Raw genomic sequence first — 133925 nt, 5'->3', positions numbered from 1 at the left:
TCCCAAGCAAATGCACACAGGACAGTACCCATAATTTTACCTACTCAGATCCTAAGGGACCAGTACCCTGATCCTAAATATATTTACTTGCAAAGCAGAGTCTCTCCTCTTCAAAGCCTTATGGTGCAATCCCCTCTCCGTACAAATTCTAAACTGCAGCCAAACTCACTTAAAAGTGACAGTTCAAGGCAGGAGCTTAATCACCCCTTTCTTTTTTGTCTGAAATTCTGCTGTTAAATGGAGTGCCCCTATCTTATGAGCATCAAGAATTTCCTTGTATCCTGATTTCCACATATGCCTAATCAGTTGTTAAGTGGGTCAAAGTGATTTTGTTTCAGATTGCGGGCTGTATATGTGGCATGTGGCATCTATCCTTGTAGATTTGTTTTGGTTTCGAAGCTTTAAGCAGAAAAGGAATTTGCATAATGAAACAGACCAGAACAGACTCCAGCAAATACTCAGCATTGGGGAAAGAAAACATAATGACGGAAGCAAGAACATAATAAAAAGATCAAGCACTTGGGAGTGTGTTTTCTTTGTGTGGGCCCCCTCCACCATTTAGAACCCCAGCAGGAGTCTGCAGGAAAAAATATTTAGATTTGGGGAAGGGGCTCTATCGGTGGCAACTTAGAAGATATGTGGACTAAAGATCATTTGAGGGGGTTGAAAAGGATTTGACAGCTGCTTCCAGCTACCATACTATATACCGCACAGTTAGCGTTCCCTTCCTTCAGTTCATGAGATGACTGTCAAGTCTCTCATCTTCAGCTGTCCTGAGGCCTCTAAAATTCCAGTCTCTCATCCAAGGGAACATAAATGCCTTAGAACTCCAGAGTGGGGGGATATTTTAGATTCCATACGCCCATACTTCTCTGTTAAAAGAGCCACATGTAAACATTAAAATTTCAGTTACTCAGTGGCAAGAGTTGCTAACTAGTAAAGGAAAGAATGATACTGTGAAATTGTGCATTTATATGTTTCTCATTATTTGATATCAACCAATGGCTTACATAGGAAATGGTAAGGGGCTAGCAATGTGCTTGTTGCAGTGGAAAGCTTCTAAGCTACATTTATTTTCTATTATCGAGCCATTTGAAGTACATCATCCAATCTATTTTTTTTAAAAAAAACCATGCAATTTTAAAGGATTATAGTACTATTTAGCATTTATATGATGTTTACAGTCTTCAGAGCACATCATATATGTTATTGCAGTAATCTTGTTTGATGCAGGAGAGTTTATAAAAGAGCCAGCTTTCTATATGGACAGACAGAAGAACAAGAATAATCACTTGGGGAAGGGCCATCATAGCTTAATGGCAGATCACATACCTTGCCCACAAGGGGGATTTTGTTTTACTCCCCAGCATCTTCAGGTCGGGCTGCGGAAGACTCCTGCCTGACACCTGAGCCACTGCCAGTCAGTGCAGGAAGGCAGAGGTGGGGAACCTTTGGACCAGAGGATGCTGCCTCACTTCCATCAGCTCCAGCCAGCATGGCCAATGGTCAGGGATGGTGGGAGTTGTAGTTCAGCAGTATCTGGAGGGACAAAGGTTCCCCATGCCTGAGATAAGGGCTGGGAGATCTGTGGCCCTCCACTTGTTTTACCTACAACTTTTATCATCCCTGACCACTGGCCATGCTGGCTGGGACTAGGGGGCTTTGAAACCAAACCAGGGACAAATAAGTGTGTTGTAAAGTGCAATATACAAATGTGACACTAGATGGCAACAGTAAAAGGTAAAGGTAAAGGGACCCCTGACCATCAGGTCCAGTCGTGTCCGACTCTGGGGTTGCGGCGCTCATCTCGCTCTATAGGCCGAGGGAGCCGGCGTTTGTCCGCAGACAGCTTCCGGGTCATGTGGCCAGCATGACTAAGCCGCTTCTGGCGAACCAGGGCAGCGCACGGAAACGCCGTTTACCTTCCCGCAGGAGCGGTCCCTATTTATCTACTTGCACTTTGACGTGCTTTCGAACTGCTAGGTGGGCAGAAGCTGGGACCAAGCAACGGGAGCTCACCCCGTGGCAGGGATTCGAACCGCCGACCTTCTGATCAGCAAGCCCTAGGCTCTGTGGTTTAACCCACAGCGCCAGTAAGCTATGTCAATTTCAATGTATTTTTCAAAACTTTTTAAAAAAGCATTTTCACAGCATTTTTAATATGTGTGTAGATTCCACCCAGATCTGGAGACCCATAGTTCCTCACCCTTGGTGTAGACAATGGTGAGCTAAATGAACAAGTGGTCTCGCTCGATATAGGGCAGTTTCCTGCAGTCCTAAGAACGAGGATTGGGTAAAGGCTATGAATAACCACTGTTTCCATGTTGCTAAACAGAGTGTTGGCTTCTTTACACCTCCTTCCCTATCTGAGCAGAATGCTGGTTATTTAAGAATGTGTGTTCTGAAAATAAAAAAGAAGGGACATATTCTAGGAAAGGGTGTATGTAGTATTACCTTTATTTATTTATTTTTATATGCTACCCTTCATCATAAGATCTCAGGACAGTTCACAGAATAAAATACAGGATAAAAACAAGTAAATAATTAAAAACAAAACAGCAAAACAATAACCCCCCTTAATATTAATATTAATCAGCCAAAGGCCTGGTTGAAGAGGACTGTTTTCGCCTGGCACTTATATATATATATATATATATATATATATATATATATATATATATATATATATATACACACATATATATATATATATATAATGAAGGCACCAGGAGAGAGCATTCCACAAATGGGGAGCTACTATTGAGATGGCCCATTCTTGTGTTGCCACCCTCTGAACCTCACATGGAGGTGACACACAAATAGGGGCCTCAGATGATGAACGGGATGGTTTATACGGGGAAAGGCCTGCACACCATTCAACCTACCAAGTAGAATTCAGCCCTCCATGAGGTCAACCTCCTGTTGCTACTGATTGGGGCTGCAAAAATGGAGGTGTGCCGAAGGGCCAGGTAGGTCCCAAATTATGGCTGGAGGATTGTGCTTGCCTTGGTGGGTCACGTGCAACTCACACTTAATGAGGGAAGATGCCAGGCTCACAGACCTCGGAGGAAGCTCCTGCTGTCCCACAAGAATCCTGCAGCCTGCCCGCAAGCTGGTGCCCTCCATATGCTGTGGGAGTACAACTCCCATCATCCATTGACCATGTTGGACGGGGCTGATGGATGATCTTCCAATACGGGAGCGTCGGAAGACTCAAAAGTCCCGATGCAAATGTGCTCTGATCAGTGCTGCACCAGAAAGGAGCCTCTGTGTCCCCATTTCCCTGCATCTGAGCCACAGATGTACCAACCGTTCTGTTTGCAGGTAAGATGCTAGAAGACATTTTCTTTTTCTTTGCATTCATCTAGCACTTTGAGCTGTACCCAAGTGGGACTGCCAAAGCCATTCTTCGTCCGTTTCCGAAATTACACCCGCTTCTTCAGCAGTTCTCGGGTACTAATCGCTAAAGCTGTAAAGTATCTCTGGTTCATTCCAGGGGCATCGTTCTGCTCTCTGTGGCTGGAAGAAGAATTATGTCCTGTGAGGAGACTGAAGGAAGGGGCGCAGCTGTTCTGCTGTACGCCGTGGGAGTTGGTCAGAACATGTGAGGCCGTGCATCTGCTTAGGTCAGGCAGATTTTGCATTCTTCAGTGTATTTTTAAAGTAAAATACAGCAGCAAGGTGGGAAGAGTGGGGGAACTCACACAAACCCCAAGACTAACCCATGCAAGTGCTTTGCAGGCTACCATCAAAGGAGGTGGTTTATCATGATGTGCAGGAAGTTCAGATAAAGGCCAACCTGGAGGATTTATAGACCCATGATAAAAGACATGATAGGGAGATGAGGATTCTTTAAGGGTGCTCCTCTATTCCTCCTCCTGTTTTCTGCCTTATTGCAGAAGGAAGAGGGTTTGAAGAGGCCCTGGACAGATACTACCTCCTCCATCCCGGTGCTTTAACCAAGTGAGAGTGGGTGACATCAGCAGCACATGGTTGCTGACTCTTAACTACCATTTAAATTTTCCGCTATACAGTGGTACCTTGGTTCTTGAACTTAATCCGTTCTAGGAGTCCGTTTGACTCCCCAAACCATTTGAAAACCAAGACGCGGCTTCCAATCAGCTGCAGGAGTTTCCGGCACTCAAGCAGAAGCTGCGTTGGACATTCGGCTTCCGAAAAACATTCAAAAACCGGAACACTTACTTCCGTGTTCTCGGCATTCAGGAGCCGATTTGTTCAACAACTAAGCTGTTCGAGAACCAAGGTACCACTGTACCTGGTTTTTGCCTTCAAGGTGTTGGAGGGTTGGATATGGTAGGCTTTGCCAAAACTCAGGGCACGTTTCTCAACCTGAAAAGCAATTTAGTTCAAAACAGATAAATTCACTATTACAGCAGGGATCGTGTTAGAAAACTATAGGGGTGAAAAACCTCTGTGCTTCTTACAGACAGTGGCATCGCAACGGATGTGCGGGGGGGGGGGGTTTCCGCCCCATGTGCCATGTCTGGGGGGGGGGGTGACAAGAAGGCACCCTGCGGCGGCATGAGCAGCCATCGTGCTGCCGCAGCCACATGTGGAGGATAATCCGTTTGCAGCTGCAGCTGCAAGCAGAGGATCCAGGCGCCGGCGGCAACCCGCTATGTACAGCGCATATGTGGCGTCGCACGCATGCACTGTACGTAATGATGCTGCACATGCGCTGAACATAGCGGTTTGCCACTGGCGCTGCTCGAGCGCCGTATGGACAGCGGTGGGATCCCTCCGTCGCTGCTACAGCCACATGTAGAGAATCCTTTGTTTGCATCTGCAGCCGCCGCAGCCACATGTGGAGGATAATCCGTTTGCAGCTGCAGCTGCGAGCAGAGGATCACGGCGCCGGCGGCAAACCGCTATGTACAGTGCATGTGCGGTGTCGCTACGTACGGCGCATGCATTGTACGTAGTGACACCACACATGCGCCTTACATAGCGACGCCCTGCCCCGGGTGTCACAATGCCTTCGTTCACCCCTGCTTACAAAATCTAATAATACTTTAGGCACCAGGCAAAAAAATTCCTCTTCAACCAGTCCTTTGGCTGATTAACATCCTATACCCTTTAAAATGTGTTGTATGAGGGAGTGGGTTATTGGTTTGGCTTTTTCTTGTTGTTTTTGTTATGTGTTTTGTTTTCATCTTGTGAGCTACCCTGGGATCTACGGATCTACAGATGAAGGGTGGTATGCACATTTAATTTAATACTACTACTACTAATAATAATAATAAATAATAAGTGTGGACTCATTATTTCCCCAATGGAGGCTTATCACCAGGCTGTGCTTTTTCTGGGGGTACTCAAGGGTATGCAGACCCTGCACCCCCCCCCATGTTAAAAGTATGGCACTTATTATAGCAACTTCATGTCAGTCAATCAAACTTCAATCAATCAAGCAAGCAAGCACTCAGTACGCATGACTAGAACCAGGGGTGGTTGGGGCCTAGGCTATTTTCTCTTTCTCTATTTCGTTCTTTCTCTCTCTCTCTCCCAGGGGCGTTCTTAGCCCCTTGGCTGCCGGGGGCGGGAAGCCAAGAGGCACCCCTGGGGGGTGGGGCATTGCGGTGCGTGCGTGCGTCATGACATCATGACGCACGCAACGCCCCGTCCCGGGGGTGCCGGGCGGCAGATTCCGGAGACTCCCGAAGCCTCCACCCGGCGTGGCACCACTTCGGGCAGCGGCTGCTCAGGCTGCAAAGACTCCCGAATCCGCCGCTCGGACTCCCTTGGTGGAGCACATGTCAGGGCAGGGAGAGGGTGTCCCTCCTCGCTGGCCTGCCCCTCTCCATGCCCCGGCTCCGCAAGCCAGCCAGCAGCGGAGCTCGGCAAAGAGGCAAGGGGCGGGCCAGCAAGGAGGGGGTGGCACCCCACCTCGCTGGCCCGCCCCTTGCCTCCATGTCGAGCTCCGCCGCTGGAAGGGGGGGCTATTTTCGGCGCTGCTGGGGCGGAGCCGCATGGGCAGCCAGCGAGGGGGGGAGGTGACACCCCTCCTCGCTGGCCGCCCCTGAGGCCCCACCTCGGCAGTGCCGAAAATAGTCTAAAAAGAATTTTTTAAAAAAAAAAATAGTAAAAAAAAAGGCCAGGAGGCGGGGCCGCCCCCCGATGTTTCACCCCCAGCAGGGGCGCTGCCCGGGGCCCCCTGCCCCCTCCGCCCCTCCCTTGCTACGCCCCTGCTCTCTCCACATACACTTATGAGGAGTGGAGTGTTCATTTTTATGGACATGACTCTTCACTCCATCATCAAATGCCTAAATTTATTTCTATGCCACCTTTCCTTAGTTAAATCCATGCTGAAGGCAGCTTACAACATGAAGGGAACAAAATCACATAATTACAAACATAGTAAAAGTACCAGTTACAGGTAGGTAGCCGTGTTGGTCTGCCATAGTCAAAACAAAATAAAATAAAAAATTCCTTCCAGTAGCACCTTAGAGACCAACTAAGTTTGTTCTTGGTATGAGCTTTCGTGTGCATGCAGACGAAAGTATACCAAGAACAAACTTAGTTGGTCTCTAAGGTGCTACTGGAAGGAATAGTAAAAGTAGTCATAAACAATAAATAAAACGTCAAAAGTACACAACCAAATTGAACCATTACCACATAAATCATAATAAGATCTAAAATAAAAATACAAAAATGGCAATAATGGCAACAACAACCCCCTCCCTTAAACATTGCCCCTAGCCCAAGAGTCTGTTCAGCAGCCTCAGCTTTTGTAGCTGGAGTCAGTCCAGAGGCTGCCCTCTCAGGTCAGGTGGGAAAGGCCAGCAAGGCAGAGAGCAGGTCTTCCAGGTCACAGCCAAGATCTCAACCACACTCCCTCCCAGCTCACCCAACAGAGGTGGGGAAATTGGAGGTAGGACACCCCCGTTGGCCACACTAAAGGCCTCTGAAGACCGCATGATTACCATCTGCAAACTGGGAATTTTTAATTATGTAAAATGATTGGAGATGTGTGGACTTATATCTCAAACGTGGAAGAGAGAAGGCTCTCCCTAAGGTACAGGCTCTTTGGTTCATTAATTTTAATTGGGCTTGTTCTGGCTTGCAGGCTCAATTTGGCAGTGACGCTGAGTTCTGAGTGTAACGCCGGTTGCTTTTTGTATATCTTGTTCTTGTTGTCCTTCTCTCATTCTCCTGTCGCTTTTGCAAAAGGTCAGTGCCTCCCACTTTGTAACGTTGGTTTTTACAAGGCCAGCCTTAATTTACGGGCCCTAGATGTCCGCTTCAGGAACTCCTTCCCGAAAAAGAAGAGTAAAATCAGTTCTAGCATTGAGCTGCATCAAGAAGTCTGTAAAAGATTAAAAGGTCGCAGAACATTAACCAAATACAGCGGGCACCTTATCCCCTGAAAGAACGTGCCGTGCCTCTTGTTAGCGTGGGCTGATTGTAGAGGGAAATAAAATACCGGTAAAAAGAAAGGGCATCTAATGTCTACGAGGAATCAATGACAGGACAACTTTGTGTGCAGAAGGTAAGGAACGTAGCAAGCTGCCTTAAAAGCAGGTGAGACAATCTAGCCCAGTATACCCTGCTCTGACTCACACAGCAATGCTGCTGACTCCAAACCCTTCATATTGCGTGGTCAGTCAATCCTTCCTTTGCCCAATGTCTGCACATTTAGCTTGGACAGGTATGCATCACAGATGAGACAGACTCCACGTGACGGAGATGCCTGCAGAATTAGGAGCGCAGGATGCTGTTTTAGGCTGAGTCAAACCATTGTTCCATCTAGTTGAGTATCCTCTACATTGGGGCAGCCAATGGGGTGCCTGCCCTCCTGGTCAAGAGTGATGGAGGTTGAGTGTCCAACAAGATCTTGATGCCCTTTTGTTGGCTACCCCTAGTCTACACTGACTGCCGAAGGCTCTGCAGGGTTTCAGGCAAGGTTTTCCCCCAGTCCAACTTGAAGATGTTAAGAATTGAACCCAGGATCTTTTGCATGCAAGGCAGACATCTTACACCTAGGCATAATCAGCTGCTCACTTGGAAGGTTCCTCTTCCGATGTCTACCTGTTAGTGGCAGGACTGAGCCAGCCATCTGACAGGGGCAGGGGCAGGCTTTGGTCATCTTTCGTAATACGGTGCCCTGTGTGAGCCCAAAATTTGGTGCCCCCAAAGGAATATTTTCAAGTATGGATCTTCTCAATTTTGTGCCCCCTCGGCTCGGTGCCCTGTGCGGGGGCACAGCTTGCACCTCCCTAAATCCAGGGCTGCATATGGGGGTAGAGCAGTGATTCCTAAACTTGGGTCTCCAGCTGCTTTTGGACTACAATTCCCATCATTCCTAACCACTGGTCTTGCTAGCTAGGGATGATGGGAGTTTTAGTCCAAAAACAGCTGGAGATTGAAATTTGGGAAACGCAAGTAGAGCCAGTGGCACAATTTTCCTCCTCGCTCTAAGCATGAATCCCACTGTACAGTCTGTATTGTTATAAATTTGTGGGGAGGATCCCCCCCCAAAAACCCCAATAAATGAATGAATGTCAGGATCTAGCTAATATTTGGAATATTGAAGAGAAGGTTCCAGGCCATTGCAGAATACAGGCCAAGCTTCTTTTTCAAAATAGGGCCTCACCTGGGATAGAGACATTCGCATGACAAAAGGTGTTGATGACCGACATCACAGAGAAATCCTTGGACCCTGGCAGACTGTGCTGCAGGAAAAATGTGGCTCTAAAAAACTAGGCTTGGGATAGCAGGGGAGGAGTTGCTTGCCAGAGGGGTTTGCTGAGAACAAGAAAGAACAACAAAGGTCAGAACCATCTTGGCAGGTAGAGAGAGAGGGCAGGGGTGCCTCTGTTTGCCAGCAACGTCAGCACTCCCCCCCCCACCTACACTCAGTTTGCATATATGTGAATAAACCACATATCTTAAAAGTCACTAACCTTTCTGCCGCACCTTCATTTCCCCAAAGGAACACAGACCGTGGAAGAGGGCCAAAACCCCTGGAATCTTGGGCAATGCTTGGCAAAAGTTGGCGTGGCTTGTAACACTGTAAAGGGAGGGAGTTTCTCTTGCACAGCTCCCAAGATGTTTGTTCATTTGGGTATTTCAGTTTGGTTTAAGTCACAGATGTCACAAGACAGCATAACGAAACAGTAACCTTACTACTTGATTGTGGGGATAGAGTAGACTTTTGCTCCACACAGACAGGATATGTTTTCAAGATTAGAATGTGAGGGAGAAGGCAGGTGAAATTCCTTCCAGTAGCACCTTAGAGACCAACTAAGTTTGTTCTTGGTAAGACCAACTAAGTTTGTTCTTGTTTTCCTACGTAAGGGATTGGTAAGATCAACTAAGTTTGTTCTTGTTTTTCTACGTAAGGGATTGTTGCTGAAGTAGTACAGCACACACAGACTGCTTTCACCTAGACCTAGCAGGAAATAAGCAATTTTATCACACCGTTAATTAGAAGGACGTGGTGAGGAGGACATGATAATAGGCTAGCTTGTAAAGGAACCTAATGGCTGGTATAATAGTTGGATTTTTTAAAAATAAACTGTTCTGCGTTGGTGATCTGAATCTTAACAATAGGATGAAGCTTTTTCACCAAGTCTTTCCAGCAGCATCATTACAAGAATGCCGCATGAAAATTGCCCTTTCTAGAGTGCACCAGTTGAGAAAGCAGATGGTGGACCAATTATTAAGATGCTGCCTCCCATTAAAAGTCCCCTGCCAACATCAAAAGCTAGACTGCCAGGGAGACTCTCACAGGTATGCTAGTTTTTAAAATGTAGATTTATTTTACACACGGAAGCATTAAAAACATACCACCTCCATAAACATGTCATTTAGCCTTGACCATGAAAACAAATTCTGAGCACCTTTGGCTATTTGCTGGGCTGCTGTGATGCCATGGAAGGTTAATGAACACTAGCTGGTTCTATGGAATAGAATGCTGAAAACGGTGAGGCTGTTTTGTGGGAAATGGGAGGCTAGATTGGGGTGGGATGGAGGGGAAGAAAAAAGTCTATTGTTGTTGAGAGAGGATGCACGGACATGGGGAGGGTGTCTGAAACAGACATATTAAATTTGGTGTCGCTGGACAGATTTTTGGCGGCAAGTCTGTAATGTATCAAATGTTGGGATGGAAATTAATAGACCAGCTGCTATGAGCCAGATTTGGCCTGCGGGGGTCTTCCAGTCCTGTCAATCAGACCGGAACTGAAGCATGCCAATGCAGAGCTTGTGGGGTACGGAGATCATAAGGGATGACAAAAGCTGGGAATTCCTCTTAAGAAGCAACTTTCCCCCTGTGAGAAGGAGAAATTGCAGGAACCCTTTCCTTAACGATTGACCCAATAAGTGTCACTTCCATACAACGAAAAGTTGAATCAAAAGACCAAGTTGTCATTGTTTATAAACGCCTTTCAATATTTTTTTAAAATGATGAATTGATGGCTAAATTGGAGCAAGGTACCAGCCCTCTTCAGGAACATTCATGGAAACATAGGAAGTGGGGACACATATACAGTGGGGCTGTGCCTTTGGCCCAGTTTCACGTCACTCTTCTTTCACGGTTCCCTTGGTGTATTTGCAGCAAACTTCTTCCCAGCACAAAGTGAGAACGCTGAGTTTCCAGGTTCTCACTCATTCAGGCGGCCTCCATGCAGGGGAAGCTGGCCCAGCAAGGCAAACAGGGCACTGCCCTGCCATGTTCAGTCTGTCCTCAGGCAGCCCCAACCTGACTACCTCCTTACTGAAAACCTGTCCACTGGCTGTCAGCTTCTGACACCTTCTTAGGGTTGCCTTTGCAGAATTCACCAGGGATGGATGGGGACCAAAGCAGAATTTGGTGGCTCCACCTATCACTGGCTATGGCTCTGCCTCCTTTTGGCCTTCCTGCCTTCCTCCCCACAGACACACGAGGCACCCGTGCCACAGATGTTCACCATAAACATGCATAAGTGCCGGACGAATCGCGCAACTCCACAGCCTTGCTCCACCCATGTCCCACTGATCATCCCTGGAGAGGCTGGCGAGAGCTTCTTAAGGATGCTGTGGCTTAAGTAATTAAAATATGCAATTCTTCCCAATATTTTTATTTGTATAGTGCCAGTACCAGCATGCATGGCACTTTACAAAGTGTAAGAGGACAAGCCCTCTGCCCCAAGGAACTTACAATCTACAATTCAACCCATGGGAGACAACAGAAGACAGGTGAGGGGAAAGGTGTAGGCAAGGTGTGTGTGTGTGTCTGTGTTTATTTTTGTTAAACATCTTATTCTTAGATACAGAAGGGCAGTGGTTCCCAAACATCTCCATGCCCCAAGTCCATTTGAAAATTGTGGAGGGTCTTGGTGGACCACTCAACGATTTCTCTGCCTGTTTAGGAATTGTGATATGCTGTGTATGCTTTTTGAATTTCCCTCTGCTCTTTTTCAAGTGTCTTGTCAGCCTCTTTCCCCAACTTGGGATCTGTTAAGAGCGCTAGACTTGTAATCTGGGGAACCGGGTTCGCGTCTCCACTCCTCCACATGCAGCTGCTGGGTGACCTTGGGCTAGTCACACTTCTTTGAAGTCTCTCAGCCCCACTCACCTCACAGAGTGTTTGTTGTGGGGGAGGAAGGGAAAGGAGAATGTTAGCCGCTTTGAGACTCCTTCGAGTAGTGATAAAGCGGGATATCAAATCCAAACTCCTCTTCTTCTTCTTCTTCTTCTTCTTCTTCTTCTTCTTCTTCTCCGCAAGCCAAAGTTTATTATCTATGGAAGAAAAAAGCCTCCTCCGTCTTTCACTTCCACAGACCAGCTGAATGAAACTCCCGGACCACACACTTTGGGAAGCCCTGTGGTTGTATACATGGACTAAGAGAGGGTTAGGGGTCCTGATATTTGTAGGACTCCAGTTCCCAGCAGACCGAATCGTCCTGAAAAATGGTCAGGAAATATGGGAGTTGTAGTCCAGCAAATATCTGAAGGAAAATTGGCTCCCCAACCATGGATTAAGATGTTGCTTGGAAGCCCTAGTACATGTCTGCCTCTTCTAAAATCTTTTCTGTGAATTGCCCTGAGACCTCCGGGTATAGGGCAGTATATAACTAATAATAATTTGTTGTTGTTGTTCAGTCGTTCAGTCGTGTCCGACTCTTCGTGACCCCATGGACCAGCGCACGCCAGGCACGCCTATCCTTCAACTAATAATAATAATAATAATAATAATAATAATAATAATAATAATAATAACAACAACAAAAACTGTATGAAAAGCTGTTCTGGCTTCCTAAATATGCAGAGGTTAACATGGATTTCGTTGGGAAAGTAGGCAAACAAACCAATTTAGTACAGAAAATCCATCTATTTATTTGAAAATCAGAGGCATTAGAAAATAAAGTTTCAAGCTGTTCACTATTGCACTCTCATTTTTTATATAACTACAGATCAATGGTTGGGGCGGGGGCAACCCACGTCCCCTTTGCTGTTTGTTCCAACTATACATAAAACGTTTTATTTATTTATTCTTAAAAAATACTTTTGGAGACTAAGTGCAAACATTCAGTGTATAGTAGTGACCAGGAAAACATACCAGGAGTACATAATGTGCTTGCTTATTTCTGTGCTTTTAAAAACAAATCCTTCTGTCTTAGTAACATCATGTTCAGATTGTCCCCGCTCAAAAGAAATGCCAACGCACCACAGAACAAAACCTGAATAAGCCAAAGGTTGCCAGTAGTTTGTAAATAGTTCAAATCACAGCACAATCCTTTGCATATTTACTCAGAAGATCTGTCAAGGATTTCTCCCACACACAAAAAAAATGTGTATAGAACCGCAGCCTAAATAAATGAACTGCACTATGCACCCAAGGAAATTTTTTTGGTGTGCAGTAGTGTAAGTTCATAAAGGAAGTTTTGTTGCTTTGTGTGTTTATTACATTTTTATCCCCCCTTTCCTCCAAGGAGCTCAAGGCAACATGCACAATTGCTGCCCCACTTTATCCTCGCAACAACCCTGCGAGGTAGGTTTGGCCGACCTAAGGTCATCCTGTGAGCTTCACGTCTGAGTGGGGATTTGAACCTGCAACTCCCCGGCCCTAAGTAAGAGTGCTGAGCCACTACATCACGTTGGTTTGCTCCAATTCATTTACAAACTCTGGTGAAGTGCCTTCAAGATCTTCTTTTCCTTTTTTTTTTATATAAAAAAATAAGGTTCTCTATTTTTCTCTACAACCCTGAGGACTAGAATATTGGAATACAGTATATATTTAAATGAAAGTTCTGGGTTTCAGGATTTCACCTCTGGAAATGCAAGCTTCTTCCTTTGGTGCTTTAAGTGAAGAATTTTACAGTTATTTAAATACTTGGCTGAATTCGGTCCATTTCTTAAACAGTTCAGCAGTGGAACGGACTGCCAAGGGAGAGTGTGGCACCTCTTTTTTTTGGAAGCCTGCACAGAAAGGTTGGTAGGCATCTGTTGAGGATCCCTCGGGTGCAGGAGATACTGCCTTTGGAAGGGTCTTGTGTGTCTTCACGTTAACGCAGGTGTGAGGAGCTGAATCTGGGCTTCCGGCGGCTGGCGCCATTGCGGATGGTCCTGGGTTGCTTCGGTGGCGAGGCACCCAGTTCATCCCGGGGGTTAGGAGCCCTGCAGCCGCATGCAGGGCTCTGGTTGGGGAGCGGGAAGAGCGTCCCGCGCCCTGGGCTCCCCGGCTATGCCCGTTGTGCTCCGAACCCTTCCCCCGCGCCCCCTGTAAGGGGGGAGTGGGGGTGAAGGGACCACGGAGTCGGGCTTCAGGGGACATGCCCCAACCGGGATGTTTACATGCGGCGGCAAAGTCCGTGAGGAGCGTCTCTGTTCTACCTGTCATTAAGAAGTTGCTAAGAAACCAGAAGCTGTGAGTAATTGACTGACTCTTTGTACTTCGGGAAAGGCTCTGGGATCAAAAGAAAAGGCAGCCCGCCTCTCTCCCTTCGGGGGTTGGAAGGAATTAACTCTTTAAGTGACTGCTGCTACACTAATCACTTGAAAGTGCTTGGAATTTGAAAACTGACTCTGTAGAGATTCCCTCTCAGGGGTTAATTGAGGAAAAATATCTCCATTTGAAGTTTTGGTCTTTATACTCTGGCTTCGGAAGAAATGGCGGCGATTTGGAATTGCGCAGGAGAAAATTGAGACAAAGGAGGAAAAAGACAGGAAATGTAATTTGATACCCACCTCCCTTCCCCGAAGATGTTGGACTTTGCGCTCATGCTGGCACAGAAGGACTGGGAGGTAGAGGAAAAGCTCACTGTCTTTCAATTGGAGCTGGCTAATCGAAAATTAAGAGTCTTGTGTGGGATTATAAATGGAAATAATCTGTATTCCACAGAGGAGGCTTTCCAAAAAATCTACTCAATGGAAACAGACTTTTGCAAAGAGCTGGAAGATGTGCTGGAAGGATGGTCTGAGATGGCAGAGCAAATCCGATTGGAACAGGGACTGTTTTCAGGGGGTGGCAGAAACCCTGAAACGGAAAGTTTTTTAATATCTAGATTCCGAGGTGGCAGCTCGGGGTCGAGGGACAGAGAATTAAGATTTCTACAAGAAGAAGAATTTTGGTACAAAGCTACGGAGAAGCTCAGAATGCAGAGGATGAACATCTTGGAGCTCGATGCAGGGTTTGTTGTGGTTGTAACCTGGATCTGTGGACATTCAGAAGCATACAATAGGGGATTCGGTTCTGGTGAAAGACAGGAGAAGACAATGGACAAAAGGGGAGTGGGTTGAATTAATCATTGTATAACATAGATGGTCTGCCATGGTATCCGAAATCGGAGTGTGAAGTTTGTTAAATAAGTTTATTTTAAATAAGTAAGGAGATATTGAATTTAAGTTAAAAGCAGCATGCTAAATGATAGAAGAAATAAGTTTAGCTCTAAGAATATTTGGTTAAGTTTTAGGTTATAATGCAAAAGATAAGACAAAGGTGTTTTTTCTTTCTATATCAAGATAAGTTAAACTTCTATGGAGAAAAGATGTTAAGGAGAAAGTGTATTGTATTAAAACCGAAGGTGTATAGGCGGGGGAAGTCAAGTGTCAAGATTCGGAACTAGAATTTTTTTTTTTTTTTTTTTTCTATAGTAAGATATACAGATAAGAAGAAGAATCCTGACATTATGTGTATGTGTATTTGTATTTGTGTTTGTTTTGATATTTGTAGGTGTGGGGGTTGGGTTTATGTTGTTTTGTGAAAATGCCAATAAATTCTGTTAAAAAAAAAAAAAAAAAAGAGGAGCTGAATCTGGGCTGGGCTGGCAAGCTACATCCTTACCTCCCCTGCCCCCTGCAGGATAACTCCACAAGTAAGTGCGGCCACCCAAGTGTCCATCACTCAACACCAGAGTGACATCAAGTGACCCCTTTTCCTTTGCGGTCTGAAATCAAGCTGCACCAGAAAAGGCACAGAGCTTTGCAGATGCTAAGGACCATCTGATTGTCAGTGCTTGCAAACTCCTGTCCCTTTGCTGAAATTATTAGCTGTGCCTCTGCAAGCCGCAACAATCAGCTGTTCAGTGGCACTTGCAAAGGCACAGAGCCATGAGCTCTCTTATGCCGCTTAGGGGACAGAATTTGACTAGACAGCACCAGATGGTTTTAGCTGCCTTTGTTGCACGATTGGGCCTGCAGTCCTAATCACAGTTACTTGGGAGCAAGCCCCACCGAGTGAAGATGCTTAGGATTGCGCTGGTAATGGGCAGGAGGGCAGCAGCAGTTAGGTGCTGCAAAAGCTAAGAAATGTGATTTCTTAGCCTCAAACAACAGCACCCTCCAAATTACACCAAGAGCTACGGGGAAACTGTGTAGGCAGACAACACACCACTGTTTGCTTCCCTTGCAGCATTCTCCCCTTCCCGTAAATTCATCTAGATTTCTCGGCACTGTTCAAGAGACAAATTCTGTTTTGCTAACCCGCATGATCTATCAACTGCATGATTTTTCGGGCAGCAGCTGCTGGCTGTGCCTGGTTTAATCTGAGCGCTCTGCCGCTTGAATGGGTAGTTGGTAAGCACTGGGGTGGAAAGGGAGAAATAATAATAATAATAATAATAATAATAATAATAATAATAATAATAATAATAATGTCATCCTTGCAGCGCTTTGTTTTCCTGGCAGAGGAATCATTTTGGAAGAATATCAGTAGCATCAAGCAGCAAGAGAAACACTTTTCTGAGGCATCATGCTGCTCATCATAGATGACTTGACTTTTTTTAGAAAACAAAAATGCAGCTATGACACACTTGCCCAGCTTCAGGGGAAATTCAGCAGGATTGCCTCCAAATGATTTCTCCCAGTGATCGGGATGCCTGCCAAAACAGACGTGCACAATTCAAAACAGCCAAAATCATGTCACACAGAGAAGGTCCTATTCCTGCCACGTTAATCTGACATGGAAATGAAACCCCAGAGGTTTGGCCGCTGTTACATGCAGATGGCAGCAGAGGCAATAGTAATGGAGTTAAATGCGGCTGAGAAAAGCCCATGTGTTTGGGTCAATTCAGGGACATCACAGAGCCTTTAATAATTTGAAATTGGGACTAGGTGAGCTTGGGATGTCTACAGGCTGAGTGGCCTTTGAAAACTTTCCCCAGGGCAAGCTGAATTGATGGTATTATTTCTTACTGCAGACAGGAGACATCATTTCTACGTGCTCCTTGTCTCTAGCAAGACAGACACCACAAAGAAAGGCTGTTGATTATTTGGAACTTTTATATATATCTATCAATTTACCTATACAGGGGAGCTTTTAAAAAAATGGTATTTCCCCCACCTGCAGCCTGAGGTGGTACAGGCCCTCATTCTGCTGCATGAATCCAGGGAGTGTGTTAACACTGCATGAACTGAGACCTACATTCAATTGCCTTCCCAAAGAGATGCAATAGATTCTATCCAACGTATTCAGAACATGTTAAGCCTGCTGGATCAGGCCAATGGCCCACCCAGCCCAGCATCCTGATCTCACAGTGGTCAACCGGATGCCTCAATGGGAAGCCTGCAAACTGGACATGAGCACACTGCCCAGCTGTGATTCCCAGTAGCAGGGATTCAGGGGAGGTAGAGCATCATCAACATCATAGAAAGTAGTCATTGATAGGCTAGTCCTCCATGAATTTACCAAATTCTCTTTTAAAGCCATCCATGCTGGTGGAACATCACTGCCTCCTATGGGAGCAGGTTCCTTCACGCTCCATTTCTGAGCTCTCCAAAAAGATCTGCTCAACTGCTTTTGGAAACCAAATGGTGGACGAAATGGATATAGGTCTGATCCAACTTCTTATGTCCTTATTCCCACCCATTGGGACATTTTGAGTTTTATCCGGGAAACCTAACCATTACTGAAACCCCATTGTTCACGCTTGTTGACACCCCAACTTTGGTTCACACTCGTTGACATCTCAACACACGGAGCAAATTCCGATTGTGCGAAGGTAGAGGAAGAAGCTTATACAAGACACACACTGGAATCCACTGTATAATAATGCCAGCCATTGACACTGCAGCTCTGGTGCTACGGGATTATGCTAAGAGAACTATGGACTGAGCATTTTACAGATTCTAATATGGCAATCAGAGGCTAACAACTTTCCTGCCTTGGTCAATAAAACAGTCTCTCGCCTCATCTCAGTATATGGCTCATCTTCTCTCCTACCCATTCTCATGACACTGATATGGTTCCAAATAACATTTCTTCCGTACATTTTCACTGAAAATTATAAACAGGGTCCCTCCTTCATTTTTATCTAGAGCAAGGCTGAGGAGAGCCTGTGGCCCTCCAGGAGTTGCTGGACTACAACTCCCATCTTGCCTTGCCACTGCATGATGGGAACTGGAGTTTTTTGCGATGTAAGCAGGCATCCATTTCTATTCCACCCCATGTCCATATCACGCCACGACGGTTCCGTACCGCTGCAGTTCAACTTCCATCAAAAGCCACATTGTTCATCTTGCTGTCCATGGTGCACCTGAAGCAGCAAAACCAGAAGCCTTCATATGCCCCGCCTGCAATAAAACATGTCTCTCCCGTATCCGTCTCTACAGCCACAGCAGGTGCTGTAACTCTCCAATGGCTTGACTTCACCTCCAAAGGCGCACTCCTCCATTGTCTCCCAAAACAGACAGACGCCAACGACTGTGATACTATTCCACATCATTCATTTAAATGAAAAGGGCATTGGATAAAAAGGAAACACAATGCAAAGGTTGTGAGTGTCATCAATTAAATATTGTTTGAGGACTGAAAACAACAACAGTGAAGACCTGAAGAGCCACAGGTTCCCCGTTCCTGACCTAAATCACTGTCAGCCATTCCTTCACAATCTCATATACATTACCCTCAAAATTGGTTAAATTCTGGTTTTGAGCCATATCACATACTTCTGAGTAGACATGTATCGGATTGCACTATATAGTCTATGCTAGAAGAATCTGGAATAGCTCCAGAGAACTTTATTCAGAAGTAAGTCCAATGAATTCAGTAGTGGGTACCGGACTGCAGCCTTAGATTGGTTCTAGCGGCATGTGTTAGATAATAAAATAATTATATCGTGTTTCAGTTTATGGAGGAAGGACAACTTTCCTCAATCAAAAATTTCTACTGAAAAAGCAACACAAAAAAATACACACATATATATTTTTGGCAGATTTCATGGCTGTAGATAAAATCCGAAGTATAAGAATGATTCTTTTTGAAGACTAGAACTCTCTAAATCTAGGATCTTTCCCTAAGAGATTATTCATTTTATTTAACATCCTATAAAGCAAGGCACAGACATACAAAAATTGCAAGTATTAAGTAATGAACCCAATGTATTCATTCTCTCTCTCTCTCTATATATATAATCTCTACCTACCTACCTACCTACCTATATAAATATATAATATGTACACAAAGTCAGGTGAGCTGAATCTTCATAATGTAACAAGCCACCTGAGTAAAAGAACAAGCTCTGAATTCAGGGGAGGGGTGTGTGGAGTCCTGTACTTTGGCTAACATTTCTACCTCTTGAAGAAACGCATTTAGGGGCACATCAAACAAAGAACATCAAGCCGCTATCTTTTATTATTCTGGCTCACTCACAGGGATCAAAGTGGGCTGCTAACCAGCTGTGGAAGGAGCAATAAGCAGTAGACCAGCACCCAGAGGAAAACAATGAAGTAAAACAGCTCAGGCTGGTCTGTCCGCGGAGAGGGGCTAGGCGCGCTGGCCTTGTCAGAAGAGTCTTTCTTTTCAAGGTCTTTTCTCTTCCTGCAAAGGAATAAGAAGAAAGATAGTCACTGGAGGCCTATCTCAGAGTACCTTGTCTGAAGGCGGGCAGCTACTGCAGAGAGGGAGCCTTGTGGGATTCCAAAGATGATCCACCAGGCCAGAAGAAGCTCACTGGGATGCGGACATTATGCTAGCTTCCTAGCAGGTGGGTTGCTGTTGCCTACCAGGAGAGAGAGAGAGGCAAGGCAGCAGGGAGACTGGCGCGGTGCAAACACATCACCAGAGTCAATCCAGTGCTCCTGCCAATGCAATTGCACTGTGCTGACCTCCTTGCCACTTTCCGCTCTCCCTCTCACTAAGCAGCAGCAACTCACATGCCAGGCCCCGCCCCAACCACTAAGCCACTTCTACTCCAGGCACCTTCATTACTACCCTTCCAGGTCCAAGGAAAGCAAAATCCTGGCTATTGGAGCTTTCAGTAGCTAACTTCATTGGTTTAATGCATCACAGCATTTGGTTTGCTTCACTTCATTTGGCTTGTGGATAGTTTAGAGACTGCTGAATTAGTTAGTTAGTTAGTTAGTTAGTTAGTTGTTGTTATCTATTTTTTAGCCCACAATGGCAGATTTTTTATTTTTTATTAATTTGGCTAGCTATTCTCTATTAGGATAATCATTTCAAAAAATAATGGAAATTTTGTTAAGTCACGTTGAAATGCCATTTGGCAGAAAAAGGTGGCACACAGATCTTTCAAGAGTCAGTGAGTCAGTTTTTTTACTGCTCGGGCCATAGGCAATTTACATAGAAGATAAATAAATGCAATATAAAACCCAACAGTATAAAATACTGTACTGCGTAAAATCACGTTGCTGTCTGGAATCATACATAAAACCTACATCTTTGAAATACTGCGCAAGTCACATCTAACATATTAAGAACTCACATATTTAATACTGACAAAAACATTAGTCATTATGCCCAAAGCAATTGAATGCAATCTCCTTAATAACCCTTGCCCAGATTTTCAACGCTGCTAGGGCAAAAAGAGAGACCTTGTGGGTTATCCTACAATCGGTGTTTGACAGGAAGTAGAAAATCTTTTCTGGAACGGGTCTTACAAGTGTAAATAAATAAATATGCAGGTGGAGGAATGGGTAGTAAAAAAATGCAAAGTCAGAATTACCAATCATTACATTGCGCTGGAATATGTGGCACTTTATGGAGGAAGAAGCAAAAAAGACAAGATTGCTGCTCTGATTGGCATTAATCTAAATTAAGTCTTGGTGTCTGTGTGCATGTGTAGGGGGGCAACATGGAGATGGGAAAAGAAAGCTTAACGAGGAATAAATAACAACCAGGGCATAATCCTCCTTGTCCTCAGACTCCACTGCAGGCATGGGGAACCTCCAGCCAGCCCATGGGTCAAATCAGGCCAAGCAGGGTCCTAATTTGGCTTATGAGGCTGTTTTCCCCAAGCCACACCCACCCGCCCCATACCTAATGCCAAATAACGTAAGGTGTACGGCAGGTAAAGACAAACAATTCCACTTGTTTGCAGCTCTTGACTGGAGCTTATCCTTTGCGAAACCGAGGCTTGCAGTCAAAGCTGGTGTCTGTCTTCAACCTGAGGCTCAACTTATGAAAGAAGGGTACCGGTAAGTGCCCACCTGGAAGAGGAGCTAGCAATTTCACTTGTAGCCGTGCTCTTTGAAACATCAGCGCTGCCAAGTTCCTGGAAAATAATCAAATTCAAATAGTCACCACAATATAATTAAATAGCCTGGACTGTAAAAGATATAACAGGTGTATTTAGAGTATTTCTATCCCACACTGAATTAAAAGTCTTCTGGACAACTTACAATCAAGGGGAAATGGTTATGTTTAAAAAGAATGAAAACCATGAAATCTAAACACAGCAATAAGCCAGCATCAGAGAACAAAACAAGACATGAAACACACCGCAGTACCCAAACTTTCACAGATCTTAAGACCCCAAACTGGTTAAGAATTTTGGATTCTTGTAAATTGCTATTGAGCTCAGATCTTTTGCCATTAAATCAATAACTGATCATTTGAATGTGGTGATTTATAGAAGTTTTCAGAACTGTTGTTGTTGTTGTTCAGTCATTCAGTCATGTCCGACTCTTCGTGACCCCATGGACCAGAGCACGCCAGGCACGCCTATATTTCACTGCCTCCCACAGTTTGGCCAAACTCATGTTGGTAGCCTCGAGAACACTGTCCAACCATCTCATCCTCTGTCGTCCCCTTCTCCTTGTGCCCTCCATCTTTCCCAACATCAGGGTCTTTTCTAGGGAGTCTTCTCTTCTCATGAGGTGGCCAAAGTACTGGAGCCTCAACTTCAAGATCTGTCTTTCCAGTGAGCACTCAGGGCTGATTTCTTTAAGGATGGATAAGTTTGATCTTTTTGCAAGAGTCTCCTCCAGCACCATAATTCAAAAGCATCAATTCTTCGGCGATCAGTCTTCTTTATGGTCCAGCTCTCACTTCCATACATTACTATGGGAAAACCATAGCTTTAACTATACGGACCTTTGTCGGCAAGGTGATGTCTCTGCTTTTTAAGATGCTGTCTAGGTTTGTCATTGCTTTCCTCCCAAGAAGCACGTGTCTTTTAATTTCGTGACTGCTGTCACCATCTACAGTGATCATGGAGCCCAAGAAAGTAAAATGTGTAAAAAGGCTTAATTTTTTTTCTCCAGATAAGATTTGGCAAAATGAAATGGAATGATATTGTACTCCTGGATAAAAGGATTAAAGCGGAAGAACCCTCCATATTAACATTTTCAAAAATGCAAGACACTTTGGAAAAGAGACCACAGTAGTCGTCACCACACCTCATTTGATAGGAGAACTTGGGGAATGTCCTTCAATGATTATAGTTACAGGTAGGTAGCCGTGTTGGTCTGCCATAGTCAAAACAAAATAAAATAAAAAATTCCTTCCAGTAGCACCTTAGAGACCAACTAAGTTTGTTCTTGGTATGAGCTTTCGTGAAGTGTGCATGGGGAAGGCATATTGAAAAGCAACAGTGTAATCCCACAAATCCCATGGCAGAACATGCTGAAAGAACCTAAAACATGGGGAAGGGTCATAGCTCTGTGGTAGAACATCTGCTTTGCATGAAAAGGTCCCTGGTTCAGTTTCCAGCATCTCTCGGTAGGGCTGGGAGGTGGGCAATTGGCCTGATCCAGCAGATCTCCTCCTGCGATCTTATCTTAACAACAACAGGTCTGCTAAATGCATGGTGAGAGCAGACCCGTATCACTGCTGGAGCACGGTAAGCAGTTCAGTTCAAGAGAGATCTCAACTCAGGGTGACAGAAAATAGAAAGATAAAAGCCACTGGCTGTCTAACTGCTTGCTAACCAGAATTATTTAAAGCCATATTGTACTAGCTTGGTTTTGAATGAATGTGCGAAAGAGAGAGACGTGCATATATTTACCTTACTGGTCGACTCTGCTAAATATCTTTGGGAAACGACATTGGGATCGCTGTGGCTGACCCTGAAAAGGTTAATTGAATCAATATGTAAGAGAAGCTTGATTGGAAAGACAGCCCAGCTCTAACACTTTTGCAAGGCATGCTCTAAAGAGACAAAACACTGGCTAGACATTCTTTTCCACCCCAGTTTCAAGTTATGCACAACACCATATTGTCCAAAGACATTTATCTCCTGCGTGGTCCAAGTTCTCAAACTCCTCCGCAACCAGCATTCCCATTTACTACAATCTAATTAACGGTCCCAGCCCAAATTCATATGCAACACTGTAGGGAGACCATAGCTCTGGGAGAGAAAGTGACCAAACTCCCAAGTTTGCATCTAGGGATGAAGCATGAACTTGCTGTTGTCCCAGTTACAGGTGGGTAGCCGTGTTGGTCTGCCATAGTCGAAACAAAATAGAAAATTCTTTCCAGTAGCACCTTAGAGACCTAACTGAGTTTGTTCTTGGTATGAGCTTTCGTGTGCATGCACACTTCTTCAGATACACTGAAACAGAAGTCACCAGATCCTTAAATATAGTGAGGGAGTGGGGAGGGGTATTACTCAGAAGGGTGGTGGGAATGGGTGATCAGCTGATAGGTGTGGAAAACCTGTTGACGACTCTTAACAGGCTGCTGTTGTCTGTACCCTTTCTCTCCAGATAGAGTAGAGCTTATGGAGAAGAGGACAAGGCAGTGAGGATTAAGGGATGAAATGAGGAACGCCCAAAATAGTTTCCCGGGGGTTATAGAGCAGGAAAAGGAAATGGTGTTGAGGTGGCCCAGTGAAATTGCTAGGTGGGACAAAAATTCTTGGAAGCGAATAAATGGGGAGAATAGGTGGGGAGAATACCATATTGGCTTGAATATAACCCACATTCCCCACCCCCACCCCGAATTCCGAGCATGAAAACTGCGGCTTATATTCGCAACATTATGGTATGCAGCCAGGAGTGTGGGGCAAACAGCGCCAGGAGCATGGCGAAGTGGTGCCCGCCCTGCGCATACTTCCCCATCTGCATCCAAGGCCAGGAAGGGAGAGAGCGAGGAAGGGAGCGGCTTATATTTGTGTATTTTTTCTTTCCCCCCTCCAATTTTAAAGGTGCGGCTTATATTCGGGTGAATACTGTAGAATAATAATAATAATAATAATAATAATAATAATAATAATAATAAATTTATTACTTATACCTTGCCCATCTGGCTAGGTTTCCCCAGCCACTGTGGGCAGCTTCCAACAGGAGATTAAAAATACATATAAAACAATGTCACTTGACTGCATAAAGCTAGCTTGAGACTCCCCATTGTGCTAACAAGGTTTAACCAGTTTGGTCCATTGTACTGAATGATGATTCTGGTAGAACAGGATCAGAATCCTATATTCAGCTGTGAGTCCATCACAAAGTCTCTTCTCTTCCCTCCCCCCTCCCCTACCTCCCTCTCTACATGCACAACTCATCAAGACAACATTCAATAGCCTCCCACTGAGTGCTGCTGCAGAGATGGGTCAAGGCCCATAGCTCTGTATCTGCTTTGCACACAGAAAAGTCCCAGGGTAAAACCTCACATGTCCAGATAGGGCTGGGGATGGCCCTTGTCTGAAACCCTGGAGAGCTGCTGCCAGTCAGTGCTCATCCAACTGTTCCAACTGCGCAAGTATTTCAGTTTGCCAAATGAAACGAGACCCCCTTTCCTCCACCTGTGCGCTGATCTGGGGGTTCCCCTGACCCTCCAGAGCCAATTTCAGGGGCAGGCAGGTGGGTGGGGGAAGCGACATGCTCATTCTGCCTGGAGATTAGAACCGAAGCATGTTTGTGTTAAATTTTTCCATTGAAGTGAACGGGGCTTAAAAACGCACTTCGGCACTTATGGAAGCTGATCACCCAGCAGATCCCGGAAGTGCTTAGATTAGAACAGTGTTTTTCAACCACTGTTCCGCGGCACACTAGTGTGCCGCGAGATGTTGCCTGGTGTGCCGTGGGAAAATTACTTTATATATAGTCAATATAGGCACAGAGTTAAATTTTTTAACATTTTCTAATGGTGGTGTGCCTCGTGATTTTTTTCATGAAACAAGTGTGCCTTTGCCCAAAAAAGGTTGAAAAACACTGGATTAGAAGTGCACCTCGCCCTTCCCAAATACACCCAGCTGCCTGGACTTCTCCTCCCCTGCCTGTGCTATGGCTGTCCAGGGCTGCAGCCAAGAAGGCCAGTAAAATATGAGACGTGGCAGGCAAATAAGCTTTGCCTGGAAACCAGACAAGAAAAAGTGGCAAGACGGGTTTTGTGTTAGGAACCAAAGAAGCAAACGGAAAGCACCTTGAAAACCCCTGGTGGTCTATGGATTCTTCCTCTAGCTTATCTAGTAGCCGGGTAGAGCCAGCTTTCGGACTTGGGATGTTTTCTCCTTGAAAAATTGACTTGTTCTTCCTTTTCTCTTTCTTTTTGCTCCTTTCTTCTGGCAGTTTTCTTTCTTCAGCTGCAGTATCAAACTGGTTTACCACTATCTGTTAGAAATAAAAATGATGATAATTCAGGTTTTTAAAAGCAAGAATTTGTACAAGTTAATCAAGATCTGCCTATTTAATCTTTGAAGCTCCTTTTTTGGCAAACTACATTGACTTGCTTGTTTAGCTAGCAAGCTAACTAGCTAGCTAGATGCATACCTAGACGCATACACGCTTAGACAGAGGGCTTTCTATTTTGCCCACCACCCAGCAAAACAGAGGTGCCCAAAGTGGCAGGAAGCTGGCCAGCAACATCAAAATAAAATAGATACAGAGATGGGTATCTGGGTTGAGGGAGGGATTTCTGCCCTGTCTCCCCACCGCTACAAAACAAAGGTGGCTAACAAGCAACAATGAAACTAAAAGTCACTGAAAATACAAAAGGCAGCAATCTTAACACTGAGATAGCCATGTAGAAGCCTAGACCTCACTAGAAGAACTCTGTGCAACAAACAACTTCAAAACTCATTGGGGAAAAGAAATCCTCATGTGGCAATGGAGAAATTGTGAAGTAAGAAGCCATCTATTCTTCTGGGGCACATAATTTCACATACTGGGTTCCCCAACTCATTTGGTACCAGATGTTGAAGAAGAAGAAGAAGAAGAAGAGTTTGGATTTGATATCCTGCTTTATCACTACCCGAAGGGGTCTCAAAGCGGCTCACATTCTCCTTTCCCTTCCTCCCCCACAACAAACACTCTGTGAGGTGAGTGGGGCTGAGAGACTTCAGAGAAGTGTGACTAGCCCAAGGTCACCCAGCAGCTGCATGTGGAGGAGCGGGGAATCGAACCCGGTTCACCAGATTACGAGTCTACCACTCTTAACCACTACACCACACTGCTGTACTCCAACTCCCAATATTGCTACACATTGGCTAGGCTGGCTGAGGCTGCTGGGGATTGGAGTCCGACAGCATCTGAGGGCTGCCATGTTGACGTCCTAAGTCTCAGAGGGTGTTTTAGTGTGCCGGCATGCAAGCAGGGCTCTACTGATACCAGAACAACAAGCTGAACAAAGTGGAGTTATGTGTGGACAGAACATGTTGTCCATCCTTAAGCTGAACTTCTCATTTTGACAACTAAACAAGTAAATGTATACAGCGTCACTGCCAAATGATGCCTGGGGCACTTTCAAGAAAAGCGAAGGAGAAATGTAACCCAAGTATCCAGGTTCGGGGCTGCTTCACACATCATGGTTTGGATCGCGGCTAATTTAGTTGAACTTTGGCTTCCTTGAAATCAACGGGACAAATTAATTCTGACTTAAAAGTTCCACTGATGTCAAAGGGAATGAAGTGCAACTAAGTTAGTCTGGATCCAACCTTATGCTTGGTGTTTAGGTGTACACCTCAATATGTAAAGTGCAATTGAAACCAAGGGCGCCGTAGAGGCAAACTCTCAAGAAAAGGCAGGGTTGGCTACAGCTCCCTGTTTAGTGTGCACTTACATGGTAAATCTGGGATTGTGTTATTTGTGAAATGACCCTTGGGATTTTCTAACACCCAACAAAAGGCAAACACATCTATGAACACAGCTGCAGGATCACTACGTACAGTGGGAGACTTGCCACTTGAAGATCTCACTTCCCCAAACAGAGCTAACCTCTTAGGACAATACATCAAGCCAAACAGAAGCAATTCCAAATTAAACTATCATTTTAGGCTGATATTACACCCTATTCTGATGGCTACCAAATCAGGTCACAGGGTTGTATCCAACTACGTCCTACCCAGAGTAGAGTCATTGAAATCAATGGACCTAAGTAAGTCACAACCACTGGTTTTAATGGTTCCAGTTACAGGTAGGTAGCTGTGTTGGTCTGCCATAGTCAAAACAAAATAAAAAATAAAAAATTCCTTCCAGTAGCACCTTAGAAGTGTGCATGCACATGAAAGCTCATACCAAGAACAAACTTAGTTGGTTTCTAAGATGTTACTGGAAGGAATTTTTACTGCACTGCTCCAGAGGCTCACAATCTAAACTGCAGTACCATCCTGCAGTACCATCTACTACTCCTGCCAAGAAGAAGTCACATTGGTGGAATACAAGTTCCCTGACTCTCATGGGAATAACTTATGGGAGCAGCAACCACCCAATTTTGGTTAGTGTGTGTTTGACCAGTCAATGGGCCTGATCCCATATATTTAAACATAAGCATGTACGTCAGGGGTGGGGAGCCTGGGCCTCTCCAGATGTTGCCAGACTACAACTCCCATCAGCCCCAACCAATGGCAATAATTGGGGCTGATGGGAGTTGGAGTCCCAACAGCACCTGGAAGGTCACGGGTTCCCCATCTCTGCATTTAGAGACTGCTTCCAGGTGCAACACCAGGGGGGATGGGCACAAGCAGTTGCTAGTCACCAGAGCCCTCAGAAAAAGAACTATGGTGTAAGCTTCTTTATAATGGCATCAAGTGCAAGGGAAGAATTTGGCACCCGCAAATAAGTAAATGCAAAAACCAACCGTACCACAGGGACATCTGAGTGAGCAGAATCCACACTGTTTGTATTGAGTATCACATTCTTCCCTTCTGCAGCAGCCTTGTTGAGGGAAGCCTTGGTGTGACCACGAGCATCTTTTTTCTGCTTCTCTGGGCTTTTATCATCCAAGTGCGTTGGTGCTGCCTTACTCGTGTGTAGGCCTGCCTTTGAAATATCCTTCTCAGCGTTTTGGTCAAGCAACTCTTTCTCCGCCAAACAGTTTACTAAAAGCTCGGCGCAGATCTTGTTGTTTTCCGAGAGGGTAGGGTCTGCGCCGGGGGTAGCAAAAGCATCCAAGACGTCCGATATGGGAACATCATAATGGGGGTAATAGAAGAGGTCATGAGGGATTATGGAGATTTTGGAAGAGTTTGGCATCATTTCACCCACCGAGCTGTCTTCATTAGTAATATCTAGGCTCTTGGGAGTGTTTCTAACCGGAGAAAAACGTTCCATTGGGTAAGACTCTTCTGAATAATCGTTGAAAGCAGGTCCACTAGTTTCCTGGTGAGTAGCATGTTCTTCCTTTACGGATGAAGACTGCATTGCACAGTCATATTTTTCTGGGAGCTTAGATATTTCCTTGTTCAACAATTCTAATATATATTTCTTTGTGGCATCTTGCTCAACAGCAGCTGGAATTGGATGTTCAAGTTCCATTGTCAGATGTTCCGGTACGTTTTCAGGTAGTGGGGAAGAGCAAGCCTTTCCATCAGATGATTCTTTTGTTTCAGTGGCTGGCTTGTTCTTGCTGAATTCTTCGGAGTCGACTCCCGAAGAGTCAGCAGGTTCAACAGAATGTTTGCGATACGGAGGTGAACTTGGCGGAAGAAGGTCATCGCTCTGTGTTGGTGAATCGGACATACTCAGCTGATCCCCTTCAGACCCGTTTACATTATTGGCAAGAATGTCGGCAACAGAATTGGACTGATAATCAACAGGCTCTGTTATTGGCAGTGAGCTCGGCCTCTGAGGTTCTTCTGTAGAAGTCTCTGAGTGATCTGATAGTGGCTGCTGCAAATTGTCATTAATCTCCTCATTTGCCATATGAAAAGGGTTCTCTGGATTAAGGGGTGAACCAGGAATATGGATTTTTGGAGGTGAAGACTGGCTTCTGTCCAGGTGACCGGTATAGGTGTGCTTCCCATTCTCATTCAAAATCAAATCCTTCCCTTGATTTTCTTTCCCTGGTGTCTCTTTGACATGGAATGGAGATTCAGCTGCAAAGTCCTTGTCCGGATCTGAAAAATCTTCCTACGTGACATTAAATAAATCACCATCACCACCACCACCATCATAATCATTTGATAAACAATATTTCTTTTCGCAAAGCAGTTGTCAGAACAATGAAGCCACGCTTCCACCACCCCACCAAAGACTTGCTATGATCATATGAAACAGACATCTCTGCCTGAGTTGCTGCATGCTTCCCAACTGTAAGGAGGCAAACCAAGAGCAGTGATTCACATGCAGAGATGCAATGGCTGGTCTCCTCTGGGGGCAGAGGGTGTTTCTGCTGTGTCTCTGCAATAGTAAGAAGTGACCAAGCCACCTTATGCAGAGATGCACTGGGTGGCCTACCTTGAGTTATGGGAGTGTTTAGTTGGTGAACATGTAATGATATGCCTGCAGCCCTCTCAACTTCCTGGTTTCCCAGGTGCAGTTCAGGAACTGCTCATGCAGAGTCAAGATCCCAACAGTGTCTCTTTGATTCTTGCCATTTCCAATCTAGGGGGTGGGGAGAGAAGAGGAAAGCCACCCACATTTGCTGCCCACTGTCCATATTGTTGGGAATTGGGTTGACCTAGCGAGGTAAATACTGTACAACTGAACTGAAGTAAAGGAGGCCAGGTGGGGGAAACAACCACCTAACTTCCTCCTAACTGTGGAGGAGCTGCTTATCACTGCGAGTGACTTAAGTACATTTACAGGAAAGAAACACTCAAAAAGTGAAGTGAAGGAACACACGTACCCCTTCCAGCTCTGGGAAATGTTCCAAAAACTGTGCCACATAGGTCATAATGGACTGATCGTCGGGCGACTCAACCATGATGTCTGGGGAGACAGATGTATCGTCTCGTGATGAATCTAAATTTATTTCCTTTTACTTATTGATTTCATAAAAAAAATATATGACACTGGATTGTAGGAAAAAATTCAGAGTGGTTTACAAACAAAGATAAAACAATGTAATGATCACAAGGCCCCACTGACCAGCCTGTGAATCCCAAAAGCCTGCAGAAGACATTTAGGTACGAACAGGTTACCTTCTGGCTCCAGAAGTCTTGGAATACCTAGGTGATTGTGTGCTGTAGTGAATGCATCCTCTAAATTCTCCCGGGGCGATTTCTCCAAAGCTTGCTTCATGTCCACCAAGTTCGAATCTATGGCTTTGATCACTGCCAAGAAAGCCAGCCCACTTCGCCAACTGCTGGTAAAGTCCTGAACGGCAACCCCATACCTGGAGGCGAGAGTACCAAGGAGAGAGGTGGTAGGAAAATCCATACACGGAAATGGGCATGTCCAATACTCTTGTAACACAGAAAATTATTCCAGTGCAAAGGCTTCCTAGATTTAGGGAAATGCATCATACTCTTAAGCCAGGGGTCCCCAAACTAAGGCTTGGGGGCTAGATGTGGCCCAATCGCCTTCTAAATCCAGCCCGCGGACGGTCTGGGAATCAGCGTGTTTTTACATGAGTAGAATGTGTCCTTTTATTTAAAATGCATCTCTGGGTTATTTGTGGGGCATAGGAATTTGTTCCTATTTTTTTTGCAAAATATAGTCCGGCCTCCCACAAGGTCTGAGGGACAGTGGACCGGCCCCCTGCTGAAAAAGTTTGCTGACCCCTGCTCTAAGCATTCACAAGAGTTTTTGTACAAAAGGTGCCTTTCCCCCCCATCATGGGGTGAGAGAGATCCAGCTGCTTAGCCCTGCTGCCTGCCCTCAGAGGACCTCAGTGGGAGCTTTTGCCTGGCAAATGGTAACTGTGAGCAAAGGAATGTAGGAAACTGACCAAAGCAGACCATTGGTCCATCTAGTTCAATATAGTTTACACCAGGAGTAGGGAACCTCCAGCCAAATTTGGCCTGGCGTGCGTCCCAGTTTGGCCGTGAGGTTGTCCCTGCCACCCACCCCAAACCACACTCGCGTGCCTCACATGTGATGTCACCTATACATGTGGAGCAGATAAAAGATGCATCTGGAGCAGGTGAGCTGTACCACAGAATCAACCCCTGTATAAAATAGGGCTGAAGTCACCTTGTATCAGCAGGTGGGCAGTCAGTTCAACCCTGCTGGATCGGCTTTCACAAGCAAGTTCCCTGCGGGGAGCTTGATCATGTGGCCAAGCCCTCTACTTAGTACTGGCGAAGCCCAAGCACATCACTTCCCAAGCATCCAACAACCTGTTGAATATTGGGCACTTGGGAAACGCTGCATGAGAAACTTTGACAGGTGGACAGGACAGTGCACCTGTCGGTCACCTGATGCCATTGATGATATCACAGGTGGGTTGTCCTGCAGTGGGGGGGGGAACAGGGAGGGATCTGACACATCAGGCAAAAAAGGTTCCCTACCCCTGGTCTACATTAGCTGGGAGCCGGCCTTGTGCCTCATGTCACCTAATGAAAGGGCCAGTCATGAGCACATCTTTATACTTGGGATCCCCCACCCCCAAGGCAACGTATGCTGCAACGAAGAGTCGGAATAGGGTGTTATTACTGACCCAAAAAAGAGAACTGTGAATCAGGAAGGACAGGAAAAACCCAGCTGCATAGCCCAAGCTTTTCCTTGGCTGATACAGGCAAAATTATGGAGCCTGTTCTATTGCTTGCCCTCGAATCCGCTTTGAATGCATCCAATGCATTTCATCACACAGATAATGAATGAATGGAAATCCTCTTCCATCTGATTGGCAGTGGGATTTGCAGCGACTTTTAAGGGGGGGGGGGAAGAAAAGTTGGCTTACTTTCTTGTTTTCCTTTGGACCCAGGTCAAAAGGGTCTTGATTGCTTTTCGCTGATCCTTCACCGAGACAGACATGCTTCTCTCGACATTAGGCGTGTTGGGATGAGAGGTGTCTGAATCAGGGCCACTGGGTCCCGACGACAGGCTGGAAGACGAGGAGTTCCTATTGAGGTTGCCTGTGAGTTCTTTAATCTGTTGCAGGGGGCAGGGGGAAGGCAGCAGCCAGGGTCAGAAAAACAGAGCAGAGAATCCATCATCCTGTCATGCTGCCTCGAGGACAAGCAACCCTATTCATTTCTTCAGGCAAGCAGCCGCTTCCAGGCTTCACAAACAGCCCTGTCGTGCCAGCTAGCCCTGCGCGAATGGCAGCGTTGACTCGGGGCCCGGTTTCATGCTATCTGAAAGAGCACTTGCCCCTCGGCGAGACACACAGCAAGACTCAAGCCAGCAGCCTCGGCCGCTGCATTCCAAACACAGGAAGGTAAAAATGCATAGCAACTTCTAAATCAGGGATGTTGGTGGACTTTAGCACCCATCAGCTTTGCCCATTGGCCATGCCGGCTGGGGGCTGGGGGGAGTTGGGAGTCCCACGGTATCCGGAGTGCCACAGGTCCCCCCCTCCATTCCTGTTCTAAAGGCAAGGATCCCATAATGGAATGAATACAGCCCACATGTCTTAAGGTCAGTTTCGTGTCACTGTCCCTTGCTTGCAAGATTCCCCATAGCTCCTCTGAGTTGGTTACTGCAGCTAACAGGAGTGCTAATATGAGCCTCTGATCTGATCCTGCAGGGCTCTTCTTATGTTCTGGTATAGCAACAAGAACCACAAGAAGAAAGGTCACATCCGTTCCATTCATTTTAAGTGCTCTTATGCTAGCCTATTTCAACAGTCAGGGGTTCCTTCAAAGAGTCCTGGGAACTGCAGTTTGCTAAAGCTGCAGAGTTGCTAGGAGACCGCTCACACAGCGAACGTTCACTAAAGTGACTGCTTTGAAAGGTGCTTGGAAGTCCTGACTTTGGGACTTCAAAGTACCTTGCTCACGCCATCACTGTGATGTCATGGGTGCAGCCTTGCCCACCAGTCAAATGTGGCCCGTGAAGCTGACCCTGATAAGGATCTCGCACCTGCAGCCAAAAATGTTCCTTACTCCTTGTATAGACAAAATGGATTTTCTCATAAACTATGGAAGACACAGAATGCTAGAATGCAGAGGAGCAATTCTCTTAGTGGAGAGAGATCAAATGGCCAGAAGAAAACTACAACAGAGTTTTCAGGAACATATAGGCAGCTGGGGGGTGAGGGCACAGACTGGGGTAAATGAACCATATAGTGCTGGAGAGAAGAGCAAATTCTTGCTTCTCAGTCATTTGATCTTGTGGTGCCAGAAGATCCCCATCAGCAAAACTAGTGTTAGGAATTCCTTCGTATGAGTTAACAGAAAAATCCAGAGTCATTTTGTGTGAGTGCAGACGTCACATCCTGATCTCTTAAGGACAGTTAAAGAGTTCAGTCATAGACATGTCCCAGCCTTATACAATCCCCAAGTTGCCCCTGCTGTCTTAATAGCTCACTTGGTAAATCTCAGGGTTGTGGGTTCAAGCCCCACATCAGGCAAAAGATTCCTGCCTTGCAGGGGGTTGGACCAGATGATCCTAGTGGTCCCTTCCAACTCTCCAATTCTATTATTTAGGTTATATATGAGCACATAGGGCAGGAGTGGAGACCCTGTGGCCCTCCAGAGGTGGTTGGACTCCTCAGCCAGCATGGCCAGTGGTCAAGGATGATGGGAGATATGAGTCCAGCAACATCTAGAGCTTCTCTGATTTAAGGGGCAGAGTTGGGAGTAGGAGAGCTGTCCTGCTGGGTTTGCTGACCTGGGAGGATCTGCTTTCCTGTTTTTTGAAAACTTGGCTCACCTTTAAAGAAACAGAGGCTGGGTCAATCTAGAGGTGGCTACAATGACACAGCTGGCAGTAAGCATGATTGTCCTTTGTTTAGTAAATAGCAGCTGCCAGGGAGTCAACTGGGACCCTGGTGGCAGCAAAGGGTAAATTCCATTCTCTCCACCTATCACCAGCTGCAGTCCTAATCTGGACTAGCCCATGAACGTGGTTGCTATTTAACTGAACAAAGAACAATCACACAAGCTACCAGCTGTGCGATTATCATCATGTCTACTTTGGCCCTTTGTTAAGCAATGTCAGAAATTTTTGGATGGGAATTGTGTGGCTAAGAGGGTGAGATAAGAGATGCTCGTGATGCCAATTGGATTTGGCCTTCTTGTTGGGGAAGGGGGAATAAAACACTTTAAGCGTTCAAGCTGGATTTTGTTTAGTTGACTGACTACATCCGCCCGGATGTTTGGGGATGATGAATTCCAGGTGCCCAAGCAAATATATCAATATCACCACCACCACCATGTTTTCATCAGTTTCATTTGGGAGGATACTGGAATCTAGAATGTAAGAAGTGCCCTGCTGGATCAGACCAGAGGCCTATCTAGTTCAGCATCCTGTCTTCTCAGTGGCCGACCAGATGCCTGTGGGAAGCCCGCAAACACCACACGAGCGCAACAGCACTCTCTCCACTTGCGAGAGGCTTTACAGGGAGCAGAGGGCATTGCTAGGCCCTCAAAAGACTTGAGGCACAGGGCAAATTTGAATAACAATGACATATGTTAATTTATAAGTATAGGTGCAAAGTCAGACAGACTTTCAGAGGGAAGGGGACTGTTGGCCATCAATGGTAATCCTGAGCAGTGGAATGCCAACAAGATTTTCTAGGCCAAGTACTGTATTTGGATTGTGCCCTCCACCTTGCCTGATATTAAAACTGAAACAGGTGTCTCTGGGCAAATGAGGTTAGCAGATGAATAGGGCTTCACTAGTACTGTGCTTTTATATTGTACCTGTTTGCACCAACAATGCCCATGTATGGAGACGTCATAGTTTTTGAAGGAAGCTCAGGACCCTGTTAATGCTTTTCATAGAATCATAGACTCTTATGAGTTGGAAGGGACCCCAGGGGTCATCTAGTTCAACCCCCTGCAATGCAGGAATCTCAGCTAAAGCATCCATGACAGATGGATATCCAATGTCTGTTTAAAAACCTCCAATGTGTCTATTTTAAACGGTTTGGGCATTCGTCATTTGATCTCTGGCCTTTTAAACAGAAAAAACTATTCCAGGAGTTTTCAGAAATCAATGTGACACCTTAAACGCTTTAAAAATACTAGGAGGAACTTGGCACACTTTGATGGGCTCTCCCATAGGCCATCAAGGTCTAGTTTAGGAATTAACCAGTCTCCTGAAATGGCCCATAGATGTCAGTGTCCTTCCTTAAATTCTGAAGGCTCTCAAAAGGTGATATCCAGATCCCAAGGCACAAGAAACAAGGTGCTTGCTTGTGGCCATTCTATAGAGCATGATAATCCAACAGTCCACAGCTTCCCTGAGTAACAGGGAAGTGATCCAACTTAATGGTGTAATGTTGGAAAATGTCGACCACTTTTCCTACCCGAGCAGTTATCTTTCCACAAGGGCCAACATCGATGCCAAAATCCAGCATCGCCTGAGCTCTGCAAGCTCAACTTTCTCCTGATTGAAGCAAAGAGTGTTTAAGGACCAGGACGTTCACAGAGAAACCAAAGTGTTTTCAAACCACGGACCACTTATAAACACTATCTCCAGCTCCTCGAAAGACTCCATCAACAATGTCTCCGGGGGAAAATTACACATCTCTTGGGAAGACAGGCGAACAAATGTCAGTGTACTGGAAGAAGCAAAGACCACCAGTGTCGAAGCAATGATTCTTCAACATCAACTTCGTTGGACCGGTCATGTTGTTTGGATACCTGATTATCATCTTCTAAAACAACCACTCTATTCCCAACTCAAGAATCGAAAGCTAAATACTGGTGGACAACAAAAGAGGTTTAAAGATGTTCTCAGGGCAGATCTCTTAAAATGTAGCATAAGCACTGATAACTGGGAAACACTGGCCTGGGAGTGCTCTAATTGGAGAACAGCCTTTATCATAGCAGCCATGGACTTTGAAGAAGCATGAACTCAGGGTGGAAAGGAGAAACAAGCAAAGAGGAAGGGACACTTGGCAAACCCTCACCGTGATCAACTCCCACCCGGAAACCTATGTCCCACTGTGGAAAGACATGTGGATCCAGAACTGGCCTCCACAGTCACTTACGGACCCACTGTTAAGACTGTTTTCATGGAAGACAATCTTACTCGGCTACGAGTGTTCACCAAAGAAGCAGCAGCAATACAGTAAAAGAACAACAAGTGGAATGATTTTGTGAAAGGGTATAGGATTGTATCCAATGATGGTTTTGAATTCGCTGCACAAATTAGACTGCCCAGTTTTTTCAGATTATCCTTGCGTACTACCCTCAGGAGCAGCGTTAGAGGAGGACAGTGGGAATCAAGTGGCATGGTAAAAATGGGGTGCCATGCCTTGCACAACTGGGGTGTTTTCTACTAAAGAGCCACCTACAACCCAATCTACAAACATCTCCTGAAGATAGTAACAAGAAGGAATTCAGCATGGTGCTAAAAGCCAGAGATCAGAGTTACCTCCTCATAAATTTTTGTAATATTATTATACAACTAGCTGGCCCGGCCACGCGTTGCGGTGGCTTTTTTTTGTGAAATGGAAAAGGAAGATATACACACACACACACACACACACACACACACACATATATATATATATATATATATATATATATATATATATATATGTAAACTGTCCATGCCCACAGCTCCCGTTGAATTTCCGCCTGCCACCTCTCCGTCTTTCCCCCGTTTCTTCCTCCCTTCACACAGCTTCTCCCGTTGAATTTCCGCCTGCCTCCTCTCCGTCTTTCCCATTTCTGCCTGCTACCTTCCCCTCCCCCGCACTTTCCCTGGTCACCCCGAAACTCTGTTGCTTACTGCTATGTAATTGCAAATGGAGCTGGGAAGGCGCGCACGCACACGCAGACGGCTTCTTCGGGGGTTGGGGGCCTCCATTTTTGCCCCGCGTTACCATAGCAACCTGGCTTCGCATCGCTGCCTGGCCTCAAAGCCCGGCTTCTCTCCCGTCTCTTGAGGTTTGGTCATGTAGTAGCAGCTCTATCGCCCCTCCCCGCCCCCTTGCGAACAGCTGCCTGCTTGTTATGCGTTGTCGGGCCCCTTGAGGCGGCGGCTGAAAGTTAGGCCGCAAATGGCGGGCAGCCGTTTGAGGCGGCGGCTGTAAGTTGTCGCCTCGGGAGTTGGGTGGCGCCTTTCTATTGGTTGCTGGTTGTGATGTCAGTGCTGTTGCTGGTGACATCTAATAGGCGCGCCAATTTTTTTGGTTTTATTCTTTATTTTAGGTAGGTCAGGTGTGTTTTTTTTGAAATTTTATTATCCAATGTTATTCCCTGATGGTCATGGAATGCTGTGTCCTAATTTGATGCTGTTTGGTCAAGCGGTTACGGAGCAAGTTGGTAACACCCGCGCACGCAATGGGAACATTTTTATATATATCTAGATGACAAATATCATTTTGGCCTAATAATCAATCTCCTTTGGGGATTAAAATGATTTAATCCTGAAATCAGGGTTGTTATCGTTATTAGCGCGACATATTCACACAGGATTTCATTTTTCGCAACTTCCCCACAAAGCAGTCAAAAAGACAGCTGCCTGCTATGAATCACTCCATGCATTTTCCTTTTCCTTTTTTATTATTTGCTTCTGGAATTGAATCACATCATTAGTCAGGTGCTTCTTGAATTTGACAGCTAGCAAGTAAGTGACTTTGAAAAATCCCAGCATTGTTTATAATCTACAGGGGTTTTGGCTTTAACCAATTTTACTGTCTGCCCCCCGCTCAATCCCTACACTAATCAGTAGTAAGAGAAAATATCAACATGTTTGGATATGAGCCTAGAGCACAATCCTAACCTCCCAAGTAGTAGTGCTGGTGAGGGTGGCTAGAATTCAGTGGAAGTAGCCCTCTGCCTGGCTCTGCCAACAGGGGGCAGCACCACAGCAGAGTAGGGCTGGGCAATATATCAAATTAAAATCACAATGTGGGGGAAACCGTGAAGCCAGCCAGCGCTTCTATTGATCCCGGCAGCACCTGTTAACTCTGCCGACAAAGCTCTCCCCTGCCTCGGGCAGGGGGCAGCGAATCACAAGACCAGGTGCTGGCAGAAATCATGGTGAGGGGAAAACCGTGCCCCTAGACAGCTCCATCCTTATTTCAGACATCATGATATACCAGTATATCGCAATGTTTAGCTGGTGATATATCACAACGTTGGAAACCAGGTATCGCCCAGCCCTACCGCAAAGGATCCTGCAGAGGGCGGGCAAGATATGGTAGCCGACAGGGGACCCTGAGATGGGCCATGTCAGGCTTAGGGTGGGCGCAGAACTGTGCTGGCTATGGATCTATTGGATCCTAGCTAAGCGTTCCCTGGAGAGGAGTTAAGTGCTTCCTGGGTGTAAAGCTGGTGTAGAGGGGGGGGGAGTGTGTGTGTGTGTGTGTAATGGCTGCAGACTCAATGAAGGATCCTCCATATTGCACCTCCCTCCAGAGCCGTCTTAAGGGGATCTGCCGCCATGGCGCGGCTATCCCTCCGGCGCCCCCGCCATGCCGCCTCTCCGCCGCCTCCCTCCCGCGCTTGCCGCCCCTTGGGAGGGGGGTGGGCGAGCGGGGGGTGAGGGGCGTGGCGCTGGAGCGGCGCGGGGCTCTGCGCGCCCTTCCAGCGCTTCCGGGATGGGAGGCGAGGGCGGCCGGCTCGCGCTCCCGCGCAGCTCGCGCTCCGCGCGCAGCTGGACGGCGCGGCGCTGCTGGGCAGCTCGCGCTGCATCGGGCGGGCGGCCGGCTGCGCGCGGGAGCGCGAGCCGGCCGCCCTCGCCTCCCAGAGCCCCAGCTGGAGTGCTGGAAGGTCGCGCAAAGCCCCGCGCCGCTCCAGCGCTCCAGCTGGGGCTCTGGGAGGCGAGGGCGGGCGGCTTACAGCCCGCCCGCCGGCGCGCGAGTGCCCGCCTGCCCGTGGGGGCGGGGGCGGGTTGGGGAGGAGGAGCCCGGTATGCCGGCGGGCTCGCGGGGGCGCCCCTGGGGCGCCCAGCGCCCTGGCGCACCGCGCCACCGGCTTCTATGGATGAGACGGCTCTGCCTCCCTCAAAAGGGAAGGAGAGGTGGGTGTGGGTGGGTGGGGTGGGGAGTAGAGGGGTAATACACTAGCTCACTGTCTGCTCTTATCCATGATTACAAAGAGACTGAACTAGGTTACATCTGCACCAGACTTTAGAGAATGGTCAACTTCACTGGCTGCATTCAGCTCTTGGCATTTCAAGGCTCCCAGATCGTTGAAATGCGTATCAGAATCTCCATCTTAGTACATGAAAGTAGTGCAAGTAATGCATATTAAAGGGCTTCAAAGCCTCGTTTCAGGACTCAGGTCTTAAGACCCATGTTGCTAAAAATGCACAAAGCAGCATTCAAGCGTTTTCAGCACAAAAATGGAAAAACAAGATCTTCTGATCTGGGTTCTGGCCAGGAGCCACATGCACACAAGGCAGGCTGGACTCAAGTACTTTGAGGCAGAAATCAATTTGCAAGGGCAATGAAGTGGACTGAGGGGTTTGCAAGGTGGGGGGGAGTGCAATGACACCCAGGTTTCTGATCTATTTCGGTTTATCCAGGTTTGTTCATACATTTAGGGAGTCTTTAATGGAAGAAAAATGAAGACCCGACCCAAAACTAGGTACATGGGAGAAACGAATCTGTTTCATTCCTAGCCTTTAGACCTAACAAATCTGTATTCTGCTGAAAGGTTTAGCGGAAAAGCCAACGTGTAACAATATTACCATTTGCTCCTTACCTGAAAAAACAGGATTATGTTCCATATCAGGCCCAGGACCATGGAAGAGTTTCCATCTGCTATTTCAGCTGCATCAATGCTAACCAGCTTCACCTACAGAAAAGGGGGTTGCAGGTTTTAAAAGATGTTTAAAAACAGGTAGACAAATGCACTCAAGTACGGTTTTAACTACAGAATGCACATGTGTCGCATCTAAAGGCCAGGGAACAGGGAGTTGCATTTTGCACTTATACTGGGCAAGGGTTTGGCTTGCAATGCATAAAGCTGGATTGCTTGCTTCTACATATATCTAGTTCACACGATGTGGTTGCAAGATAGCAGCTCACTGAAAGAGGACCGTTTTCTTTATGGGGGGGAGGGAGGGAGGGAGGAAGAAAGTTACATGGCTGCTATGCACTCATATAACTAGTTTGACCCTCAGTTGCGTTATTCTTAATGCCCTTGTGATGAAGCATTTACTTGATTATATTATGCATATTTGCAGCTACATAATCTGCTGTCATTGTTCTACGGAAGTCAGATTTATCAGGTCCATCTTGGCAGACAGCCTGCTGGCGTGCAGCATGTGTGGTTCGGGGAGGGGCATTATTCCTCTAAGGTGTCATCTGAGCTTTTGGGGTGGCGGGAAAGGGGGACAGAATGCCCCTCTAATACTAACTGGGCAGAGAAAAACCTCTCCACTATCTTGGGAGACTCAAGATGCATTCTCCATTTTTAAATGCTTGTTGAGCACTATCTGGGGAAGGGCCGTAGCTCTGTGGCAGAACATCTGCTTTGCATGCAGAAGGTCGCAGGTTCAATCCCCGGCATCTTCCGGTAGGGCTGGGAGAGAACCCTGCCTGAAACCCTTGAAGCACTGCTGTCGGTCAGTGTAGACAGTATTGAGCTAGATGGACCAATGGTCTCTGTATAAAGGCAGCTTCTCACATTCCTATCAAGTTACCAAGGATTCTGGGTTTGAAGCCATGGCAGGACCCAGAGTTCCCACAGAGAGGTTTAATCCATATGACAAGGACCAGCTTATGTTTCTCCTTCAAACTACACACACTCTTCTCTTGCTTATTCATTGCAAGCGAAGGAGGAAAGAGAGAATTCCCAGGCTGCCCGTGACAGCGTTAAACCCTTGCTTTGCAATACAGGGCCTCAGACCTTTCTGAAACGCTGACAGTAAGAATATCGAGCCTCTCCCGACCTGTCACAATTCCTCTCGAGTTCTGCATTAACTACACACCATGGCTGTCCCTTCCCACCTCTTTCATGGTGGTTTAATATTTAAACTGCTGGCTCTCCATTGCCAAGGGAATGGAAACAACATTTCCCTGCCCTGACCTGCCTTTCTAAAATTTGGTTAAACCAGCTTGAGATCAAGAGGGAAACCTTTTAACCCGTGGCTCAACTGCAACAATGGTTCAGTCCCGGTAAGATGTCACCAACGTCATATCATTCCTCAGAGGGAAGGTCACAAAGGCAGCGCATGGGCTGGAGCAGGATTAGGAAACATGGCGCCTTCAGATGTTCTGGCCTACAAATCTCGCCAGTTGCAGTCAACTTGGCCAATGGTGAGAGATGACGAGAGTCAGCAACATGGGGAGGGCACCATGTTTGATGCTCATGGGTAAATTTTAGGCTGGTTTTTTGGGTGTTTTTTTGTTTTGTTTTGTTTTGTTTGCGTGCCCAGGCACAGTCCCACCCCCCTTGGGGAGCCAGACCTCAGACCAAGGAAAACACATGACAACATATTTTGGGATTAAAATGGCCAGAATTTTATTGAATTTCAGATGTAGGGAACCTTGGCTTAGGCATTGGGTGTATATCCCTCTCAGCCCCCAGCTGGGGGTCTGAGGCAAGACAGGGTCAATCGGGAATATAGGGACACTGCAAAACGTGCGTTTACACAGCTGGCCCCCTCCCTGCACTGCTGAGGGAAGCTCTATGGCCCACTGCTGAGCACTTGTGGTCAGAGACTCCCCTCAGGACCCCTCCAACAGGGAACCCTGATATTGCTGCCACAGAAGGGGGTGAGTCACCGCAACCTCCCTTCCTCAATTGTTGAACCAAAGGGTTCTGCCCAAGGCCTAAAACTGCCACCCAAGACTGGGAAATTGCCGCCTTGCCTCCAAGACTACCAACAGCTGAAAACCACACCCCATGTCCTCACCAACCATTCTTCAAGGCCCTGCTTCACATCCCACAACCAGTGTTCATTTCCCAATGGGATCAGGTGCACGCCGTCAGCTCTAAACAATTCCAGCTTGTACATTTTAATGTCTGGATGATTAATCCCACAGCCCCCAATACAGAGTCACATTGCAAATAGCCCTGTTCATTTTAATTTGTGCGCTGGGCCGCAAACCTCGCCCACCGCCAGACCCAGTGAGCGGTTATTTAAGCACATCTCTATCCCACTGTAGCACTTACAGTTTGCAAAGTATATAACCATATCTTTGTTTGGTTCTTGCTGCAACTTCCACAAGAGGTGGATCACTCTTATTCCCATGCTGAAGATGGGCAATTATTGTGGGGAATTTGGGGGCCATCTCTTCCAGTCCCAAGCCTGACTTCTCTTTTTCCCCCCTGAAGTTTTTCCCTGAAGTTTTCCAAAATTTCATACATACATTACAATACATAATAAAAACTCCCCCCAAACAAACTTCCCAGCCCCATTTCCATGCTGTTTGTTTCTTTCCCTCTGCTGCACTGTCTTTTATCTCTTAAACCTTACCAAGAATACCATAACCTCTAATCCTGGGTTTTTGTTTTTAATTTTGTTGGGGGGGGGGGTTCTTTCTCTTTTTTTCCTTTTTCCTTTTCCTTTCTTTTTTGGTTTTTTGTTTTTGTTCTTGTTTCTTTAGAGATGACTTTTAGTTAAGGTATAGAGTCATTAGAAGAAAGTACAACCTAAATAACTTATATAATTATAAAAGCATATTTATTTCAAGGTGTAAGTGTTTTGGGGAATGGTTGGATAAGATGATTATATGTATTTGATATTGCTTAATGTATTCCTTTTGTTTGTTTGTTTGTGTAAATCAATATAAATTCAATAAAAATTTAAAAAAAGAATACCATAACCTCTAATCCCTTCTGTTGCTCATAGTTCAAATCGTGCTCATGTGTTCATCATATAATAATATCTCTTTAAATAATCCAAAAGGATTTCCATTCTTCCACAAGACCTTCATCATTAGACCAAGCCTGAATTTTCTTATCTACTGCCCAAGGTGGGTCTTGTGTTGGAATTTAAAATTGCCTATAAATGGGAAGCTGGTGAGATTTTGCCAGCACTGGACTTCTCTTGAGTCACACAGCTGTTGCAAGTCCTTGGATTCGGGACCTGGTGACCCTGGTTTCACCACCATACCTGAATAGCTCTTCTACACCCTTTCCAACTAAGCATGACTTACAAGAATGAGATTGTGAAGACCCTTGGAAGGGGCTGGACACAGAGACCAAATCAGTCCATCTGGCCTCCGAAAAGTTCAGTGAGCCTAAAGGAGTGTTTCACCTTACATAAGCTTTTAAAGCAAGGCAAGGCACCTTACTATGACATACCAAGGCCCCTGGCAACAGTGCTAGCATGAGTGTGATGTCAGCAGCATATGCAGAATCCAGTGATAACGGAGCAACGCAACAACGGCCTAACAGAGACGCTGCTGTGAGGCTGGGTGGTGATTTATAGGGCCACAGCTAAGTGACAGACCATCTGCTTTGCAGGCCCAATCCCCGACACCTTCTGCTTGTCAGTGTAGACCAGGGACAGCCAACGTGTCTTCCAGAGCTTGTTGGATCACAACTCCCATCATCTCTGGCCATTTGACTGGGGATGATGGGAGCTGTAGTCCAAAAACATATGGAAAGCACTATGTTGGCTATCACAACGCTGAGCTAGCTGGGCCAACTGCCAGGCTTTGCATACGCAGTGGTGGTGTTTAACCGCTTGAGGTGAAACAGCAAGAGCCGCCCTGTCACTCCTGCCACTACCAGTGCCATCAGCACTGATTTCAGGCAGGATCATGCTGATTTCAGGTGAGATCTCACCCAAATTGGCACCGATGGCAGAGGTGCTTCTCTGCTGAAGCGGTTCTCATGGCTGCTGATTCCTGACTTGCTTTACATTGCTGCCCATTGCCCAGCCTTGACAGGGAACTGTATCCATCTCCTCACCTTCACATAAGACTCCAAAATGGGTGTGAGTCATGTTCCCGACCTTTCCCCCCCAATAATTTTTATTATATTTTCACTAAATAACAAATTAAACAAATTATAAACATTATAAACTTATAACAATAAATCTCGCTCTGCCGAGCTTTGACTTCCCCCCCTTCACGTCAGCAGGTTTTCTAGTCCAATATAAGCGCACAGTTTCTCAGTTTAAACCTTCAACAATGTCGTAGAGTCATTCCAATCCTGCTAGTGTCTTCTAACTTCCACAGTTAGATCTTATATAATCTATAAATTTACTCCAGTCTTTTCGAAATTTTGAATCATCCTGGTTTCGGATCCTGCCAGTCAGTTTTGCAAGTTCCGCATATTCCATCACTTTCGTCTGCCACTCCTCAATCATAGGCATTTCCTGTAATTTCCACCTTTGGGCTGGAAGTATTCTTGCCGCGGTTGTTGCATACAAAAACAATCTTTGATCTTTTTTAGCAATTTCTTCACCCATCAAGCCCAGCAAAAAAGCTTCTGGCTTTTTGGGGAAGGTATACTTAAACATCTTTTTCAACTCATTATAAATTAATTCCCAAAATCTTTTTGTTTTCTCGCATGTCCACCACATATGATAAAAATCACCTTCATTCTTCCTACATTTCCAACATAATTTATCCTTCATTCTATACATTTTAGCCAATTTAACTGGTATTAAGTACCACCTACACATCATTTTTTGTAAATTCTCTTTCAAGGTGACACATGCTGTAAATTTCATGTTTTCATTCCACAGCCTCAACCACGCATCATACTCAATATTATACCCAAAGTCATGTGAGTCATGTTTAGGGGAAAGGCCATAGCTTAGTGGTAGGGGGCATGCTTTCATGCAGGGGAGCCTGGGTTCAATCCTTGGCTTCTCCAGTTGGAGCTGGGAGATAACCCAATCTGAAATCCCGGGAAGCCTCTGACAATGCTGAGTGAGATGGACCAATCTTCTGATTCAGTATAAGGCAGCTTTCTACATCCCTCCTTCTGCACTTGATGCAAAGGCAACCTGCATACCAATACTAGTGTGGGGTGGCATCCCCCCCCCCACAGTTACACCATGTTCAACCCCAGACATTGCAGAAGTCTAGAACAGCAGTTTCCATCTTTCTTTGAACAAAGCTCAAATAATCTCTTGCTATAAATTGGGCAGAGAAATATAGAACTCGTGATGCTGAATGCATGGGGGGGGGAGTCAAATGACTCAAATCGCTAACCTTCAGAGCAACTTGAGCCCAGCTGCTTAAAGGTTGCCGAACATAGGCATTTCTTTTATTTTCTTTTAATATTAGCCTCTTGATCCTTTAATCCAGTTGAACATTACGACATTAAAATAATAATTTGTGTTGTGAGGAAACCCCTCCTTCTGCATATTCTATGCAGCCTTTCAGACACAATTTTAAACAAAACATAATTCCTTCAGCTTACACATTATTATTATTATTCCTCATTTAGGAGAGAGAGATATTGTACCGGGACAAGTGAAAAACAATTCAGCAGCTTTCGAATTACTTACATTGCTGTCCTCCAAAAACTTGAGGGCTTTTGCAATATTGTTCAGTCGAAAAATACGATGGGTTGAGGGCTTGTATTCATGCAGCTAAAAAAAAAGAGGGAAGTAAGCCAGTTAGTGCTTTTTAAAATGCATTATTTAAGGCAGTGTTTTTCAACCACTGTTCCGTGGCACACTAGTGTGCCGCGAGATGTTGCCTGGTGTGCCGTGGGAAAAATTGAAAAATTCAAGAGAATTACTTTATATATAGTCAATATAGGCACAGAGTTAAATTTTTTAACATTTTCTAATGGTGGTGTGCCTCGTGATTTGTTTCATGAAACAAGTGTGCCTTTGCCCAAAAAGGTTGAAAAACACTGATTTAAGGGGGGAAAGGCTGTGGCATCTGCTTTGCATGCAGAAGGTCCCAGGTTCAAACCCACTGCCTGAAACCCACTGGAAAGCCATTGCCAGACAGTACAGACTCTACTGAGCTAATTCTGAGCACATATACTAGGAAGTAAACTACACCAGTAAGACAAGGTGGAACGTTTGCAGAGGAGAGTGACCAAGGTGATCAAGGGTCTGGAAACCAAGCCTTGTGAGGAACGGTTGCAGAAGTTGGGTATGTTTAGTCTGGAAAACTGGGAGGATATATGATAGCCATCTTGTCACACGGAAGATGGAGCGAGCTTGTTTTCTCCTGCTCCGGAGGGTAGGACTCGAACCAATGGCTTCAAGTTACAAGAAAGGAGATTCTGACTCAACATCAGGAAGAACCTTCTGACAGCAAGAGGTGTTCAACAGTGGAACAGACTCCCTTGGAAGATGACGGCGACTTTCCTTCCTTGGAGGTTTTTAAGCAGTGGTTGTCTGGCCACCTGTCATGGATGCTTCAGATGAGATTCCTGCATTGCTGGGGGTTGGAGCAGATGACCCTCGGGGTCCCTTCCATCTCTGCAATTCTATGATTCTATGGCTACAGTTATAATATAATTGTCGACACTTGCTGCGTCCATGCACTTTCTATGAACCACATGCAACTAGGATATACAGACTGGCGGCAGCTGCCCACCTTCAAGATATAATTCTGATGCGGTCCTTGGGTGTTGAAAAGACTCTACTGTATTTTATCAGAAATGCTGTGCATGCAGCTCTGCCTGGACCTCAGACTGGAGGTATCTTCAGAGGATGAGCAGGGGAACTTGACTCACCCACCACCTGCAAATCTTCACACTGTCATTGGCCATGAAGAGCCATTGGATCCAGACATCATCCCGTCCACAGGACTGGCGTCCCCCTGCACCAACTGCCTGGGCTCCTGGATAGGTCAGTGACCCACCATTTCTGCCCTAGCCCCATAGGAGCAGGAGAGCCGAGCTGGAGCCACCACCCAAGAGGCCAGCTAGCTGAACACAAGGCCACACAGAAGGAAGGAGAAGCCACAGGGGGCACTTTTCCAGATCAGGGCCTGGCTGAGAGACAGAATGGGGTGGAGCCACCAGTTCCTATGTAAAGTGTCCGATCTGAGCCACTTCATGGCTGAAGAAACAGCTCTCTTACAAAATCCAGCCCTCCTGACCTGGTAAAAACAGGCAATATCATGTCAGACAGAGGCTGTTAACGAAGGTTTATACCTACCAGATTTTGCCCAGAGAGAACTTCCAGCAGAGCCATCAAAATTTTGCCATCTTTAACATCAACCAACAAATCTTTCACTTCCAGAGGGGGGCTGCACTGTGAAGAAAGAAAGGGGTAGATGATTGAGGAAGGTGGCCTTTGGCTCTGTCACAGGGCGAGCCAAACAGTAAATCACACAGTTCGAAATTGGAGTTAACTCGTTACAGTGGTACCTCGGGTTACAGACGCTTCAGGTTACAGACGCTTCAGGTTACAGACTCCGCTAACCCAGAAATAGTACCTCGGGTTAAGAACTTTGCTTCAGGATGAGAACAGAAATTGCGCGGTGGCGGCGCAGTGGCGGCGGGAGGCCCCATTAGCTAAAGTGGTACCTCAGGTTAAGAACAGTTTCAGGTTAAGAACAGACCTCCAGAATGAATTAAGTTCTTAACCCGAGGTACCACTGTATTTGAAAACACTGACTTCATAGACTTAGCGGAGTGTCAGACCTAAAGAGCACAGAAGCTCATTCCCTGTAGGTCTTACTCCACGAAATCTGTTGCCGAGACTGAAGGTCCCCAGCTCCCCACGGCTATCTATGTCTCCACCTCTCCAGGACTTTCCCCAAGCAATCAGAGACTATGCTTGCATTCCTGTTTTTGCTGCTCCTGTTTCATGCCTCTTCTGGTTCTGGGAGTCATGGGGGAAGTGGAGACACCCATGACTCTTCACCAGCATGACTCATCTCTGCCTCTTCACCTCTCTCCTTTCACTAGCCTGCTGAAGCTTCTGATTCTGAACTTCTCTCTGCCACAGACTCTCCCTGTTCACTAAGACCTGTCACCTCTTCAGCTTCCAACACCTCCTCCTCCCAGTCTTCTCCCTCTGACCACTCATCATCGTTCCACCACCAATCCCCAGGTTCTGAGTCTTCTTCCTTTGGGGGTTTCCCAGCTGGTTCCTCCCACCATTTCTCTATGTCCAACCAGTCCATGATAGGCTCTCAGTTGGAAAAGACCTCAATGGTCATCCAGACCACCTGCAAATGTATCATCAGATAATAAATATTTAAGGAATAATATAAACCCCCATCCTTTCTCATCCACTTTTCAATAACTGCAATTTTTAAAAATGATTGGTTTGTTATTGCTGTTGTTATTTATCCACACTTCATCCTAAGGTCCCAGGGCAGGTTACAACAATTAAAACACTATATTCAAAACAGTTTAAAACAACTTAGAATCGCAGAGATAAGGTCGGTCCCAAAAATATACATCCAAAATGCCAAAAGCCAAGACAGAAAGGTGTGTCTGTAATATTTGAATGGGCTAATTTGTTTAGCAGGCTTACCTTTTCCAAATGTAGATTTATCCAACGGGTAAAAGTCCTTTTCTGCACATTTTCCCTCTCCACTAGAAAGGAAAGATATAAAGAAACTCATGTTTATTAAAAAGGGAAACGCCTATTTAACAAAGTGAGTCTGCTTAGGAGAAGCAAGGTTTGGCTTCCAGTGCAACTGTGGACTTATATTCCATGCAATCTATGAAAATAACATTAAGGACAGTTGCAGAAAGAACAGCAGAGGATGCTCCCAGCATCATTGGGCCACATTTGATTCGCATGTCTCTTCGCTGCTTCCCTCATTTCTATCACAGAACCCCCACTACGAACCATTTCAATCTGCATGGCTCACAGAGGCTCCATAAATGTAATACCGTTTCCAAAAACCTAATTAAACATGTTATTTTTGCACCTATTCTTGTGAAAAGCAGCAGTCAAAAAGGAAGAAAGAAAAATCTGCCCAAGTCTTAAGATGTCTGCTCACATACATATGGTTTACTGAACCTTTGTTGGCTTTTTCTGGGCATCCAGAGAGCAGTAACAGGATTATAAATCTCATAATTACTACATACAACATACAGCTAGGCCTGTTCACCAATCCACGGCACCATGCCAGAAAGAAGTCATGTTTGCTAGAATTCAGTAATATAAACAGAGAGAGAGAGAGAACAGTCTGGTTTCAGTTTTAACCTTCCAAGAGTTCCAGGCTCAATAAAGACAACAGGAACTCAAGAGGAGAAATGATCACTAGGCAGCTGACTTCAAAACCAGGCTTAATTCTTACTCTCCACTCAGTTTGAAGCAGCACACCAAGACCAGTCGTTGCTCATTCTCCCTGGGCACTAGGGACTCCAGAACCCCTTCAGCATTTGTGTGTAAAGACGTGACAATGGCTCATTGGCATTCTAGAGCCCCGGCGCACCCAGGTGATGTTCCCATGGTATGCCTCTGCAAGGTGATGCAAACTGAGTCAGCAGCAAAAGTTAACCCAGTCTGAGATTCATGGAGTTGGAAGGGACCCTGAGGAGCATCTAGTCCATCCCCTTGCAATGAAGGAATATGCAGCTGTCCCATATGGAGATCGAACCTGCAACCACAGAGTTATCAGCACCAGGCTCTAACCCACTGAGCTTTGCATGCAGGTGCTACAACTCAGATTACCGAGTTAACAAAAATCAGAGCAGGGTAGCGAGGAAATGAACAGTATGGGACGGAAGAGGTTATGTTGGGGCTACCCTTGAGGTTGGTCTGCAGACTGAACACAGTAGCTAGATTGCTTGTGGGAGCAAACTACTGCCAGCATATAATATAATACCTGTTATATGTTATTTAAAAAATCCTTCCCCCCCCCCACACTAGATCACTGGATCAGTTTTGAATAAAGTACGATTGCATCTTGCGTGCAAATAATTTGTGCTCTGTTCCTGTTTTTGAAAATGCAAATAAAAATAAAACTACTACTACTACTACTACTACTACTACTACATGTGCAATTTCAACCTTATGCACTTGAAAACCGGCCAGTTGAATTTATGGACATGCATGAACAACATAGAACAAGGGAACCGGGGGGGGGGGGGGGGGGGGGGGAAGGGAAGCCAGGGGGTTCTAGTAGTCCCACGTTTTAAATTCAATGTGGATTGTCTATATAGTTGTTTTAAGGTTTTGATGTATGGTTTTTCTTTTTCATGTGATGTTTAGTTGTTGTAAAATTAATAGAAATATTATTTCTTTTAAAAAGAAAGAAAGCCGGCCAGTTGAAATCCCGCAAATTAATTGCATGCAAAGCAGAAAGCTTAAAAGCTCATTTTGCACCAAGTTTTTCTGGTGAAGTAAGAGATTTTAAGCTCTCTGCCTTGCTTACCAGGCTCTGGGACACTCTCACAAAATCTTCAGGAATCGTGAGCTCTTGCAAGAGCATTCCGGAGCCCAGTAAGCAAGGCTTAAAAGCTGCCCATCTTGCTTAGAAGGCAAGGATGGTTTGCGTGGAAAGAGGAGAAGCAAGGTGGCAAATGAATTTTACAAACCATGTGGACAAGATGACTAAAGCATGCCATAAACAGGCTCTGGCACATTGAGTGGACAAGACCAATAGTGGGTCCAACGGTCAAGAAAGTGGTTTCTGCACATGCTGTAGAGGGAAATGAAGGGCAGATGGGGCTCATCAACCTGGGAAGGTAGCCCATCTAGGAGAAGGAAAACTCTGATCCTAAACCTCTGCTGCTTTGCAGGATATCTTTGGGAGAAGAAAAGAATAAGGAGTAAATGCTACAAAAATTTGGAGTCCCTAAGATGGTACCTTGTATGCCTCTTTCCGGCAACTCCTGCAGCCAAGCTGGTGCAAAACATATTGCTCTGCCTTCTTTTGGACCACATCAGTGAGACTGGGGGAGGTGTGTGTGTGTGTGTGTCTTGTTGTGTGGGTAGCCTAGGACCCCCATACACACTGCCCAGGCTTGTGCCCCAGGGAGGTCACTTCGGTGCTGCTAACGCAGCCGTTACGACTTCACCCCTGGAGGCACACTCCATTGTCTCTCGACAATGTGCATCCAACTATCAAACTGCAATAGTAGGAGGAAGGCTAGGCAGGGGGAGGGCTGGAGAGACTGGGAGTCCCTTTTATATTACAGTTGTTTCCGCTCTTCAACACCTTTTTAAATATATACAGTCATACCTCAAGTTGCGAACGCTGCAGGTTATGGTTTTTTTGGGTTGCGCTCATGCTGAACCCGGAAGTACCGGAATGGGTTACTTCTGGGTTTCGGCACTCGCACATGCGCAGAAGCGCTAAATCGCGCATGCGCAGAAGCGCCGAATCACAACCGCGCATGCGCAGAAGTAGCGCTGCGGGTTGCGAACGTGCCTCCCGCACAGATCACGTTCGCAACCCGAGCGTCCACTGTACTTGTCACAACCAACAGGAAGTTAACAATGGCTCAGTTCATTTGAGGCCCTTCTCAAGGTTCTCAAGGTGACTAAAACGTACTAAATTCAGCCAGTGCAATCCAAATCCTTGGAGATAGTGGAAAGACCGTGAAAGCAAACAGAATTAGAGAGGACAGAGCATTAATAGTTCTGAAAAAGGCTGTGCGGTGGTTACTGGCTTTATGGGAACATTACTGAGGCTAAGCAGAATCATCTCTGGCTCAAGTCAGAAGTTCTGGAACTCCCCAGATGAATCCGCACCTTCTTCCAGAGTGGACTTACATATGGCCAAGCCATTAAGGGTGTGCAACACCACACATTTAAAGGAGATTTGTTTAACCAGATCATGCAGCTAGGCAATTGCCTTCTTCCAGTTTTTAAGTGAGGCCTCTAAAACTCATCCATCTGTTCTTTAGGAGTGCAGTAGAGTTCTAGATTTTATCTTTCTTTCTTTTTAGTCAAGGGAAATGCAACAACTTTTCCTGCTGTTTGCAAGACCAGCATCCACCATTTTGTACTACCCAAGGGATCTGAGAGGGGGCGTGGGCGGGGAATTTGCTTCTTCAATTGAGTAGTACTTTAAACAAAAAACGACAAAAAGGCCTCCTGAGTTTGCATTGGATTTGGCTACCACTTAATAAAATGATGTTAGTTACTAAAAATAGCCCCTCTTGTTTTAGTGGATTAGAACAGTAAAGCCTAATTTAATTGAAAAATAACTTCACCCTGTGTTCTTTTATTCCTGGAGGTTGCCAAGCTTTAAATTGCTCAAGTTATGAGTTTACCTACTCCGATTTTCAAATAATTCACAGAGGCAAAATCGCACAGATATTCTCTTTCTTCTCTCCCCCTCCCTTTATTTCAGGATTCTGTGGAGATTTCATTTAGTGGGTAGAAAAGTAAAAACAAAAAACAAAAAAAACCCACTCCACTGGGAGGACTAGACGGTGCTGGATTTTGATGGGATCCAGCAGGCTCCTTCTTATATTATGGGATGGGATGTGGGAAAGAGATTGAGTTAAAGAAGAAAGGGTTAAAATCCCTTCACGTCTGCCCCGATCCCAGCAAACAATTACACAAACACCTCACTGAAGTTTGCATTTTAAAAACCTGCATCCTAGCATTTCTTCCAGCTCTTTGTCAGAGGTATTTTCCAGAATTGCTGAACTGTCAGTGTTTTTATTTTTTTTAAGTATTTCACACACCTGTTATTCTCCACTCTCCTATCATATCTCAACAGAATCTCTTCTCATTCAGACAAATTGGTGTCAGAAAAGTTGGTTGCACACTTTACGAACTACCGTCAGCAATCCCATCCACTCCCACTTCCTTAAAAATCCAGATGTCGTTCCATTTCAGTTTTATTTTCGGCCACTGTGAGCACGCCGCATATTTTAAAATCTATTCCTATCTTCGAAAAACAGAGTTTATGCTATAATTTTCTCTGGCATGGGTTATACAGCCATTCTTGATGGGATTATCTTCTATCTTGTTAATTATGGTGAAAAGCGCCCTGGAATTCTGAAATATGAAGTTACAGCGCAATGGGTAATTATACCAAATTACATAATGAAACATACACTTACTGCTATTTCTTCCATGGCCAATACTACTCTGTAAGATTGACAAAGGACCAGCCCTACCATTAGGGAGGATGAAGCAGACCACCTCAACCCCACCTTCCTCTTTCAACAAACCTTTTGGTCCTTCCCAGTCTGCATCTGAATCAGAATTGTTTTTATTTTTTATTTTATCACTTGCTGTTTGCCAACTTGTGCTCCTTTGGGAAGAAGGGCAGGATACAAGTTAAAGAAATGAATGGCAGGCTTGGGGATGCTATTAAAAGGGCATTTTGTCATTTAGTTAATTTCACCGTTTTACCACCAGGGTTCCAGCAACTGGTATTCAGAAGCAGGGGCATAGCATGGGGGGCGAGGGGGGCGGGTCGGCCCATGTTCCATAATGGAGGGGGTGACAAATTATCAAGGAACAATTTTTTGGGGAAATTTTTTTTTGAATTATTTTTATATGCCTGCTCCGAAGGTCTTATCTTACTATACTAGGGATTATATAGCTATATATGAAATTTCATGCATATCGGTTAATATCTTGACCCTCCTCCACCAAAATAGCTGTTCACTTGGCTGTTTTCCTATGTCATGAAGGCTGACATTTCAGTTCAGAGAACACTTACTGTTCCCAACCCTAACCCTGTGGAAAGCCATCTAATTAGACTTTAATTTGATTTTGAGATGTTTTTAGGAGGTAATTTAATTATTGTTTGATTTTATACCAATGTTATGTATCTGATGTTAGCCACTCTGAGCCCGACTTTGGCCGGGGAGGGCGGGATATAAGTAAAAGTTTTTTATTATTACTTGTTATTATTCCTTTGTAAGAAAATATGAAATGACGTAAAACAATTTTTGCGGGGGGGGGGGATCAATGGGGGGGTTGACACGAAATTTTCCGCACCGGGTACCACCTGACCTTCCCATGCCTGGGGAGGGGGGGGGTGACAAAAATTTTTTTGCCCCTGGGTACCAATTTACCTTGCTATGCCCCTGTTCAGAAGCATTGCTGCCTCGCAACTGTGGACACAGAACATAGTCATCATGGCTAGCTAGCAACCACAATAGAATCATAGAATTGTAAGAGTTGGAAGGGACCTCAAGAGTCATCTAGTCTAACCCCCTGAAATGCAGGAATCTCAGCTAAAGCATCCATAATACCGGTAGATGGCCATCCAACTTCTGCTTTAAAAACTCTAAGGAAGGAGAGTCCACAGCCTTCCAAGGGAGACCATTTCACTGTTGAACAACCCTCTCCTCCATGGAAAGGGATCCTTACTTCAGATTCTTGCCCTCAAGCTCATGGTTTGCTGTACACAGAATAAATACATTTCATGGGACAGGGTGGAGATCAGCAGCCTTTCACCTCACAGAACTGCTTACAGGCTGTGAACACCCATACAAGGCTCTGTTCAGATCTCAAACTACCATCTGCTTGGAGAGCACTGTGTTTATACAAAAACACAAGGCAAACAGTTTGAAAGTTCTACTAACTTAGTTTGTGAGAACATGGGCAAGGCTGCACGAGGCTGAACCGGTTTTGCACCTTAGGAGGAAGAGATGAAAGACTTGAGTGTGTGTGTGTGTGTGTGTGTGTGTGTGTGTGGTTGTTTGTTTCAATTCACCATGTCTTCATTTGCTTCAACCTTGATAGGAAAGTCAGAACTGGAGCAAAACATTCTGTCCATTAAGGAAAGGAGAGTTTAACATTTGTCCCAGGAGTCATGTGAAATTCCATGTCCCCTGCCAGGGAAAGGAATCATTGTTCATAAAATGTATTTCTAAACTGGGTTGCTATTACTATTTGATTTAGAATACAAATTGTCCTGTAACTGTAAACTGTACAGGCTAGGGCAAAATCCCATATCATCTTGGCTTTAAGTTACAAGAAAGGAGACTCCGACTAAACATACAAAAAAACTTTCTGACAGTAAGAGCTGTTTGACCATGGAACGGTCTCCCTTGGGAGGGTGTGGACTCTCCTTCCTTGGAGGTTTTTAAGCAGAGGTTGGATGCCCATCTGTCATGGAAGCTTTAGCTGAGATTCCTGCATTGCAAGGGGTTGGACTAGATGACCTACGGGGTCCCTTCCAACTTTACAAATCTATGATTCCATGCTAATCAATGTCTTATTGAGAGCCAGCATGGTGTAGTGGTTAACAGCGGTGGACTCGTAATCTGGTGAACCGGGTTCGCTTCCCCGCTCCTCTACATGCAGCTGCTGGGTGACCTTGGGCTAGTCACACTTCTCTGAAGTCTCTCACTTACCTCACAGAGTGTTTGTTGTGGGGGAGGAAGGGAAAGGAGATTGTTAGCCGCTTTGAGACTCCTTAAGGGGAACGAAAGGCGGGATATCAAGTCCAAACTCCTCCTCCTCCTCCTCCTCTTCTCCTTCTTCTTCTTCTTCTTCTGCAGACTGTTTTGACTCACCAATTCCACCATCATATTCATTGCAGAATTTAGCTTTACAGAAATCAGTTCTCTGTCTGACGGGCTGAAAGAGGACAATCCCCTATTTGAGGGAGCCCTGTATCTGAAAGACCATCTAGTCCTAGTTCAGTTTAAAGATAAAGAACCCTAAGAGAAGCAAGCAAGAAGAGCTTGGAAGTTACCACCAGTCTGGGCAGGCAGCACTACATCAGTTTCAGTCTTCCTCACTATAGAAAGTTGTACTGTACTTCTAATTCACATTATAGTATATCTTTCTAAATTTGCACCTGTGCAGATGCAAATTAGCACATGCAAACTTTATGCAAACCATTTCCCTATTTTGTCCTCTTTTGGATTGATCGGTTTCCCCTCTTTCATTTATTCATAATTATTTTTTAGGATGATCCTTCCTTCCCCTTAGATGCATGCTGTACTTTGGTGGGCAGCCACACTGATCAATTTATCTGTGTCCCCAAGACTAGAAACACGAGTGGCCGAAGAAGGAGGTAGCCACTGGGGTACCATCCAGATGTTGCCATACCCATCACCCCTGACTATGGGTCATACTGGCTGGGGCTGGTGGGAATTGTGGGACAATTCTATGATCCTACGAACATGTGGGAAGCAACACATTGGCTACCCTTGTTCTAATACTAAAAACTGGTGTTTATCGGCAGGGGGAAAAACAAAAAAACAAGGCAGGTTTTAGTTTCTTTGACCGATAATATGGGGATACACTCAACTGTCAGTTATCTTCTGTGCAAGCCCCACTGAAAAGGGCATCTGTGGTCACTGGAGTTTGCTTAATGAAGGAAGTTGGAGCAATGATGATTGCCAAAGGCCAGAGAACTGATTTGGACTTAACTATGGTCATTTGGTGCACTCGTATCTGGACATTAGCCCTCTTGGGGAAAATGACTTATGCAGTTTGTAAAGCCTGTAGGCACTCTAGGAAGGCTTCATTTTAAACAACACGGATTGTCTTTTTCTCAGTTATCAACAAATTGACAGAGGGGAGGAAGTCCTCGTGAACTAACAGGTTTCTGGAGACGTTTCTCCATCGACTAGACCAGTGGTTCCCAATCGGCTAGGTACTGAGGACCGCCTTGTTTTTCAAAAGTCAAACAAACGAACTCACTATTTTTGAAAAATGTTACGTATATCTCTTTGGCAGTTTTTGTTAGGTGAATGGCGCCACAGCCCCCCTGGGTGGGTTATGCAGATCCCCGGGGTTGGCGGACTACCAACTGGGAACCACCCGACTAGACAATTACTGTCAGATCCAGGATATTTCTCCTCCATTTTCCTCCTCCTTAAACTTTTTTTCCTGCTCCTACTCAGACAAGAGTACCTGTACTATTCGTTCACTTTATTGAGAAATCAATAATATACGTTGTTGTTTTTAAAAGAAGCTAGCACACGACTGCAGTTTCCCATAGGAGAAATCTGCCTCTCAGATAGATAGATAGATAGATAGATAAGATAGATAGATAGGTGACAGATATTTTTCTAGAAAAAGAGGTGCCAGATCTCACCATGAACACCTACCTTGTTCTCTTACAATGGCGCCCACCTGAGAGGTGCTGGAACTGAGTTCCAGTGAGTTCTGGCTGAAAAAAAGTCCTGGATATACAGTTGTATGGCACTCAACCTAAATGGGATATGGTCAAAGTAGACTACAAGGACAGCACAGTTTTTTGGGCCTTAGCTGAATAAAAATTCAATGCAAGGAAGGCAGGGGAACGCAACTGTGCACATGATAGCAGGAGGGAGAGGGAAGAAGAAGTGTTTGGATTTGATATCCCGCTTTATCACTACCCGAAGGAGTCTCAAAGCAGCTAACATTCTCCTTTCCCTTCCTCCCCCACAACAAACACTCTGTGAGGTGAGTGGGGCTGAGAGACTTCAGAGAAGTGTGACTAGCCCAAGGTCACCCAGCAGCTGCATGTGGAGGAGCGGAGATGCGAACCCGGTTCACCAGATTACGAGTCTACCGCCCTTAACCACTACACCACACCGGGAGATGTCATGGCCCACTAAGAACCTACACCACCCTTAAACAGGTCAGATTGTCAAGTCTGCACTGGGTCTAAGAGTTTGTGGGTTTCAATATTTGAGTTCATTTGGCCATCAGCCCACACTGAAGGTCACAGGTCCACTGAACTTGTGAAAATGCCTTGAATTTCCTAACAATAATTTAGCTTCCCTGCTAGCTGCAAAATAAGGTAAACCTTTGACAACATTCTGACTACGCCAGGTGTGCTGGCCCCAAGGGTTTGTCCATGAAGCGAGGTCCACGTCCAGTCCTGGGTCTAGGGGTCCAAAGGAGGTCAATCCGGCGGGGAGCAAGGCAGGGAGCAGGTCAAGGTCCAAGGCAGGTTCAGGCACAAGGTTGCAGGTTGAGCACACGCTTGCAACTAAGTTGCTCACGCAACTTGGGCTGGGTCTGGCTGGCTTTTATCTGGCCCTATGCTTAGGGCGGTCCCGATCCTCCGGAGACTCGCCTCTCCTCCGGGCCTGGAGGCGAGCACTCCTCCTGCAGACACTTAACTCCCTTCGCCTCTCTGCCCTGAGCCTCTGTAGCTCAGGAGAGGCTGGTGGGTTACTGGACCCAGGGGATGCCTCAGCTTCCTCTGAAGAGGCTGGGAGTGGAGCACCTGCAGGCAATGGGTCCTCCCTCCCATCAGGAGCCAGAGCAGACTCTGCTGATGCCTGCACCTGGGGATCCAGCACAGGTGGGGATCCTTCAGGCTCAAGCCCTGGCCCCGGCTCAGCTGGTTCTGGAGGCGGGGAATCCTGTGCAGGCTGGGATCCCTCAGGTTCAGCATCAGAGTCTGACTCCCAGGCCATCACACCATCCCCCCTCCCAGGCCTCCCCCTCAACCGAGGGGCCGGACCAGGCTTGCTGGGGTAAGTTGCATGGAAATCACGGAGGCAGGCAGGTGCGTGGACGTTTCCCGCTGGTTCCCATGAACGATCCTCAGGCCCATACCCCTTCCAGTCGATGAGGTATTGGAGCTTCCCCCTGCGGTATCGTGAGTCGAGAATGCGCTCCACCTCGTACTCAGGCTCCCCCTCAACCAAAACTGGCTGCGGTCGTGGATTGTCCGGGTGGAACTCGTCGGGCGGGGCGACTGGACTAAGTAGGGACCGGTGGAATACTGGGTGAACCTTGAGCGATGGAGGTAACTGGAGGCGAAACGCCACCGGCGACACCTGCGCAGTGATGGTGAATGGGCCGGCAAACCGTGCATCCAGCTTTCGTGAGGGCCGAGAAGGATGCAGGTGACGGGTAGAGAGCCACACCCGATCGCCAACATGGAGTTCTGGCCCCTCCTGACGATGTCGGTCAGCCTGGGCCTTGTATGCGTCCTTGGCCTGGCGCAGTTGCTTCATCAATAATTGTTGCTGGGACTGAAGCTCCTGAAGCCAGTCTGTCACTGCGGGGACCGCGGAAGCTGGCAGCACGTCCGGGAACAAACGTGGATGGTAGCCGTAGGAGGCCTGGAACGGGGTCTGCTGGGTGGAGGCGTTCACTGCATTGTTGTAGGCGAACTCCGCCAATGGCAAGTGATCGACCCAGTCATCCTGCTGAAAGCTGCAGTAACACCGGAGGTACTGCTCCAGCACCGCATTTGCCCTTTCCGTCTGGCCATCGGTCTGCGGGTGGTGGGCCGAAGATAGACAGACCTCCGTCCCAAGGGTCTGGTGCAGGGCTCGCCAGAAGTGGGATGTGAACTGGACGCCGCGGTCAGAAACCACACGCTCGGGCAGGCCATGCAGGCGGAAGATGTGCTGCAAGTACAGCTGAGCCGTTTCCTTAGCTGTGGGTATGGACGGGCAGGGGGCACAGTGCACCATCTTAGTGAAATGGTCCGTGAAAACCAGGAGGCAGGTACAGTGACGAGATGGGGGCAAGTCCACCACAAAGTCCAGCGAGACCGTGTGCCAGGGACGCGGTGGGACTGGTAATGGCTGGAGCAGACCGGGGGGTCGCCCGGTAGGACCCTTGGCCCGCCGGCAGACGTCGCAACCAGCAACATAGCGTGCCACATCAGCCTTCAGGCGGGGCCACCAGAACTCCCGGCTTACCAGATGGGTGGTCCGGTACCGCCCAAAGTGCCCTGCTGCTGGGGCATCGTGGGACATCTGGAGAACCTCAGCCCGCAATGGTCCTGGTGGGATGTATAGACGACCCTGGTGCAGCAGTAGGCCCTGGTGCAGGGCCAGCCCCGGATATCGAGGGCATGACCCGTCAGACAGTTCCCGGAGCCGTTCCTGTGCCCAAGCATCGACCCGTTGCTGTTCTCGCACCCGAGCCTGCAGCGGCTTGGCCTCCTGAGTGGCCAGGAATGCGGCTGGTGGTAAGATAGTCGTCGGTACTGCCTGCTGTACAGTGTCTGCGACGTCCTCAGGTTTCCGGGACAGGGCATCCGCTTTCCGGTTTTGGGAGCTAGGGATGTAGCGGATCCGGAACTGGAACCGGGAGAAAAACAGCGCCCACCGGATCTGCCTTTGGTTCAACTTGCGGGTGGTCTGGAGGTACTCCAGATTCCGGTGGTCCGTTCTCACTTCCACCGGGTGTCGTGCCCCCTCCAGATGATGGCGCCAGACCTCAAAGGCCACCTTGATGGCCAGTAGTTCCCGCTCCCACACGGTATAGTTACGCTCCGCCGGAAGGAGCTGCCGGGAGTAGTAAGCGCAGGGTAACAGTGGCGCATCGGGTCCGTGTTGCTGAGACAGGATGGCACCGAGAGCCGTACTGGAGGCATCAGTCTCCACCACGAAGGGACGAGAGGGATCAGGGTGCTGTAAAATCGGCGCCCTCTGGAAACAGGCTTTCAACCCCTGAAATGCCACTTCAGCCTCCTCATCCCAGGAGAAGGGCGTCTTGGGGCGCAGCAGTCGGGTTAATGGGGTGGTGCGATGAGCATAATCTGCAATGAAGGTCCGGTAATAGTTGGCGAACCCTAGGAACCGCTGTAAGTCCTTGCGGTTCCGGGGCGCTGCCCACTCTCGAACCGCAGCCACCTTCCCAGGGTCCATCTGCACCCCGTCAGGGGAGAGTCGGTGTCCAAGGAAGTCCACTGACCGCTGGTGGAACTCGCACTTGCTGAGCTTGGCGTACAGGCGGTGCTCCCGCAAGCGCTGCAACACGGACCGAACATGACTCTCGTGACGGGCTGGGTCACGGGAATAAATCAGAATATCATCTAGGTACACCACCACGTATTTGTCTAGCAAGTCCTGGAACACGTGGTTGATGTACCGTTGAAACACGGCGGGCGCGTTGCATAATCCGAACGGCATAACCAGGTATTCAAACTGCCCATACCGGGTCCCGAATGCAGTCTTCCACTCGTCCCCAGCACGGATCCGAATCAAGTTGTAGGCCCCTCGGAGGTCCAGTTTGGTGAACATCTGCGCCCCCTGCACCCGCTCCAGCAATTCTGCAATAAGGGGCAAGGGGTACCGGTCTGGGATGGTGATCTTATTCAGGGCCCGGTAGTCATGGCAGAGGCGAAGCTCCCCACACTTCTTCTTAACGAAGAGTACAGGAGCGGCAGTGGGTGAGGTAGAGGGTCTAATGAACCCACGTTCCAGGTTCTTGCGAAGGAAGTCCTGCAAGGCTTCACGCTCTGGCTCCGAAAGAGAATATAGGCGGCTCACAGGCAGGGGCGCCCCAGGCTGTAGGTCTATGCCGCAGTCGAAGGACCGATGAGGCGGCAGCTTGTCTGCTCCCTGTTCCTCGAACACGTCTAAATAGTCCTGGTACACGGCAGGGAGCGTTGACACAGCCTGCCCCATGGGGGCAGCTGCTACTAACTCGGACTGAGCACGGGAACCCGGGTCTGGGAAGCGTACAGTCCGATTGACCCAGTCGATCTGAACATTGTGTGACTCCAGCCAGTCCATCCCAAGCACCAGGGGAAACCGGGGCATGGTGCCAATGTCCAGGGTTCGCACCTCCCGGTGCTGCTGGTAGCACAGGACCAAGGGCTGGGTCTCCCGAGTAACAGCGCCCGAGCGTAGGAGCCGTCCGTCAATTGCCTCCACCTGTACTGGTTCCGGCTTGTTCTGAAGCGGCACCTGATGCTGAGTGGCGAAGGCAGAGTCCATATAGGAGCGGGTTGCCCCCGAATCCACCAGAGCGTGGGTGAGAATCCAGGGCCCACCGGGGGGGTATAGACGCACCGGTATCATGAGGTGTTGCAATTCCACTGGTGAGGGCCCATCATGCGATGCTTGGGTCCCCAGGTAGCCTGGGCCATCGGCTACTGGGGTTGGCAGTTTTCCCTGCGGCTGGCGTTTCTCAGGGCAGGTTCGGGCGTAGTGTCCACTCCCACCGCAGTAGAGACACAGGTTCCCCTCCCGACGCCGAGTCTTTTCCGAGGGGGAGAGGCGAGGCCGCGCTGCCCCGAGCTGCATCGGCTCCTCCAATGACTCAGCTCTGGCCACGGAACTGCAGGGAAGCACCGGCGCCGGGAGCCCGGAGTGCCGGCGGCCCCGGGCCTGGCGACGGTCCTCCAACCGATCGTCTATCTGCAGACTCCGTTGGATGAGGGCATCCAGTGTGGCAGGGCGATCCAACGTGGCCAGCTGATCCAGTATCTCGTCTGAAAGTCCCTCGAGATACTGGTCCCGCAGGGCAGAGTCGTTCCAGGTCAAGTCCTGCGCCAGCAGCCGAAATTCCGTGGCGTAGGTGGCCACTGTGGACTTGCCCTGTTTCAACCGCCGAATTGCCCGATTGGCTTGACTCCCCTTCTGAGGGTTGGCGAATGTGGTTTCCAGATGATTGCAAAACCCCGTATAGTCTGTCAGCAAGGGGGAGTCTTGCCGGAGCAGCGGCAACGCCCACTTGGCCGCCTGGTCCTTCAGCAAGCTGATCAGGAAGTGCACCTTGGTGCGGTCGTCAGGGAAATCCCGAGCTCGCCCCTGAATATACAGCTTGGCCTGGGCGAGAAACATGGGAAAGCTGGCTGGGGACCCATCAAATTTCTCTGGCAGGGCCACTGGGTACTTGCCAGGAGCTGGGGCGGCGGCCCCAGGAGCCGGTAGGGCATCCAAACGCTGCTGAAGCGCCGTAACCGCATTGCTTAGCTGCTGCACGGTGTGGGTCAAGGCCTGGTTCTCCTGGGCCAATGCCACTAGCGCAGCCGCCTGGTCAGCCATGGCTACTAGTTCCTCCCGAACGCACCCCAGCGAAGGGGGAGTGCGGGTGTGGCGTGAGCAAACTGTGCTGGCCCCAAGGGTTTGTCCATGAAGCGAGGTCCACGTCCAGTCCTGGGTCTAGGGGTCCAAAGGAGGTCAATCCGGCGGGGAGCAAGGCAGGGAGCAGGTCAAGGTCCAAGGCAGGTTCAGGCACAAGGTTGCAGGTTGAGCACACGCTTGCAACTAAGTTGCTCACGCAACTTGGGCTGGGTCTGGCTGGCTTTTATCTGGCCCTATGCTTAGGGCGGTCCCGATCCTCCGGAGACTCGCCTCTCCTCCGGGCCTGGAGGCGAGCACTCCTCCTGCAGACACTTAACTCCCTTCGCCTCTCTGCCCTGAGCCTCTGTAGCTCAGGAGAGGCTGGTGGGTTACTGGACCCAGGGGATGCCTCAGCTTCCTCTGAAGAGGCTGGGAGTGGAGCACCTGCAGGCAATGGGTCCTCCCTCCCATCAGGAGCCAGAGCAGACTCTGCTGATGCCTGCACCTGGGGATCCAGCACAGGTGGGGATCCTTCAGGCTCAAGCCCTGGCCCCGGCTCAGCTGGTTCTGGAGGCGGGGAATCCTGTGCAGGCTGGGATCCCTCAGGTTCAGCATCAGAGTCTGACTCCCAGGCCATCACACCAGGCTTCAGCAATGTCTAAGGAGTATTTGAACAGCCATTTCCTGAAAACAGATCCCTACTTGTATCACAAACAAATCATTTACAGCACTTGTCTCCTTGAGCTTTTTACATTCTGGAACTTGAGCCCATGTGAAACATGCAAAGAATTTTCCACAGTGAGTCCTTGTCATATTTTTTTACAATATAGTGAACAGGACAATATGTATTTGGCCCCCAATTTTTTTTATCAAGGATGGGAGGTGTAGTCTGAAAATATCTGGAGGGCACCAGGTTCAGGAAAACTGATGCAAGGTATCAAGATGTGTTATATAACTCATTGAGCATCACAGTTATTAGGCATCGACACCAGCATGCTCACTGGGCTTCATTTTTCTCATCACCCATCAACAAGATTTTGCTACTGGCCTCAGAGAGGGAAGGAGGAAGACAGCTTTGCAAAATGAGTTATCAACCCACAAAAATGTTTATGAGGCCTAGATATATCCATGACTCATTTGTAGGCTAAAGGAAGGAGAAACAGCTCTTGTAAAGCTTCTCTGCCCAGTTGCTGGATGCTCTTGCAAGTGGCTACTTCAAACACTAGGTCAGGATTCTTCCTTCTTGCCTTTTTTAAAGTACACACACATTCCACCTTAAAGGCTTCAAAGTGTTCCAGGCGGCCTACCGTAACCATAGCAATGCAAACAACACCAAAACTGAATTATGGATCTTAAATAGCAACCAACCCTTAAAATCCAAGGACAACATGGTGCCTCCTCAAATCCCTGCCCATTGGCCATGCTGCTCAGGGCTGGCAGGAAGGATGTGTGTATTGATGATATGCAATGTCCAGACTCTTTACATTCAAAAGAACTTTACATTCATAAGCATATAACTGAGGAGAATATATTTACAATCCCATGCTTATTCACGTTGTTCCTTATAGAGAGCTCCTCCTATTAACTTTTAGGGATCTTCCTCTTTGTCTATTTCGCTTCAGAGATATCACAGTAACACACACTGTCCTCATTAGTATCCAGAGAAGCCTCTCTCAGCAGCCTTTCTCCTCACAAACACAGAGAAGAACAGAATACAGTTAAAAAACGACAGTTACTGGAATAACAGTCACAACAGAATGGAATGCCTCTCTCATGGGACTCACAGTCAGCCAATCACATGAGAGAGCTACTGCCAAAGGAAAAACCCCATGCTAAAAATACACAGCAATTTGAAATAAGCAAACATTCCCATTTCGGGAAATTAAACCATTATCAGCCCAGCTATATGATTGCCAGGACAATGGGAGTTGTAGTCCCAAACATCTGGAGGGCACCACATTGGCAAAAGCTGTTTTAGGTCCTATTTCTGTGCAAAAAAATATATCAAAAAAACGCTTTCCTGCTAAGCAGCATTCAAACTGGAGGCAGATAAGGCAACTGCTCACCTCCTGTGCCTCTTGGATAGACATCAGAGGAGCCATAATAAAATATCCAAGCCCTTCAATCTGTAACACTGATCTGAACTTAGGATTCCCCATGAGGTGCTCAAGAATCATGTTGCCAGGCAGCAGCGGATCACCATGTGGCCTAAATGTTTGATAACAAGATTTTGGTCCCTACACAGACTCATTAAAAGGATATATCACATGGTACCACAGTCTCTGAGCAGATCCTACATGATGGTATGAAGCCTCTGTTCACTTCCTTATCCATGCCTCAAACATTTCATGCTTTAATGAAGCTGGTTTAGCATACAAACAAATTTTAAAACAGTATTTATCGGAATAGCCAAGCTCCTGCGACACAACTCTTTAGATCCATCAACCTAAGAATTCAAGTGCGAGGCCCACAGAGCTCTGTCCCTAATGCATCCGGGATTAGCCAGGCTACCTACAGGCATCACTCTTTTTGCAGAAGGAATATGGTCCCCTCCTCTTCCCTATGGCTTGAAACACAAAGAAAGAAAGTCCTGCTGTTGTTGGCATCGGAAGAGACAATGGAGTGCGCCTCTGGGGTTGGAGTCGAACTGCTGCATTAGTGACCTTCCCGGTGCACAAGCCTGGGCAGTGTGTAGAATGGGGGTCCTGGGATGCCCTCAGCCTCACTGATGTGGTCCAAAATAAAGCAGAGCAATATGCTTGGCACCAGCTTGGCTGCTGGAGTTGCTGGAAGGAGGCATACAAGGTGCAATCTAACCACCTTAGGGACTCCCCTCCAGATTTCTGTAGCATTTAGTCCTTAGCCTTTTCTTCTCCCAAAGATATCCTGCAAGGCAGCAGAGGTTTAGGATCAGAGTTTTCCGTCTCCTAGATGGGCTACCTTCTGAGGTTGACGAGCCCCATCTGCCCTCCACTTCCCTCTAAAGCAGGAATAGGCAAACTCGGCCCTCCAGATGTTATGAGACTACAATTCCCATCATCCCTGACCACTGGTCCTGTTAGCTAGGGATGATGGGAGTTGTAGTCCCAAAATATATGCCTGCTCTAAAGCATGTACAGAAACCGCCTTCTTGACCATTGGACCCACTATTGGTCTCGTCCACTCGTTCACATACAGGGGAAGTTCTTAACTCACCAAGAGTTTGAAACCCATTGGCTACCCTCGCTTGGTTTAGCCAGCTAGTCAAAACCAGTCCCACGGTGTGACAGCTGTCACATGCTGACTTCTTCTAACAGTCACAGGTGAGATCTGAGTGCAGGGTGGGGACCAATGGTAGAGAAACTACCCCAGAAGGAGGACAATGTTTCCCCCACCAGAGACACTACCCCTTCTCCAACACCCCATACACCCCAAAGTATCTGTTTAATCAGGGGGTGGAAGTGCCAAGCATTGCTGTATTACTTAAACCAAGAACATGTGGTCCTCCCGCTGTTAGAGGACTACAACTACAACAGCCATCATGGTCAATAGTGAGGGATGATGGTTGTTGGAGTCTAGCTCCTATGGACCCAAACCAATGTCTCGATGGGAAGTACCTGGGAGCCCCATGTAAGTTGCTCTGAGCTTTCCAAGCTACAGCAGAAGTGCAGGCTTAAATCATGCCCATCTCCACCGTTCCAAAAGGACAATGTCTGCATGCAACCCACGTGCTAGCAGAAGCCTTAAAACATTACCGCTGCCAGTACGTGAACAGCTGCTCCCGGAGTCAGCCTTTGGCAGCTCTCGCATGTTTAGATTGGCCCATCCCTCAAAGCTCCTTCGCTGCTCAGGAAATGTATGTTACCTTTTAACACAGCAAACACTGATTAAGAAAGCGGGGGGGGGGGGGCGCAAGTTCAGAAAAACTGAGTGTGTTACGCTTTGGAGGCACTTCTGATGAGTGCAAAAAGAAAAGAAAAACTGCTCTCCACATATGCACTTAATTGTTCTCACAAGGACCGCAAGTGCAGGTAGCATATGCACAAGTGCTTTCAAAGGCTTCACAGATTAGCGTCAGGGGGAGCAGAGGACATCATGCAAAAGCCTGGAATCATCTCAAAGAAAACAAAGAAAAAGAATTAACGCCAATCCTTCAGGATTTAAATATTTTCTCAATTCTCTTTTCAGGGCTCACTCCTTTTTTTCTTTTTCTCTTTAAGGGAACACTTCCCTAACCCTGCAATGCCAAAGCAATTGTTGACATCTATCTGTGTCGGGAGACAATGCAGGAGTGGACCTTTGGGGGTGAGGTCCAATTGTTGGAAGGTTGCAGCACTTGCCGTGGCTGTAGACACCAAATGCCACAGAATTGCAAAATGCTGTTTCACACATTTCCTGACCTATGGAGGTTTTAAAGTGCACAGTGCAAATGTACACAACAGAAGCACATTGATCAGGGAACCGTGATCCGCAGCGTGCAGATGGGTGGAAAACCTGGGATTGCCTTTGTTGTGCAATGTGTGAGCTATTCCTAAGAATCCAATCAATGGGACTGGATTCAGAAAGCCATAATGTACACTGTTATCCTTTGGGGCCTGGCTCGATGTGTAAAATGCTGAAACATGCTCTTGGTATCAATTAGGTGAAAAGAAAAAAATGTGGCCAACTCAGTGTCAGAAGCAAAGTGAAACTTTAGTATTATTATTCCTGTGTTGGGGGTTCACTGTGCATGAAGACTACTACCCTGTGCAAAAATTAGCCTGTTCGGTCAAGTTTTAAGTTACAAGTGTGTGCAGCCCATGCATTTTCCAGTAATATGAACAGATAAACTAAACACAGCCAGACCCAAGATTTAACTCTGATCTCTGGAACACTTCCTGAGATTTCAAGTAATCTAGCCTGACAACCTTTCTCAACTTGAAATTAGACCTGCCCAGATCAATCAGCTCCAGCCTTTTGTTCTTTCTAGCTTGCTTATGGAAAAGTCAATATATGCAGAGAGTTCCTACCCATGGCAAACCCAAAACCCATTTGCTGAAGAAGTGACTGCTGGCAAGCTGACAGCATTACATAGCGAAGACTTGCTTGCTGAGACTTCTCATTCGGATCACAAGGTATGAATTACAGCCAGAGAAAATCAAGTTGTTAAGGATGAAATTGCCTTCACAGGAAAGTCTGGGTCCAGTATATTCCAAACCAATTTATATCACAGATGATTTTTATTTTTTTGGTGGTATGCCTAGAAGAAAAAAAGCCTGGTCCAACAGGGCAGGATTTGAACCCGAGCTACATTAGCATTCAGATTCCATCCAGCTGTAACCCCGTCAGATGGAACCAATTGTAAAACAAAAACTGGTATCCGCTCTTTTGAGAGATGATGCCAAATATGTAGTATGACTCATTCTTTCAGCAAGACCTAAAAAAGGGACAGCCCATGTTTTATACTGGCCTCCATGCATATGACCCAGGAACAGTGTCAGAAACTGATATATTCTTAGGAGGGTCTCTTCTCCAGTCTTCAGAAAGTAGCTGGAAGTGGGGAGGCAGAAAAAAGTTCTCCTTTCCTTCCACTCTGCAGTTTTAATCCAAAATCTTAGGTGCAGTATAGCGCCCAAGCTCAGAAACTGCTCATGCTAATGAAATTCCCTGTCGCAAAATGTGCCTTAGAACAATGGGAGTTTCGTTGCCAGAGGGAAACAAGCGATTCGGAGAAGGGAAGAAATGTTTAGGCTTTTTATGATAAGGTTTGGAATTTAATTTTTTTTAAGGTAGGAATTAGAAGTAATAACAGCAATAGCTTTACTAAGTTAAGAGAAAATAGAATATCAGAAGTTAAGATTTGAAATATGAATTATGTGATTAAAACAAGTTGAATGACATAAGGTATATAAGATGTTTATTTGAAGATTAAGATATGGTGAATGATTGTTAAATTAGTTATAAAGTTACTAAAGTAGATTAGAAATAGAACGCAGAAGAGAGAATGGGGGAAATCCCCATAAATAAGATTCGAAATAAGAATTTAATTAATAGTTTCCTGTGTATTTGTGGTGTTAAGGTATGTATAAGTTTTATTTTTGTTATTAGTATTGTTTATTGTATTTGTTTTGTCTTATATGTTGAATTGATGTTTTATTTCTGTATTATTATTTTTATGTGGAAACACCAATAATTTTTTTTGGGGGGGGGGGAGAACAATGGGAGTTTCGAACACAGTCCGGGAATTTGCAGGAAGCATCCTTTGTTTGCATGAACCAGAACTTACATGTGGGCACAGTGCATAAAGTAAGATAAGAAGACCCTGCTGGATCAGGCCCCAAGCCCATCTAGGTCTAGCATCCTCCAGATGTTCTTGGGCTACAAATCCCATCAACCCTAGTCCGCACATCCAATGGCTAGGGATTGTGGGAGTTGTAGTTCAAGAACATTAAGAGGGCACTATGTTACCTATACTCTCAGCCAATGCATCTTATTACAACTAGCAGATTGGAGAAAAATAATTTAAAGAGAGAGAGAACCTGATGATTGTTCAGACTAAAATTACTTTCCATCATGTTTTATTCAGGCCTGCATTATTGTATGGGGATGAACAGTCCAAGCATGTGTGACCTGCAGGTGTAACTTGTGTTTATGTTCTATGAAATGGCTTTGAAAAGCAGTAGCAGCTTGATATTCAGAACCCCACAACCAACCGTAACAAACATAATTTGATCACACGGAAGTCCTGGGCACCCATTTGGAAAATTGAATTTGGAACGGGAGAAGAAGAATGCAAGATAGATACCAGCCTCGTGATATGAATGAATGCTGTTGAACCTGATTCACCACAGAGGTTAAGATGACCTGGTCTTCCCACTCGCCAATGCAGCTTGGATCAAAGCATGTTGAGTCATGATCCTAGCTGTTCCCAGTAGCTGTGCACTGCACCTTGGCTGAACCTCTGAAATTCTGGACCTGTGAATATCTAGAAATGGAAATGGTGCAATCTGCGCCAGGGGTGGGGAAGAGATGTGGCTAGGTGGCTATCTGGGAATGCGCTATATTCTTGAAGTAGCATCTCCACTCCCATCGTCCAGCCCAGGCACTGAGGTCCAGTTCCGAGGTCCTTCTGGCAGTTCCCTCACTGTGAGAAGGGAAGTTACAGGGAACCAGGCAGAGGGCCTTCTCAGTAGTGGCACCTGCCCCTGTGGAACGCCCTCCCACCAGATGTCAAAGAGATGACCAATTACCTGAATATTCAAAGACAACTGAAGGCAAACCTGTATCAGGAAGTTTTTAGTGCTCAATGTTTAGTTGTGTTTTTTATATTATCTTGGAAGCTACCCAGAGTGGCTTGGGCAACCCAGTCAGATAGGCAGGGTATTATTATTATTATTATTATTATTATTATTATTATTATTATTATTATACCAGGTCCCTGCAGCCACTAGGATTGAACCCTCTGCTCATTAGCTGAGTGGAGAGTTCCATCCTGCTGGTACTACTTTTCCAGCACATTCCCTTCATGGAACACACTGCTGAAGCAGATCCCTCTGCCTTACTCCACAGTTAATACCATTTGTATGTGTCTCTCCTTCTTGCATATTGGGACACATGAATTGTTGAAAGAGCAAGCTACAATCAAGCAATGTGGTTGAGATTACAGAATTGTAGCATTGGAAGGGTCCCAATATAATAATAATAATAATAATAATAATAATAATAATAATAATAATAATAATAATAAACAACTGGGCTCAGGGCGGCTAACACCAATAAAATCACAACAAAAACAATTCATTAAAATACAGATTAAAATACAATTTAAAATTTAATCTAGACTGCAGCCTCATTTTTAAGTAGCCCACCAATCACACCAAAAGAATGAAACATCAGGGTTAAACTGAAACCAATCCAAAATGCCAGGTGGAACAGCTCCGTCTTGCAGGCCCTGCGGAAAGATGCCAAATCCCGCAGGGCCCTGGTCTCTTGTGACAGACTGTTCCACCAAGTCGGGGCCAGTACTGAGAAGGCCCTGGCCCTAGTTGAAGCCAACCTAGCATCCTTGTGGCTTGGGACCTCCAAAAAGGTATTATTTGAGGACCTTAAGGTCCTACCCAGGACATACCGGGAGAGGCGGTCCCTTAGGTATGAGGGTCCTAAGCCGCATAAGGCTCATCTAGTCCAACCGCCTGGCAAACAGGTGTTGTGGTGAACATAACCTAGGTTCAAGGTGCCATTTGGCACCTAGTTTGTGTGTATGTATATATATATGAATTTCTAACAATGGAACAAACACAGGTGACCTTCCAAGACAACCAAATATGCAAGACATAGAGTTGGGTTTGGATGCAAGTTAGTTGCACTTAAGTCCTATGCAGGTGGCGCTGTGGTCTAAACCACTGAGGCTCTTGGGCTTGCTGATCAGAGGGTTGATGGTTCGATTCCCCACAATGAGGTGAGCTTCCATTGCTCTGTCCCAACTCCTGCCATCCTAGCAGTTCGAAAGCACACCAGTGCAAGTAGATAAATCGGTACTGCTGCAGTGGGAAGGTAAATGGTGTTTCTGTGCGCTCTGGTTTCCATCATGGTGTTCCATTGTGCCAGAAGCAGTTTAGTCATGCTGGCCGCATGACCCGGAAAGCTGTCTGTGGACAAATCCCAGCTCCCTTGGCCTGAAAGCGAGATGAGCACCACACCCCATAGTCACCTTTGTCTGGACTTAACCATCCAGGGGTCCTTTACCTGTTTTTAAGTTCTATGGGAACTAAGTTGCATCTAATTTAAAGCTGCATCCAAACCACTGTCTGTAAGTGCAGTTTGCCCTACAAAAGAACTTTGGCTTACCTTAAATCCTCGCTGCTTTACCCCCACCCGGTTCCCTCGAGTCGACTATTAATTTTTAACATGCTACATTTTTCTGTTTTATGGGCCAGTTTCAGAGGGATCATTTCAGCGCAGCGGTTCCTGCCTCTGTGCAAAGGAAGCTGGATTAGATAAGCTTTGAGTCCGCTTCCAGACTGATGGCTACCACGAGGTGCATCCAGATGTAGACAACAGTGCGCACTCCAAGTGGTTAAGAAAGGACTGCACTGTCAGAAGAAGTTCACCCTTGTTGAAACCAAAGCGACACAGCATTCTCTCTCACCGCCTCAATACCCAGCCTCTTTCGGTTTGCTCCTTTAAGTAGCTTCTCTGTTACTGCCTAGAGCTGTGATAAGAGCAGCCACCAGTGTTTGAGGCACACACACTGTCCTCTGTCCAAAGCTGCAATCAAAGTCATATTTGTGCTCCAAATTGCTTGTGTGCTGCTTGCTCGTAGCCCAGCTCCTCTCCCTTATCTCTGCTAAATATCAAATCCTGTTGCAAGAACCTGTGTCAGATACCACCAAAAACAAAACAAAAATAGATCACTGTGCATCTACCCACGTTCCCCTTGGGGCTTAATTTGAGGTAGAGCTCTAAACTGAGTTTAACACTAGCATACAGACCTGTGGAAAATACAGAGGACAGCTGAACTCGGCAGAAACCAATCTATGAAACTGCCTTATACTACTGTATCAGGCTGCCCATTCTACCCAGTCCAGCCTTTCCATATCTGATAGAATCATAGAATTCTAGAGGTGGAAGGGACCCCAAGGATCATCTGCTCCAACCCCTGCAATACAGGAATCTCAACTACGGCATCCATCCTCTGCTTAAAAACTTCCAAGGAAGGAGAGTCCACCATCTTCCAAGGGAGCCCGTTCTACTGTCAAACAGCTCTTACTGTCAGAATGTTCTTCCTGATATTTGGTCAGAATCTCCCTCCACAGCAGGAAAAAACAAGCTTGCTCCATCTTCCATGTGACAGCCCTTGAGATATTGGAGGACGGCTATTATATCTCTTTTACCAGGCTAAACATACCCAACTCCCTCAATCATTTCTCATAAGGCTTGGTTTCCAGACCCTTGATCATCTTGGTCTCTCTCCTCTGCACATATTCCAGCTTGTCAATATCCTTACATTGTGGTGCCCAGAAATGGACACAGTAGACAGTATTCTAGGTGTGGTCTGACCAAGGCATAAAAGAGTGGTACTATTACTTCCCTTGATCTGGACACTACACTACTGTTGATGCAGCCTACAATAGCATTATCTTTTTTTGCTGATGCATCACACTGTTGAGTCATGTTAAGCTTGTGGTCTACTAAGACCCCTAGATCCTTTCCACATGTACTACTGGCAAGCCAGGTGTCCCTCATCTTATATTAGTGCAGCTAGTTCTTCCTGCCTAAGTGTAGAACCTTAAATTTGTCCCTATTGAAGTTCGTTTTGTTAGCTTGGGCCCAGTTCCCCAATCTGTTGAGGTCATCTTGAATGCCCTCCAACTTGTTGTGGATTGCAACTCCCAACATCTCCGAACCAGTTGACCAAGCTGCCTGGGGCTGATGCAAGTTGGAGTCCCACAACATCTAGAGGACACCAGGTTGAGGACCGCCTGCAGCTCTCCCTGAAACCTTTTAACTGGAGAAGCCAGGAACTGAACTTAGAATCTACTACATCTAAGGCATGCACTCTAGTAGGGTGTGTGTGGACTGCAGAAAGTCTCAAGCGCCACCCAGAGAGCTCAGAATTTGGTCCCCAGCCCTGAGGTTCCCAATCCTGGTTCCGAGGTATCACTTCTCTTGGAATACCCTGCATTTCACTCTTAAAATAGGCTTCCTCAACATCTGGAGAGCACCAGGTTGGGGAAAAGCAGCTCTTCTAAATAGTAATTCCTATCTGTCCCTCAAATTAATCCAAGGGCAGACTGAAATTACCCATCAATTATAGTCTCACCTCCAGGGAACGATTTGTGCTCCATGGGAAGGCTTGAAGCTGCACAGCTAAAAGCAGCTGCCTCTTGGTTTAGCAACGGCAGACAAAACGTGCACAGATGCCCTTAAATTATACATCGAAACGCAGGATTTTAAAGTCCACCACGGTGCACACATTTCATGCATTATTCCTTGACAGCCACATTTTTAAAAAAGACGCTACAGCTGATATTTTTAGCCGGCTTCGCCGCTCTCTCCAGTATAGTAAAAACGAACAGCAAAATTTGGGCTTTAATAATATATGGGGAAGGCGCAGCTGATGGTTTTGTGTATTTGGCACACTGCTATGGGCTTTTTCGAAGATGTGCGATGGGACACGGCGTGGCCTCAAGGTATTATGCTCTGCCGGACAATTTTTTCTCTGCCAGGCCTTGGGCTGTTTTTAAAGGTGGCGAAGAGATTCCTTCATTTATTTATTTTTTCAACTTTTCTAGATACAGACAGTTGACACAGGATTGTGTTTATTACAAATGAGGCACATGTTGGTAAGCAGAAGACCTAACCAAATGCCTTATACCGAGTCAAGACAATTGGTCCAGCTAGCTCAGGGCTGTTTACAGCCACTACCTGGAGAGGCCGAGCACTGAACCTTGGACATGCAGAGGAGATGCTCTACCACTGAGCTACACCTCTAAACGGCTCGCGCCATTCTTGTACCTGCACAAAGACACAGTACTGATGGCAATTCATCTACTGTTCATCTGTGCTGCCAGGGGGTAGCTACTTATTTATTTGCCGCCTATCCGACTGGGTTACTCCAACCCCTCTAGGCGGCTTCCAACAAATTAAAACACAATTAGACATCAAACATTAAAAACTTCCCTATACAGGGCTGCTATCATATGTCTTCTAAAAGTCAGATAGTTGTTTATTTCCTTAACATCTGATGGGAGGGCGTTCCACAGGGCGGGTGCAGCTACCAAGAAGGCCCTCTGCCTGGTTCCTTCAAACTTTACTTCTCACAGTGAGGGAACCGCCAGAAGACCCTCGAAAGTGGACCTCAAGTGTCCAGGCTGGATGATGGAGGTGGAGACACTCCTTCAGCTATACTGGGCCAACAGAGCTTGTATACAAGGTCAAAGCACTTGCCACTCAAGGCCCTTATTTCTCTCTGTCACCTCTCCCTGAGGGGTCCAGAGGGTGACAACACAAGAACGGGCCTTTTCTGTGGTGGCTCCCAATCTGTGGAATGCTCTTCCCAGAGAGGCTTGCCTGGTGCCATCATTACATGTCTGTAGGTGGCCAGGTGAAAACATTCCTCTTTACGCAGGCCATTATATGATCTATGGCCTGATCAATGTGCTGGGGTGGGGGGAGTTTGTTATTATAATTATTATTGTGCTGTGTGTTACTATGCTCTGTATTATTTTTTATCATTGCATTGCGTCAATTATGTTCTGCACTCTTGGATCTTTGGAAAAAGGGAGGTATAGAAATTGTATGAATGAATAACAAGAGGAGGCTGGAGACCTGAAGCACAGGTTGCAGGCACATCAGTGCAAGCATGTAGTCACCTGGACCTTAACCCCAACAGCCTACGCCAGAATTCCTGTTGTTATGCAGCTCACATTCTACAGGTGTTGAGAGTACATTTCTCCATAGGTTTTGGAGCAGAGCCCTGATTAAAATGTTAGCAAGTCAGCTTTTTCCAGGACAATATTAATTGTTCATCCCCCCAATGTCATCTATGTCGGGTTATATTGAAACCTGCCCTAAATTCTTGAAACAGGTCAGGAAAAAAAAAGTCTAAAAATAAATACAGGACACGTTAAGCCTGCCAACTTCATTCAGTTGGTCTTATGGTATTTCTCACTTCACTTGCTGGTGACCATAGTTAGTTAAATTAATGTATAACAGAAAAAGGGAAAGTTGGGGGTGGGGTGGGTGGGAGGAAGCTGCTTCATCGTTCCTCCGCTGATTACAAAAGCTGGTTGTATCTGCACTTCTGTTTCGGTGCAACCCAGAGGCAGCGATGCTTTAGGTCTTCAGTTTCACCTAAATTCTCCATGCATGCAAAATAATACAGTAGGATCGCATCTCACACAGATTTTACTTACTCACATCTTTACATGCTTGGCCAAATTCTTTTTATAAAGTGGGGGGGGGGCAAAGTAGGAGCAGACCATCAGCGAAAAGAGCTTTTAAGCTCTCTGCCTTGCATTCCCAGCTTTGGAGGCCTTTGCGCGATCTCGCAGGACCCTTCGAGATCTCACGACACCATGCAAACGTTTCCAGGGCTCGGTAAACTCTTCACCTTCCTTGCCTGTGGGCAAGGGTCACGTAGCTTTGGAAAAGTGGGAAAGGTCTTATGCGGACAGTTGGGGAGAGCTCAGATAGCATGAGACTCTTAATCTCAGGGTCATGAGTTCGAGGCCCATGTTGGGTGAAAGACTCCTGCATTGCAGGGGGTTGGAATAGATGACCCTCACGACCCCACTAACTCTACAATTCTGTGATTTTGAATTTATGTGCTTCCCGCCCCACACCTCACTCTGAAACGTAACCCCCATGCCATATGTGATCCTACTGTAATCATTATATACAAATGTCAGGGTTGTTGTTGTCATTCAGTCGTGTCCGACTCTTCGTGACCCCATGGACCAGAGCACGCCAGGCATGCCTATCTTTCACTGCCGCAGTTTGGCCAAAATCATGCTAGTCGCTCCGAGAACACTGTCCAACCATCTCATCCTCTGCCGTCCCCTTCTCCTTGTGCCCTCCATCTTTCCCAACATCAGGGTCTTTTCTAGGGAGTCTTCTCATCTCATGAGGAGGCCAAAGTACTGGAGCCTCAGCTTCCAGTGGAGCCTCTGTCCTTCCAGTGAGCACTCAGGGCTGTTTTCTTTAAGGATGCATAAGTCTGATCTTTTTGCAGTCCATGGGACTCTCAAGAGTCTCCTCCAGCACCATAATTCAGGGTAAGAGATGCTGAAAACAGTTTTAGGGTTCTTCAAGTTGATAAAACGAAGTTAGCAATAATCAGAATGTAGGTTTCATTTTTTAAGGTGGCACTTCTGCTCCCCAGATCATCTCCATAATATTTTTAAGTGTGACATATTCATGTTTTGCTCCTTCACATCATGCTTTTTGAGACCAAAATGCCCAATGCCTAATTGACATCAGGACAGAACAAACACACAAGGTAAATAAACGCTTTTCAGAAATGGAAAGAGTTACAACATATTTTTTAAAAAAGCATTCTAAATTCTAAAGTTTGGTTCTGTGGAAGGGAGAAAAAGGGAAAAAAAACAAGGCTCCCTTCCAAACCTGAAGGCATCTAAGGTAGCAATCTGCTGTACCAAGACATAATTTGTTTAATTATCTGCCTTCGCTTTTGATCCGAACATCTATTACTATGGATGAGATATTATTTTTATCTGCATGCGTTCCAAGTGTATCTTACGCATTAGCCTCCTCTGGTGAAAGCTTGCTTTGAGGATAGGATTGCTTGTGACCTCAAATTGCATTAATCAATTTGGACGGATGCAACAGCAAAACCCTCCTTCTTTTGCACAAGGGCATAGCAATAGCTATGCTGGATCAGGCCAAAGACCCATCTAAGTCCATTATCCTGTTCCCACAGTGGCCAACCAGACACCTGTGGGAAGCCCATGAGCAGCACCTGAGCACCACAACACTCACCCCACTTGTGATTCCCAGCAATTGATAGCCAGAGGCACACCACCTCTGTTCATGCCAGATGTGACGTTCTTTTACCACATTCCATTCTGGAAAATTTCCACTTTGTGCTTCCCTATAGAGACAACTGATAGAACTCATTGGCTTGGCGTCTATGGATTATCACAAGAATTTCCATACCAAGCTATATAATGGCTCTGGAAACTCACAAAGAGCACATGATGGAAACACAGGAAGCTGCCTTATACCGAGTCAGAACAATTGTTCCATCTAGCTCAGATTGACCGGCAGGGTTTCATGTAGGTGTAACTCTACCTAGAGAACCCGGTGGTTGAATTTTGGGCATCTGCATGCAAGGCTGGTGCTCTACAACCGAGCTACAGCCCTTCCATAATGGTGATGGCTGTGACATCCCTGGAGTCCCACACAAGACCATGGCGCGTAGAAATGCCTGTGTAAATGAGAGTAACTGTCATGGACTGGCTGGGTGCAGAGGAGTGGTGGGAGGCACCAGATGGGGAACCCCAAAGGGAAGAAAGCTCAGAGCCAGGGAATTGGTGGTGGGATGACAAGGAGTGGTCAGAGGAAGAAGAGGGAGCAGGCTGGGAGGAGGAGGTGTCAGAAGCTGAAGAGGCAACAGGGTTTAGTGAGCAGGAAGAGGCTGGACCAGAGAGCAGTCCAGAATCAGAGGCAGGAAAGGAAGGGGGCCAGGAGACAAGAGATTAGGCAGGCTGCTGAAGAATCCAGGGAGTCTCCCCCTCCTGCTGCGACGGGAAGCTCCCCTCCTAGAACATGCAGAGAAATGAAGAGAGGAGAGCAAAGAGATGCTAGAGCTAGACGAAGGAGCCTCGGGTTGCTTGGAAAGGACCTGGGAGAGGAAGCATCTTAGAAAGTGCTGGGATGGTGGGGACCTTCCATCCTCACAACTGCTCCATTAGGGCAAGACCTACTGGGAGGTGTTGCTGGGATCACCAGACCTGGGCTGTTTTGTTTCTTTGAGTAAAGAAACTCCAATGACATCAGGTGCTTTATTGTTTTATTGCTGATGTACGCCTGACTCCAACTTCTTCACAATAACTAACTAGGTGTTGTGACACCGTTACAGCTGTCCATTCTTTCTATGTGTTTTTTTTTAAAAAAAAAAAAACCCACAAAAAAACCAATGCATACTAAAGCAGAAGTAGCCACCATCCTGTCTTTCAGATGTTCTTGGACTGCAATCCCCATCATTCCTGACCACTGACCATGCTAGCTGGAGTTAGAGTCTAGCAACCTATGGAGGGAACCACGCTGGCTGACCCTATGCTACAGCATCAGGATTTCAAGGAATGTTATGGTAATAATGTGCTTGCCAGCACACTAGGTAAATCATGTGCCCACTCCTAGTAGCAATCCAGATCAAAGGAACCCTTTTTTTGTCTCCAAAATTATATGCATCTATTAGATTTCTTGCTGCTTTTGATCCTTTTGACAAAGGCGTAATGTTTCAAGTTAATAAGGCCCGAATGCAACATTTCAAAACACACACACACACACACACACACACAAAAAGCACACAATGGTTGCCACAGGAGAAAATTAAGCCTACCGAGCAAAAACCTTCTCTGACCTTGGCATGGGAACAAGAGGATAAGTTACTTTTAGAACCTGTATCAAACTTGTCAAAATGAAACTGGAACAAAAAGTACTTTCCCAACCTTCCAACTTTTGTGTGCCTACAAAAATGAAAGCTACTTTCAAGAACTGGAAAGAAACGGAGACGTTTGCGGAGTGATTTGAGTGTTAAAAGATTTCTGCCACAAGAGGGTCTCTTTCCTCAATAGGATTTAGGACCTAGCATTTATTTGTTTATTTAAAGCTGGCTGTCAAGATGGAAATTATATGGTCTTTGTACAGTTCCTACCCTTCTCTTCCATATGTATTTCAAAATCAGTCCAGCCTCATTAGTTGTATTACGGTATTATTAGCCATATCCCCTCAGGTATTGCATTTCTGAACAGGCACGTCAAGATTGGGCACCTCCAGGGCAGTATTATTATTTTTTTACAGGTGTATTCCAGAGCATGTCACTGATGCAATAGTATTGTGTTAGTGGTTCTGAAATGCTTCCCTAATGTTACAGCAAGCCGAAAACTAATGTTCCATGGATCTCACCAAAAGCCAAAATCTTGGAAAGTCAAAACACCTTGGGTTCAACGGCAGGTGGGATTGCCAAAGTCATTTTTCTCGGAACCCTGCCCCCTTTCCACTCCCTTTTATTTGGGGGGGGGGGGGCCACACACATAAAGCTGTATGCACATGAGTTAAATGCACATAAGTTGTAGGCTTACCGCGTTGTCTTGCATTACAGCACAAGAAAAGTGGGACCCTCCAGCCTGGAACATTTGTGGTACAAAAAGTCACAGGGTTTAAGCAGGAAGCCAAGGGACACGCGCTTATTGCAAGCAAATCAGTTAAGTCCACCCCAAAACTTTTGCAGGTGCAAATGTTATTGAAAGCTCACTTGTGTATAACTGCCTTGAAAGCATCACGAGTACAAAGCACGATGACTTCTCAATACAAATGAAGTCTAGAGGGGCCCCTAATCATACCATCAATTTAGGAAGAGACAGAGACAAGAAAGCACCACCAAATTCCCACTTGCCTTTTAAGTCTTACTGATCACTGTTTCTGCACGGACAGTTCCCGACTGCGAAGCTGCAAGTCCTATCTGTTTGGAGAAATAAATCTTCCCCAAGCCCTTCTTCAGCAGACAGTCTCTAGCTGTTGCTTTGTGGGGGAAAAGATGCTTGCTTTAAAAGTGAAGAAGTGTAGCCTTAAAACTGCAGATTGCAGCGGGGAGATGTAGTTCAGCTGCTTGCTAGGAAACACACCAGCAATTATGATCCAGTACACCCCCCTCCCCTGCAATTCCCATTGTTAAGACTCACCCGCCTCTACTGAATTTAGCTGAAAAAGAGGGATTAAAATAATAGAAAAGGAGCTGTGTTAAAAGAAAGTTCAGTCAGTCCTCCAGTTTAGCTGGTAAGGATGAGGCTAACAATGGCTATCAACCACAATGTTCTCCCTCCACTGAGGGAGGCAGTGTGCCTCTGAATACCAGTTGCTGCCAATTGCAAGTGGGGAGTGTGCAGGAATTTTCTTATGTTCTTAACTCACTGTATAGAATCATAGAATCATAGAATCATAGAGTTGGAAGAGACCACAAGGGCCATCCAGTCCAACCCCCTGCCAAGCAGGAAACAGCATCAAAGCATTCCTGACAGATGGCTGTCAAGCCTCCGCTTAAAGACCTCCAAAGAAGGAGACTCCACCACACTCCTTGGCAGCAAATTCCACTGTCGCACAGCTCTCACTGTCAGGAAGTTCTTCCTAATGTTTAGGTGGAATCTTCTTTCTTGTAGTTTGAATCCATTGCCCCGTGTCCGCTTCTCTGGAGCAGCAGAAAACAACCTTTCACCCTCCTCTATATGACATCCTTTGATATATTTGAACATGGCTATCATATCACCCCTTAACCTTCTCTTCTCCAGGCTAAACATACCCAGCTCCCTAAGCCGTTCCTCATAATGCATCGTTTCCAGGCCTTTGACCATTTTGGTTGCCCTCCTCTGGACACGTTCCAGCTTGTCAGTATCCTTCTTGAACTGTGGTGGCCAGAACTGGACACAGTATTCCAGGTGTAATTTCCGACAACCTCAAACATGGATTATATTAGAGCACCAGGTTCACAACAACAAGACGTTTATACACACACACATATGCCACAGTTCACGGTGAGATGTGCAAATTACACTCACTGCCAGCGTCAATATTTCCCTTTCAAAGTGTTTCCAAAACTCAAATTCTATTGAGCTTGCGTGCGTTTTTAAGCACAACCCTTGTAAGGTTGGCAGTGGGAGCTTGCTCCTTCTACAGTTTACAGATCACAAGTATGCAAATCTCATTCCTTGGTTGGGAAGTTTACTAAATGTTCTAGAGCTTCTTGATGTAGCTTTGCACCCTGCAGATCTTGTCAAATTCGTTTATTTTAATTACCATTCCTGCTCTGAGTGATAATGCTCCAGAGATGTCACCGACAGCATAAATAGCTCAAAGGTATGAATGAAAGACATTAAAAATGAAATAAATGAAGGCGAAGATTCTAGGCCACTCTCGGGGTCACACTACATGCTGTATTAAGTAGGGAGCTCCAGTGTAACATGTAGTTTGGCCACCACAGCCTTTATATCCTTGCTCAGCAACTGGTCTACCAGGATGCCTGCTGCTATTATGTTTTTATATGCACTGGTAGCCACTCAGATGGGTGGGGTATAAATAATAAAAATTATTATTATTATTATGAAGACTTAAGCTAAGCAGGCCTGAATCTGGTCACCGTCTATGGTTGACTGCCTTGGAATGACATGCATGCCACCTCAAGTCCTACTATGGAAGAAAGGCAAAACATAAATGGAAGAAAATACTGTACTTTTCCGTTTATAAGATGCCCCCATGGATAAGACGCCCCCTAGAGTTTTACGGCTTTTGGGGAGGGGGAATTGCCAAAAATCGCTCACACGCACCATTGACCCTGACAATCACCGGCAGCCAGCAATCACCCACTTGCCACAGTGACACCCAATCACAAACAGACCCTTCCAGCAAAAAATCTTTTACCCGACTGAGAAAAGCTGTCCATTGGTAATCGCGCACGTCCCAGAACAGCCACCACCAATTGCAGCAGAGACAGCCAATCAACAGCAGTTTTTGATGCAGAAACCAATCACCAACCCCATTAGAGAAGCAGCAGCCAATCCAAAGCAGCCCTTCTAGCAGCCAACAATCGTTAGTGACACGCTCCTGCTTGCAGCTGCAGCCCATCACCCGCCCACCCCATTCACTATCCATGTATAAGACGAGGCATGTTTTTGAACATAAAAAACCTCGTCTTATACACGGAACAGCACGGTACATGCAGGGGGCTCAACCCACAGCCTCCAAAGGTGGCCTCTCAGCCACGTTCTACTGCCACAGAAGTCTTTTTTTCTCTGCACCTTGTGTCCCAAGTTGACAGCTGGAAGGAGGGAGCAACCAACATCTGTCGCGGGACCATGTCTGCCCACCCCTTCGGCACAACAGCACTCCCATCTTTTCCTATGCGAGTTCTCAGACATCTTAAGTGTTCCATCTGAAACAGAAGCTGCTCCTGCAGATTTAAGCACCGCCTGCGTCTAATGTCTCGCTCAGCTGGCAGGAAGGCAGCACCGTGGTAAAAACCGAGTTTGGAAGAGAAGACAACGAAAAGAATATCATCATTTTTGCATGGATGAAGTCCCAGATGCCAGTGCCTGTTTCAAAGCTGATGTTTTCCAACCACCACTTATTCCAAGGATGAAGAGTGGCAGCTTCCTTCAGTTAACAGGTGTCTCTGGAAATGCTATAAACTGTAGAGATGGTATAATTTCAAGGCAGGAGCGGGGAACCTGTAGTTCCCTCAGCCTAATTTCACGCAACATTCTGCAAGTAAGTTAGTTCAGATCTGCATTAACAGAGGGGGAGTTGGAAGAGGGGATCTAAAACAGGCTGGTTCATATGTTGCAAGGAACACTAAGCCGTCTCTACACATGTACAAATGTGTGAAAAGGTGCTCACTTGATGACTCAACTGTTGTGTACGCAGGCATAAAGGAAAAGATAAAGGGACCCCTGACCATTAGGTCCAGTCGTGTCCGACTCTGGGGTTGTGGCACTCATCTCGCGTTACTGACCAAGGGAACTGGCGTACAGCTTCCGGGTCATGTGGCCAGCATGACTAAGCCACTTCTGGTGAACCAGAGCAGCGCACGGAAATGCCGTTTACCTTCCCGCCAGAGCGGTACCTATTTATCTACTTGCACTTTGACGTGCTTTCGAACTGCTAGGTAGGCAGGAGCTGGGACCGAGCAACGGGAGCTCACCCCATCGCAGGGATTCGAACCGCCGACCTTCTGATCAGCAAGCCCTAGGCTCTGTGGTTTAACCCACAGAGCCACCTGGGTCCTATGCAGGCATACAGCCTCTTTATATCCATTGCTGTTTTTTTTCCAGAAGGTACACAAGGCTACGCAGTACCGGCACCTTTTGTTGTTGTTGTTAAAAAGCATGGCACTTACTTTAACAATTTCATGGTGAGTACCGGCATCTATTTTTCTAGGAAAAAACACCGTTTATACTCATTGAACTTTCCATTTGAATAACTGCATGAAGGGGAGAGACTCCACCAGGGAAGGCCTCTCCACCTGCCTTGCCTCACCCTCCCGTCTCTGCTTCTCAATTTGTATTGTATCCTTTTATGCACTGTGGCTTGCCGTCATTTTATTGATCGTAGTTTCGAAATTATTTATTGTAACTGTTAAGTGTGGTTTTCTGTTTAATTTTTATATGCTGATATTATTATTCTAAACTATTCTAATGATTGTTGAATGTTACTTTATTTGATGTAGATTGCTTATTTTAAAGCTATGTTTTGTTATCACATTTTTGTATTGCATTGGATTGTTATAAGGTGTGCATTCTTTGTTTCTTCAGCTTGTAAACGGCCTTGAGTATTGTAAGACAGAAAGGTGGTATACAAATTAAAAGTGATGATGATGATGATGATGAATATACAGCTCAATTGCTTTGTACACAGACTGTAAACACTTGCTGAATAAGACACACAAACAACCCTAGAAAGCTGGAAGGATGGGGGGGGGAGAGAGAGAGGGCGCAATGTAACCCCCCCCCCACAGGTGTTAGAAGCTGAGCTACCTGTATATGAAAGCTAGACGCCTGCTTCTTGGGAGAAAAGCGATGACAAACCTAGACAGCATCTTAAAAAGCAGAGACATCACCTTGCCGACAAAGGTCCGTATAGTTAAAGCTATGGTTTTCCCAGTAGTGATGCATGGAAGTGAGAGCTGGACCATAAAGAAGGCTGATCGCCGAAGAATTGATGCTTTTGAATTATGGTGCTGCAGGAGACTCTTGAGAGTCCCATGGACTGCAAGAAGATCAAACTTATCCATCCTTAAAGAAATCAGCCCTGAGTGCTCACTGGAAGGACAGATCCTGAAGTTGAGGCTCCAGTACTTTGGCCACCTCATGAGAAGAGAAGACTCCCTGGAAAAGACCCTGGTGTTGGGAAAGATGGAGGGCACAAGGAGAAGGGGATGACAGAGGACAAGATGGTTGGACACTGTTCTCGAAGCTACTAACATGAGTTTGACCAAACTGCAGGAGGGAGTGGAAGACAGGAGTGCCTGGCGTGCTCTGGTCCATGTGGTCACGAAGAGTCAGACACGACTAAACGACTAAACAACAAAGCCTCTCATCCTCAAAGGCCATTTAGGATGCCATCAATGTGGCCCTCCAGATCCTGTATCAAACGATCCCTGAGAGAAAGAGCAAGCTGCTTGCTCCACATCCTGCACTATCATTAACAGGTTGTAAATTGTGATTAATAATGCACCCATATTTTCTTTTTTCTTCTATATTTTTTATTAAATTTTCTGTTTTACATTTTAGAATATTCATTTTAAAAACTTTAAAATCTCAGTGACTTTCTTTCTTCTCTTTCCATGGTTCATTTTGCACAACACAAATCCCTGCATATTATATATAAACTAAACCATTCACTATTCCATTATCACATCCATCAAAACTTATTTACACTGTTGAATTTATCTTAATGCTGCCAAAAATTTCAAATGTACACAATTCCCCCCATATATGCAATGAACATTTTGCAATCTTATTTAAACATATGTTCTTCTTGTTCTCTTATTCAATATGTTAGGTCCGCAAGCTGCACATATTCCATCAGTTTGAGTTGCCATTCTTTAGTTGGGACCTTGTTCGTTTTCCATTTTTGGACTAACGAAACACGGGCTACAGTCGTAATGTGCCTATATTCTCTAAAGACTGTGCAGAAATTTTAAGCAGCTGTTTGGTGCATTTTATTTTCATCATCGAGTGGGGAGGGGAGGTTCAGATTTTCTGCCTCTGACAACAAAAAGTCTTGGGCATTTCAAGTCAAGGAATGCCTGAACTGACAGAATTCTGATATCCATGAGGCTTAGGTCAGAGGTTCCTAAACTCTCTGTCCATCACAGAAGTGAAACTACAGTGCCCTAAATATATAGCGAACTATGAATTCTATAGCTTACAGAATGGAAGCACAATGATCTAGTTATCATAAAGGTGCATATGTCATACAGGTAAATAATTCTTTGGCTGTAACAACAATGTAGGGCTATAGGAGCCTCCTTTACACAGAGTCAAGTCTACCGGTCCATTTGGTGTAGAACTGCTGACTCTGACTAGCAGTGGTTTTACACGGACAGACAGGAGACATTCCCAGCCCTACTTTACAGCCAGAGATAGTTGGCAGAGCATGAGACTCTTAATCTCAGGGTCATGGATTCGAGCCCCATGTTGGGCAAAAGATTCCTGCATTGCAGGGGTTGGGCTAGATGATCCTTGGGGGTCCCTTCCAACATTCGGGTTCTATTTGGAGGTGCTAGGATTGAAACTGGGAACTTCTGCATGCAATGCATCTGCTCTGCCGCTGAACTACGCTCCTTTTCACCAAAGGATTCAGAACAGGATAATGTTTATGCAAAGCAATTCTACGCAATTCCATAAATTTCAATGCGCATCTTTTTGTCAGTGGCTTTCACCCCGCTCACAAACTTAGATCCAAACATTTCGAGTAAACTTTCTAAACATAACCTCTCACATTCTACTTGGGAACAAGCAAAATGTGATTTTTTCCCCCAACTAGGTCAAAAAGAATTCCCTGAGTTTGAGAAGTTCTCGCTCAAGGTCATAAAAGGACTTTAGGCCTATGTTAGACTATCATCTTCACAACAGGTTTTTATTATTATTATTATTTATTTATTTAAAAAATTAGCAGCTCTGCTGGTGAAAACACTTTGGCAGCTGAAATTGCCTTTGGCACCATAGCAAATGGAGCTGCTTTAAAGCCCCGCCCTCTCTAAAAATCAATAAAAAACATTCCCCCTGGACTTCAGAGTAAGAGCAAGGCAAACATTCTGTGCCACTTCAAAAACCTCACTGGTGCATTCAGATCGTACATCACACTGGGTGGAAAAACAGATTGGATTTTTAACTGGATGACGGCTACACCAGGACCATTACATCAGACAACGCGGCCTATTGCCTATGAGAATACATATAATAGATTTGACTACTTAGTCCCTGTCATCCCAAAAGCAATAACTCGGCTATAGCCAATCACTGCTTATCTTCTAGAATTGCATTTTTCATCTTTTTGTCAGGCTCCAATTAGTCCCTGAACAGATTTTACCAACGATGCAAAGGGGGGGAAACAAAAGACAAAGACCACCAGTACATTTGTATTAAAAGACAACTAGCTGTATCCAACGTTAATCATACCCAGAGCAGACCCATTGAAAAATGGACATGAAATTAGATCCATTAATTGGGGTGGGTCTTCATGGATCACTGCCTTGTCATGGCGAAGGGGCTTGAATTACTCAGGGAAGCTATGGACAGGTCAAGATGGACAGGTCATAGTGGAGAGTTTGGACCAAACGTGATCCACCTGGAGGAGCAACTGGCAAGCCACTCCAGTATCCCTGCCAAGAAAACTCCATGGACAAAGACAACAACTCTAGGTAGAAGTTAGTTGGCTAAAACTCTCAGCTATGGAGAAGATGCAACAGAATTCTCATACAGCATGTTATCCTTTTATTTGTATCATTTGTCTATATATTGCATTGCATCCTGCTCAGGTATCTAGAAGAATGGTGGGTTATAAATACTTTTAACAGTTAAATAAACATACTGACAAGAACCAGGTGCCAACCCTCAATTCAAACACACCTATATATAAAGTCCCATGAGCCCCGGGACAAGTAATGTACTGTACAGTAAAATGCAAACAAGAGCTTGCTTGCATGCAGAAAGATATCTCTGTTTGTTTTTACAGTTGTAGTATATAGACACTCAAGTGTTCCCATTTTCCTGCTACTTGGACAGTCTACTCCTGAGCACTGAATTGGTCCTCAGCACTGGAGTTTGCCAGATGTACATGCTTGGCTTGGAAAAGCATCTACACATCCTATTGGGAACTGGGAGCCCATTGAGATAGCCATTTGGGCCCATGGCAGCTGCTTGAATTCCTGTGCGTGTCGGATCCCTGCACGTGGCTAGCTGGTTAGGTGTTGTTGCTGCTGCCGCCAGGCACAGGGAGATTAAATGCCTTGCATTCCACCACAACGCTTTGAAAGAAAGAAAGAAAAAGACATTTAGGAGTGGTGGGCAGAGCAAAGTCCGCTTCATGGTGGCAAATACAGATGCAGCGAAATTCCTATTAGGTTTTGTATGTAGCTGTTTGCAGCTGTGTGTAGTTGGTTTATACCACTTTTTATATTTGCTGGTTGTATTTTGTACTTTTTCTATGCTTACCCCCAGAGGGGGGCTGGTAGATGAACAGTAGAGACATGAAACAAATATGTAAGCAAATAGGAAGTTCTCCACTTACACAGTGGAATGGTACAGCCAGTGATTTCAACCAACATAGCAACTGAAGAAAACTTTATAAAAAGTTATACTGCAAAGGTGTTGTCTTTTTTTTAAAAAAAATCATTTTAAATAATAATAATATTGCACATAAATGTTGGTGATGCTGTGTTAACGATGCTTGATTATTATTATTTTACACATCTGCAGACAGTGTTAATATTTACATTACAACAATTTAGGTATGCTCTCAATTACAGGAGATGTTCTAGAACAGGAGATGTCACAGGGATGATCCAAGAAACTGGGCAAAAAGCTAACACAAGAAGGAACGGTTGTCTAGTTTATTAGCTGGAACAAGAAAGCTTTGCACACACAACAGGAATGTGAAAATAGCAGGGGGGGGCGACACTACTAAAGAAAGAAAAAGAATGTGTTAATGTGCAAATTGGCCATCAGTATTGAGACATGAAAGGCAATTGTAATGCTAGGAAACTAGAGAAAAATTAGCACATAGTGGTTGATGATAACCAATAGTAGTCCAACTCAAAAGCAGACCCATCGAAATCAATAGACTTAAGTGACTGAAGACCATTAATTTCAGTGGGTGTACTCCGAGTATGGCTTAATTAGATATTGCCTTTTGGGAAAGAAGCTTTCAAAAGTGTAGGTGCACAAAAATATTTATTTAGTTACTTAAGTACATTTCTGCAGTTCGCTATAATGAAAACCATAAAATATTAAATACAGACAAATGCAATCTAAAACCAACCTAGCAGTATAAAACCTACGACAGAGAAAACAGCAGCATAAAAGGTATAAAGAATAGTAAAACACTTTCCTAAGAGCCCTGGAGGAGTAAAAAGATCTTCATCTGGTACCAGGAAGACCACAGCATGAGTGCTAGGTGGGACTCTCGATAACAACCATAAAAGCATAATATTTGTTTCAACATTATAGCTCTTCTTTCCTAGATTTTATTTGACAAATGATAAACACCATGTATGTACTCTTTAATATATGTGTGAATGGGTGATCTGCAGTGTTAGTCACACTTGGGATAGACCCACTGAAGTCAAAGGATTTAGCTTATCAATTTCAGTGTGGATCTATTCCACTGAGGGAGTTTCTCCACCCCCATTGTTCAGCCCGGACACTGAGATCCAGCTCCAAGGGTCTTCTGGTGGTTCCCTCACTGCGAGAAGTTAGATTTCAGGGAACTAGACAGAGGGCCTTCTTGGTAGTGGCGCCTGCCCTGTGGAATGCCGTCCCACCAGATGTCAAGGAAATAAAGAACTATCTGACTTTTAGAAGACATCTGAAGGCAGCCCTGTTTAGGGAAGTTTTTGATGTTTGATGTTTTATTGTGGTTTTAATATTCTGTTGGGAGCTGCCCGGAGTGGCTGGGGAAACCCAGCCAGATGGGTAGGGTATAAATAAATAACTATTAAAGGTAAAGGGCCCCTTCATGGATCACTGCCTTGTCGTGGCGAGAGGCTATGGTTTTCCCAGTAGTAATGTACGGAAGTGAGAGCTGGACCATCAAGAAGGCTGATCGCCGAAGAATTGATGCTTTTGAATTATGGTGCTGCAGGAGACTCTTGAGAGTCCCATGGACTGCAAGAAGATCAAACCTATCCATTCTCAAGGAAATTGGCCCTGAGTGCTCACTAGAAGGACAGATCCTGAAGTTGAGGCTCCAGTACTTTGGCCACCTCATGAGAAGAGAAGACTCCCTGGAAAAGACCCTGATGTTGGGAAAGATGGAGGGCACAAGGAGAAGGGGACGACAGAGGATGAGATGGTTGGACAGTGTTCTCGAAGCTACTAACATGAGTTTGGCCAAACTGCGGGAGGCAGTGAAGGACAGGCGTGCCTGGCATGCTCTGGTCCATGGGGTCACGAAGAGTCGGACACGACTGAATGACTGAACAACAACAACAAAGGTAAAGGGACCCCTGACCGTTAGGTCCAGTCGTGTCCGACTCTGGGGTTTTGAGTGCGTACAGCTTCCAGGTCATGTGGCCAGCATGACAAAGCCGCTTCTGGCGAACCAGAGCAGCACACGGAAACGCAGTAACTATTTATCTACTTGCACTTTGACATGCTTTTGAACTGCCAGGTGGTCAGGAGCTGGGACCAAGCAACGGGAGCTCACCCTGTTGCAGGGATTCGAACCGCCGACCTTCTGATCAGCAAGCCCTAGGCTCTGTGGTTTAACCCACAGCGCCAACCGCGTCCCCAAAACTATTACTGTATTATTATTATTATTATTATTATTATTATTATTATTCTGAGCATGACTTAGTTGGATATCCACTTATACCTTTTAAGTGTTCTTAAAAATGTTTCTTATAAAATTCTATGGCAGTGGTCAGGAAACCTCGAAAGGAGCGACGATGAGCTTGAAACCCAGGTGTAGCCTGAACTTCACAACCTTCCTAGCACATATTGAGATATATGTGTGTTTATGTTTGTACACACACACACACTTACAGACTAGGCTGCAGGGGCGCCATCTCATCCACAGGAATGTGGGTGCCCTCCACCGCAACGCAGGTGTGCTATGTCACATGCACACGCCTGCACATAGTGCATGCCATATCACACGCGTGTGCATGTGACATTGCATGTCTGCCTTGCGGTGGTGGCAGCAGCTGCTCTTCCTCCTCTCCTCCTCCCCGCAGCCAGCAAAGCACCCTTTTCCACGGGAGGAACTGAGACTCAGAGGAAAAGGGTGCCTCGCTGGCTGGCTACAGAGGGCAGAGGTGAATTGCTTCTCTCTCGGAGGCTGCACCGCTGCTGCCTGCCAGCACTTCTTATTGACTTTGTGGGTGCCTGGCCCCCACAATTACATTATTGTGGGTGCCCAAGCACCCACGGCCCCCCGGAGTTTGCTCCTATGCCAGGCTGCTCGATTCTCGTTTGTGACTTTAACTATAAAAGTCTACTGCACTTTTCAACAAACACTATAAAAATGTGGCGGCTCAGTCCTACACAAACAGTGCAATCCTATGTATGTTTACTGAGGGATAAGTCCGACCACTGTACTTAACAGAGCTTGTTCTCAGGTAAGTACGCATAACATTGCAGTTTCAAGTCACTTGCTCATGCGCAACACGATCCAAACTGAGTCCCACTGAGTGCAATGGAACTTGCTTCTCAGCTGAGTGTGCTTAGGGTTGGTATTAGTAGAAAACAAGTCTGTTATAAAACAGAGACCACATCGCTTCCCATCAACTGCAGCAATTTTCTCCGCATGCTTTCCCGTCCTATTAAGAACATTTGCTCCCTGCTCCTAATGATAATGGCATGTAATCCCAAACCTATTATTTTAATACAGGGTACAGCTATACTTCAGCTTAACATCAACTGTTGATTAAAAAGGTGGGGATGGGCTACATTAAGCAAATTGTTTTCCCATCCCTGTATAACCACAGCTCTTCTTGTACAGCCCCTGCCAACTCAGGCTTACTGAAGATGAGCAAACATAAACTTTGCTGGACATACTTCATCCATACGGAATGAAAGCTAATGGAAGCCAATACAGCTTTGCTTTTGCATTAGCCGATCTATAGGCATTGCGTGCAGAACAATCCATGTGCCATTTCTCCCTTAATTTGCTCCAGTGAGGTTCCATTGCAAGGAGACCTGTTTTCATCACCAGTTAATGTCGGAATACGTTTCACGGATCCGCCATGGATTCATATTTATTTAGTTATTTAATGAGGTTTTCGAGATCTACTTTTGGTATAACTACGCGCGAAAGCGAAAGTGAAAGCATGAATGAATAGTGTGATTCACTTATGAGATTAATCCGCCTTTATTTTATAGTTCCGGCCATGTTCAAAGTTGTTAATGAGCGTTAAACTTGCTTCCCGCCTTTTTGGAGGGCAGCAACAGTGATTTTATTGGTTGAGGCATTGATGATGATGTCATGTTTGTTCCCTAATAAAAGGCAGAGGCACCCCGCTTAGGCACGTTCTTTTTGGTTAGTCGCACGTTCTCTTATTTTAAGTTCAGGGTTTAGTTTAAGGGTATTGGGAGCGGGCTGGATGGGTTGGATGGGTTTTCTTTAGTTAGAGTTAGATTGCGGAAGATCATTCGGTTTAGTTTTAGATAGGTTCCTTTTAGGTTTAGCCTAGGGTTAGGCCCGCGGAAGATATTTCGGTTTTAGTCTTATTTAGCTAGCCTCGCGGAAGATTGGGCGCGCAGGGACTTTAAGCTTAGGAGAACTTAGCTTAGGGGACGAGCCTATGCGGGTTCTGCCGAAGCCACTAAAGATACAACCGGTGTCTGTCTTCCTTTGGGGGTAAAGGGGGAGTAAAAGGTTTAAAGTAAAAATTTTAATTTCTTTGAGTTGGTCCATCTATTCAGAGTCAGGGTATATTTATTTTCACGAGGCAACTTTTCATTAAGAAGGCAACTAGGAACTCATACACCTTCGGAGTCATCAATTGGCTTACTCAGCTTCCTTCGGATTGTGAGACTTGGCCGGCGACCGTGCTCAAAAGCACGCGGAACGCTGGCCGCTTTCCCCGCAACTGGTACCTCGTGCATGACCAGTCCAAGTTTGTGCACGAGGAGCTCCAGCATCCAAACCCCGACAAGTTAAGTTCTGGTCTATTCGGACAGAGTGCTGTAAACCAAGCTGGTTTTCCCAGTGAAATTTCTTTCCTAGCACAGTGTACACCTTGGCAGTTGATCCTAAAACTAACACTATAAACCTACTGCTGGGCTCCCCTTTAGACCAGTACTGCCAGAATAAAATTCCAACCCAGGGAAGTAGGACCTAGGGCCCTCCAGACACTGCTAGACTAAGTCCCATCTTCCCTGTCCATTGGCTGATGCAAGTAGCAGCTCAAATCGTCCCAACACTTCTAAATGAGTTCCACTCTCTCAAAATCATGGCTTAAGATCATTCAATTATGGCCAAACTCAACAACAACAACAACAACAACAACAACAACAACATTTCTATACTTCACTTCATCTGAGGGTCACAGGGCAGTTTACGATATAAAAAAACACAAAAATACACGGCATAAAAGCAAACATCTGAAAATAAAGTTCCAAATCAAAGGTTAAACTTCACTTTCAAAGTGAACTAAAAAAGCCCCCCAACCCTGCAAAGATCACAGGCTCTCAAGTTGCTTTGTCTACCCCACAATATTTGATCAAAGAAGAAGAAGAAGAAGAAGAAGAAGAAGAAGAAGAAGAAGAAGAAGAAGGAGAAGAAGAAGAAGAACAAGAAGGAGAAGAAGAACAAGAAGAAGAAGAAGAAGAACCAAGATTGTTACAAATACTGGCCTTTGAATAACAGATTGTCAAGAAAGTGCTTGGGAGAAATACTCTAAAATTACTTCTTCAGGTATGGCTGTGTCAGGTAGCTAGAATAGAGATTTGGAGGAGGAGGAGGAGGAGCGTCAAAGCCGAACTGCATCATGTACATGCCTCTAAGCGTTGATGGAAGTCACATTTAAGTGTATTTCTGTCAGCAACCAGTTCCTCCTACCGGTAGTTCCTACTGATCTTAAGAGGAAGACTAACAGCCAATTGCGTCTGGGCCAGTAGCCCACCTAATTCTTCGTCAACCAGCAATGGCTCTCCAGGTTTTTCAGAGAGGAATCTTTCCCAATCCTCCCTGGAGATGCTGGCGACTGAAGCTGGGACCTTCTGGAGGAAAAGCATGTGCGGTACCATTGCGCTATACTGTAGTCCTTCAGCCCTGCATGATGAAAGCACACGAATTATTGCTTTTAAAACTCAAATCTAAACATGTTAACTTAGGCCTAAGCCCATGCGAGTCCAACGCTTAGGTTTACAACTGTAAAGAAACTCAAGCAAAGCTGGCGTGGCACAGATCTGGTGGCTGGGTACACAGAAAACTCTGGTGAGCATGGGAACTTAAGAAACATATGTCCAATGGTAACACTCGAGAGATATACATACTGGAAGGACCATTTCCTTCCAGCAGCAGCATGGACTCTGTGTCCAGTCCTTTGCGGAAATACTATTGCAGAACAACCATGACCCAGAAACGTCTGAATTCCCAACTGTGAAGGAATAAGCCTTATTTGATGTTCTACCACAGATCTGGAATGCTGCGCAAAAGACTCTCTCTACACACCCACCCCAAAAAACCTTGACAAACATATAAATTGTCCCGAGGAATTCATAATGTGTAAGGCCACTGAATGCATTAGTTGTACAAAATGTTCCAAGCAAGTCTGAGGAAGCCTCCCTCTCTTTTACTTATTTCAAATATAACGATAAACCAGCCTCTCAATACAGAAATCGGGGCATGCATGAACATACACATACAAACACACACTTATGAGTCCATAATTACAATAATGGCGGCTTCCGTAGTCTCCAGTTCTCCCTAGCTATCTATATTCAATCATTCATGTTCAGATAAAATGCTTTAAACTAAGTGACCTAAGAGGAAGAATGCAGTGGCACATGCCTGTAATCCTGGAAGCAGAGGCTGGCGGATTGCTTGAGCTCAGGAGCTGTGGGGCTGCTGTGGGCTATGCCGATCAGGTGTCCACACTTAGTTCAGCATCAATAGCGTGCTCCAAAGAATGCCATTTCTGAAAGTTACCCATTGCCAAGAGTAAAAGCCATCCTAACGATGTCACATTATTGGGAGGGGGGGGGTTTGACCAGGTACAACAGCTATCCCATGATATTCTGTTGCCATGTTGGCTCTAGATCAAAAGCTTGGCAACCTGTGGCCTTAGGCCTCATTTCAGGCAGCCCTTGGCCCAGTTTCAAAATGCCTCTGCAATTGATCACAACCGCTGGCAAGAGTGATTTGTCCCTCCCTCGGCAACTTACTGGCCAGGTATGAAGAGGAAGACAGAGAGGGAGAGGGAGAGGTGGGTGGCAGAGAGAAAGAGGAGGAGGAGGAGGAGGAGAAGAAGAAGAAGGAGAAGAAGAAGAAGAGGAGGAGGAGGAGGAGGAGGAGTAGGAGGAGGAGGAGGAGGAGGAGGAGGAGTTTGGATTTGATATCCCGCTTTATCACTACCTGAAGGAGTCTCAAAGCAGCTAACATTCTCCTTTCCCTTCCTCCCCCACAACAAACACTCTGTGAGGTGAGTGGGGCTGAGAGACTTCAGAGAAGTGTGACTAGCCCAAGGTCACCCAGCAGCTGCATGTGGAGGAGCGGAGATGCGAACCCGGTCCACCAGATTATGAGGCTGCCACTCTTAACCACACCACCACACTAGCCTGTCCAATTTGTCCTCTAGCCCCAACCGCTGCTAGCTTTGGCCCCTGATATACCCTCAAAGGAATATGCTCCGAGAAAAAAGGCTGCCTAGCTATCCTCTTTTGAATTATGGTGCTGGAGGAGACTCTCTTGAGAGTCCCATGGAGTGCAAGAAGATCAAACCTATCCATTCTGAAGGAAATCAGCCCAGAGTACTCACTGGAAGGACAGATCCTGAAGCTGAGGCTCCAATACTTTGGCCACCTCATGAGAAGAGAAGACTCCCTGGAAAAGACCCTGATGTTGGGAAAGATTGAGGGCACAAGGAGAAGGGGACGACAAGAGGACGAGGTGGTTGGGCAGTGTTCTCGAAGCTACCAACATGAGTCTGACCAAACTACGGGAGGCAGTGGAAGACAGGAGTGCCTGGCGTGCTCTGCTCCATGGGGTTACGAAGAGTCGGACACGACTAAATGACTATACAACAATGCTATCCTCTAGATCAGTGGTTCCCAACCTTTTTTTGACCATGCCCCACCTAAGCATCTCTAAAATCCTGATGTGCCCCCCCCCGTGACATATAATTCTTATTATTCAAGAAGTGGACTCCTATTCACTGTTAATAACTCATTCTTGAATTATACCCCCCTTAAAAATCAAATTGCCCCCCTGTGGGGCATGTGCCCCATGTTGGGAACCACAGCTGTAGATGATACTGTGGGTCTTCTGTCAGGTGCAATTTTAATGGACTTTTCTACTTAACCAATGAAAGCTTAGTTTTTTTAAGCTACCTGATGTGGAGGAAGAAGCAAGGGCAGATTATAGGAAACAGTCCATTACAATTTCCCAGGAAATTTTCACCGTCCTTGCTAACCATGCCCCAAATTATATACTTAGCACATTTATTCCCTTAATCCGTTGAAAATGTGAGTATTTGTGATAGGATTTAAAAGCTGTGGAGGAGAAAGAAAGGACAGTGAAAGGATGTTTATGAAATCAGAGTATCCAGTCTTATGAGTCCATTAGATCAGGACTAGGGACGCGGGTGGTGCTGTGGGTTAAGCCAGAGCCTAGGGCTTTGCTGATCAGAAGGTCGGCGGTTCGAATCCCCGCGACGGGGTGAGCTCCCATTGCTCGGTCCCTGCTCCTGCCAACCTAGCAGTTCAAAAGCACGTCAAAGTGCAAGTAGATAAATAGGTACCGCTCCAGCAGGAAGGTAAATGGCGTTACCATGCACTGCTCTGGTTCACTAGAAGCTCCTTAGTCATGCTGGCCACATGACCCAGAAGTTGTACGCCGGCTCCCTCAGCCAGTAATGCGAGATGAGCACCGCAAACCCAGAGTCGGACACAACTGGACCTAACGGTCAGGGGTCCCTTTACCTTTAGGTTAGATGTAGGCCTTGCCCTGTCTAGTTTTCTTTTTCTTTCTTTTTTACTAAAATCTTCATGGTCTATCAATGTACAGTGCAAGAATGCACACCCAGGATCTACTGCCATCTATACAAAATACCATCAATATGATTGGCATTTCCCAAAGTTATAAGGTGGCACTTACCTGTCCCAAGGAGATTGCCATTTAAGTTTTCACATAGGTAAAACCACAAAAAAGTGGTGGAGGGAGAGAAGAGATGAAGGCAGCAGCACGGTATATATTGCTTCAGTTGCACACACTTAAACTTAGTTGCTGTGGCACATGGGGAGGTTAAGGAATGGCTAATCAGTGCTATGTGCTCCTGAGTGTACATTATTGCTGGAAAAAGTTGCTTGCTCAGACCAGGGCCCATCAAGTCCAGCATGCTTTGCAAGAATCCCAGCAGGCCTTGGGGGGGGGGGTGAGGCACTAGAAATTGGCCCAGTGGTTTCCCAGTGAACCATGATCTACCATCACATTACCATATTTACTCAAATGTAATGCACACCTTTTTTGGGCTAAATTACATCATGAAAATTAGGTTACGCATTAGCTTTGATGCCCCATTTACATTCGCCAGCAAATACTTTTTTGGTTTCAAGTTTTTGAAAATGGAGGTGCGCATTAGATTCGATGGTGCATTAGATTCACGTAAATACAGTATATCCAGTTTTTAGGTTTTCTGCAATGCTGATTGCTTCAACTTTTCCTAAAGTTAAAGACCAAAGCTAACCGCTTCTCCTGCGCACAAGTCTCTCTTTTTATGGTTTCCAAGCAAAAAAATTGGTAGCAAAAGCAGAATGATACCTTCAACAAGTCACCTAAAATTACATCTCTGGCCTCCTCCGATTCCCCAGTCCTGCATACAGAGCTCCCCACCAAAAACAATTCCTCTTCGTGCCCCAGCGTCAGATATTTTATCCTTAAGTTTACACACATTAAGACAAACACCCATTTACTTTCTTTTTATTTTTTGGTCTCCCAGGCACAGCGGATCAAAGCAGCCAGCGAATGGGAAGCTGTGCTCAAATGCACAGGCGGAATTAAGACGCGGGAGTGGGGGGGGGGGTAGGGAGACAAGGAAGGAAGGAACCGGAGTTTAAAATCCCCAAATCGAATCCATCTGGAAGCCAAAGCCGGAGGGGAGCGCGCTCTTAGGGTGCAGACGCGCACGCCGAACGCGCGCACACGAATTCGAAACACAGAGAGGCAATATTGGGGTGCGGGGTGGGGGACACAAATATAAAATTCTAGGTATTTTATTTGTTTGCTTTTACCTTGGAGATTTTGGACTCTGATGTCGCTGATCTGTCCGATCAGCTCCTCCCGCTGAAACCAGTCCCATTCGTTCCCAGCCATGAAGGAGCGAGGCAGAAGTGGCGATGGAAACGCCGCGGCTGCAAAAGCGGGGGACCCCTCCGTGAGCTCTCTCTCTCTCCCCCTTCTCCGAAAGAGCACTCGGGCGGAGGCAGGATGGGGGGAGAGAGGGAAAGCAAAACGAGGAAGAGAAGGAGGAGAGAAGAGAGCGCAATCGGCAGGGGAGCGACGGGAGGGAGCAGGAACTGCTTGGCCAAAAGAGTTTGGGGAAGGGGGGGGTGGCGTTCAAAGCCACTGAGCAGACACAGGAGGGGTATAGGGAGGGTGGGTCCGGAAAAAAAATCCAGACCTCACATTTACGCACAGGAAAAGGGCAGCACGCGGGGAGGAGAGGGATGCAGAAGGTATGGGGAGGGGGCTGGATGGAAAGGGATCCGGAGCCTCTTCTGGACGGGAAGGAAAACCCCGCGCTCTCCCCAACCCTCCCCCCCCCTTCCCGGTGGGATCAAGTTTTTAAAAGACGGAGGTGAAGCCTGAGGATTCTCGGTTGCATATTGTGATGTTTCGCACAGAGGCGACGCAGCCGCTGGTTTGAGTGAGGAGAGAGCAGCCGCGCAGAAATGCGCACACAAACATCACCTGGTTAATGTTTACTGGAGAGCAAGACGCGTAACGCTGGCGCCGGCCACCCATTCACACGCCTCTCTCTCTAGGCCAACGTCAGCCTCGCCTCCTCTGCTCTCTTTTTTTCTGAGCAAGAGGATAAAAAACAATCGCCATCTGATTAATCATTTTTTTTTCCAATTGCCAATTGGTGGGTGGAAGGGAGGCAGGAAGGAAGGAGAAGAGGGAGGGGATGGGGGGGATCTCCAAATCTCTGGGAAAAGCAAGCAGATATTCTGGTTAGCGCGACCGTCCCCTCTGCCGGTAGCAAAAGCAGCAGCAGCCCCCGTTTGCAAAATGAAGACATGAGACGAAGCTCTGCATTCCTGCTTGGGGATTTCAAACCGTGTGTGTGGCGGAGAGGAAAGGAAAGCAGCGCAAGGGGGGAGGGAGGGAGGAGATCCGTATCACCCGAGCAGAAGAAAAAAGGGAGGAGAAAAAGGAGAGAGAGAGAGAGAGAGAGCGAGCAGGAGGGACGGGAGGAGGAGCAAAACCCTCCAACCTGTAGGTTCCGGGTGCATCCAGGACTCGAGGAAAAATAAACAATGCAAATGTTTTTAAATGCCCAGAAGAAGAATTTGAACAAACTGGTTAATTTCTACCAGGAGGGCTTCTGCCGGTCCTACCGTCTGCCAGTAACAAGCTGCAACAGGAGAGAGAGAGAGAGATCTCTTTTCTTCAGGTTCTTGTATACAGTAGTTTCTCGCCTCCAACCATCTCATTTAGCACTGGATGGGTTCCAGATCCGTTTGGCAGTTGAGTGTTTCTCAATATGCGATACTCGATAAATAGCTTTGTGGGTCTAGCATAGGGCACGTGCTCGGTCGATTTCATGTTTCACGTGGGAGCAGGTTGGAAAAATTATTTACGTAGGGATCGAATGGCCCTAATTTGGGAGGCGACTCGCACGTTTGGGGCGCTACTGAACCGGAGGGTCTCTCCAGATGATGGCCTTGTTATTGTAAGGAATCCAAAACCAGTGCTTTTTTCCCTGTGGGTACTCAAGGGTACGCAGTACCGGGCTACCGGCACATTTTTTTTTCCTTGCAGTAAAGCGCTGTGCACAACTCTTTTAATTTATTGCAGGCAATCCAAATGCCTTTCTTCCGGATAGCAACAAGGAAATGGTGTTTCTTGTCCAGGATTCAAAAGTGCAATCTTTCGCCAGTTTGCAAAAATTTCCCTATTAGCACCAGTACTGCTGTGGGGAGAGGTTGGGAAGATGGTCCTATGTGCCCATAAATACTCTGTATTGTATTTTGATATTTGTTGGAGGCCGCCCAGAGTGGCTGGGGAGACCCGGCCAGATGGGCGGGGTATAAATAAATTATTATTATTATTATTATTATTATTATTATTATTATTATTATTATTATAAACACCACAGAGGCCAAGTGGAGCATTCTGCTCCCCCTCTTGCTTGTTTAATGTTGCCAGATCTCTGGATCTGATCCAAAGTTTTCAGGATGGACCTCCTTTTCTATGTCATCAAGCAGATGGAGCTAAACCTCTGGATGGTGGGAAGAACAAGGATAGCCATAAGTATTTGTGTGCGCACCGTAGTGAGTATTGGGAGATGACAGAAGCAGGAACCTTGGTGAACTGAGATCAGCCTCAGCTGGAGCCACAATAGCAGGGTGACCATGTATCTTACTTTACAGAATGGCTTTCTATTTGAAGAAGTGTCGGAGGACAAACCTCTGCTAGAAGATGCCCTCAATCTGAAGGGCTGTCCAGTCCAAAGGACTCCAAAAAGGGAGAGCAAATGAGCCCTTAAGGTTGCCCACTAATGGTTACAAGTTCCACAGCAGACACACGTCACATGTTCATATACTGCGTCTGTATTTAAAATATTTGCATCTTTACATATCAGCTAGCATATGTATATTTTATGCAAATACAATTCTTTTTTCGCCAGGCATTTCTTCTTTTTTTAAAAAAATGTGTAGGTGGCTCTGTACCCTATAGTGAGTTCCTACTTTGCTCATCCTTTCTCTGCCTTTGTTTCTTCTCCTTCTTTGTCATGTCAGAGGTGACTGGGAGTTGGTTCCACGTCATAAGCCGTCTCCCCATTCAGAGAAACCCGGCACTCGATGTGTCTTGCGTGCAACAAACTATGGCTTAGTGCCATTATACTGTTGGGCCCCAAAAACTGATTTTACCCCACTGGCCAGCTAATTTTTCTACTGGGGCATCAAATTCCTTCACCCCTTTAAAAATCATCATGAACTTTGAGCGGAAGCAGAAGCTGATGGTAAAAATCCTCAAAACGACCTGTTTCGTTTTTGCTGCCAGAAATGCATACAAACTAACTGGCAGGCCAAGTGATTCTCCTGCAGCAGATACAGTGGTACCTCGGATTAAGTACGCTTCAGGTTAAGAACTCCGCTTAAGAACAGAAATCGTGCTCTGGCGGCGCAGCAGCAGCAGGAGGTCCCATTGGCTAAAGTGGTGCTTCAGGTTAAGTACATTTCAAGTTAAGAACAGACCTTCGGAACTACAGTAATTAAGTACTTAACCCGAGGTACCACTCTGTGCTGGTGGGTAGGATATCAGAGCCTCTGCTAATTATGATGTGGAGAAAGAGCACTGATGCAACTGCCTTCATTAAGCAAATATGGAGGAGGCTATCCCATAGAGAAATGATGACACCCCCCCAAAAAAAAATCCTGAGCTGTTAAATAAGTAATGGCCACTAGTAATTGAAATAAATATTTAATTATGCAGTTTATAGCTTTTCTATCTTGCCTGTGTGCTTAATACATGGCCAAGTGCAATAAAAATATGTGCAGCACGATCCTACGCACGCATGTTGACTCAGATGTAAAACCCACTGAGATTAGCATGGTTCGCTGTAGCTCGGTGGTAGAGCATCTGCTTTGTATTGCAAATGCTCCTGGGTTCATTGGCATCTCCAGGCAGGGCTGGCGAAAGGTCAGTGTGCCTTGGCTGAAAGTATTATAGCTGCTATCATGGTTAAAGTAACATGCTGAGTCACATATTAGCACTTTCCCGTATACAGGGCTCCCTTGGCAACCTCGGGACGCGGGGCTAGTATTCTATAGATCCATAGATTGTTGTGATTCCAAATGGATCTCTGTTCTGTGAACTTGGCATGTTTTAGCCAGTACTCAAATGGTGTTCAGTTTCCATAACTGGTCTAGCAACTTTTAGTATCGGTAATAACAATCAGATAAGGTGGATGGGGTAGGTTCAGGTATCAGCATCATACCCATAAAGCAAAGTATAAAACAAACAACAGTTATGGGTGCCAGCCATTTACGACGTGCGTCGGCTCACAGATACATCTTCCATTATAAAAACATGTATTGATTTGCATGCATAGGCACACAGGAAACTACCTGTGCCAGATTGTTGGCTCCTCTATCTCAGTTCTGTTTGCACTCACTGGTAGTGGCTCTTCATGGTGGCAGTCAAGGGACGTTCAGAGCCCTACCTTAAGATTAAACTTAATTAAAATGTCATTTAATTAATTTAAATGTCAATAATTAAAATGTCATTTAATTAATTTATACTTTGTGTACTCATCCATACTTGATTCCTTTCACTGGTTTAGGTCAAAAAAAAAAAAAATTGTTTTGTTTTGACTATGGCAGACCAACACGGCTACCCACCTGTAACTGGTTTAGGTATCATCCAAAAGAGTAGGGAAATCATAGATCCATTTAAGAAGGCATTTGGTGGGAATCTCCCACAGATATGGAACACATTCCACAAGAACAGACACATTCACAGCAAAAGCAACACAGCCCTCTTGCGCCTTAATCAGCCATAGATATACATCCACTTATCTGGGAATAAACCCCATTTAGCAAAATGGATTTTATTATTATTATTCATTATGTGGCCATCACCCCAAGGTTCCAGGGCAGGTTACAACAATTTTAAATACAGCATTAAAACAACAAACAATTGCAAAATGAGAGTGCGTCCTAAGAATATCCTTCTCAGGCTTCAAAGGGGTAAAGAGGTGCATATACATTTATAGGATTGTGCTAATATGTTTATTGTGGCATGCACTTTCACAGACTAGATTTTTCCTGTGTAATAAAGTATCTAGATAACCTTGGCCGCAATCCTAAGCATGCTAAAGGTGTAACAGATTCTATTGAAATTGATGGATCATACTTCAACGTACCATATTTAGGATTGGCAAGAAGTAGAAGTCCACAAGCCTATACACCTAAGTACTTCTCATTCACATACATTGATGTTTATTCAGTATCTCTCTCTTCTGACCAACAACCATCTCATGTACAGTTGGTTACACTTTGCTCTCACAACCATCTTGTGAACTGGATTGTCAGTTCTCACCCCCAATGGTACTGTAAGGGTAGACTATTACAAGATCTAATAAACAAGTCAGGATTCAGCCACTACATCTTTCGTGCTTTTCCTCCATCAGTCAGTGCCGGCCCTACCATTAAACAGTGGTTACCTCAGGCGGCAAAAGATGGAGGGCAGTGGCAGTAGCCTGCTTGTCATTTCTCTAGAACCCTCAACTCCCCCCCCCCCTTTTTATGGAGTAGAGAACTGTTTTCAGCACAGAACCTTTTCAGTAGTGGGATTTTTATTTATAGAATATGAACCCAAATGAAGTCCCTAGGGCTCCTTCATTGGTGACTTTTAAAAAGACTGCCAGTATTTCAACCTGCTCTTTATTACATATGTATTAACTGCTGCGTTTTCAATGATGTTTTTTACTGCTGATTTTAAAAGGGTTTAACTGTAGATTTCAAGTTACCGGTACTTATCTTGTGTGGTTGATTTTGTATGCGGCCTTGTGACAAAACTTCTTGTGAGTACACAGGCGTGATATAAATCTAATAATAAAGGGTTGTCTCCACTAACGTACTCCTCATCCCTTGATGCAAAAGATGCCTGCTATCTGTACTTTCCAGAAACACTTACCGGTAAGCACTTTTCTGTTTCAACAAGCTGCATTTGTTTTTCTGCATTTGTTGTTCGTTTTGCGTAGCTTTTAAACCATGTATTTTTTAAAAAAACACAATATTTTTAGCACTTTTTAGGGTAATTTTGTAAATTGCCTTGAGGCTCATGTAAAATCAATTCATGAATTCTATTATTAATGATTGATAATAATGATAACAATGGATTTTAAAATCCATTACTTTCTGTGCCCCAGCAGGATTTAGCATTATATAGTTGGGGGGGGCGGGGCGGGGCGGGCGGGAGGAATGCAATACAATTGCATTGAACCTTAACATCTTTTATCAACCAGTGATGATTAAAGTGATTTTCAAGACATGTGTGACAATGCCCTAAGCTGAGACGAGGCCTGGAACAAATTAATCACTGAGTTCTGCAAGTCTGAATAACACAATTTTGACTGAGCGATTACAAAAAAAAGGAGCTGTGGCTTATCCCACTTCCTTAAGTGGCTGTAAGTGTCAGGAGTGGCTCCTATTTATAATGAATAGTGGTACCTTGGTTCTCAAACGCCTTGGTTCTTAAATGCCTTAATTCTCAAACGACAAAAATGTGGAAGTAAGTGTTCCGGTTTTCGAACAATTTTCGGAAGCCAAACGTCCAATTCGGCTGTCGGCTATTGTTTCCGGGGTGCCTGCACCAATCAGAAGCTGCCCCTTGGTTTTTGAACATTTCGGAAGTCAAGCGGACTTCCGGAACGGATTAAGTTTGGCGCTTTTGTTTTTGCTATGAGAGGAAACCCAAACTCTATAGAAAGAGTCAAAAGGAAAACGTATAATTGCTATGGGGGGGGGGGAATCCCTCCTTCTAATAACTTGCAGCCTCATTGCTCCGGCCACGTGACACATTTTCTTTTTCTGCAGACGTTCTCACTGCCAGCTTTTGGGGATGCTTGTTGATAGAAACTATTCTTTGGTTTCCGAATTCACATTTCTGTCTAAGAAGGATTAAGTCCTGCAGCTGTTCCGCCCACATGAAAAGTCGAAACGTTGGCTGCTAAATTGCTGCAAACTGGCTGTAACTTTGTAATAATCTGCAAAGACAGCAAGGGTCTAATGTAGTCGGGTATGGCAGTTCTCTGGCAAGCTTATAAAGGAACTGTCACCAGCCTATGACAGGCAGAGGTCCTGAGGCAAGTTTGGCCAATTACATCAAATTGCCATTAGTTTGTGACACAATTATGACGACTGTTAACCACAGCATGGGTCAGCCGCATGGCCCGAATGCTGAATTTCCTGACATGGAACAGAAAGATGACTAATCTATCACATTCAGCAATAGCATTTCAGCAAATTTTATCTTAATGATCTTCAGCTAGGCAATGAGCATTGTTAATGCTCACTACTGAAAGATTTACCTAGCCTATAATACAAAAGCCACTTGCTTGCATTTCAACCACGATCAAGAGAGAATACATATGCAAAAAAGGGCGAATACTTCATTTTAAATTGGGTAGGGAATAGAATAAGTGGGGCAAGTAACGGCTATTCTCATAGGTGCCCGTTGGCCTCATGTTTAGCACATTGTAATAATCTATACTGGATAATATTTGAGCATGGATCACAGAGCTCAGAGTAGCGCAGCCCAGGAATACATGATTTAAAGTGGATAGAGAAAAGCTTTTCAGCCTCATAACATCAGAACTTGTCGGCCTCCAATGAAGCTGAATGTTGGAAGATTCGGAACAGACAGAAAAAAAGTAGCTCTTCACACAGTGCATAGATAAACTATGGAACTCACTGCAACAGGAGGCAGTGATGGCCAGCAACCTGAATTGGCTTTAAAAGAGGATTAGGCAAATTCATGGAGGATAAGTCTATCGGTGGCTACTAACCCTGATGACTATGATTTGCCTCATCGTCCTATCCCCCATATATCTTGTATGTTGTTCTGCATCTTACTGTCGTCATCTGGAGGTCTGTTCTGCATTATGTCAGAATCAGGCCTTTTAGTGTGACGGCACTTAACCATTTGCAACCCCCTCCCATAAAATATCAGATGAGCACCTTCTCTGTGTGCTTCTGCCACCTGTGAAGATCACCATCACCATCATTTTATTATTTATATGCTGCCCATCTGACTGGGTTGCCCCAGCCACTCTGGGTGGCTCCCAACAAAATATTTCAAGAAGCCTTCTAAGGGCTTACCCGCAATTCCTCTTCTCCCTCTGTTGAGCTCTAAATGGGGACTTCTATCCCATTTGGTATCTACTGGATTTCAATGGATTTATATGGGTGGGTGTGTTGTTGCTTTGATTTAAATTGTGTTTATATATGCAAATGCTTCGGCTAGTTGTTTTTTTTAAGTTTGCAATTGTTCTGAACTATGCTTTTTATTGCAAATTGCTTTCATTTTTTTAAAAAATGAAATTAATACATATATAGTCCTTGGGACCCAAGATATTTACAGTTTTTTTACCCTAGGACCAACACCAGGAATTGGGTCCAAGTACCTCACTGGCAGCCAGTGCAGCGGTCTCAAAATTTACCTGTTCCGACTTGGGAATCGTCAAGATTGTTGGAGGGAGGTCAGAGAATTGAGATTTTGCTGTGCTCACCTTGTGCTGTTGCAGGGTACTGTTTTGTTCTTTTTGTGTTTAAGCTTTTTATTTGTATTTTTAATCTTGTGAACCGGCCTCAGATCTTTTGATGTAGAGCAGTATTAATAAAAAAAACAACAACATTGAATCAAAACGAAGCACAATTGGGAGCAGGTTTTCTATGGGTGACTGGAAAACAGGGCAAGAAAGCAATTATACTTCTTTCCACAAAATCCCAAATGCATTACTTTCCCCAAAGCTTTGCTCAGGAGGGCCAGACTGTTGAGAGAGAGAGAGAAAGAGAGAGAACAAGAAAGAGAGAGAGCGCTAAGAGGAAGAAGTTTTGTCTAGATGTTTATCTTCTTTTCTTTACCTCCGTCAGCCACCTGGTGTTTTCAAGAGCTGGCTGAGAGAAGGGTGTCCTCCTGGTGCTAGTCAAAACTTATACAATCTCTTCCCATTTCCAATATTTATTTCAGTTCATCTGCTGATTTAAGTACCTGCTTCGTCAAGCGCTCCACAAGTGCAATTCAGACTGCGTCTTCAGACTGTGCAAGCATCTATCAAGATAAACACATTTCCGTGGAAACCGGGCGATACCTGGGCACCGTGCCCAGCAACTGCTAGTTGAGTCATTAGCTTGTTAAAAACGACACTTCTTGCTTGGATTTCATATGTTTGTAACACAAGAGGTCATTGCGGCCTTTTGGAATACCTGTGATGTATACTGCCATAGAATTCTGTTTGATTCCATAATGTTGAAGAAGTAGAAGGGCGCAACAGGGAGAGTATTCCTTACTGTATCACAAGAGTTTATTGCAACCTTTTGGAATACTTGTGATGTACATTGTCATAATATCATGTTTGATTCCATACTGCTGAAGAAGCCAAAGGGCAAAACAGGGAGAATATATTCCGGAAATCCTTGTTCCTTCTTGTATCATCTCATGGAACTACTACATCCCACGTATTTTGCTCGTGTCTAGTATTCCTATGCATGGAACATTACTGAACTTTATGAATTATTATCACTCCTCCATGCATTTATTATTTTGGGCCTCTTTCTACACATGTGAAGCAAACCTGTATATATTTTATATTGTAATCCTTGTTTAGCATTTAGTTGAATTTCATACCGTGTTCGATGGCAATGACATAAAATAAGATATTATATTTATGATACTCAGCAGAGTATGTTTGTTGTAGTTTGTGGATTTCATATGTGGCAACACAATGCTGTACCACTTCGAAATAAGAGAATGCCCTGAGGTACAGTTAAGGCATGAAATCATGAAAGCCAGTGTGGTGTAGTGGTTAAGAGTGGTATACTCATAATCTGGGGGACCGGGTTCGCGTCTCCGCTCCTCCACATGCAGCTGCTGGGTGACCTTGGGCTAGTCACACTTCTCTGAAGTCTCTCGGCCCCACTCACCTCACAGAGTGTTTGTTGTGGGGGAGGAAGGGAAAGGAGAATGTTAGCCGCTTTGAGACGCCTTCGGGTAGTGAAAAGCAGGATATCAAATCCAAACTCTTCTCTTCTTCTTCTTCCTTTTGTCTTCCTTAGCAGCAAAAGCATGCACTATGTTCTATTCATATTTCATGCAGTTTGTTTATCTGTTTGGTTATTTATTCGTTTGCAGTTTTCATTAACCTGCCCTTCCTCAAATCAGGAGCACAGTGTGCTCACAGCAAAGCTATTTATGTAATAACAAATTTTAATTCATTGTAATGTAATAATAAATTTTAATGTCAATAAATCTAAAATTAAAATCAGAGAACCACAATCCAATCTTAGGGGAGACGGCAGTGACAACATCCATAGCACCACCACACTAAAAGCCTCTTTCCTTCATGAACCTAAAGCCTAGGAAATAAGTTTTTAACCGCAGCTTAAGTCATTATATGGTGCAGGTGAGTCCATTGTCTCCTGGGACAGAATTCCTGTCTTGTGTCATTACTCTGATAACCACTTCAAAAGATTGGACCATGTGCAACGAAGATCAACCAGTACCTGATGAAACAAAACAACCTTGGGAGGTGACATGGGTGCCTAACAGAACCTTTCAGTGGTAGCACCAATTTTGTGGAACTTCCTGCTAAAGGGAGCCTACCATGTAAAAGGATGTCATATAGAGGAAGGAGAAAGGTTGTTTTCTGCTGCTCCAAAGAAGCGGATACGGAGCAATGGATTCAAACTACAAGAAAGAAGATTCCACCTAAACATTAGGAAGAACTTCCTGACAGTAAGAGCTGTTCGACAGTGGAATTTGCTGCCAAGGAGTGTGGTGGAGTCTCCTTCTTTGGAGGTCTTTAAGCAGAGGCTTGACAGCCATCTGTCAGGAATGCTTTGATGGTGTTTCCTGCTTGGCAGGGGGTTGGACTGGATGGCCCTTGTGGTCTCTTCCAACTCTATGATTCTATGATTCTATGCTTGAGCCATTGGAACCTTTAGAAAATTTGTTGAGAAAGACCCCTCTCCTCCCAGGGTTTATCTGCAGGTTAATTATAATTTCATAATTATAATTATATGTAATTATAACCTGCCATCTGGCTGCATTCCCTCTGCCACTCGGTGCAGCTTCCAACACATATAAAAAACATAATAAAACATCAAACACGGACGTTTGGTCTTGTAGGTCAAATAGCAGGTTCAAAGGGGGTGGGACATTTCAGCTAGGAAAACATTGTGGTGGGAAAGAGTTGGTGTCACAGTCCTCATCTGAATCCCCCATGGTTCCATTTGAGAAATAAACCCTGGGGATCCAATCACGGAATCCCCTCTGTTTCAACTAGTTCGGCTCCGAGATCAATTGGGTGTGTGATTCTCTATTTCACAGGTGAGAAACCTTAGCTCTGGTTGTCTAATAGACAAGAGCGAGCCAGCAGTAAATCACACAAAGTATGTGGAATTAACTCTTTATTAGAAGGGGGAAAACAGGGTCTGCGCAGGAGCGCCAGGCCTAATGAGCACAGCAGTTCATCTCCATCAGGTCTTGCCACCATGAAGCAGCTGCTTCCAATGCCCCCCCCTTTCCCAGTCTTCTTTGTCCCACCACCAATCCCCGGGCTCTGAGCCTTCTTCCCTTAGGGGTTCCCTAACTGGTGCCTCCCACTGTTCCTCTGTATCCAAACCAACCCATGACACTCTCTCAAGGCCACACCCCTCACTGGGCTGGCAGGCATATGTCTCTGAACTCTGATAATGCCTTGTGCTTGTCAGGATGAAGGATACAGAAGGGTGTGTGCCGAAACTAGCCTGATGTACAAAGGCAAAGTTTGCCCTCATTGCTGGTTCCATTTTGCCTCTGGCCCAATACACCACTGGCATGCAACAACCCCCAAAGAAGGAATGTGCCCCTTGGACTGGATAAGGTTTACCACCCCTGCTTTATTCTGTAATTGCTTTAGGCTGCAATCCTCTGAACAGTCACATGGGGGTAAGTCCTATTGAAATCAGAGGGCCTTACTTCTCAGTAGGCATGGCTAGGGTTGCACTGCCAATTGTATTGCTTCTTCTTATTGCTTTTGTTGCCATAGCCCAGGAGAGGACATCTGCCTTGCATGCAAAAGGTCCTACCTGCAGCATCTGAAAAGAACCCTAGCCATGCCTACTCAGAAGTAAGCCCCCCCCCCTGGTCTGAAACCCTGGAGAGCTGCTGCCAGTCAGTGTAGACAATACTGACCTAGATGGACCAATGGTAAACTCCCCATGCTGCTGCTTTCTCTTGCAAGCTGCCTGGCCTGGGCCCCTAGAGGACTGCAAGGCATGCTCATTTGAAATATAAACAAATAAAAACCCAGAAGCAGCAGTCTTCAGCATATGTAAAGTGTCTGCCGTTTAGCATGCACTAAGTGCCGGGAGGAACTATTTATCGTATTGTTGGCTCAAATCCTGACCAGACTCACTGTCAAGTCTTGCGGCATTCGTGCAGCTTTATTGAAGACCTGGTTTTCAATCTCTGACATTTGCTCCTCTCCCCCCCCCCCCCGCTTCTCCCTGAAAGAGGCTTGTAACAATGCACACCATGAAGCACATTTTGCAGCATGCATTTCTAGACACAAAACCACCATTGAGAACTCCCCGGTGGCCACCGGCAGCTAGTTGGAATGAGATGTAAATTCTATGAGGAGTCATTGTTGTTTTTTGCAATGATCAGATGCACTTTGTCTCCTGGCAGCCTACATAAATATTTGAAGGCAAGCCTCTATGATCAGCATGCTAAAAAAAGAGAGAGAGAGAGGCAGTGCGCACAGAAACTGTTTACTTTGTGCTAGGAAGTAATTCACTTCCTCAATCATTTATTCCTGGTTTGCCAAACAACAGGGAACAGCCCTGGGACTTTCAGTTTGCCATGGAAGAACTTGGTTGGGGTACCTGCATTTGTTGCAGCGTCTGGTGAATACATAAATTAACAACAGGATTTCTAGCCTGCCCATCATATGCAAGGAAGTCTGGCATATTAGGGTAGTGGGGTACTGCCCCACCAAGCCTAGTCTGCCCGCAGGTAGCCCACCTGCATACTTCCTTACTTAAAACCGGTTTAGCGGGTGGCGCCCACCAGCGGTCAGCTTCCTCCTCCTCCTCCATGTTGCACTTTGTAAAATTCAGCAGGATTGGAACGAAACCAGAATTACTAGTTGGCTCTGGCGCCACCTGCTGGTAGTCTCCCAGCTTTCTGCCTGGCTGTTCCCATTGAGCATCAGCCTCTACTGATTATATGATCCCAGGGTGGGTTTCGATGCAGTAAAACAGTTCAGCCCAAATTTCAGGAGCAGAGAAAACCAACTGAGCAACAGAGATTGGTCCTAGGCAAAACAGGTGAGTTTTCACCTGGCGCCGAAATGGCAGAAGACGTGGCACCAGTCATGCCTCCTGTGCATGAGATGCTAATAAAGGGGGGGACAGCTGTGCGTGAAAGTTGCATATGCTATTTTATACGCACAGGCGCAAATTTAGAACAAATGACTATAATGTAAATATCTCATCCAGTGCTTTTCTTCTAGAAAAAAAGGTCCCGGTGCCCTTAAGTAAAGGGACCTCTGACCGTTAGGTCCAATTGTGTCTGACTCTGGGGTTGCGGCACTCATCTCGCTTTACTGGCCGAGGGAGCCGGTGTACAGCTTCTGGGTCATGTGGCCAGCATGACTATGCCGCTTCTGGCAAACCAGAGCAGTGCACGGAAACACCGTTTACCTTCCTGCCAGAGCGGTACTTATTTATCTACTTGCACTTTGATGTCCTTTCGAACTGCTAGGTTGGCAGGAGCAGGGACCGAGCAACGGGAGCTCATCCCATCACGGGGATTCAAACTGCTGACCTTCTGATCGCCAAGCCCTAGGCTCAGTGGTTTAACCCACAGCACCACCCTTGTCCCTTGAGTACCCCCAGAAAAAAGCACTGATCTCTCCAGAGCAAGGAAAACTGTGACTGGGTGATTTGTGGGCGAGCTCAATCTGCTATCCAAGTGCCCACTGTTGATATGTAGGCCACTCTTCTTAGGGTTTCATATGGTGTTTTAACTTTAAACCAGACTGGACATTCCTTTAGTCAGGGGACTTCTTTAATCACAGAACTCCTTTGAACAGAGGATGATCTGTTTTCACATTTATCATAGGCAAACGACCCTCGGGCTAACTCTGTTTTGAGCCTCCCTGCCACACACGCACATTTTTATTATAGCTGTCACTGAACTGAATAAATCTTAGTAGATTAATTGTATGTGTTTAAATTGATTTATTAATTAGCAGTCCCCTCGTGTGTACTTATTCAGAAGGAAATCCCACCTTATTGACTGGGATTTACTCCCAAGTAAGTGTCCACAGGAGTGCTGCCTAAATCTGCATATATTTGCATATGAATCAGATAATGCCTTTGAAGGAAACAAAAAGCACTTCTTCGCTTTGTAGGTAATTTTAGATCTTCCACAGCAGGCAGAAGCTCAGAAGAGGCATCCCCTTCTGTTTAGACCTGATTGCAATGTTCTAATCTGCCATTCAATCAGCGGCAGATGAATGTGTAAGAGCGAGAGAAAGATGCACAAACACAGGGAAGTGTACCTTTTGAGACTTCAATATATAAGCTAAATAAAATACAGAGAAACACTAAGGGTGCAATCCTAACTTCAGCCCAGTATGGCTTTATGGAGCTACAGGGAAGTCATTTCACCTGCAGCCTTGCCCTGCATGGTGGAAAGTGGTGGTAGACATCTTGCTGCGTTAACATCCAAATTGGGCCCAACGCTGCCACATGACGGCATCTGGACTACATCAGGATTCAATGGATCCTGGGCCAGCTCAACCCCAGCTCTAGAAAACCTTCTTTGGGATCCCACTGTTGGCACTTGTACCCACCTGTGGCATGATCATAAACCTCTCCTGAAGCCCTCAGTGACCAGACAGTGCCATGGGAATTTTTGCAATAGTTAAGAATCAGTCCAACCTTTCCCATTAAAAAAGTCAGGAAGGTGGTGATGTGGAAGGTCCCTTCCTAAGGCGCTGGAGAGCCACTGCCTGTCATGGTGCTGAGGTTGGTTACTAGTTCCCTGTAGGCATGAGAGTTCACAACATTCAGAGCTGACAATGCTACACGTGATAATTGCAAATGCAGTTTTTATTTTAAAATCTGCACCTGTGACAATGATGTACAAATCAGGGTAAAAGGTAAAGGTAAAGGGGCCCCTGATCATTAGGTCCAGTCGCGGACAACTCTGGGGTTGCGGCGCTCATCTCGCTTTACTGGCCGAGGGAGCCGGCGTTTGTCCGCAGACAGCTTCTGGGTCATGTGGCCAGCATGACTAAACCACTTCTGGCGAACCAGAGCAGCACACGAAAATGCCGTTTTCCTTCCCGTTGGAGCGGCACCTATTTATCTACTTGCACTTTGACGTGCTTTCGAACTGCTAGGTTGGCAGGAGCAGGGACCGAACAACAGGAGCTCACCCCGTCGCGGGGATTCGAACCGCCGACCTTCCGATTGGCAAGCCCTAGGCTCTGTGGTTTAGACCACAGTGCCACCCGCATCCCTTATAAATCAGGGTACCGAGGCCCAAATCTAAGTACAAAAGAGGTGCCTGGGGGAAAGTGGTGCTGTACCCTCTCCCTTAGTCATTTTCTCAAAATACTTTTCTCTGTTCTCAGCTCCTGTATGAGAAGTGAGCTGAGAAAGGACTTGGAGCGCTGTGCTCAGAGGAGAAAGCAAGTTGCAGAGGGATGATGGTTCAGCACCTCTCTCCTCCTTGTAGTGTTCCCTCTCCACCACTTTTTATGTGAATAGGGAGGACCATTCTCAGGTACTATGATCAGGTAGCCTCAAGGAAATACCGGTAATGATGAGACCCACTGCCCTCTACTGGCCTGAAAATGTATCAGACAACCTGCTCTGTTTGGTATTCATGGAAGTATTGTCACATGAAACTATCCTTTGGTTCATATGAAATGGGGCGGGTGATCACATGGCAGAGGAACCATGTGGAGACCTCTTCCTTCTATCATGCAGATGAGGTTATGTGAACACTGCCTGATCTCACAAAGACAGCGCTTATGTGATTATTCCTGTCAAAAAATGATGAAGACTTGTGCAAGCAGGGCCTCCATGAAACTGGGCACTCATATGAGCTCTCTTGAGGTGTTATAATCTTCCACTCTAGAAGAAACATGTGGGTGCGAGAGGGTGGGGGAGAGGGTGCTAAGCCTCTAAGCTCCATACCCCATCTGTTGAGGTTCTGCATAATATGGTAGACTTCCATGATAGTCCTCCCTCTTCAGAATGTTGCTCTCCGGCTTATGGAAAGCAATCGGGATTGCAATAGAGGTCCATGAGTTTACCACACTCGTCCTGTGGACATCAAGAGAAGCTGAACGTTGGAAGATTTGGGATAGATGAAAGGAAATACTTACTCATGCAGTGCATAGTTAATGGCATTCACTCCCTCAGGTGGCATTGATATCCACCAACTCGAAGGGCTTCAAAAGAGGAGCAAATTCATGCAAGAGAAGACTACTGATGGCTACTAGCCACGATGGCTATACTTTTTATCGCCAGAGCTGAAGGCATCAATGCTTAATACCAGTAGCTGGAAGCCACAGGAAGGGGGAGGGCTCTTGTGCTCAGATCCTGTTGTGGGTTAAAAGGTAAAGGGACCCCTGACCATTAGGTCCAGTCGCAGATGACTCTGGGGTTGTGGTGCTCATCTCGCTTTATTGGCCGAGGGAGCCGGCGTACAGCTTCCGGGTCATGTGGCCAGCATGACTAAGCCACTTCTGGTGAATGAGAGCAGCCATGGAAACGCCGTTTATCTTCCCGCCGGAGCGGTATCTATTTATCTACTTGCACTTTGACCTGCTTTCGAACTGCTAGGTTGGCAGGAGCAGGGACCGAGCAACGGGAGCTCACCCCATCATGGGGATTCGAACCACCGACCTTCTGATCGGCAAGCCCTAGGCCCTGTGGTTTGGACCACAGCGCCACCCACTTGTGGGTTAAGTCCAGTTGAAGGCAACTATGGGGTTGCGGCGCTCATCTCGCTTTCAGGCCGAGGGAGCCAGCGTTTGTCCACAGTCAGCTTTCCCAGGTCATGTGGCCAGCATGACTAAACCGCTTCTGGCGCAATGGAACACCTTCCCGCCACAGCGGTACCTATTTATCTACTTGCACTAGGGTGCTTTCCAACTGCTAGGTTGACATTAGCTGGGACAGAGCAACAGGAGCTCAGCCCGTTGCGGGGATTCGAGCAGCCGACCTTCTGAACGGAAAGCCCAAGAGGCTCAGTGGTTTAGACCACAGTGCCACCCACATCCCAGACCACTATGAGGACAGGATGCTGTACTAAATGGGCCTTTGGCCTGATCCAACAGGCTCTTATTCTGTTCTTATTCCATGGCCACTGATCAAGCTCATTCCTCATAGGAATTTTTTTTGTTCCTTCCTCTTTCCCCTCTAATTTTTTTTTGTACCATTGTTAGAACAGTGGTTTACTGCTCAGACCTGCTTAAAAAATGCATTGTTGGAACGTTACCTGAGATGTTGTCTTCACCAGCAAGCAAAGCCTCCAAACTTGTGAAATAGATTCCCTTGTATTTCAGTCGATTCCCGCCATACCAAAGGAGTTCCCTTGCAATGTTGTTAACCTTGTTACCTTGCGGTTCGCCATCCTGCACTTTTCAGAGCCAGAAATGCATTTGGTGGAGAGAAGTAATAAATCCTTTCATGCTGTTTAATGAAACAAGAAAATGTGTTGCTCACACTTGGATGCTAGACTTTATTACCCAAACACAGCTAAAAAAATAAATGGAGTATTTCCTGTTTAGAAGTGCCTCCAGATCATGTGATCTTGATTTTACCCAGGTGTGGTGAGTCAAGATGAAACTGGTGCTCAAGTTGTTTTTAGGAAAATAAACACACACACCACACACACAAACACACACACACACACACAAAACTTGCCATTCAAGTGGAGATGAGATTGCCAAAGAAAAATAAGCACACGCAATGAAATGTGATATGCAGGAGTTGCCAAATTACACAGGAATTTTGCAATATGTTATGCAAAGCATTTAAGCTCATTCCTGGTTTTCCTAACACTCTACAATCAATGAATTACGGAACCATAACAGAATCATCATAGGATCACTGCATAATAGGACTGAAAATGGCATCAAAGGTAAGAAGAACCACACGTTTTGTTGTTCATAAAGTGATGTTGGCAAGAGTATGTAGTTCAGTCGTGTCCGACTCTTCGTGACCCCATGGACCAGAGCATGGCAAGAGTATAGTAGTAAATTATATTGTTTCTTATTAAAAATTATTACTGTATCTTAAAAAATAGATGTCAGACAAGTACAAATAGAGAGGGATACCAGTATTATGTAGTACCGAATTAACAAGTACTACCAGGGCTTATTATGCCCGATTACTATTTTTATTTGAAGGATTCATATCCTAGTCTTTGGCTGAAAAAAAGGCTTCCAGATATTGATGTTGTTGTTGTTGTTGTTGTTGTTGTTGTTGTTGTTGTTGTTGTTGTTGTTGTTACAGCCTCTACTGTCAGGCTTATAATCTAAAGAACACAACGCCAAAAGAAAAGTGAAGGGGAGGGAGAAGGAACAAAGCAAACACGGGTATTTGACTTTTAGCTACAGAGTTCTTATAACAAACTACTGGAAGGGGAAAGGGAGAAGAGGAGCCAAAAGCTGCTGGGCTCCAAACTGAGTCAATGGAGAGGTCCTGTAGTCTATTTCCCCCCTCTGCTATAGCCTTACTAAATGCTTGGCTATAATTATATCTGCTATGTAATACTGATTTAGCAGCGGAGGCATGCTCATTAGAGATCCATCTAGCTGTGATTTTGCTAACATGAGAGGCACATCAAAATCTCTGATAAAACTTGACTTGTTAGTGACTTTATTTTTTAAGCAATATCCATAGTGGAGAATAGTAGGGGGATAAATTAGAAGTTACTTGGTTTATTAGATGGATAACTGGTCCATCCCCAAGGGCATGTGTGCTATTTTTCTTGGCGGGGCTGCCCTCCCAGCACCAGTCTGAATAAAAGGGGCTTTCACATACCGTCCAACTTTTTCAAAAGCACCAAACCGGGATGCATATCTTCTGGGTGACCCACGCCTCACTCTCGCCCTGGAAAAAAAAGCGAGAGTGCAGCTCAAGAGGGATCATGGCACCCAAAATGGCAGCCACGATCTCGCTTGAAAAAAATGAGGTGGCCCTTTCCCCCAGGGCACTTGGAGGTAAGCTTCCATCACTTCCAGTAGATGGAGACTCTATGAGTGGTGTATCCATCATCTACATCTCTGTCATCAAGCAAGAAATTGGAACGGGTGACAAAACAGCCCATGTGAGCTGTTCAGCAGACGGGTGGAGGTGCTCAACCTTGAGATGATTGTATAATGTTTTCTCGTAGGCATCCGTCTGTCTTGAAAGACAATGGAGTGCAACTCCAGGGCCAAAATCAAACCTCTGGAGAATCACAGAACCCACAGTGGCTGCAGAAACTCGTAACAGCTTCCTCCAGCATTGTTTTTTGCTGTGTCAGCAGCACCAAAGTAACCTCCTCAGGACACAAGCCTGGGCATTATGTGTGGCAGTGGTGGCCAAACTTGGCACTCCAGATGTTTTGGGACTACAATTCCCATCATCCCTGACCACTGGTCCTGTTAGCTAGGGATGATGGGAGTTGTAGTCCAAAAACAGCTGGAGGGCCAAGTTTGGCCACCACTGATGTATGGGGTTCCTGGGCTGCCCAGACAACAAGACCCTCCTCTTGGCCTCACTGATGTGTTCCAAAGGAAAACAGAGCAATACATTTGGCACCAGCTTGGCTGCAGGATTTACTGGAAGGAGGCATACAAGTGCCATCCAACCGTCTTAGGGATTCCGCTCCAGATTTGTGTAGGGTTTACTCCTTAGCCTTATCTTCTTCCGAAGATAAGGCAGCAGGTACGAGTTTACTTCTCATGATTGACTATAGCCGCAAAGCAGCGGAGGTCTAGGACCAGAGTTTTCCTTCTCCGTTATATTAATAAATGAATAGTTATAACAATCACCATAAATTAAATTAATTTGGTTTGACACACACACACACACACACACACACACACACACACACACACACGATGCTTGCCAAGGTGCAGAGGCATGAAGTAGGAGCTGCTGGAAAACCAACCATGCTCTGGAGTAACAAGCTGTGAGATGGCTCATGGTTTGCTGAACATGTTTTAAAACCAACGATGGCCCGTTTGCTGAAGCCACGTTGAACTGAATGGAACAGAAGCACCCTGTTAAATTTCTTCGGGTCATTTGCAACTGCGGCTTGCTCACCTTTATGCACACGGGTCTCCTGAGCATACGCAGCATTCCCTGCAGCTGTCAAGCTAGCACACGTGCTTTCTCGGTGAACCTGCAGGAGTTAGTTGCTCAGAAATCGTTACTCTCTTCCTATTTTCCGATGTGTTTTTATAGCAGCTTGTGCAGAATTCCTAGCTTCATTTATATGGATCTGGGGTTTCTTTGTATGCTTAAAAAAAAAGAGAGAGAGAGAACCTGTTGTTTTTCTTGTTCTTTCTCCCCAAAGGCAGCAATTTTACAGCATCCTCAGCTTGTGTCTCCAGGTTTTATGCTATGGGACTCTTGTTTGATTTTTCTCATGGAACAGTCTCGTTCCTCTCACCCTTTACTATTTCCCCCATGCCTTGTATTGCATTTTTATTACAGTGGAGACTGCGTCTACAGGTCCTTCCGGTTATTTGTTCCGAGACTTTTATTGGATTCTCAATAAATATGTGTGCCATTGGGGGTCCTTAGTTGGTTTCCTTGCTTTTTTTATTTATTTATTGAAGCTGTGCTTTCCAGCTGAAATGTTAAGCGCCCATTTCTACAGCAATCTGGTTTCTTTTCTGCGCTCTTGCAAAGGTTCCCCGACATGTTTGAGTTGGCTGAGGTACATCTCAATCTTTTTTGATCTGTCCCTCGTTGTTGGCCGCTGAGGTGAGCGAGGTGCTTTCTCCCTGTGTCATTTCCATTTCACCTTGTAACACAAATAAATCGGTGCTTTGTGGCAGGTGGAACTGAAAAAGCTCAGGTCCCCCACTTTTTTATATATTTTATTTCTTATTTTAGTGAAGCAGAAAATCCTCAAGGTTGTGGGCAGGAAACAAAAAAACAGGTTAGAATAGGTTCATGGAAACTCACCTCCTCTGGTTAATGAGTTCCAGTTCGTTGAGTCAGACATGTGCAAAACAGACGTTTTAATAGGAAGACCAGTTGGTCATGTAGATCAATTAACGTATTGTTCTCCATTAATTGTGCTGCTTTCACTTATGTTATGTACTGAGTTGAATAGGATCCAAACTGCAGCAGTCTGATTGGTCCTAGAACAATAGGATTGAGATTGCAGCAGTCTGACTGGTCCCAGAACAATAGGATTGAGATTGCAGCAGTCTGATTGGTCCCAGAACAATAGGATTGAGATTGCGGCAGTCTGATTGGTCTGCAGGAGCCACCCAATCCAGCTCCAGGTGGAAGTGAATCCGCACTCTGATTGGCATACAGGAGTATCCCGGAATTAGCCAATCACGTGGGGCCCATTGTGTAAATAGTGTATATAAAGCAAACGTTTTGGGGGAACTACATTCCTCACTACTATGAGCTGAATAAAGAGCATGAAATTCACACTGGACTCCGAGTATCTTTCAACTTAAGAACAGGCCTAGTTGAATTGACAATGACAAAATGTCAATACTACGAAGAAGTATAGCTACTTTAAAGTGAGTGGGCATATTGGTTTCACACCGTGACCCTTTAAAATAGCCCTGTGAGGCAAATGACTGTGGTGGTAACATAGTGAAAAGGCCAAGGGCATCTGGGTGAGTCCAGCTGTAGAGAATGACAACAGGAGACCCTGGGCCAGGAGTAGCCAATGGGGGTGCCCTTGGGATTTCTTGGACTACAACTCCCATTATCCCCGGCCATTGGCCACACTTGCTGAGGCTGATGGGAGTTGTAGTCCAAAAAAAAAAAAAAAAATCTAGCAGTTACCAAATAAGCTACCACAGCCCTGGCCCATATTGAGCAGTTGAAATAAGGATTTTGAAAGGAAACAAACTCCTCCCTAATATGTAAACCTACTGACAGGCTCCAGGGCCCACCAGAGAGGACTTTGCCCAGGGAACATTCGCTTTCAGCTTGAGCCTAAAAAAATCGGGATAACCCCAGCCTAAAAGCTGCTCCACACACACCCCCCCTCCTAAATTTTTCCTAACTGTAGGGAGGAGCAGATTTGCTGGTCAGGAAATCCGGCAGAGGCTCAGCCTTACCATGCACACAGTGGTACCTCTAGTTACGAACTTAATTCGTTCCGGAGGTCCGTTCTTAACCTGAAACTGTTCTTAAGTAGAGGCGTGCTTTCGCTAATGGGGCCTCTTGCTGGGGCAAAGTTCTCAACTCGAGGGGCAAAGTTCTCAACTCGAGGTAACTCTTCCAGGTTAGCAGAGTTTGTAACCTGAGGCATTTGTAACTCGAGGTACCACTGTATTCCTCACTCCCCCAGTAAATGTGCTAGAAATACTTTAAAAAAAAGTGTTGTCAGCATCTCCCTATGGGAAGACAAACCTACAAGTCACTTCATAATCTACTTTTGATGAGAGATATCTCTCCCTTCTTTCCCATTTAGAAGAGAAATAAACTTGACAGCTCTTCCCACCCTCCCTCAGGGTTGGCGCAGCAGAAAATCCTCCCAGCCCTGATGAGTCACTGAACTGACAGCCCAGCTCATATTGGCACCCCAATTAGGTGCCTGGAATAGACTTCAGTGGGCGATAGTGGAGCAAAGATGCCACACAGGAAGCGGCTTGCTTGCTGTTAAGGACTGCAGCGTAGGAAAGGGACTGTTCATGGGTGTTTCCATGCAGCAGCAGGTCCCAAGTTCAATCCTCGGCATCTCCAGATAGGACCGGGAAGGAATCTGGCCTGAAATCCTGGAAAGGTGCTCCCAGTCAGGGTGGACAACACTGACCTACCGGTAGATGGACCACTGGTCTGACTTTTTACAAGGCAGCTTCCTAGGTTCATCCATTTCCCTCATCCTCAGCCCCCCTGCAGAAATAAAACATAGACCTTCCAAGTGTCCCTATTTTCTAGGGACATTCCCAGATTTACAGAAGCCATCCCAGTTTCTGATTTGATCCTGGAAGGTCCCACTTTTCCTTAAGACGACCCTTATTTTCATCTGAGAAATGTTGGAGGGTAGGAAAATGTGTTCTGTGCTTTCTGAAGAGCCAGTGTGATACAGTAGTTAGAATGTTGGCTTAGTACCTGGGAGCCCAGGGTTCAAATCCCCAGTTGGCCGTGAAGCTCACCTGGTGGCCTTGGGCCAGTCACTGCCTCTCAGTCTAACCTACCTCACAGGGTTGTGTCATGAGGATAAAATTGGGGAGGGGGAGAACTATGTATGCCGCTTTCAACTCCTTGAAGAAGGTGGGGAATAAATGTAATAATAATAATAATACTTTCCTGGATGGTGGTATAATCACTGAGGGAATTATTTCACACAAGCTGCATTGAAACGCCAGAGCTCTGTAGCTTCCCTCCCTTGCCAGGTTTCATCTGTGTAGCACAGGCATAGGCCTCTTTCAGTGAGAGCTCACTTTGAGGGTTTGTTTGCTCCATATTGCATTCTTCGCTATGGGTGGGTACAAGAGCGAGGATCTCTGTCTCTTGTACATATGAACCCAAGAAGAGCCCTGTTGGATCATACAAAAGGCCCGTCCAGCATCCTGTTCTCACTATGGCCTATGGGAATCTCACAAGCAGAACCTTGAGTGCAATAACACTCGGTAATTTTCAGTGCTTGTAGATTGTGCGGCATGACAAATGGTTGCAACGGTTCTTCTTCCTCTACTTCCTTGCCCCCACTTGCTTCAAAGAAGTACAGGAAATCAAGTCTCTGTGCATCATAAATGACACACACAGAGAATCACGCCTTCTCATTGTTGACATTGAAAAGAAGAGGAGTGAGCCATTTAGGATTGTTAAGTAAAATGATATCGTGCTTACTCTGTTATTTTTTTTTTTATTGTGTTGCTTCTGTCTTGCAAGATGCCCCCAACTTAACACTGATTGATACTATAAATGTGCTCATTTCATTTTCAGTCTGCTTCTGCGTTTGTTTCTGTTACCCATGCTGTTGTCAGATGTTGTAGTTGCTTTCTCAGGCAGAAATCCAGCATGCTTGTATCGACCAGCATAAGGTGTAGCAATTACCCACTCTCAGGGCGCCAACAAGTTGGCGTGCTGAAGTGCAGCAGTCAGTCAGATAAGCCAAGGTCGAACAGTCCGGGTCAGAAGCCAGCTGAAGTCAGGTATCAGTATGGGATCAGGAGAAGCCGAAGTCAGAACAGTCCAAGTCAGGAACCAGCCAAGTCAGGGAAAAGCCAGGAGACAGGAACAAGCCGAGGGTCAGGAACAAGCCAAGGGTCAGGAACAAGCCGAGGGACAGGAACAAGCCAGGAGTCAGGAACAAGCCAGGAGTCAGGAACAAGCCAGGAGTCAGGAACAAACCAGGAACAGAACGAGCAGGAGCAACCATGCACTCAGCATATCAGTTGCAGGTGCTAGTGAAGGGAGCATTCAGCCTTTGTTAAGTAGCTGGCCTGCAACCACGTCTCTTACGAGTTGCAGCTGCCTCTAATTGTTCCCTGCGTCTCTCAGCTCTACGCTCTACAGCTGAGAAGGGAGGAGGGGAAGGGCTGTTTCTCTCCTCACAAGGGCTTGATTCTGGCTCGACTTCCTCCTCCTCCTGTTCTGGTCTTTCCCCCTCTCCATCTGACTCTTCCTCTTCCGAGGAGTGCCGCCACCAGTCTTCTCCAGGTACGAACTCCTCCATTTCCCCAGGTTCTTCCGTGGGTGCAGCCTCACCTTTGGGCTTGCCACCACTCCTCCTCATCTGGCTCAACCCTGACATCTCCTTCTCTTCCTAGATGTAGTAGGAGAATGCTTAGTTTAGATAAGATTTCAGGGTAGGTTGATTGTTCTCAAGAGGCTTCAGAAGTCCTGCCTGGTCCAGGGAGAGAGACACTGATCCAGAAGAGTTGGGAAGGCCTACAGACACTGCTTTAAAGTTTTTGCAGGAGTCATTTCAATTAAGACTGTTGCTCAGTGCATCCGAAGGGCATTGACTGTATTTGTAATGCAGGATCCCTCCTACTTTTAATACTGCTTGTGCCTGCAAATATTTTGGGGGTGGGGTGGGGTGGAGCGACACTGCTTTATTTCTTACCAGTGCATAGCCCATAACTTCCTGCTGAAATTCCAAAACTTTTAATACCACAAATGTTGTGATTTATTTTTGTCCTGCTTTGGGTAGCAATAATTCAGTAGCCTAGGAGTGTACTGAATGAGACTATTGGCCCATCTAGCTCAGTAGTGTTATGGGTTTGTGGGTGCCAGATCCTTCTAACCCAGGGGTAGTCAACCTTTTTATACCTACCGCCCACTAATGCATCTTTCTTGATGGTAAAATTTCCTTACCGCCCACCAGCGCTCAATGGAAGGAGGATTCAGCTTGTGCCGTAGAACCCCCTAGCGCCCACCTAGAATCCTGAAACGCCCACTAGTGGGCAGTAGAGACCAGGTTGACAACCCCTACTCTAATCCCTGGATCTAGCAAGTGTTAAAAGCTAATCAAGCCGGGCTTGCTTCTTGATGAGGCAATCGCCTGGGTGATGAGCCATTAAGGGAGACAAAAGAAAGGAGCTCCGTGTGAGACAGCAAATGGGTGAGACCCCTCCCCCAGCCTGAAGTTACTGAGGAGGACAAAAGCCTGAGTTTGAGAGCAGTTTTGCTATGATGTTACCTAGAAGCAAAGCAGCAAGCAGTGGGCTGGAGAGCAATGGTTGATTTCCATTTGAATCTAAGCCTGTGGATATAGGAGAAACAAGACCCTTTCTGGGTCTTCAGGCTGTGAACCCCTCTATCGTAGGCCCAGGTTGCATATGTGTAAATAAACCATATATCATAAAGACACCACAGTCTCTGTTGTGCCTCATTTCCAAATGGAAACACAAACCCTGGGTAAGCACTTGTTAGCCCTGGAATCTCGCACCGCTTGGAGATTGGAGTGGCAAGCAATGGTATTATCTACACTGACTCTCCTGTGGCTCACTATAGTTTCAGGCAGGAGTCTCTCCCAGCCCTATCTGGGGGTACTGGGAAGATACTCCCCCACTGAGCTATGTAGTATTGTGGAAGCACTACAGAGCAAGCTATAGCAGGATAAACCCACCACTAATGCACTATTATTGGGTCATGATCAAGAACATGTTGCAGACTGTGGTGCAATAAACCACTGCTCCAGAGGGGCCCGCAATAGCAGACAGACAGTTTAAAAGTTTTGAGAATTATTACCATCACTTACATGCTTTGGTTATTATTTTTAGTCATCCTTCAACAAAAGTTCTCAGGGCAGTGTACGAAAATAAATAAAAATACCATATAAACTCTTTTTTTCAATATGACATCCATTTATCCAATCCAATCAATTAATTAATTATAAAATAGTATCGATCCACAATTTGCAGGGAATAGAAAGCAAGCCAGAGGCAGGGTGTGGGGTGGTTGCTTTTTGCATGTGACAGTACTCACTGGTATGGAGTACTGGTGTCTGGGACCTCTTCGTTGCCGCCCATGGCAGCCATCTTGAGCTGGCATCTGCTGCCCTTTTATCGATATATGAGCACCAGCACCTCACTTTCCCATGTAAAAAGCACTGTGTGTATGGATGGTCGTGGGTTGCACACAACCATACCACACTTCTTCTAGTCTGAATTCTGGAGAAAAACCAAGGGAAGATTTCAGGTGCACTCCCTGAAACCTCTGTTGCCCCCTGACCAAAGATGCCTGCATTATGCAAATGTGGGCAAAACACATGCATGTTGCATCCACACTTCACAGTGTCCCTGTAAATTCTTTCCAGGCCTTATACTCACCCCCGCCCCAAATCTGTGTCGCTCTCCCTGTGCACCGTTGATTTGCTTTGATAATTTTTAAGCTCTTCCGTCTGGTTTGACTCCCACCTCCTCCTGGATTATTCTTTGTTTGTTCCGCTTTTGTTCTGCTATAGGATTTCCATCTGCTTTTGCTTCAATTTCTCTTTAGTTCTGCTAGAAAGCTGTCATTTCGTTTTTCTCACACACCCCTTTTAACTATCCATGTGCGAATGCTATTATTTTAACCTTAACCACTTAGCTCCTCCATTGAATTTCTCTCACTCGGGGTTGGTTCTTCCCATTCCCACCGATGTTTCTTTTCTTTTCTTCTCTTCTCTTCTCTTCTCTTCTCTTCTCTTCTCTTCTCTTCTCTTCTCCTCTCCTCTCCTCTCCTTTCCTCTCCTCTCCCCTCTTCTCTTCTCTTCTGTTATTTCCAGAACTGTGTTCACTAGAGGTGATACTTTGGACCCAGACTTCTCATTATTCTATTCGTGTCTTTCCTAAGGGTTGCCAAGAGGTAAAAAAAAAATCTGGACACAAAACGTTGTGTTGGCAACTCTAGTCTTTCCTTCAAATATTTGGGGACAGAGTACCTCCCCAGAATCTCCGCCATTTTCCTGAGGTGATTCTGCTGTAAAAGGAAAATGAAAGGGTCCAGGGTGTATTGTAGGAGAGTTCTGAGAAATCTCTCACGGCATGGAAAGCCCTTCTCAGTGGTGATGCCCCCGTTGTGGCATCCTTTACCCAGGAAAACTCCCCTGGTATACCCATGTTCTAAACTTTCTGGAGCCAGAAGAAGATGAGTTTCGACGTGATATCTTGCCTTTCACTCCCCTTAAGGAGTCTCAAAGCGGCTAACAATCTCTCTCCCCCCCACACAACAAACACTCTGTGAGGTAAGTGAGGCCGAGAGACTTCAGAGAAGTGTGACTAGTCCAAGGTCACCCAGCAGCTGCATGTGGAGGAGTGGGGATGCGAACCCGGTTCACCAGATTACGAGTCCACTGCTCTTAACCACTACACCATGCTGGAAAATGCATTTTTCTCCTCCCAGACTTTATACAGTGGTACCTCGACTTACGAATTACTCGACATACGAATTTTTCGACTTACGAATGAAAAAAGTGCCCGCATGCCTACGAATTTTTCGACATCCGACGAAGGACATCCGTTGGCGGTTTTAGATGGGGTTTACTCGACTTACAAATTTTAGATGTGGTTTACTCGACTTACGAGTTTTTCCGAATTTTTCGTTTCCAATGCATTCCTATGGGAAAATCACTTTTTTCGACTTACAAATTTTTCGACCTACGAATGTGCATTCGGAACGGATTAAATTCGTAAGTCGAGGTACCACTGTATAGGTTTTCATTCTGGCTCCTATGGATTTCATTTTGGATCCTATCTATCTATCCATCCAGTGCTTTTTTCCTGGGGGGACGCAGGGGTACACATACCCCTAAACATTTTGTGAATCTAAGCTTGGCCTCATTGAGGGGCAGTATTTCAATATGAGTAGGAAAATCTATCTGTCATCTATCTATCTATCATCTATCTATCCTACATTTTTTTAAAAATGTAAACCACCTGGGTGCATGGCTGATTTAGGTGTTTGAGCAAGGTGTCTGGGGTCTTGCTGGTACCTTTTTTTTAAGTATGCCAAGCAATCTGTTAAGTTAAGAAGAGGAGAGGTCTCCGTGCCCTCAGCCCACCCCCAACAACACCCTGTGTCAGAGGAAGATAGTTTCCCCCCCAAAAAATCCTTTACTTGATTGTTTAAAAAACCCCTCAAATAGGTTTACAAAAAGATAAAACTATAATATTTTTGCTAAAAAATTATTTTAACAACAATCTAAGACATTCAAAAAGTTAATAACAACAGACAGAAAACAATATTAAAACACTAACCAACTTTCTAAAAGTCTGGGTAAGGTACAGTAAAAGCAAGAATGTTTTTTTAGCAGGAGACCCGAAGAGTACAGTGAAGGTGCCTGCTTGATTTCAATGGGCAGGGACTTCCAAAGTTTAGGCGCTAAACGACGAAATTCTTACAAACGCGGAACGGGAATTAAGTGACACCTGTGATAGGCCCGACGGCTGATTGAAGTGGTTGAATGGGCGCTTATGGTGGTAAGGTGATTTTGTAGATAACTGGTCCCAGGTTGTTGAGGGTTTTTTATACCAACAGCAACAAACACCAAAGTTGCTGCTTCTGAGGTCATAACCTTGTGTGTTCATTTCATTGTACCGCCTGAAGCCAAGTGTCTGACGTGTTCTTGGCCAGCGGCCTAGTCTGGCCTAATGCAAATCTTCCCTGACTTGTTCTGGCACCTTGAGAGGAACAGATGATTTAGAAGAAAAAAAGGTAATCATAACCCATCATCAGAAGTGCTTTGCTGGGCTTGAAGAGAAACTTCCTCTTGCGCTTCCAAGTTATCTCCAGGAACATTTCCTCCAAGTTAAACAATTTCAGAGGGACTGGAACGCCTGCTTAATTTCAACCTCAGCCAGCCCCTGTTGCTGTTCGCTCCAATGTATCAAAATTTAAAATGTTTTAAAATGTATTTATCTAGTTGCTATGGCTCCCCCCCCACCTCCACTGGCTGCCCATATCTGCATCAGGCACTTGATTCATCAAAAGTGACAATTGATATATATATTTTTAAATTTTTATTTTTAGACACAGTTCACAGATTCTCTTCGCCTCGACTTTCCCCTCCGCTTCTCTCCGTGTGTATCTGTTCTATACAACTGCAGCTAAATGAATTACTGCCCCAGATGGCCTGCAGAGATTTCAAACATGTTACAGCAGTTCATTTGTACAAGAATAAAAAAGGGGGACCGGTGCAACCCATAACTCTCATCTCGTGTGAGTATTATCAGTGACAGTGGATCAGACACTTGCATTCTGGGCTGTACTGTTTCCTATATTTGCATGACTCATAGTTTAACATTATTGATCTTTTAAAAAGAGAAACAAGTTTACCTGAATGGCACATAAGAATTTACTGGCATGACCTAGGGTTACAGTTCTAATAGTCCAGGTACGAACTGTTGCTGCTAACAGCCTAACGGATACACTTGTTGTGTTGAGTGAGGGCTCCCACCATTCCTGCATTGCTTAATAATAATAATAATAATAATAATAATAATAATAATAATAATAATTTTTATTATTTATATGCCGCTCATCTGACTGGGTTTCCCCAGCCACTCTCGGCTGCTCCCAAGAAAATATTAAAAAACACAAAAAAACATCAACCGTTGAAAACTTCCCCGAACGGGGAATATAACATTTTGTGTGTGCCATTTTGCCTTATGCACACTATTGCAAGCCACTTTCCTTAATGCCTTTTTGTATGTTATTCTCACTACCTGCATTTTTAAACAATATACACATTTTTTGTGCCGTATTTTGTTGTTGTCGGAGAACTGCATCTCAAATTTCAAAGGATAGCTGCGTTTCATTTTGCATGCTGTCTCAGGGTGAGCAAATTATGAAGTTACAGGTAGGTAGCCGTGTTGGTCTGCCATAGTCAAAACAAAATTAAAAATTAAAAAAAAAATCCTGCTCCTGGGATTTTAAAAATTTTGTTCAAAATGTGAACCAAACCAAACTCCTCCTCCACCCTAACCATGGCTAACGTCGACCATGGTTTGTTGGCTTGGCCTGCATGACGAACTGCAAATGGTTGAAACCGAAAGTGAAAGCTTGCAAGCTCCTCTCTTGGCCTTAAAGATGTTGGAGGGGAGTGAGGTACTGTAATGCACAAGCCCTAGCAGGACGCGAGACTAATTTCACATCTCATCAAACCAAAGTTTAGTGTGACAGCTGAATGTAGCAACTGCATCAAGTCTCGTCTGTTGCTGCTGTTTGGATGCATGCGTGTAATTGAATCAGGTCAACCTCTTATGAGCAGGGCTACAGATCAGGGGCGGAGCAAGGTGGGGGCGGTCCATCCTGGGATTCCTGGGTGTCATCTCTGAGGGGGGGTGACATTCGGTGCGCTGCCCACCTGCAACTCCTGCCTACCCCGAGCCAGTGTGGTGTAGTGGTTAAGAGCGGTAGACTCGTTATCTGGGGAACCGGGTTCGCGTCTCCACTCCTCCACATGCAGCTGCTGGGTGACCTTGGGCTAGTCACACTTCTCTGAAGTCTCTCAGCCCCACTCACCTCACAGAGTGTTTGTTGTGGGGGAAGAAGGGAAAGGAGAATGTTAGCCGCTTTGAGACTCCTTCGGGTAGTGAAAAGCGGGATATCAAATCCAAACTCTTCTTCTTCTTCTTCATTGGGGGATGGGGGGCAGCTTTGCTGCTTTGCTGGCTGCCTTCCCCCCTTTTCCTTTCGTTTTGACAGCCCTGCATTCCCGGGCTGTTGGAGGAGGTATGCATGCAGGCAGGGAGAGGATGGGAAGGAAGCAGGCGAGCAAACAAGCGGAAGGACCCAAACCCTGCAACCTCCCAAAAAGCTCAACAACTTTGGCCAACCCTCCCCTAACAACTTTGGTCAATCCTTCCCTTAAAAAAGCTCAGCAACTCCTGGCAATGACAATGGGTAGATCACAGCCAGTCTTTTTATACTATGAGTAGATTGCAGTCTCTTGGGAGTCCAACTAGATTTCAATGTGGGGGGAGGTGACAATAAATTTTCTGCACCGGGTACCACCTGACCTTGCTACGCCACTGCTACAGACAAAGGTGATTCACCGAGAGAGGCATCATTTTATGATCTGCCTAAACGACATGAGGGTTTGGCTTGTTTTTTTCCAAAATGTATTTCATATTTTAAACTTCTTTGCATAATTGAGTCTCAGGGAAAGGCAAGGAGCCTTCTATGACAATGAAACTTCACCTCTGATCACTGGAAATATCATCCTTTTGCTTCCAATATTTCATCAGGTATTGGTTCAGTACTTCCAACCAAATCCAGCAGGGGCTAGAATCTTGTTTTTTTTTAAAGAAAAGAAAGCTGAGATTCTCAGAATATGGCATCATACTATATTTCTGTACTCCCATGGAATCATGACATAAACAAACCCTAGGAGGTTATAGGTCAATTCAATTTAGATGGCAATCATAGTTCTTTAACCTATGAAAATCTGCCTTTAGGTACATGTTGGGAAGCAGCCAGAACCTTCGCACAGCTTTGTCATTTGCAAATTATCAAAGATGTGGCTCCCCTACCCCATCCCCAAAATGGATTTGAATGCATGCCTAGAAGTTAAATACACACACAGCCCAATGCCTAAATTATAGAGATGTATCGCCTGGGTGCTTTGCAACCCCGTGCTAAGAAATGCTATGACAAGAAATGGTTGTCATGTAGCACCTTTGCAATACTTTATTATTCCATAATGAGAAAGCGGCTTTAAGTTATTGGTAATAAAAAACACTACCGATGGGAAGGAACAATGCCATTAGGTAGCTCTCAGGTATTCCAAATGAACCCCTTTAGGCAACCGGTCATGATCTGCTCCCTGTCTCCATTTTCACTTCATTGTGTTATCTCTTTGGAAGTCAGGAAATCCCAGCAGACGGAACAGATCATCCATCATCTCCATTTCTCTTTCTCTCTGTCTCTCTCACCATCAATAGTTGAAGAGGGAGGAAAAGTCATTTAAAAGTTCACGGAGCCTTGCTTTGGTTCAGCTAACTGCCTTAAGGGGATCCACCAAAAAATATAGAAAGATGGACAGCTAAACAGTTTATATATATATATATATATATATATATATATATATATATATATATATAATGTATACATTCAAAATGCCAATCAGGAAACATTCCTCTGAAAGATTAGCTCTCTTTTTATTTGCCTGAATAGTAAAAAAAAGAAAAGAAAAGAGGAGAGACAGAGAGAAAGAGGCATGAAATACTTAGTGCATTTGTAATGCACAGCAGATGGGAATTATACATATTTATGGACACTGTTAACCACATCTCTCCCACATTACTCTGATGGAGTGCATGCATAGACTTGGCAAAAAATTATTAAAAAAAATTAAACAGCCCATTAGTACAATTTATGAACAGGGCTTCCACTAAGGGAGCTGTATCGAGAGGTCTATAGTCAGTATGGTGCAGCCCAGCTGATACCATCTGTTTGGTGTATTCACTGAAGAAGATTATATTACAATCCTCAGTAATGCCACAAATGCTACAGTTAAACTGGATGAGACTTCGGCTTCATTCCACTGCAGCAATATGGGTTTATCGTGAGTGATTTTCCACAGCTGGAGGTGGAGACTTGATTTCATGGAATCACAAGAAATAAAATTCTGAAAGCTTGAAATATTAACCTACAGGGGGACCAAAAAAACAAACAAGAAATATCTAATTCCTCTGCATTAAATCTCTCCTGCATGATGCATTTGGCCGAACCCTCTAGACAATGTCAGATTTCAGTGCTAAATGTTTCTGAGAGTGATTGAACCAAGGATGGCTCCAACTGTGTAGCTGCCTGTTAGTGCTCATTTCATTAATATCACTTCACCTCTGGCAGTCTTGTCACTTTCCGTTCACTTTTATAGAATTCTAAATGATGGTGCCATTGAATTGGGGAGAGGAGCATTATGGCACAGCTCCTGAAATTGCTTTTATTCTGGCAAGCACATTCCCGACTTGAAGGGAGACAGAAGACGCAGACTGTAAATCCACTGAAATGCATTTGATGCACTCCCTATCTCAAGATGCCATGACTTAGCTAGGGACCATTTGAAAGCATAAATAGGCTCTCTCTTTTTGCATATATCTCTAGCGGGATGGAGAACCACTTGTGTGATTGGGAACTGTGTTTACCCTTCTCCTGTTCCACCATGCTCAGAAGTTCACGTATGTGGCCTGGGAAAGGACATTCACTTTGGCGTTCCCTAACCTGTGGCATTCCCTCCCACACAGGGGCACATTTATTGTATAGCATTCATCATATGCTGAAGACACAATTCTTTTACCTATCAGCCTTTGACGCTTGAGATATGTATTGTTGGGACCCACCCTATTCTTCTTATTCTGAATTGCTTAAAAAAACTGATTTTAATGTTGTATTATTATGGATGCCATGTCACCCTAGGATGGAGAACAGCAGGCCAAGGGGGATTGTGTATGTGAGAGTTAGGGTGATGCTGGAAGCTGGAGACACAGAGGTATGTCAAGCTGGACCATGTGCAGAGGAGGGTGACAAAGATGAACAAGGGTCTGGAAACCAAGACTTAAGAGGAACGGTTGAGGGAGTTAGGTATCTTTAGCCTGGGACTTCCGGCTGGCGACGCCATAGCGGGTGGTCGGGGCTGCTTCGGCTGCGAGGCGCCCGATCCATCCCGGGGGTTAGGAGCCGCGCTACCGCAGCGCGCGGCTCCGGTTGGGGTGCGGGAAGAGCGTCCCGCACCCTGGGCTCCCCGGCTGTGCCCGCGGAGGCTCCGAACCCTTCCCCTACCCCCCTGTAAAGGGGGAGTGGGGGTGAAGGGACAACGGAGCCGGGCTTACGGGGATATGCCCCAACCGGGATGCAAATGCGGCGGCAAAGCCCGCGGTGAGCGTCCAAGTTCTACCTGTGAAGAATGGAGCTAAAGGAACCCGGTGGTCGTGAGTAAATAATCTTGGCAGAAATCGTGTTTTTGGAACGATCCGGGGGGAAGGAGAAAGGCAGCCTGCCTCCCTCCCTTCGAGCCTAAGAAATTAACCAATTTGAGGGATTGCTGCCACAGAACTGGTTATAAAGTATCTAAAATCGATACATGAGACTGGCAAACTTTTTTCTTGGGAAGCTAACTAGCGGAAAATATCTCTATTTAAAGTTGCGGTGTTTGCGCTCCAGCTTAGGAAAATGGCGATGAACAAAGAGACAGGAGAAGAAATATGATACCCACTTCCTCCTCCTCTGCCAGTATGCTGGGTTTCGTCCTTGAACTGGTATTGAACTCTGGACTAACAGATGAACAAAGGCTCACTGCCTTGAAGGTGGAACTAATTTACAGAAAAGTCAAAGTCTTGTGTGGGGGTCTGAAATGGAACCAACTGCCCACAGAGGAGGCTAACAAAACTTTTGACACTTTGGAAGGAAATCTTGTCAAAGAGCTGAGAGGATGGATGGAAAGATGGGAAGAAATGAATGAGCTACTTCGGAGAAGAAATTCGCTTGTTGGGGGTGGCAGCCCCAAGGCGATGTTAAGACTTGCTATATCCAGTCCCCGAGGTGTGAGCTCGGGGGCCAGGGACAGAGAATTAAGGTATTTACAAGAAGAAAAGGAATGCTACAAAGAACCGGAGAAGCTGAGAGAGGGAGAGTTGGATACCTCGGAGCTCGTGGCAAGGAGAGCTTTGGACTGTGCCTGGATCTGTGGACGTTGGGAGAGGGAAGTTGCATGGAAGTTCAGTGCTGATGCCATCAGGAGAAGAAGAATGGACAGAGGGGGTGTGGGGTGAAGTATTAAGTAAAATCTAAAGCAATCTGTTATGGTATTTTGAAATCGGAGGGTGAACACTGTCAACAATAGTTTGTTTTATTATTTGTTTGAATATGAAAAGAGATATTTCAAGTTTTTATGTTATTAGCAGCAGTTCAAAGGATAGAAGAGATAGATTTGATGAGGATGATTTGTGAGGATTTATAAGGATGTAGTATAAATGAAGTCATTTCAAGTGGTTTAAGTTTATAGATTAAGATGATTAAGACTAAGATGAAGATTAAGATGAATGTTTTACTCTATATATATAATTAAGTTTAATTTTTTTAAATGAAGAGGTTAAAAAGTAGATTATGGATATAAACTCGAAGGTGAAAAGGCAGGGGAAGTCAACTGTCAAGATTGGAAAAAGAATTTTTTTTTTTTTTTGTAGATGTCTAATTAAGAAGAAAAATCATGGCAATTTTTGTATAAGATGTGTAATTGTATTTGTTTTGTATGTGTATAAATGTAGGTGTGGTTAAGGTTGTATGTTGTTATAAGTAAAAATGTCAATAAATTCTTATAAAAAAAAAAAAAAAAAAAAGGTATCTTTAGCCTGGATAAGGGGAGACTGAAACTAGCTTGCTGCTCTCAGGCACAGTGGAGAACACTATCCACTTGTCAATGTTGAAGGAAAAATCAACTGCTAGGCCATTCAGCCTCTGTACATGGAATGGTGGCAGGATGGGAGGTCAGAGGCGCCATCTTGTTCTTTGCCTCAGGCAGCAAAATATCTTCTACTGGCTCTGCTGCCTGGACGCAAAGGTCTACAAACATGTTCCTATTTGGGCTGAGACTGCCTCAACGTTTCCCTCCACCTGGCATGTATCAGTGTGTTCTTCAGCTCTAGCTTCCTGGCTCACCTCTTGACAGCTGTTTATGGCTCAACCTCGACAAAATGGGGTTGTTTCATTGGCCCCGGATTACTTACTTCTAGATGTGTGGCCTTGCTTCTGGAAACACACCCAGAACCGCTGTTTAACCGAGTGGAAATTGTGAGGGCTCGGTGCTGTTGGTTGAAACCCTGTTCCTTGGCGATTTTGTCCCCATTTTTCATTTAACGGGCTAGACTTCAGCCTGCCTCCAGGCATCACAACAAAGATAGTATTACGAACAGAAATTCACAGCGCCGTCAAAGTGGGCAGCGAAAGGCTATTCTGTCACTTTTCATTCACCTGGGGTAACTACAGTTAAACTAATTAGAAAAGACTGAGGAGGCCGAGGAAGCTGAACATTCTTAGCCCTAGGAAGAAAGCTGCGGTGAGGGAAAGCCCAGAGCTGCCATAATCTGAATAGTAACCACTTGTTCTCAGTGGCTGCCCTGGTCTGGCACTCGCAGAGAAAAGATTTGGGTTAAATAGGAGGATTTTTGTAATGCAAAGGCTAGCCCAGCAGCAACAGGATAAGCAACCATCTGCAGCAGTGTTTTGTTCAATAAATAAAAGAGAGATCCACGATTCTCAAGCAGAGAGGCTGAAGTGTGCTTTGCTAAATGAAGCCACCTACCCCCACCATATATGACCAGTGGTGTCATCCCAATGAATGCCCACTAGGGCTGCAATCCTGTACACATTTGCC

The 133925-nt window shown here is 45.7% G+C and overlaps 1 protein-coding gene across 3 annotated transcripts; it reads right to left on the bottom strand.

Annotated features, from left to right (window-relative positions):
* Positions 1–19050: 19050 nt before the first annotated feature.
* On the bottom strand, positions 19051–97432 carry CLMN (calmin). Of its 3 annotated transcripts, none has more exons than XM_033140356.1 (13): positions 97193–97432; positions 48214–48275; positions 46885–46980; positions 45268–45351; positions 39552–39644; positions 31679–31869; positions 29976–30169; positions 29681–29763; positions 27697–28962; positions 25040–25227; positions 22683–22743; positions 20884–20948; positions 19051–19255 (listed from the first exon to the last, which is right to left on the bottom strand). In XM_033140356.1, the coding sequence occupies exons 1-13, from the start codon at positions 97272–97274 to the stop codon at positions 19093–19095; spliced, it is 2628 nt and encodes an 875-aa protein (XP_032996247.1). In that variant the 5' UTR covers positions 97275–97432; the 3' UTR covers positions 19051–19092. The 3 variants fall into 3 exon arrangements, with proteins under 3 accessions (XP_032996247.1, XP_032996254.1, XP_032996263.1); XM_033140363.1 differs by lacking the exon at positions 97193–97432 and adding an exon at positions 63690–63829; XM_033140372.1 differs by lacking the exons at positions 45268–45351; positions 46885–46980; positions 48214–48275; positions 97193–97432 and adding an exon at positions 42956–43075.
* Between the last annotated feature and the right edge of the window lie 36493 nt (positions 97433–133925).

Source organism: Lacerta agilis, chromosome 1, assembly GCF_009819535.1.
Source record: "Lacerta agilis isolate rLacAgi1 chromosome 1, rLacAgi1.pri, whole genome shotgun sequence".
NCBI classification, from domain to species: Eukaryota; Metazoa; Chordata; class Lepidosauria; order Squamata; family Lacertidae; genus Lacerta; species Lacerta agilis.
The sequence above is the reverse complement of the archived record's forward strand: the minus strand, read 5'-3'. Positions and strand labels throughout refer to the sequence as shown.

Excerpts from the sequence above, each read along its gene's own strand:
- CLMN (XM_033140356.1), bottom strand. The coding sequence starts at position 97,274 with ATGGCTGGGAACGAATGGGACTGGTTTCAGCGGGAGGAGCTGATCGGA. Across the intron at positions 29,764-29,975 it reads AAGACTTCTGGAGCCAGAAG|ACATCATGGTTGAGTCGCCC; the intron begins GTAACCTGTTCG and ends CTGTCTCCCCAG. Across the intron at positions 28,963-29,680 it reads ATTTCCCAGAGCTGGAAGGG|GAAGATTTTTCAGATCCGGA; the intron begins GTACGTGTGTTC and ends AATGTCACGTAG.